This window comes from Pieris napi, chromosome 18 (assembly GCF_905475465.1).
Source record: "Pieris napi chromosome 18, ilPieNapi1.2, whole genome shotgun sequence".
Taxonomy (NCBI): domain Eukaryota; kingdom Metazoa; phylum Arthropoda; class Insecta; order Lepidoptera; family Pieridae; genus Pieris; species Pieris napi.
This window is the reverse complement of record NC_062251.1, coordinates 3039592-3157020: the sequence shown is the minus strand read 5'-3', so window position 1 is coordinate 3157020 and position 117429 is coordinate 3039592. Positions and strand designations below refer to the sequence as shown.

Here is a 117429-nt window from a genome sequence, read left to right as displayed (position 1 = left end):
TTAGACGTCATTCCGGATCCAATGAGCTATCGCACATAATTTTAAGAGCAGTATCTCTATTTTGTACCATTTTCAACTTGTCAATTAGACTATACGATTCGATTCTCCAATGACAACATCTTAAAGTGCGTCATATGTGTACAACATATGCGTCGCACTATGCAGCCTCCACACGACTGTACCGTATGCTCCGGACGAGACTATTAATAAATAATAATAATAAATAGCCTTTATTGCTGACACCCATACAATGTAATAACAATAATTATTTAAGTTATATAAAAAAAACACTTAATTCTAACACATAAATAAAACTTAGTCTAATGCATCATATGACCCGTTTTTGGTAATCAGCGTGTCCTGTGACACGTAGGCCTCTTCCAGCTGTTTCCATTCTTTTCTGTTATTAGCTCTTCTTGTCCAAGTTGTGCCTCCTATTATCTTAATATCGTCTGCCCATCTCTTGGTCGGTCTTCCTCTTTTCCTTTTTCCATCTCGTGGTTGCCATTCTGTAATTATTTTTGTCCATTTCAACCTGCTATCTCTCGTCATGTGCCCAGTCCAGCGCCATTTCAACTGCCTTATTTTCTTTATAATATCTTCTACTTTGGTCGTTGATCTGATCTCTTCTGCTCTTTTTCGATGTCTCAGTGTTACACCCACCATGCTTCTTTCCATTCCTCTTTGGCATGTTCTCAACTTTAGAAGATGTTTCTGAGATAAAGCCCAAGTCTCGCAGCCGTATGTAACACATGGTAGGATACATAGATTGAACACCTTTTTCTTAGCTACTATTGGGAAGTCTTTACTTTTAAGTACTTCCTTGAGTGACCAAAATCTCTTCCAGGCGCTAGACACTCTTCTTTCTATCTCAAGATCCATTTGGTCATGAAATGATATTATTTGCCCTAAATATACGTAGTGATCAACATATTCGATAGTATCTCCTCCTATTTGTATCATAATAGTTTCTCTATTTGTCATTATTTTCGTTTTAGATTTGTTCATAGAAAGCCCAACTATCTTGCTTGCTTCTGTCAGCTGTTGCAACATAGTTTGAAGCGTCTTTGCGTTATCTGAAATGATCACTAAATCGTCTGCGAATCTTAGGTGGTTCAGTTGTCTGCCGTTTATGTTTATGCCGACATTTTCCCATTCCAAATTTCTAAATAAACTCTCCAAAATGGCTGAGAAGAGTTTTGGGGACAAAGGATCGCCCTGTCTCACACCCCTGGCTATAGGAAATTCTTCACCCGTTGTCTCTAGTTTGATATAAGCCGTGCTACTTGTATATATATTTCTAATTATACGTATGTATTTTTTTGGTATACCTTGTTGTATTAAGGCTCTCCAGAGGGAATCGTGCTTTATAGAGTCGAATGCTTTACTGTAGTCTACAAAAGCGATGTATAGTGCTTTTCCGTATTCTTTGCACTTTTGTATTAGCTGTTTTATAACATGTATATGATCTACAGTTGAGAATCCGGATCTGAATCCAGCTTGTTCCATGGGTTGTTGTTCATCCATTGCCTTCGTTACTCTTCGCAGGATCATTTTGGAGAAAACTTTATACATGTTGGACATAAGGCTTATAGGTCTATAGTTTTCTATGATGTTCCTGTCACCCTTTTTGTGGAGCAGTGTAATTATGTTCTTCGTCCATTGGGAAGGTATGTATTCCGTTTTTAGTATGGTGTTGAATAGTTCAGTAAGTTTTCTTAGGTTCCCTGGTGCTGCTGATGATACTTTGATCATCTCATTAGTTATGTGATCCGGTCCAGGCGCTTTTCCATTTTTTAGGCTTTTGATAGCATGCTCCGTTTCTGAAAGGAGAAATTTAGGTACCTCTTCTTCGTCTTGTTCAAGATTTACTGAATTCTGTAAAGTATTATCAGTCTCTAGTGAGTAGAGGTTTCTATAGAAGTCTGTTGCAGTTTTCAATATATCTTTTCTTTTCGTCTGTTGTTTGCCTACGTAGTTCTTAATGTTCGGTATCCATTGTTTTGTTTCTACGAGTTCTTTTAGAGCTTTTTTAACTCCTCCTGTCTTGGTTATGTGGTAATTAAGTGCTTCTATTCTTCTTTTGTTCCTTTCTTTCTTAATATTGTTACTAATTTTCTTACTTACTTCTGATATCAATTTTAGATTTTGCTTGTTTTTTCCAAGTTTTAAGAGCTGTTTTCTTTCTTCCATTAGCTTTTGAGTTTCTTTTCCAATTTGTTTCTTGTTCGTTTTTTGGGGATTGCGACTTAGAGTTCCAAGTATTTCATTTACTTCATTGATATATTTTCCTTCTATCTGGTTTTTGACTTCATTGTCAGGGATTTGTTTTACTATCATTAGCTTTGTTTTTGTGTTGTATTTATTTCTACTTTTCTTTGGTTCAATACATTTTATGGTGGCTCTTACTAATCGATGATTGGTGTTGAAGTTGAGTTGATTTAATACACTAACGTCCTGGAAGGGTTTCCTATTGTTGGTTCCGATGTAGTCGATTTCATTTTTGTGGCGTCCGTCCGGTGATATCCATGTCCACTTCTTCGCCGTAGCTTTTTTGAAGAAACTGTTCATGAATGCTAAATTATTTTCGAGAGCGAGATTGAGCATTCGTTCTCCATTTTTGCTCCTTGGGCCGAAGCCGAAGTCGCCTATGATGTTCTCTTCACCAGGACGTCTGCGTCCTATTCTACCATTGAAATCGCCCATAACTATGATGTTTTTGGAAGTATTTTGTAAAACTGTAGTCAATTGGTTGTAAAACTTATCTTTGGTATGTTCTTCATGATTTTCAGTAGGTGCATAAATTTGTATAATTGACCATTTGTCCTTGAAACCTGGAAAATTTATATTAAGAATGGCTATTCTATCTGATATGCCCTTGAATTCTTCTATATTTGGCTGTAAGTATTTTTTAACCATAAAGCCTACTCCATAGGATCCTTTTGTTTCGCCTTTATAATAGAAGATATACTCTTTATGATCTTCAATGCTTTCGCCTATTCTTCTTATTTCGCTTAATCCTAATATGTCCCAGTTTATCTTTAAAAGAGCTAACTCTAGCTCGGTAAGTTTTTCGTGTGTTCTCAATGATAGACAGTTCAGAGTGGCGATATAAAGTATCTTATTTTCGATTCGGCTTGGAGTGATGGAACTTGTAATGTTTTTGTGAATCTTCTCATCTCGTTTCTGAGCTGGAAGGGAGTGGTCGACAGCCCCCACGGTGACCAGCCGGCTTGGGGTGGTTAGTGCGTTTTGTCTTTTGTTGTTGTGTTTGAAAGAATTATGTTGGTTCGAGCGGTCAGGGGCGCATGCTAGTTTTTTTGCTGTTTCGGCGTTGAATTCGAGCCATGCGCTTCGTAGTAATCAAGTAAGTTTATTTTTTTGCTTGTTGATTGGGGTTGATATTGTTTCGGCGATTCGGAGAAGTTTCTTTTTCTTTTTTCAGATTTCTCACGCGTATTCTCGTATATAACGAGCTTATCTTTTATAATGTGGCAAGTTTTCCCTTTAGCACGTTCAGCTTTTAGTTCGGTTTGTAATAGTTTTCTTTTTTCTAATACTTCTTTGGAAAAATCTTCTTTTACATACATGTTAGATGGGAGTTTGTTTCCATTTTTCAGTACCTCGTATTTTCTCCAAAGGCTAGTGAAGTTAACGAGGACTGGGCGAGGATTTTCACTCTTTTTGCCTAGTCTATAAGCTGAGCTTAGCTCTTTAGGGTCCAAGGATAAACCAGTTGAATTATTTATCAACTTCAGCATGTGTGTAAGCAGGTTAGGTTCTTCTTGTTGGTTTTCATGTATGCCAAAAAATACTAGATTATTTTTCCTTTTCCCATCTTCAAGGAATTTTACTTTGTCTTTTAGAACGACGATCTCCGATTTAAGTTTCTTGTTTTCTTCAGTTAATTCTGCTAACTTCACATTTTTTTTTTTTTTTTTTTTTTCGAGACTATTAAGAGGAGAAATAAAAAGCTATGTTGTTATAGCGTCTATAGCGTCTAGCTCGAACAGAATAGATTTTGGTACAGAATACTTTTTTTTATTGAAACTTCTTTATCGGGGTTGGAAAAAAATTTTGTGTAACATTTTTTCGTTACGCGTCACATGTTTCGTTTACGCGTCACATTTGACCGTTACGCGCGTCTTTTTCTTGTCAGGGTTGATTCAAAGAGATTCTAAACCATTAATAACAAAAACGATAACAAAAACGATAACAATGATACTAAAAATTCTATTACAATTTATGAAATTCTGTAATAATCTTAGTGGTTATAAGGTAAAATGAAGTAAATGTATTATTTGTATTCAAGTCTGTGAAATATCATAGACTATATAACTTTAATAAAAAGCCTTTTGTTAAACTTTATCTAATTTTATTTTATTTAACCAATTTCTGTAAAGTTGCATATAGATAAATTTCGAAAAATAAGGTCATAAAGAAGTTTCACTTCTAACGTGTGTATACTAGTACACGCACATTTTTTTTTTATTGAACAGGGGGCAAACGGGCTGGAGGCTTAGGAGGAAGTGATAATGCCGCCCATGGACGGCACGGACGGAGCTACTTAACAAGATCGTGCCATAAAAATTAAAAAAATATTTATACTTTGTTTATAACAATTTTTGTACTTAAACAACGTTACTTGGATTTTTTAGTTTTTGTTTAAGTACAAAAATTGTTATAATTGTTATATAATTAAATATTGGCAAAAAACGAAATGCCATTTTTTTCATCTTTAATTGTTTATAACTATTGCATTTTTTTATGTGCTAATACACGCTTTTGGCACATTTCCTAGACGTCATTCCGGATCCAATGAGCTAGCACATAATTTTAAGAGCAGTATCTCTTATTTGTACCATTTTCAACTTGTCAACTAGACTATAATAATAAATACGAATAAAAATGATGAAATCTTAAGCATGTTTACTTACTTTTTATTAGCATACAATAAGTTAATAGTTTTTCCTTCAAAAAATACAAACATCTTATCTTTACCAGTATTACTTATCATTTGGGATGTCCAAGGGTAAGAATGCTTCGTTTTCCTTAAAAATAAATTTACCACAGATAACGCCAACAATGTCACGAACCTGGGAATATATAAATAATATGACAAAGAATGTCTTTTTATTGAAATATTAAGTTATATTTATAAAAAAACTAGTAGACTCGGCCAAGCGTTACTGCGGCTAAGATTTTTGTTATATTACATAGTAGTAAACTATTCAAGAGAAAAGGCAGGAGAACACCAATCCACCATGCTTTTTAATAAAGAAAAATAATAAAAGGACGCTTATTGTGACGTAACTATAAAAGATAGAGACATGCTGTCGCGACAATTTTTATAGATAGTGATGTGTCTTAAAAATTGTAATACATCATTTTGTTCTATCATTAATGGTTTTCGCAGCGCACACGATTGAAGGAAGTTTTTTGTTTATTTTTTTACACCTTGAATTAGATTATTCAAGTTTTAGTAAGCATCCCTAATTTTGTTGAAAATGAAACATAGCCTATGTCACTCGGGAATAGTGTAGCTTGCCAACGGTGAAAGAATTTTTGAAATCGGTCTGGACCGATACTCCGAACTACTGGTAATTTCGGAGCCTATTCATTTCAAACAAATAAAAAATCAAACCTTTCCTCTTTATAATATTAGTATAGATAGACTGAGTTTGACTGGAATTACAGCTGCGTCTACGAACAAATATGAGGAATTTAACAGGCTTCAAGAAGCGAGGTGAGGTCCAAATTGTGAACCTCCTGTGAACAACAATATATGTCTGTCGCAGCCAACTAGCTTAATTAGCTTAATTTTAACTAAACGGCGCCGTTTAACTAGCGGCCTGAAAGATATTTAGCCGTAGCGTTTATTACAACATTTAATAGACTGGCTGGCTTAGGCCATTCTTACGATAGAGTCATTATTTGGCAGAAATAAAAAATATGAAACTTATGACATAAAAAATATTTCTTTTAAAATTAAATTGCTTGAGAAAAATTCACATTATTACGAATATTGTCGCTACACTCTTCCATTGTACTTGTTGTTTTTCACGAAACATTGGAAAACACCATCAAAGTTGTGGGTTGACGCCATATTGAAAGTGGAATTAAATTTAAATGAACATTCAACAGGCTAGGCAAGTAATGAAACGTCATCGATCCAAGTCATTTGCCTTGCTGCTTGATCAACTGTCTAAACATCTTTCAGGCCACTAATTAAATGGCGCCGTTTAGTTAAACGGCTAGGCTGTTAATTAAACTAGTTGGCTGCCACATATCCACCATAAGCAACTTTGCAGTTAAAGCTGATCTTGATGACTATTGACTTTGTCAACTTTTTTTGATTTGGCATTCTGATAAACAATAAACTACAAGCTCCCACCTTTTCAGAATGCCAAATCATAAAATGACTGCTTCACGACTCATTTGAGAGCGACCGCCGATGCGAAAACCGCTGTGTGAGTTCGAAAAGTGAGTTACAGAATCGCAGGGCAGGACTGGACTTTTCTATTAAGAAACTTATATATTAAGAAACTTCATCTAGAAAGAGATACAGAAATTCAACGCTGTCGACGACGAAAATTTTTTTTGGTTGCAAACATTACTTTAAAGTTATCGTAAGCAAGCAAGTGAGACCTGCATCAGTAGCTAGTTATAAATATTATCTGGGGAATAAATTTGATTAACAATATACAGTGTTCTTGTCATTTGGTTGGTCGCGTATTTGGTTTGAAGTGCCAATTATCCTCATATTAATATGAAGTAAGTTTTATTCTGGTTTAAGAGTTTCTAATTGTAACCAAACATCTTATATACAAAAAGGAATCGTAATTGCAAATGGGTTTTTAATTTGCCGTCCAGAGCTTTTTAATGGAAAAAAGTGCGTGCGTACAAAGTACACATGTCAGAAGTGAAAATTCTTTGGCAAACTAATTTTTAAGTTTTTTTAAGTTTTCTTAACTTTAGATTTCCGAGACTTAGAGGGAGGGAAAAAGGAATATATGTTAGGAATTTAATGAATTTAATTGTCATTAAAATATTAAAGTGTCGAAAATTAATACAAATAATATTTCTTTAATTCATTTCTTCGATAAAAAAAATACGTGGCATTTTAATTTACAATTCATCATTTGAGAATTCAATAAATTATTTTTCATAAAATATAAAATACTAGTATTTCATAAATTGTCTTAACGAAATTTTAATTTTAAAATAGAATTTGTTCATTGGTTTCAATCGCTCTCTCCTTTTTCTTCGACAAAAACCCAATACCTTTTTGCCCTACTCAAAAATCTAAGAAACATGTTATGCAATCCAAAAAACATGTCTTCTTACGCCCAGTTCCAAGTGGTCTTAGTTTAATCTTCAAACAGGATTTAATCTCTGATTCGTTTCAGGTTAGTCGCGTTGATCTGTTCGCTGTTGGTGGTTGCCTGTCAAGCCAACAATGGAGGTAGGTAGCTAAGTAGAACTCCTGGATGTCGAAAACGTATTTGCAATTTGAGATATATGGGTATAATAGTTGTCTAAGGGTCTGTTTCACAATGTATGGATAAAGTACCAAATAGCTATGCAACACATAAATTATTTGGGCGATAAATTGTGCTATTTGACATTCATCGGACTCATAACTTATGATGGACTTTATGTGACGAATAGCTCTATCTGACAGTCGTGAAACGCAACAATAGTGTTTATCCTACTAATAAGTATTAAATAGCTAATTTGGAACTTATGTTGAACTTATCCGTACATTGTGAAACATACCCTTAGTCTCAAATCTTACCCTAGGACATGCCAGTATCCTCGCAATATTTTCGTTCACTGTACAAACGAGTTTCTATTGCGTAAAAAGAAAATACATTGGTTTTAGGATTACAAGGAAAGTACAAGATTTGAATTATTTTTAGGGGCCTTATAGCCTTGCGGTCTTATTAAGTGGCAGCTAGGTGAGGGGTACCGGGTTCGATTCCCGGTTCGAGGGCAAGTTTTAATTAAATTTAAATTTGTTCTCGGCCTTTGGGAGGGTTGTGCGGTACCGGGCGAGTGCCTCAACCGTACATGGAGGACATGGTCGAATTTCTAAGGCAAAAAAGCAGGAATTATAAAAATCTTATACTTGACGCTGGCTAATGCACAAACCGTGCCAGAGTCATAAAAAAAAAAGATTTGAACGCACAGGGTTGAGCGTCGCACTTTATTTTACACAGTATATTCATATAATGTATTGGCAACTGTTATAACACACGTATCCCAGATTCCTGATGTAGCGACCGACTTCCCAGTTATATTATAATGGATAAAATTAAAAAAATATTTATTTTTTTAATCACGCTACTTTCATATTAAACATAATTTTTGATAATAAGTCTAGAGGCTGTGTGCCTTATTGCTTATTAAATATATATTCCAGACAACTCGTGCTAAAGGTGATCTAATATTTGGTAAATGCATAATATTTTTGAAGTGAAAACTTCTTTAGCGGCGTTGTACACTTTTTTGGAATGGATAAAAAATGTTAAACTCGCGTCAGGACAAATTCGTAAGATAGATGTTTTTTTAAAGGATTATGAACCTTCGTGCTATATAACTGTACAATGTGTTACCTACATGATTAAATGATTTTTGAATTGAATTGAATTTGAATTGAATTGAATTGATAGTTACGGTTTTAATTCATTTGTCTCTTTCCTCAGGTACATTGATGCATGTGGAATTGGATCTTAAGTCATTACATTAAGGTTTAATTTTGCTAAACGTCTAAAGCTTTATTATTAACGATTTCGTCAGACTGACGCGAATAAAACATGGCAACTTAAAAAATAGTGAATTGTCTTAATTGAATTATTTAATACTAATTTTAATTATTTTTTGTAAGTTTCGTAAGACGGATGGAGAATAGACAGCTGGCAAATTGTAAAATTTAAAATTATTCCCTCACCATTCCAATATATCAAAAATGCACAACGTTAATATTCAAGTTTTCACTTCTGCCGGCTTATTCCGTTTTACGCAAAAGTATTTTCTAAAATTTCGAGTACAATTTTACCTGAATTTAGATATTGAAGTCTAATACACTCTAATAAAGCGCCTCGTATTCTTTTGTTTCAGTGACGCCAACTACAGTAAACAATTACGTAGAAACCCGCAACAACAATTACAACATAAATAGCAACATGAACGTCCCGAATCCGTACAACATGCCACCACCATACCAAAACCCTATGATCGGTCCTTACCAACCAGTGCACAACCCGAATCTTGCTGAGGGCATACTTCATACTGTTTCTGACACTGTGTGGAACATTGGAAGCCTCATAGGACATCGACGTTACTAAAAGATATTATAGAAATAATGACAGTAGCATATCAAAGAACTTACCTTTGGACCAATGACAACACGGAATGCGACTTGCCATAGGCTTCAGTTATAACATATCTTGCGTTTAACTCATTGATATACAAAAACCCAAGATGCACAGTCTCGAATAAAAGTAACGCTCGAAAGTGTCCCGAAACACTATTTCTGTCCCTTTCTATAACAGTATGTCTATAACAGTATATGTTACAAGCATATATTATTGCAAAATAAACCTTACGCGAAATTTTACGACCGACCGTGGTCGGTAGGACAAGGTATTGAGTGGAGTCGAACATGACTTTTTTATTTACAACTATTTAACATAATTTTAAATTTATCCGACTTTTCGGGTGCTTTACAGCGTGCGTGGTCACGGTGACTGAAGACAAAAGGTGTTGGATGTTAAATAGTTGTAAATTTATAATAATATATAACTTTAATCCGGTTAAAAAGATTTTTCTTTAAATTAAAAAAAAATGTTAAATTGGCGACCTCCTGACATACACTTTATATAGCGTAAATATATTTGTCAAAAACTACACACAAAAAAGTTCAAAAGTAAATAAATTTATTTATAAAAAAAAAACACAAATAAATAACATCGACTCCACTTATTGAGACTATTTGAAATGAGCGCACAATTTAGAATGTTGCGCTCATTTTTTGAGGACGTTTTTTAGACGTTGAATGTGCGTCTTGGGTTTTTTGTATATCAATGGTTTAACTATATAAAAGTGCGTGCGTACTTTACACATGTCAATCAATTAATACAAATTATAAATTTCATTTTTGAAGTTATACTTCTTTAGGTGCGTTATGAAAAATTGATGCGAGTGAAATTTTCAAATGTAAACTGAACTTTATTGATTATAATGACTCCTTTTCCAGTCTTTGATTATTTAATTGTAATTATTTGCATGCAATCAAAAACTATTTTTAATAATGCCAAAGAAGTATAACTTCATACGCGCGTAAATAAGTACACGCACCCTTTTTTTAAATTAACTTCTTCGATAATAAAAACACGTGGCACTTTGATTTACAATTCGTCATTTGAGATTTCAATTAATTATTTTTCATTAAATATAAAATACTTATATTTCATAAATTCGAAATTTATTTTTAAATAGAATTTCTATAAGGTAATTCGCACTTCTCACTTTCTCTCAAACGGTCTCGATCGCTCTCTCCATTATCTTCGACAAAAACGCTGCACATCTTCGTGACGTTTCATCCGTAAAAATGCGACTAAAGAAGTTTCACTTCAACTAACAATCACTAAAACCACCAAATGAGTCTTACCTTATAAATTAGACTTATCACAATAATTTATTTTGTCAAACTCACGGTTCGATTCGATTTCGGGAAAAAGCTTTGCGTTGGCAGACCAATAATCATTCATTGCTTTTAAAGAAAGGATCGATAACAAAATGGATGCCTTTAGTTTATTTTAATTATGTAAAACGTCAATTTAAGTCATTGTTATTTTTGCATGTACTGTAATAAATAAAAATTTATAAGCTCTGTGTCTTTTTAAATGAATTTCGCATAAAAATAAAATAATAAATAGAATTATATGTCTATACTATAATATTATAAAGGGGAAAGGTTTGATTTTTTGTTTGTTTGAAATGAATAGGCTCCGAAACTACAGGACCGATTTCAAAAATTCTTTCACCGTTGGCAAGCTACACTATTCCCGAGTGACATAGGCTATGTTTCATTTTCAAAAAATAGGGATGCTTACTAAAACTTGAATAATCTAACCCAAGGTGTACAAAAAATTAACAAAAAACCTCCTTCAATCGTGTGCGCTGCGAAAACTATTAATGATAGCTTTACCTGTAAACTGACGGCGTGTTTGAATAGAATTTGCACATATTGTCTAAAATAAAAATGATACGCCAATATAAATTTACTAATCAAGAGAGGTTGGTATCAGCCTTCCGATTGTAATAATCACTTTTCAAACACACACAGGATGCCGCTCTCAAATCATGTCAAGAAATAAGTAATATTACGATTTGGCATTATGATAAACAAAAAAAAAAGTGTGTGTGTGTCAGCTACGACGCACGATTGGAGTTTACTCCTTACGAACGATAAAATGGCGATAGTGTTCTGTGGCTGTCGACCATATTTTCATACTAAAGGTGGTAAGAATATATGTTTTTATAATATAAATGTTTGTAGTAGAAATAAAACGTACCTACATCATCTATGCCCAAATAGGATTTTCTTTCTGTGACCAAAGTTACCTTTATAGTAAGAGAAGAATAAGAATGAACAATCTTTTTAGTTTTAATTTCACTGACCACTTACTATTGACAAAACTCTATGGCACGCTAGACAATCTACTTTTATTTTTTACACCTGTCAACACTGACAATGTCTTTCTACATAACGCCTCAACTTTTCGTGTTACACTTGATTTTACTCCTCATAAAATTTCCGTATCGGGCCTTATAACTGAAATCGTTTTTTAAGGAGTAAACTCCAAAAAATCAGTGGTGCTACAGCCTCTTTCGGATTTCTGATGACCATGATCGATTGAAAGATATTAGTGCGACTCATGGCCATGTGTAATAATACCTTTTCAGAATCCCTATTAAATGCGCCAAAACTTGTAATACAGGATCAGTTTTCGGTAGACTAATTTTTTTTCACAGTGGGTACCGAAGTAAAGAAAAAGTTATGATTTGAAAAAAATTTATATCGTAAAACTTAATATTATCTTCAATACACTCAATAATAAATAAAAATAATAAACAACTATAAATATAGTATGTCTAATATACAGTAAAACTCTTTATAACGACATTTGTAATAACGAAAATACGAGAAAAATTATTTGGTTTAACCCAATACCCATACACTAAATCTTCGCTCCCTATAACGAAATATCTCTATAACGTAAATGCTCAGTCCTTTGAAATTCGTTATAAAAATTTATACTGTATATGTTATGTTTTTTCACTTATAAATCTATTCATGTAATAGAAACAGTAGCAGATTCATATTCTTCTTTAAAACATATATATTGTCTCCTTATTATTCGTAATGAGACTCAATATAAATGGCCAAAACCTCAACCATCTACGCTTCGCAGATGATTTGATTTGATTTTGTTCTCAGAGGACGCAGGAACACTGGGACTTAGGCCTACAACGCACTAGCGGCTGGCCGCAATGCGGTGTGCCGCTGCGGCGGGCCGCGGTATATACGGTCCGCCGTAGCGGCCTGCCGTATTCCGGCTAATCGTCCCTATTGCGGTCCTATTGCGGTCTGCCGCAATCGTCACTCGTCAGTGCTTCTTGAAATATTACAAATTCAAATTTAATGACGTGGAATAAGTGATACATGTATCTTATGTTCCATAATAAACATATTTTATTTTTTTATTTTTTACTCTTTTAAAATAGGTTTACAATATTTTGTTTACATTTGTTAAATAATTATATGTGATGACGTAGGTAGGACGGCTAACCGCGCCGAGTGCGTGGAGGGGACGCGGCGCGCCGCATCATTCAACCGGTGCGGCTCGCCGGAGCTCCAGATCAACCGGAGCGGTTGACGGTTGACCGCAAGTCAGTGCGTTGTTATCGTGCGGTTTCATATAATAATCGATGTGCGGCCCGCCGCAGCGGCACACCGCATTGCGGCCAGCCGCTAGTGCGTTGTAGGTCTTATGTTGCAGCAACTATCCAATGAAAGTGCTAAGGCCGGTCTGTCAATGAACTTAACCAAAACCAAAATTATGACGAACGCCCAACTAACAGTAAACAATGAACAAATAATAGTAAATAATGAACCAATAGAATATGTAAATGGATACATATATTTGGGCCAACTTATATCTGCAGATGATTGCATGAACAGAGAAATAGAGAGAAGAATAACTAATGCTTTGAAACGGTTTTGGTCTCTTAGAGAAATAATGAAGGACACAGATATGCCAATGACAGGAAAAAAGAAAATATTAGAAACATGCATTATACCATGCCTATTATATGGGTGCCAGACATGGGCGTTAACAGAAAGGCAAGAAAATAAATTAAAAGTCTGCCAAAACGCAATGGAAAGGAGTATTTTAGGTATAAAAAGAAGAGATAGAGTAAAATTAAAGAAATTAAAAAGAAAACAAAATTCAAAAATGTACACACAATCTACAGACAGCTTAAATGGCGTTGGACCGGACATAATATGTTGAGAGAAAGTACAGAAAAATGGACAAGGATAGTAACTGAGTGGTATCCAAGAGATACCAGAAGAAAAAGAGGTAGGCAAACGAAAAGATGGGAAGACGACTTCAACAAAATAGCTGGTCCGGTATGGACTCGTTTAGCAAAAGACAGGAATACGTGGAAATCTTTAGAGGAGGCCTTTGTCGACAGACAAGCTGTTCCAGACAAACATCCAGTTGCCGAACATACAATGATTAAACCAATTTAATTTAGTAAGTACTTCGAAAGTAATTTAAATTTAATTTACTAGAAAAGTATTTAGAAAGTCATTATGTTAGGCATGTATTAATTAATGAGTATTATTGTAAGATAGTAACAGCAATAAAGGCTATTTTATTTTTTTATTTTATTTTTTATTATTATTCGAAATTATTATACAAACTATAACAATTATTTTTGTCCATCAGGTTCGGTTTCTATTACTTTTCATAAAACTTTTAACCCACCGATCTGTTTCGACATCGGAGTCTGTTTTATAATTATTAGACGAAGCAACTTCTTCAATTTCGCCGTTTTTATTTACAAGGCCTTCTTCTCCCATTTGTTCGTCACTTAGGTTCATTTGTATTTTCTTTAGTCCATTTAAAACATTTTCTAACATTTCCATGTTAGTTTTAACCAAATAGTCGACAATTTGTAACAATACAACTTCATTTTTCTTGGCATTGTCGTATTTCTTTTGTTCTTCGATGAGAGTAGACAATAACTGGGAGTTATCTTCTTCCCAAACGCGAAGTTTCATTTGATGTTCTTCAATTTTTGATAGTAATGCTTCACTAGAGTCATCGGCGTAGCAATACGCGGCAAGCAGGCAGAGTAGTAGAAATCTAGAAAAAACAATTGTGATTTACTAAAAAGACTGGTTAATGAAGATATATTTCTAACGATAAGTACAAAAAAAAGTTATCTATGATAGATATTATATAATGATAGCAAACGTCGTAAGGGCATGATTTAGATTTTAGTTAAAAGCTCGCAGTGAATTATATGTTTTACAGAATTTAATAAGATTAAAATAATGAACATAAAATAGGCAAATAGATATAACGATTTGAAACCTAATCAAGTTTATAATTGTCAAAATTGAATTGAAAGCCAATTTTGTATTTGTCTGGGGTTTTTTTTTTATTGCTCTGGCATGGTTTGTGCATTAGCCAGCGTCAAGTATAAGATTTTTATAATTCGTGCTTTTTGCCTTAGAAATTCGACCATGTCCTCCATGTACGGTTTAGGCACTCGCCCGGTACCGCACAACCCTCCCAAAGGCCGAGAACAAATGTAAATTAAATTAAAAGTTGCCCTCGAACCGGGAATCGAACCCGGTACCCCTCACCTAGCTGCCACTTAATAAGACCGCAAGACTATGAGGCCCCTTTGTTTGAGGTTTCTACTATAATATGAAACACACGACTACAACTACATTATTATTACAACGAAATACAAATAATTGGTCAATGACCTCATTGAATGAATACAGTTTGCAGAGATAATTTATCTCCATATTACATACAGCTATGACATTGCAAAAAGTCGAGCCTAAATCAATTATGACACTTCAATATTTTGCTTATAATCAAGTACGTGATCTGGAGAATGACCAACATACGTCAATTCATTGGGCTTCATGTTTTATTAACTTAGAAAAAGGCTTGACAATAAGTAACAAACATGAAGAGTTTCTAACCAACCTTAACAAATAATAACTATAATATACTAGGAGACCGGCCAAGCGTTGCTGTGGCTAGGTTTTTCTTATATTACATAGTAGTAAACTATTCAAGGGAAACGGTAGGAGAACACCAGTCATGGGGACCACCATGCTTTATTGGTGGTTATGCCATTAAATTGTAGCTTATGTGAAACGTTGGTACTTTCGACACAGTCAAATCTCTTAGAATTGTGACTATTAAATAATAAACAAATATTTTGCAATAAAATAATTTTGCGGGTATAAATTGAGATGTAAGCTATCCTATCTTTTAAGTTAGATCAAACTGCACACGGTGTGTAAATTTGATTGATATCGGTTCGGTAGTTTAGCAGTCCATAGCGGACAAACAACTAATACAAACAGACAAACAAAATATAAAGATTATTAAAAGGAGTCCCTTTAGGCAAGGTTCCGAATATACTGGCAGCGTTCCCCCTTTGAGAAACAAGAATGTAAACGTTTCTGAATATCAACCTCATCCCGAGTCGAAACCTACCGCTAAGTTTGCTACTGTTTAAAAAAAATAAACACTTACTTCATTTTTAATTAAATCACGCACAACTCCACTTCAATCGAGATACGAGCTCTAACTATTTTATATCTTAAAGTTATTACTCGTATTTAAATATATAATATACACTAGCCTCGCCTCCTTGGTTTAAATATTAATAAAAATAATATATACATGTAATTAAAACAAGCTATAATTGGGTTGTAACGTACCTGTAAGAGTGGAATGTTTTATTATTATGTTTTAGATATTTTTGAAGTTATACTTCTTTAGGCGCGTTATGAAAAATTGATGAGAGTGAAAGTTTACGATGCGCGCGCACCGTGACACAAAATTAACAGAATGAAGTTGCCCACGGAAGATGCTACGGCATAATTTTAAATTGGACATAATTTAAAAACAACATTCGAATAATAATAGAATTTATGTTACACTTAATGTAAGAGAATAATAAATATTTATTTATTTAATTTTTCAAATGTAAACTGAACTTTATTCACTATAAAGACTCCTTTTCCAGTATTTGATTATTTAATTGTAATTAATTATTTGCATGCAATCAAAAACTATTTTTAATAATGCCAAAGAAGTATAACTTCTTAAGGGCGTACATAAGTACACGCACCCTTTTTTTATCATTGGTTTTTGAAGTAATACTTCTTTTTGCGCGTTAGGGAAAAATGATGAGAGTATTTTTTTTCTATTGTTAGTGTCGTTTTTTCTACAAACGTAGAATAAGGCGAAAGATATAATTTTTGAAAATATTTTTATCTTGTTACGCCAAAGAAGTATAACTTCTAACGTCTATACATTACGCGTGTTATTTAATGAAGTTTTCCAGTTTACTAGTTACTATGGACTTCTATCGCTTCAGTCATAAATATATATATTAACGACTCATTGGTCTAGTTGTTAGTACCCCTGACTGCGAATCCATGGGTCGAGGGTTCGATCCCCGGCTGAGACGAACATCGATGTGATGAGCATTTGGTGTAGTGCTTAGGTCTTGGGTGTTTAAATATGTATTCATATGTCTATCTATCTATAATATGTATGTATATCCGTTGTACCCATAACACAAGCTTCACCAGCTTAGCATGGGACTAGGTCAATTAGTGTGAATTGTCTTTAAAAAAAATAAAAAAAAAATTAAATGCAACTCAAGGGCGTTCAACGGACAAAAAGAACTGGCTTATCATCCTAACGTCATCTAATAATTTTATTTTAAACTCAATTATAAAACAATTTATAGGCTCTATAAAAAATCTGAAATGGTTTTTAAATCTTGTCGTATAGGCTGCGCGGAATTTACGCTTACGTTTCCAATAAAACATATTAACTGACATACACTCAGTACATAACATTTTATATATATATATATGTATATATAAGATACCCAGATTCATGGGCTCTTACCAAAACGATAACGTTAATATAAACAATCATTTAAATGTCGCTTATCTCGTGTTGGAGATTCCGCAATAACAGACACTACAGAAATATAAAAACCATTCTACGATAGCCAGGTAACTAGTATATGTATCCTTTATTTCCTAAGGTAATCCTGATGAGTAGAAGTAGAATTTAATTTACAATTCGTCATTTGAGATTTCAATTAATTATTTTTCATTAAATATAAAATACTTATCTACTATATAAAAATAAGTCGGGTTTTCCTTCCTGACTACTTCCTTGTTATTGCTGCGTATCTCTATAAGAGAGAAACGCTACCCATGTACCTGCATTAGCGAGAAACTCGGATTAGTGAGAAACCTCTATAAGCGAGAATGAGATTGTGCTCCCTTGAACTCTCACTTATCCAGGTTTGACTGTACACCCTTTCTTTGTCCGTACAATAACTAGATGGCGTACCATCATTTGGTTAATATGTATTAATTTACAACAAATGTTTCTGATGGATAGAGTTTTGCTTTTTTAGAACTTTACAGCGTTTGTTAATGTATTCTGAAAAAAAAGTATCAAAATGGGTAATTTTACTTACGGTATAAATACACAACTTCGGTTTATTCATAAAAAAATAAGCTATGGCCATAACTCGATTGATAGCTTTAAACTATACAATTAAAGTTACATAAAGTTTTTGTAACGTTTGGAGAAAAACGAAGCCACGATTTTTTTTATTTTACATTTAAAATCAGTCGTTGATATAGATATGTATTACTTTTTGAGATATAATCTCAAAACCTTTAAGTGAATTGGGCAGGACCCATCATTTGAAATATTCTAAATACAGTATAAACTCTTGATACCGTCTTTCGATATAACGAAAACCTCTCTAAAACGTAAAAAATATATAATTTGGTTGGTTTGACACAGACCGCATACAATAATTCACTCTTTATAACAAAATAGCTCTATAACTAAGAAATATTTTCATATTTAGACATCAACAACATACTTAAGTGTTTTTATAATAAAACATAACTTTTGAAGCGCCGAATTTCTAAGAAAGACACCTGAGGTCATAAACAGCCGTCTCGCCTTTGTTATTGTTAATTGCATTAACACGCGTGTCATTATTCTTAGATAACATTGCCTGTAGGAAATTTTGGTCACAGTTACTAAACGCACCATTGACACCTATCCATTATATATATATTATTGTAATTGGTTAAATTTGGTGTTTTCTCTCTTCTCTCCCTATAACGATAACTCTGTAACGGAGAAAATGCTCGGTTCCTTAAAAATTCGTTTTCTTCAAATAAATTTACTCCAGATAAGTATTAAGGTTATAGGTTGGTGGAGTCAGTCGCCGCACTTAGTTGGTAGACTCTCGCTAGGTCCATTGTGCATATCCAGATGTAAATCAAACAAGGTATTTTCATTGATATATTATTTTATATTTATAAAAAAGACGCCAAATATGTGGCACCTAACATGGCGTCGACCAAATCGTGAACCTCCTGATGCTGGACGAAGAGATGGTATTTATGACAACCGTATATACAACTCTGCCGTTGAAGCTATATTTGATATGATATGTTTATTATGGAACATAAGGTACATGTAAAACTTATTCCACGTCATTAAATTTGAATTTGTGGGCTTCCCTACTCATCGGCAAAGAAGACAGAGGGTGTAGGCCGAGAGAAAAATCCGGCGTAAAAAACTCTCAGTACTCTTTTAAAATAGCAAATCATCAAACAACACTTATTATAAAACAAATATCGCAGATTAATTAGAAGTAGCCTGTCTAACACTAGCTTTTATCAACTAGATAATCGTTAACTTTATAGTAAGCCTTTTTACACGGCTTTATTAAAAGGCAGAGATAAAAGAGTATCTGGGATTTTATTAAAGAAGAGTATCCCTTTTCACAGCAAGAAAGTGCGACAACCGATGGAGCGAGAGAATGCTGCACTGGTACCCGCGCAACGCGCGCCGACCACAGGGGCGCCCGCGCCGGCGCTGGGCGGATGACATCACCGCCGTCGCCGGGGTCACCTGGCCGCGCCTGGCCCACGACAGACACGAGTGGAAACGGATGGAGGAGGCCTATGTCCAACGGTGGACAAACCAAAACCTGACAAGCAAATGATTATTCCTAAATGTTAAAGTGTATTTTACGTTATGTTAAAAGTTAATTTTTCAATTCAAAATCAATGAAAGTTCTAATCTATTATAGTTAAGTTTTGGAAATAAAGGCTATTATTATTATTATCCCTTTTCCCAAAAAAGAATTACTAACTTTAAATAGTCTAGTACGGGGAAATTGCAGCCTGCGTTTGTTCCGAGTATTAACATTGTGCGTATGTTCTATTCTAGTAAACTTATCACTATTTTTGAATACATACATAATATTTCTTAGTACCGATGGGATATGTGCGACGACGAAGGCCTAGGCTATTTGCGATACCAAGGGCAAGAACCAGTCTGTTGCACAGATCCCCATAATCAAAGACGTTGCGCCTACTGAATGCTGTCTCCGACACTATCGACATATTTATATGTTCGCAGAGTGAATTCACAGTAGCGATATTGTGTTTATTATGTGCTTAATATTATATATGTACCTACTTTATTGTATTTTATTAATTGTTTCTCGACATTATCGTATTGGCATAGTCTGTAAGGATAATGTATGTATTTCTGTTATAAATAAATAAATAAATATTTTCATAAATAATATATTGCGAGAAAAAAGGTAATAATATTGTCTAAAATAAAAATGATACGCCAATATAAATTTACTAATCAAGAGCGGTTGGTATCAGCCTTCCGATTGTGATAATCACTTTTCAAACACACAGGATGCCGCTCTCAAATCATGTGAAGTATGAGTAATATTACGATTTGGCATTCTGATAAACAATAAAAAAAATCAGTGGTGCTACAGCCTCTTTAGGTCTGGGCCTCAGATTTCTGATGACCATGACCGATTGAAAGATATTAGAGCTACTCATGGCCATGTGTAATACCTTTTCAGAATCCCTATTAAATTCCCCTAAACTTGTAGTACAGGATCACTTTTCGGTAGAATAATTTTTTTTCACAGTGGGGTCCGAAGTAAACAAAAAGTAATGATTTGAAAAAAATTTATGTCGTAAAACTTAATATTATCTTCAATAAACTCAATAAACAACTATAAATAGTATGTTTAATATACAGTTAAACTCTTTATAACGTCATTTGTAATAACGAAAATACAAGAAAAATTATTTGGTTTAACCCAATACCCATACACTAAATCTTCGCTCCCTATAACGAAATATCTCTATAACGTAAATGCTCAGTCCTTAGAAATTCGTTATAAAGAATTTATACTGTATATGTTATGTTTTTTCACTTAAAAATCTATTCATGTAATATAAACAGTAGCAGATTCATATTCTTCTTTAAAACATGTTTATTGTCTCCTAATTATTCGAAATTATTATATAAACTATAACAATTATTTTTGTCCATCAGGTTCGGTTTCTATAACTTTTCATAAGACTTTTAACATACCGATCTGTTTCGACATCGGAGTCTGTTTTATAATTATTAGACGAAGCATCTTCTTCAATTTCGCCGTTTTTATTTTCAAGGCCTTCTTCTCCCATGTGGTCGTCACTTAGGTTCATTTGTATTTTCTTTAGTCCATTTAAAACATTTTCTAACATTTCCATGTTAGTTTTAACCAAATAGTCGACAGTTTGTAACAATACAACTTCGTTTTCCTTGGCATTGTCGTATTTCTTTTGTTCTTCGATGAGAGTAGACAATAACTGGGAGTTATCTTCTTCCCAAACGCGAAGTTTCATTTGATGTTCTTCAATTTTTGATAGTAATGCTCCACTAGAGTCATCGGCGTAGCAATACGCGGCTAACAGGCAGAGTAGTAGAAATCTAGAAAAAACATTTGTGATTTACTAAAAAGACTGGTTAATGAAGATATATTTCTAACGGTAAGTACAAAAAAAGTTATCTATGATAGATATTATATAGTGATAGCAAACGTCGTGAGGGAACTGGCATGATTTAGATTTTAGACCAAAAGCTCGCAGTGAATTATATGTTTTACAGAATTTAATAAAATTAAAATAATGAACATAAAATAGGCAAAAAGATATAACGATTTGAAACCTAAAATCAAGTTTATAATTGTCAAAATTGAATTGAAAGCCAATTTTGTATTTAAATCTATATATATAAAAGAAAGTCGTGTTTGTTACAACACTTATAACTCGAGAACGGCTGGACCGATTGCCATGGTTTTTGATTTGTTGGATTTGTTTCCCTCCCGAATAGCAGAATAAGCAATAAAATATCGGATAAGTTATCGAATAACAATAAATAAATTAATTAATTTTACGAATGCAAAAACCATATGGTGCCATCTGTTGACAAAACTACGCATCATTTTACGTCGAATTCGTGTCAGTTCAAGAAATTCCGATCTTGAGGTGAATAAGGAGATGCATAACCATGCTTTGATCCTGATCAAAATATGTTGGATATCAGAAAGTGCTTAACATGCAGTATCGCCATATTGACGCTAGAGAGAAGATGCCTAATGTGTAAAACTGCCATTCTTCTTTCGCAATGGCAAGCAATAAAACATTTCTGTACTTGCAAAAAAGTTGTATTAATGTAATACTTAACATTAATGAAATCCTAAAATAAGTTAAATTAAAGTAACAACGATATTATAAGGTTGTAGGGCGGAACGAAGTTAGCCAGGTCAGCTAGTTTAAATTAAATTAAAAGTTGCCCTCGAACCGGGAATCGAACCCGGTACCCCTCACCTAGCTGCCACTTAATAAGACCGCAAGACTATGAGGACCCTTTGTCTGGGGTTTCTACTATAATATGAAACACACGACTACAACTACATTATTATTACAACGAAATACAAATAATTGGTCAATGACCTCATTGAATGAATACAGTTTGCAGAGTAAATTTATCTCCATATTTTTTGTTTTTACTCTCCTTAAACTTAAATAAACAGCTTATTATTATGACACTTTTCAAGATTTTGCTTATAATCAAGTACGTGATCTGGAGAATGACCCAACATACGTCAATTCATTGGGCTACATGTTTTATTAACTTAGAAAAAGGCTTGACAATAAGTATCAAACATGAAGAGTTTCTAACCAACCTTAACATATAATAACTATAATATACTAGGAGACCGGCCAAGCGTTGCTGTGGCTAAGGTTTTTCTTATATTACATAGTAGTAAACTATTCAAGGGAAACGGTAGGAGAACACCAGTCATGGGGACCACCATGCTTTATTGGTAGTTATGCCATTAAATTGTAGCTTATGTGAAACGTTGGTACTTTCAACACAGTCAAATCTCTTAGAATTGTGACTATTAAATAATAAACAAATATTTTGCAATAAAATAATTTTGCGGGTATAAATTGAGATGTAAGCTATCCTATCTTTTAAGTTAGATCAAACTGCACTCGGTGTTTAAATTTGATTGATATCGGTTCGGTAGTTTAGCAGTCCATAGCGGACAAACAACGTCACACGTAATTTATATATATAAAGATTATTAAAAGGAGTCCCTTTAGGCAAGGTTCCGAATATACTGGCAGCGTTCCCCCATTGAGAAACAAGAATGTAAACGTTTCTGGATATCAACCTCAGCCCGAGTCGAAACCTACCGCTAAGTTTGCTACTGTTTAAAAAAAATAAACACTTACTTCATTTTTAATTAAATCACGCACAACTCCACTTCAATCGAGATACGAGCTCTAACTATTTTATATCTTAAAGTCGTTACTCGTACTTAAATATATAATATACACTAGCCTCGCCTCCTTGGTTTAAATATTAATAAAAATAATATATACATGTAATTAAAATAAGCTATAATTGGGTTGTAACGTAGCTGAGTTCACAAGAGTGGAAGGTTTTATTATTATGTTTTAGATATTTTTGAAGTTTTACTTCTTTAGGCGCGTTATGAAAAATTGATGAGAGTGAAAGTTTACGATGCGCGCGCACCGTGACACAAAATTAACAGAATGAAGTTGCCCACGGAAGATGCTACGGCACAATTTTAAATTGGACATAATTTAAAAACAACATTCGAATAATAATAGAATTTATGTTACACTTAATGTAAGAGAATAATAATAAATATTTATTTATTTAATTTTTCAAATGTAAACTGAACTTTATTCACTATAATGACTCCTTTTCCAGTATTTGATTATTTATATATAAATAATATATTATTAACTCAAGACTAATGTAATAAAACAATAACTTTGCTTATATTTCTCATATTAGTTTTTATATTTTTATTTTACTTGAAGTACAATATTTATACGGTACAGTTACACAATTTTTATCACATATCACAGTAACATTCACATAGGAAGTAATCACAAAGATACATTTCAAACCTTATTTTAATAATACCAGTGTATTCAAAATATATTTCTATTTAATTAAATAGAAATATATTTTGAAAAAAAAAAATCACTGAGTAATCCCAGACTTATAAGAAATAAATGTGTTTTTACTGCTTGCCATTTATTTTGCTTGTATTATTTAATTTTAAATCATAATGATATTAATTATATATTTCAAAACTTACTCTTTGTAGTTTTCTTAATTTAGTATATAGTGCTCCTAATCAAGTTTAAGCCAAAACTAGACGGATTAAATGTTTAAAATTTTGGTGCTGCATTGCTTATTTATCATGAGTTAACTATAAAGTTATTTCTCCTACTTTTAAAACTTGTTATATTTTAGTACTTAATGTTATACTTATTACGTATTTTTAACTAGAACTTAAGTAATTAATTATTAAATTAAAATACACAGATTACTTATTAATTGCAATTGCAATCGCTGTAAGAGCTTCAGCCATAGCCTTCTGGCTTTCGCTTATGGCCTGCTGGCCGTGATTGACAGTTTGTATTAATAGGTTGTTATTTATTGATTGTTGATTGAGTAGATCTAAAAGTTTTTTGTCCAGGTCCAATCGCTGTTCTTCTATTCTTAATAATTTTTCAGTTATGCTATTAAGGTAGTTACGGTGTTGACTTGGCGGTGAGGGTTGTAGCCGAAAACGCCTTCTCACTCGACTAGGGACTGTAATATCACACATTATATGTTATGGAGTAATCAGTATTAAGTACAATATACTAAAAATTAAATTCTTCTTACTTGAGACATCGGAAGATGACTGGGGTTGTTCTGGATACTTAGAGGTTTCAACATCTGAGTTAATCAATGTATATATTGTGCTATCCTAAAATTTATTATTTAAAGATTTATTTATGTAATTACAATTATCTTAACATTTATATTGATGATTTCTTTCTTAATTATAAAGCATCAGCGGTAAATGATTTCTTTTTTATGTGTTACCAAGAATCTATCAATTTTTAAAAGGAATAGATAGTAACTCACATCAATATTTTCAGCAATTGTTGGGGTCTCTTGAATCTTTGGGCTAATGTTAGATATTGTATTTGGTTCCTAAAAGTTAAAATATGATAACGGTACTATTAAAATATTAATTACTAAATTCATAAACACTTTATTATTTTCTACTTGACTTACAATTAAAGAAACTGGTGCAATACTATGTGATGGTGTAAAAATTCTTATACTGCCTGAGGAACTGCTGGTAGGGTCCTGTGAGAAATATATATTAATAAGCACATTCATTAAAATATTTAAGGCATAAGGATTTTTGGATGTAGGTTTTTGACTAAACTCGAAGTTAAAAATCTCCTTCATAAAATCTGTCACCCACCGTTAAAGTAAGAATGCGCTCTTCCAATTTAGTTAATTGCATTATCTCTGATATACCACCGCCAGTTTGACCTCTAAGACCTGTCCTTATGGCTGCTTTTTTTTTAACTGCACTCTTTTTATCACTCCAATACTATAAGTAGAAAATAGGGCATTACATGCCTATATTTCATCTTAATTATAAGTACAAGACCTACAAAATTTTATGATTTTATAACATACCTTCATCCATCTTTTCGGAGATTTAACACACCCACCGCTTACACTATTTAGTTTCGAAGCTAACTTGGACCACTCGATATGAGCATGCTCTCTAGCTGCGGTATGTTTTAAAAATCCTTTCGCTAAGCTAGGTTGATGTTCTAAAAATTTCAATAATATTTCCAACTGAATTTCCGACGGATGGGCTCTTCTTTGCATTTTAAAATACTATTATATTATTAAGATGTCTGTATCCTGTGAATGCTAACAAATAAGTGGAATGATAGTAAACTAAACTTTGAGTTTGCTACGTAACATAATGTAACATGAAACTTACACTTAAATAATATCGCTTTTGCCGAACACTTAAAAACTCATTACAATTAATCTTAAGTTACCTAAAAAGTTGTCGTTGCCAAAGTAATTCTTTCTGTTTTGAAATTAAAACAATAGACTTATATTAGACTTCAACCATTACAATAATTAGAATTAAGATTTTTGCTTCACTCTCAGATCTTGCATAATTATTTTCCTTTTAGTACGTAGTAAAAAACAAATATGAAATATACGTTATTCAGGGTTGCCAACTCCTACAACATGTACCCCTACGACCAACTTCAAATACCCCTAAAATGTCGATCAAAACCCCTAAAGTTTTTGTTGTACACTTGGATTGAGACGTAATTCCAAATATGAATTAAAAATGCGTTGAAGTAGTAAAAAATAGCTGTTGTATTTACGTGAGTACATTTTACATATTTGTAATTGTTAATCAATAACCGAATAAAATTAAAACCAATGAGATGAAACGATTCTTATTTTTTTTATTATTTAACTTTACTTTCTTCTATTTCATTTTTTTCACAACGTTTCTTGGCAGACATATTTTAGCGTTTCAATTTCTTTTCATACATTATTTTTAAAGCTTTTTGTACTTTTTCTTTTTTATCTATATCTGTTATAGTTAAACGAGACAGAATTAAAATAAAAAACGAATTGCTTCAATGTGCTTTTTATAATACAATGTTATTAAATGTCATTGGAATAAGCTCCTAATATTTCGTCGAAGGCATCGGCCTGGATAACGCGCTGCGTTTTGCTGTTGCCGAAATTTTTGAAAGCGTACACATTGACGTTAAATGATTTGAATATACGGGCAGAAGGAACAAATTTGTCACATGAAATTATTGTTTTCCGATATTGAAGCTGTAGCCAGGCTTGGAGTTTATATTAGGTTTAGTTTGTTTATTGCGTTAGAAGCTTAATATAAATTGTATAGAATCGTGTTAGTAGAGAAAAAAAATCTTGAATAAATTGCCCCCCAAAAATCCCCCTAAATAAATGTACCCCTTAAAAACCCCTGGACATCGTGATTACCCCTAAAGTTGGGGAGAAAACCCCCAAGTTGGCAACACTGTCGTTATTTGTTTTACTAAATATAAACTTTGACAGTTAACAATTTTAAATTATCTCTGTCTTTTGAATGTAGACGGTTGATTGCTATGTTGATAGCATACAATATTAACAAGGTTATAGCTAATATAACAAATTCTAGGATTAGTGACGAGACTGTGTTGCCTAGTTACACTAACAACACAGTGATTGATAATATATCTTTATGTTGTACGAAGGAGGGTCCACCTATAATACCAACATACTTGGAGGCCAATACCAGTCAGATAGAGTATACTCTTCCTGCTGAAACACATACCTTAGGTTATTCTACAACTGTAGAGGTCACTCCGGATAGTACTTTAAACTAGGCTGTAAGACAACAGAAGTTAACCGTTTAAATAATCAATTATTATTTGTGGATAATAAAAAGGTATCTTCTGGCAATTTAACATGTTTTAATAAACCAAAAGGAAAGCAACATACTTTAAGATTATTTCATCAGAATATTCAAGGTTGCTCTTCCAAATTACTGGAAATAGAAATGTTTTTAGAAAAAACCAAGTTCGATATTATTTGTTTAACTGAACATTGGTTAAATGATCATCAGATAATGTCTATTAATTATGAAAATTATTGTGTAGTTAGCTATTTCAGCCGGAAGTGTATGATACATGGTGGATCATTAATATTAATCAAAAATTCTGTTAAATCTAAAGAAAGGAAAGACATTATCAGATTGTCAGTTGAACATTCTATAGAATTGTCCTGTGTCGAGCTCGATAAGCATGTTGTAGTATGTGTTTACAGACCTCCGGGCTATCAGAATCTATCTGTATTTGATTCTTGTGTTTACAGACCTCCGGGCTATCAGAATCTATCTGTATTTGATTCTGTAATGGAAGATGTGTTAAAAAAACTTAGTACTAGTAGTAAATCAATCATCATAAGTGGTGATTTTAATATTAACTTATTAGAAACAAACTCAAATAGTATCAGATTAATAAGTCTTTTTAAATCATTTAATCTGTCTAATGTTTTTATGGAACCAACTAGAGTGACAGCTTCTTCTGCCACTTGTATAGATAATATTTTTTGTAATTGTGATTACTTACATAAAGAAATTGTTAATAAATTGCCTTCTGATCACAGTGGACAAACAATAACGTTTTGTGCCTACATACCTGTACAAAAAATTCAAATAAGGTATAGGCCAATTACATGTAAAAATTTAGAGAAATTAAATAATATCTTGACCAGTAAATTGTGTGTTCAAAACTTTAATAATATTTGGGACCCTAATGAGTTCTATGCGGAGTTTTTTACCTTGTTAAAATCGCAATTTAATGACATTGTTCCACAAAAGACAAAAAGTATTTACACCAAGTTCTTATTTAGTGATTGGGCGACTCCAGGTATTCGTAAGAGCAGGGATAAACTTTTTGAACTGTATGGCCTAAGGCAACATGTAAAAAATACAAACTTTCATCAGCATGTTGCGAAATATTCAAAAACTTTTAAAAGTGTGTGCAAAATTGAATTGAAATCAGCGGATGACAAAATAAAAACTACCTGGCAAATAATAAATAATGAAACTGGTAGAAAAAAACAGCGTAATACTGAATTTAACTTAGAGACTGCACATGGCCCAATAAACTCAAATGCAGAAATAGCTCAGGAATTTGAAAACTTTTTTATCAATATTCCCTTTAAAACTACCGAAGCTTTAAGTTCATCATCCGCACTTTCTTTTGCGTTACTTACGAAGAATGTAAGGGCATGCCCTACGGAGTTTCGATTTCAATATACAAACCACCAGGCTGTTATAAAAGCTTTTAAAGATCTTAAAATTAAATCTACAGAAGATCTTTGGGGATTGTCTGTAAAAGTCTGTAGTTCTATCATCGAAACTATTGCGCCTTATTTAGCTTTCATATTTAACACCAGCATAGACCAAGGAGTCTTTCCGGATCTCATGAAACACAGTAAAGTAGTTCCGTTGTTCAAATCCGGTGATAGTAAAGAACCCAATAATTATAGACCTGTGTCAATTCTGCCAGCTCTCAGTAAGGTGTTTGAAAAGTTAATGCTCAATCAAATGTTATGTCACTTTAATAAAAACTCCATCTTTCATGAACAACAGTACGGTTTCACCAAAGGGCGTTTTACAACTGACGCCGGTGTCTCCCTAATCAAGAACATTTTTAACGCCTGGGAGGAAGCACAAGATGCCATTGGAATCTTTTGCGACCTTTCGAAGGCGTTCGATTGCGTAAACCATGAGACTCTTCTGCTGAAACTTAATCACTACGGGATTAAGAACAAAGCTCTGGACTTACTAAGATCTTACTTGAAAAACAGACAGGTTAAAGTTCAGGTTAACGGCATAAACTCGTTAGGGTCTGAAATTACAATGGGCGTTCCTCAAGGTTCAATATTGGGTCCATTCCTCTTTTTAGTATACATAAATGATTTACCCCAATTAGTTCAGAATAAACCGAAGATGGTGTTATTTGCAGATGACACATCATTGATTTTTAAAGTAGATCGACGGTCACAAAATCGTGACGACGTGAATAACTCTATTCTTCGGGTCCAAAATTGGTTTACGGTAAACAATTTGGCACTGAATGATAAAAAAACTAAATGTATTAGATTTACGTTGCCAAATGTTAAAAGTAAGGAATGTGACATAATGTTGAATGAAGGAAAACTGGAATTTATTAATCAAACGGTTTTCCTGGGCATAACGCTAGACGAGAAGTTACAATGGGGACCTCATATCACATCTCTTGCGGGGCGGCTGAGCTCAGCCGTTTATGCGGTTAGAAAGATAAGATATTTAACCAATGTAGAAACTGCGCGTTTGGTCTATTTTAGCTACTTTCACAGCATAATGTCTTACGGCATTTTACTGTGGGGTCGGGCTGCTGACATAGAATCCATTTTTATTTTGCAAAAGAGAGCGGTCAGAGCCATTTATAATCTACGTCGTTGCGAATCTCTCAGAGAACTATTTAAAAAGATTAATATTATGACAATACCTTGCCAATTCATTTATGAAAATATTATGTATGTAAGAAAGAATCTACATCTTTTTAGTAAAATAAATGAAAGACATAATTTTAGTACTAGAAATAAAGATAAAATAGCTCAACCATCTTTCAGATTAGCCAAAGTTCAAAATTCATTTATGGGGTACTGTGTGAAATGTTACAATAAAATACCTTGTGACATTTTAAAACTAAATGAACGAAAATTTAAATGTTTTATTAAAAGTACACTTTGTAAACAAGCATATTACAAATTAGATGATTATATTCAAGATAAGAATGCTTGGAAACATGCTGGTCCTGCTCCATAGGACAATCCTATGATTGGCTCTATAGCCTGGACAAAATCAAATTGGTTGCTGATTTTTTGCTTTAGCATATTTTAGTTATTATTATTATTTTTATTTTTTTTTTTAATTTATATAATGCTACAAATGTATTTTTTTTTTTGTATCTCACACACTGTTTTGTTGTGTTTTTTTTCTTCATATTTTTATTACTCTTTAATGTTAATATTCTACGGTTTCGATATTTGTAAATATGTGAGGAACATGTATACTAACTTTTTTAGTATAGTAGTTTATTCTAAGAGTACATTGTCTTCACATATAATTATTTAACAAATGTAACAAAATATTGTAAACCTATTTTAAAAGAGTAAGTGTGGAGTTTCTTGCCCATTCTTCTCCACACGAAACTACCTTTTGGAAGGGGCAACTAGAATCATCTTTATATTTTTTTTTTTCTGACGTTCAAAAGTGCCATTTTAGATGGTCTAATTGAAATAAACGATTTGACTTTGACTTTGACTTTGAATAGGCTCCGAAACTATTGGAGCGATTTCAAAAATTCTTTCACCGTTGGCAAGCTACACTATTCCCGAGTGACATAGGCTATGTTTCATTTTTTTAAAATTAGGGATGCTTACTAAAACTTGAATAATCTAACCCAAGGTGTAAAAAAATAAACAAAAAACTTCCTTCAATCGTGTGCGCTGCGAAAACTATTAATGTTAGAACATAATGATGTATTACATTTTTTCAGGACACATCACTATCTATAAAAAATGGCGCATGACAGCATGTCTCTATCTTTTCTAGTTACGTCACAATAAGCGTCCTTTTATTAATTTTGTTTTATTAAAATACCAACGTTTCACATAAGCTACAATTTAATGGCATAACCACCAAAAAAGCATGGTGGATTGATGTTCTCCTGCCTTTTCTCTTGAATAGTTTACTACTATGTAATATAACAAAAATCTTAGCCACAGCAACGCTTGGCCGAGTCTACTAGTGTGTTATATACCTATTTTATTTATCATTTGTTTTTTAAAGAAGCATTTGGATTATTATGGAGTTCTATCGCTTTCGTCATAAATGTATGTATTTTAAATGCTTTAAATGAAATTGAAGGGCGATCAACGGACTAAAAGAAACTTATCCCAACGTCATCATATAATTGTATCTTATATATAATTTTAATAAATTGTATAAGATAAATAATCTGAAGTGGATTTTTAAATCTTGTCAAATAGCCTATTAAAATGCGTAATATTTGCGCTTGAATCTATATATATAAAAATGAAACCCGTTTTCCGTTGTCACGACATAACATTTAAACGGCTTGACCGATTTGTCTGATTCTTTTTTTATAATATTCCTTGAAGTACGAGGATGGTTCTTACGGCGAGAAAAATTAAAAAAATTGAGTGAAAAAGTCTAAAAACAACACTTTTCTATATTCCCATACAAAATATTCGTAATAATATTTAATGGCAATTTGAACTTTAATATCATTTCATAAAGTTCAAGTGTGAGTGGAGGGGTTCCGGGAAGGTAAATTTTTATTTTTTGACATAATGTATTTGTTGTATTATCAACTTTCTTTTTTTATCTTACTAGCTAGACCGGTGTCCCGAATAGCACATTCAGTATTAAAAAATAAAGAATCGACTGTTAGGCGGTACGATGTTCGCCAGGCCAGCTAGTTATCAATAAAATATTTTGTAAATTCACACAGTAAATCAAATCTTATATATATAAAAAAACCGAATTCTGGGTATTTTACTAAAAAGATAACGTTAAAATAAACAATGATTTAAATGTCGCTTATCTCGTGTGGAGACTTCGCAATAGCGGACTCTCAAGACCAAGAAGAAGTGATATAAAATAGTGTTTGTTAGGTTTTATTTGATGTTGGCAGTAGTTACTCTGGGCTGACTATTGATAATTTTCGATATTCGAGGCCAACGAACAGTTTACCACACCAACAACTGCCCTGGCTATGCAAGATTGAAAACAATCTGAGATCAGACCGTTTCAGTCGATCGATCTCCTAACTGCATCCCAATAACCAAACCGTACGAAGACAATCCCTTTTTGGCGACGGATAAAATGGTCTTTGTCGAGCCATTTACAGTAAACCAAATAAAATAAATAAAACCGTACAAATAACATTAAAATATACATGTGTATGTTTAAAACATAACAAACAGCTTTTTAATTATGTAAAAAACTGGTGTAAGTTAAAATCTGTTAAAATAATTAACTGTTGAAATCGAGCTTTCACAGACACCGATACGACCTCCCATGGATATCTAGCATCGACAGATGGCTATTTTATCCGTGGATTGGTTATTGGCACACTTCTTACAACAGTTCGATGCCTCCAATTAACACTACTCTAACTCGAAATTCGTAGGTTTACAGGAGAAGCAATTGAATGAAAAAACTTGATAAAATCTTTATTATTACAGACATATTTATGATTTTTTTAATGTGACTAGCTGATTTACTCTTGCTTCAAACCCCATTTATAAAATATTGTTAATCTTTTTGGTTTTAAAGTTAGCACCAGTTAGCGGAATGTAACAGGTAAAACTCCAGTTCAAGATGAGAATACATTCCGCTAACTCACACTTGGCGGAATATATTAGGAAATGTTAGATAATACAGAAAAACAAATGAAATCCTATGAATAATAAAAAACAATATATTAGTTATGTCAAAAATCGAATTTGTAACTTGTTTACATTATTTTATCCAATATTTTCTCCTAATAACACCGATTTATATCAATTTATAGAAGTTGGAGTTTTGTAGTTTGGAATAAAAAGAAAATCTTCTGCCGTGTTACAAGCTGCTAATAAATATATAGCGTAATGTATCTCATGGTGTGTATGGACTTAGCGTTTTGTATTAGTAGATATCAAAGAAAAACAGGATTTTATCCAACTATTTTTGTTTTAAAATAGACAATTAAAACATGTACCTAATATTTATAATACTTCTGAAAAACATTGTAAAATTTTTATTCTAATTATGTAGCAGGAATGTATAAAATATGGAAACAAAGTTTACTTTAAATAGATATTTATTTATTTTGATTATAAATATTTATAAATGTCTTTTTAACACATTATGTACAGAGGTAAGAATATAATTATTAATTTAACTTAAAACTTCTAGAAATGAATATTCTTATACAATAAATCACAGTAGGAACTTAATATAAAGAGATGTTGAGGTCAAGCAAGAAGCCATTTTGTACTATTATAATTATAAAATAACAATTAAAAGTTCAGTTCAAACTTTAATTGTTTACGTAACTACAAGTATTTTTTCCGGCCCCGTCTAGGACCCAATTTTTTAAAGGATTCAATCTGCTGCCTTTCTTCATCACCTAAGCTATAAGCATGAGCATAACTCGGAACTCCTTGACTATCTGGAGAAGCTTCGATCTCTTTTATTTTATTCCAAGAAACTTTAACTTTACTAAAGTTCTTGGTAAAAATTTTTGCAACAATGCCTTTTTTAAAGCTTATAATAGTAGTTTTCGCTTATACATAATAGTAAATACTGATATGTCCATGCGGTGCGCTTAACACTTTCTGGAAATCGAAAACAGTGCATGCTTTTTTGTTGTCATTACCCGCTTTTAATTTGTTTTCCAGCTTTAGCATTCGAGCATATTCCTTCTCCTTCTGATGTTTTTCGTATATCTGGAGTTGCTCGTCAGTAACTGCAGGCGTGTTCTTAAATTGATGGCAGAGGTCACATTGATCTTTTTCGGAACATGAAAGCCAATCTTTATATTATAATTTACTATATCTTTATATTGCCTTACAGTCTGCACTTTACTATTATAACCATTTTCTGTACACCATTCTGAATACATGTTAAATATTTTTGAAAATGATAATGAGGGATCTAAATATTTGATGGTTGAATTTTTCTAACATAGTAAGATTGCATCGGTGCAAAAGAATTAACATGATCTAAAACACTTTGTTTCATTTCGTCTGTAACTACTTACGGTGATGTTTATGCCATCAAAAAAAGTATCAAAATCAGTTGATTCATGGTTTTTTTGTAGAGCAGTATAAACAAAATCGTTACTTATGGAAAAAGTATTCAGGAACATATTTTTACATACTTTTTTAATGCTACTTTGTTTGTTTGTTTTGTTTGATTTAATTGGAAGATGGTAATGCAAAGTGTGTAATCGACGAACGTACATTTTCAAGATTCGTACAAAGTTTTTTACTTTTCTTAAAATAATTTTGCGCGTATTTCTTCAGTGAAAGTCATATAACAATTCAAAGGACAACTGTTAGCACAACTTCCTTTCATCTGTCTTGCTTTTTTACAGACCCTCTCTTAGAAATATATTCCTGTCCCAAATTACATAAACGTTTTCTTTTTGTAGTTACCCAGTCTTCTACATATATGATGCGCTTACGCCCCGTGTCAGATCTTATCTTTGATTTTCTTTAACTTTTTGGGGTACTGGTCTCATTTCCTAAAGAAAAGGATTCATTGGATATCAAAGACGTAGCAACAGATAGAGGATTCACATCTAACTCTGAATTTTGTTCATTTGAAATTGTACGCAGAGGTGTGTCAGTTGTTAAATCTTCTTCGGAACCATTTCCCTGTATTAGCGTAAAGTCTTTAACAGTTGTCGACTGCTCTAAAGTGTCATCAACGTTGTCAGAACAATGACTAAAGTTACAATAAGGTGAAGGCATTGGAGTACGTTCATTATCATATTCACCATTTTCTGCGCCACATGAAATGAGGGATTTTGTTAAGTCTTCGTTGTTGTCTGGTCCATAGTTTTCTACGAACGGACTGTGTAGTCAGTATTATCGGAGATGGTTTTTGAATAACAAAAACTAAATTAGGAGAATAAGGTTTCATCGGTGAATCGTATGTTCACGTCCTTTATGATCTGGCTACGGGTCGAGTGAGCTGGAGAGATAAGTTGTCTTGAAAATAAATACTCGTTTTGGTCATTATATTTTCACTACACTATTAGCTAATTAACACATAAAAAGTGCACAAACGGGCGAAACACCGCTAACTGTCAATGTCGGCGAGAATTCCCCGCGCGTCACCCCGCCAATCTTAGTTGGCGGAATATATCTCGCGGGCTGCTGCCGTGCGTGCAGCATACACTCCGCTATATTGAGATAGTGGTTTGTCTACCACACGATTGCTGGAAGTACATATACTTAGCGTTATGTAAATCTCAAAACTTTTTTGTTTCTCATGATATTTTTACAAAATTTGGTGGACTTAATCCTTATAAAATAGTTAATCAAATTACGTGAAAAACGAAATTTTCAATTTTTTGAGTTAGAGTAGTGTAAGTTGGAGGCATCGAGTTGGAATACGTTTACTATCTCAGATGGTGGATTGTGGATTGAGATAGGTTATTGGGTTCGGGCGTAAATGGACTGTAAACTGGATTTACAAGCAGATGGCAAATTTTAGTATCCAAATTAGATGAAGAATCGACGGTACTAAAGAATCTGTCAAGAACTGAAAACAAAGTAAAGAGACCAAAATCAAAGCAAAACCGATTAAAAAAAAAGGGTGCGTGTACTTATGTACGCGCGTAAGAAGTTATACTTCTTTGGCATTATTAAAAATAGTTTTTGATTGCATGCAAATAATTAATAATTACAATTAAATAATCAAAGACTGGAAAAGGAGTCATTATAATCAATAATTAAAACTCCTTTATTTGTTTAAAAGGTAAATGACAAATGTCATTATGATCATTCAAAATTCTTGGCATACGAACTTCACGCATATTCTATTTATTTTTACTTGTAGATTGTCTTATTCCTATCTCGCTCGCGCACGCTATAATCACACTCCCAATTTTGTGTCACAGGTGCGCGCGCATCGTAAAATTTCACTCTCATAAATTTTTCATAACGCGCCTAAAGAAGTATAACTTCAAAAACTATAGAAATTGTGTGTGAACTCTGTGCTCCTAAAGTTTCAAACGTTAGTGCACAGGTAGAAGCAAGTTCTGTTGATTTACCTAACGTTGTTACTCTTTATGAGACATTGCGTGACGAAAAAGAGTTTGAATCAGGGGCAATCACGAGATGCGAAGTGATAACGCCGCCCATGGACACTCTCAATGCCAGAGGGCTCGCGAGTGCGTTGCCGGCCTTCTAAGAATTTGTACGCTCTTTTCTTGAAGGACCCTAAGTTGGGGATTTTATTCCATGCTGCTATATTTTTACTACTTAGGTTGTCTAAAGAAAAGTTATTTTAAGGAATTACATAGTTAGAATTAAACATTCTTATCCAGCTTTTTTGAGACACAAGAATGTCTCAAAAAGCTCAAAGGTGGAAAAAGAAACATATTTTTAAGATTTCATTATTTTCTCTTGTTATGTGAGTACGAAACTTACTCCAAACGCTACAAGAACAGTAAAAATTATCTAAAATTTTATTAATGATTATATACTGCCATCTAGTTATTGCACAACAAAGAAGGGTTACTTGTATTTGATAATCTTAATTGTATATATAAATCTCGTCTTAATATATATAAATTACGTGTCACGTTGTTTGTCGCGATGGACTCCTAAACTACCGAACCGATATCAATCAAATTTCCACACCGTGTGTAGTTTGATCCAACTTAAAAGGTAGGATAGCTTACATCTCAATTTATACCCGCAATACTATTCTATTGCAAAATATTTTATTTCATAGTCACAATTCTAACAGATGGCGCTGTGTTGAAAGTACCAACGTTTCACATAAGCTACAATTAAATGGCATAACCACCAAAAAAGCATGGTGGTCCCCATGGCTGGTGTTCTACTACCGTTTCCCTTGAATTGTTTGCTACTATGTAATATAACAAAAACCTTAGCCACAGCAACGCTTGGCCGGTCTGCTACTTGTATTGTAAGATAGCAAAAGCCAAAAGCCTATTTTAATAATATAAATTAATAAAATAAATAAAAAGCCTTTTTATTTCTTGCAAAAGAACAGAGTAAACTTAATACTATTTTTACAGATATATTTTTAAGTAATTTAAACAATTATTAATATTATTATTTTTTTTCCTAATTTTTGTATCTATTTCCCAATTATTATTTTGCAAGAACCCTTCCGCAGGTGTAGCCCTCCTCCAGGGATCTCCACGTATCTCGATTCTGGGTGAGCTGCATCCAGCTCAAGCCAGCCGTTTGAGCAATGTCGTCTGCCCATCTCGTGAGCGGTCTTTCTCTGTTTCGTTTCCCATTAGGGCCACCCCACCTGGTCACCCTTATGGTCCATCGATCGTCAGAGAGTCTTGCTACATGACCTGCCCATCTCCATTTAAGCTTTAGAGCATAGTTTAGGGCATCAGTAGCTTTAGTAACGCTTATTTTTGAGTGTCTTATTTTATTAATTTTTCTAATGCTAAGTATGCTCCGTTCTAGGCCCCTTTGACAAGTTTTGATTTTTCTTTTTATCTTCTCTGTATATTTACAATATGTTAGACATGGCAAGAGACAGCTTGACATGGCTTTGGTTTTATAGTCCAGTCAGTCAAGACAATTAATTCATTATGATTCCAAAAGTTTTCAAATTTTGATGTAAGGTCGGGAGTGGTAATAAAACAAACTATAAAATTTTGCAACCTGCTCTGCGGTCCGGAACATTGTTAAAAATAAGTTTTGGTCGTGAAAAAAATTCCAAAAGTTCTGCAAACTTGGGGAAGTTTTCGATATAATATTTCATATCACGTATAAAATTTGCAACCAACCTAAGTGTACGGAACATTTTTTGTTATTAACAGTTAATGTTTTTCTTTATTAAACTGAAGGAAAACGTTCCAAAAGTTCTGCAAATTTGACAGATATATCGAAAATAAAATAAATAACAAAAAATGTTCCATACACTTAGGTTGGTTGCAAATTTTATACGTGATATGAAATATTATATCGAAAACTTCCCCAAGTTTGCAGAACTTTTGGAATTTTTTTCACGACCATACAGCAAAAATTAATTTAATTGCAATTTTAACAATGTTCCGGACTGCGGACAAGGTTGCAAAATGAGATTTATTGTCGTCCCAATGTACCATTCACTTGACCGAAGTTTGAAAACTTTTGGAATTATTATCAAATTTTCGATTTCGAATGTCTATAATGACTGGTCTATTAAGTGTTACTGGCATATTGCTTTTAAAAATTTCCTTTAAAAATAAAATAAAATAAAATATGTTTATTATGGAACATAAGATACATGTATCACTTATTCCACGTCAATAAATTTGGAGGCATCCCTACTCATCGGCAAAGAAGACAGAGTGTGTAGGCCGAGAGAAAAAGCCGGCGTAAAAAACTCTCTCGGTACTCTTTTAAAACAGCAAATCATCAAACAAATATCGCAAATTAATTAGAAGTAGCCTGTCTAGCACTAGTCCCAGGCCCTTTTATCAACTAGATAATCGTTGACTTTATAGTAAGCCTTTTTACACAGCTTTTCTTTAATACATTTCTTAAATTTATTGAAAGGCAGTGATAAAAGAGCCTCTGGGATTTTATTAAAGAAGAGTATCCCTTTCCCCAAAAAAGAATAACTTTAGATAGTCTAGTACGGGGAAATTGCAGCCTGCGTTTGTTCCGTGTATTAACATTGTACGTATGTTCTATTCTAGTAAACTTATCACTATTTTTGTATACATACATAATATTTTCATAAATATATTGCGAGGGAAAGGTAAGTATATTAATTTCCTTGAATTTATCTCTAAGAGATTCCCTACATTTTAAATTATAGATTGCCGCTTTGCTTTAGACTCCAGAACTTGTTCCAAGTATGTTGAATTCGCATTTCAATTATTTATATTCTAAATAGTTGTTGTCCTTTTTAAAATAATATATACGAAAAATAAGTAGTAAAATTATTAGGAACAAGACAAGCTGACGGATTAAATAAAGAAGGCTTTACAAACTAAATGGAATTAGGCAGGTCTCTAAAAAGATTCACAAACGAGCAGTGCACGGCGCACGACAGCGTGCCAACCGTCCAATTTTATTGGAATTAAATGGCCAAGCACCTAAGATTAATTTAACTAATTAAAAACAATTATTAGTCTAATTTCAGTTAGTTTCCAATACCAGTGACTCATAATTAGTGAAATATAACAAAGGGAGCGTTCAAATATTTTAATAAGCAGATTTACTGCAATTTATCTCCCCCCCCCCCCCCCCCCCCTTCCTCTTGTCAGCAAAAGTAAGCAAAGCTCTCAAGAATAATACATAACGTATTAATTTTTTGTAAGAATCCTAGAAGATGCATTTCATAGCACACACAACGTATGTGTAAAAAAATAAATAGTTACTGTTAGTCTAGTCGACAAGTTGAAAATGGAACAAAATAGAGATACTGCTCTTAAAATTATGTGCGATAGCTCATTGGATCCGGAATGACGTCTAGAAAAATGTGCTAAAAGCGTGTATTAGCACATAAAAAATTGCAAAAGTTATAGACCATTAAAGATGAAAAAAAAATGGCATTTAGTTTTTTGCCAATATTTAATAAACTATTAATATTTAAGAAATTTCAAATAAAGATGCTGAAAGAGGAGAAAAGAAAATTTCCAATAAAAAACTCCTGACTCCCAGAACTCTATCTCCATTATTTATAATGTTAATTTAACGCTGAAAATAGGTCTGCGGGTGACATTTTTAGGATTCGCGCGTGGCGTCAAAAGCGACTACGGCACATTAATTAATTTATTTAAGGTATTGAATATTTTTTTTTAAATTTGAAAAAATTATGGTGTGTTCTGAACACTATAATTAATTTATTCCCGTTGAAAATTTTACTTAAAGTTAATTTTTCAACAAGTTAAATAATTGTTAACTAACGAAATTTTCTCGAACGACCGTCTTAATTGTAAGTGAAAAAAAAATGTTTAAATAATGGTCGTAAAAATATTTCGCTTCGTAGAGCCTTTTTTACATACATACTTAACAAGATCGTGCCATAAAAGTTAAAAAAATATTTATACTTTCTTTATAACAATTTTTTTACTTAAACAAAAACTTAAAAATCCATGTAATGATGTTAAAAAAAACTTTTTTTTTCTAAATCATCATATAATCGTTTTTTATTAATACAAGATATTTATTGATTTGCAAAAAAAAAAATTCCCGCCATTTGTTGATAAATTTTTTTTAAACAAATTGATTAAATCAATATTTAAAAAAAAAATTTTAACACAACTTTATTACATTAAAAATTTTATGATTTTTAAAAAAAAATTTTTTCCTTAATAACAATTTTTAATTGTTTATAATCGTTTTTTTTTAATTTTCTATTGTTTAAATAATTAGTTAAGAATTTTTTTTTTCTAAAAATCATAATTGACAGTCTTCTATAAAGTAACAGAAAAAAAAATTTTTTTTAATCAACAATTCTATTGTTTATTAACTTACCAATTTGTTATAAACAAATATTCAACTTTTGTTTTTTTTTTTTCTAAAACTTCTAAAATTAACAAAAACAACCATATATAACAAAGTATAGAAAAAAAATAATTTAATTTTAAATAAAAGTAATATTCATGATAATCAAAAAATTTACAAATAAATTTTTTCTATACTTTGTTATATATGGTTGTTTTTGTTAATTTTAGAAGTTTTAGAAAAAAAATAAACAAAAGTTGAATATTTGTTTATAACAAATTGGTAAGTTAATAAACAATAGAATTGTTGATTAAAAATTTTTTTTTTTTCTGTTACTTTATAGAAGACTGTCAATTATGATTTTTAGAAAAAAAAATTTCTTAACTAATTATTTAAACAATAGAAAATTAAAAAAAACGATTATAAACAATTAAAAATTGTTATTAAGGAAAAAATTTTTTTTTAAAAATCATAAAATTTTTAATGTAATAAAGTTGTGTTAAAATTTTTTTTTTAAATATTGATTTAATCAATTTGTTTAAAAAAAATTTATCAACAAATGGCGGGAATTTTTTTTTTTGCAAATCAATAAATATCTTGTATTAATAAAAAACGATTATATGATGATTTAGAAAAAAAAAGTTTTTTTTAACATCATTACATGGATTTTTAAGTTTTTGTTTAAGTAAAAAAATTGTTATAAAGAAAGTATAAATATTTTTTTAACTTTTATGGCACGATCTTGTTAAGTATGTATGTAAAAAAGGCTCTACGAAGCGAAATATTTTTACGACCATTATTTAAACATTTTTTTTTCACTTACAATTAAGACGGTCGTTCGAGAAAATTTCGTTAGTTAACAATTATTTAACTTGTTGAAAAATTAACTTTAAGTAAAATTTTCAACGGGAATAAATTAATTATAGTGTTCAGAACACACCATAATTTTTTCAAATTTAAAAAAAAATATTCAATACCTTAAATAAATTAATTAATGTGCCGTAGTCGCTTTTGACGCCACGCGCGAATCCTAAAAATGTCACCCGCAGACCTATTTTCAGCGTTAAATTAACATTATAAATAATGGAGATAGAGTTCTGGGAGTAAGGAGTTTTTTATTGGAAATTTTCTTTTCTCCTCTTTCAGCATCTTTATTTGAAATTTCTTAAATATTAATAGTTTATTAAATATTGGCAAAAAACTAAATGCCATTTTTTTTTCATCTTTAATGGTCTATAACTTTTGCAATTTTTTATGTGCTAATACACGCTTTTAGCACATTTTTCTAGACGTCATTCCGGATCCAATGAGCTATCGCACATAATTATAAGAGCAGTATCTCTAATTTGTTCCATTTTCAACTTGTCGACTAGACTATGTTCTTACTGTCACCAAATAAGAAATAGCCCCCCCCCCCCCCTTAGCCCCCCCCCCCCCTGCTTACGTAATACTTGAACGGTCCCTAAACTATTTTAAATTTTAGGATAAATAAAAAGCTTATTAATCACTTAAGTATAATTCTTATTATTATTATAAAGACAAAATGTGGCGGAAAGTTTCTTGCCAGTTCTTCTTGCTCGCTCTACGCCCTTGACTTGCGAACTGGTAGTAAATGTAAATTTACAATTATTGTAACGTTTTTGACGTTCATAAATGTACTTGTTTACCTATATGAATAAATATATTTTGAGTTTATATTTTATACAAAATTAAATTTTACAAGATACATAATTTATTAATTTTTATTTATTACAGTATGCAAAAGAAAAGTTACTTCTATTAACATTGTACATAATTAAATTAACAAAAGGCTCTTTTTTTTTTAATGGCTCTGGCATGGTTTGTGCATTAGCCAGCCATGTCCTCCATGTACGGTTTATGTACCGCACAATCCTCCCAAAGGCCGAGAACAAATTTAAATTAAATTAAAACTTAAAGCCCTCGAACCGGGAATCGAACCCGGTAACCCTCACCTAGCTGCCACTTAATAAAAGCGCTAGGAGCTCATTTATTTAAAATCGAATCACTCTGTCGCATCCAACTAGCTTAATTAGCCGTTCAATTAACAGCCTAGCCTTTTAACTAAATGACGCCGTTTAACTAGTGGCCTGAAATATGTTCAACCAGCTGATCAAACAGCTATGACTGGAATCGATGACGTTAATTACTTCCTATTGACTGTTAACTGAATCTCTTCGAACTGTCAAAATGCCATCGGAAAACAACAACTTTGATGGTGTGTTCCAAAGTTTCATGAAAAACAACAAGTACAATGAAAGAGTGTAGTGACAATAATAACGTGAATTTGAGTCAAGCAATTTAATTTTAATACAAATATTTTTATGTCATATGTCTTTATTATTAACTCTATCGTACGAATGGCCTAAGCATTAGCCAGCTAGTTTACTAAATTTTGTAACAAATGCTACGGCTGAATATATTTCAGGCAGCTAGTTAAATAGCTCCATTTAGTTAAGAGGCTAGGCTGTTAATTGAACGGCTGAATAAGCAAATTGGCTGCGACAACTCTACAGTGAGTTTGTTAAATATTAAATTGATATAATAAGTCTAATGTACATATTAATGAAAGCATCAATTAAAAGAAGGTAAGACTCATTTGGTGGTTTTAGTGATTTTTATCATATTTTCCATTCATTGGTGATGTTAATTATTTCGACTATGTGTTTTCGTCTTGTTCCCACGAGAATGTAAGTGCGTGCTCCTATTTCACCATGCCTCCTGCTGATAGAGGACAAATCTTTGCTTCTAATTCTATTATTATTCATTACTTGAGATGTCATGTGGAACATGGTTTAATGGTTACAGCTCCTTACAAACGTTGTGTAAAAAAAAACATGGCGATTAAAAAGAGTGGCGGAGAGTTTATTGCCAGTTCTTCTCTTCCGTTCTACGCACTTGATTTGAGAACTGGCACTAAATGTAAAATTAGAAGCATTAATATGTATTTCTTTGCTGGCAAGTCATAAGTGTACAATGTGTTGCCCATATGATCAAATGATTTTTGATTGTTTTTTAGTTAATCACTATTTAATTTAGATATGTTTATGTCACCGTAAAATTGTAAACACCGTTAGATTGTAATATATCTCGCGAGATTGTAAACTGTCGAAAGATTGTGAACCTCACCGAACTGCTTACAATTTAAGGTATTATTATTCGGTAGTTATATGAAATTGTTGGGAAGAAAAATTAATCTGTAATTGACCAAAGAAGTTTGAATGATAACTAAGTTAGTATAGTACAATCTACCGAATAATAATACGTTAAATTGTAAGCAGTACGCTGAGGTTCACAATCTTTCGACAGTTTATAATCTCGCGAGATAGATTACAATCTAACGGTGTTTACAATTTTTCGTTAACATTTATAACTAAAGCCAATGGCAAGTCCCATATAATGTTGTCATTAGTACGAAGGTAGGTAATTCTTTGATATACTACTGTCATTATTTCTATAATATCTTTTAGTAATGCCGATGTCCTAAGAGGCTTCCAATATTCCACACAGTGTCAGAAACAGTATGAAGTATGCCCTCAACAAGATTTGGTCTGTATGCTCTATAATAAGGACCAAACATAGCGTTTTGGTATTGTTGTTGCATGTTGTTGTAAAACGCGTTCGGATTGTACATGTTGTTATTTAAGTTGTAATTGTTGTAATTAATATTGTAATTGTTGTTGTTTGTTTCTACGTAATTGTTTACTGTAGTTGGTGTCGCTGAAACAAAAGAGTATGAGGCGTTTTACTAGATTTAAGACTTCAATATATGTTCAATATATTTAGTAAAAAAAATCCGCGAAGACAGGACTTCATCGTTGACGAAGTTGAAAATCTTTTGCGTTCAATCGTTTTATCGTGCGATAAACTGTGAAGTCAGTCACTACATTAGGAATCTGGGATACACGTATCATAACAGTTGCCAATAAAATATATAATTATACTATGTGCAACCTGATAAAAATATATAGAGTAAGATTCGTGACTTAGCGCTGACTATTACACCCGTATCTCAAATTCCAAATACGTTTTTGACAATCAGGAGTTTTACTTAACCTACCACCATTGTTAGCTTGACAGGCCACCACCAACAGCGAACAGATGCACGCGCCCAACCTGGAAAAAAGGATCCTATTTGTAGATTAAAAGAAGACCTGTGGAGCTACACGAAGTCTAGTGGCTTCAGATTGCATGCGTTGATCTTACTGTGCCTTACAATTTTCCGATGTTTGAGTCAAAGTTTGAGTAGGATTAAAACGTGATGGATTTTGACAGTGGACAGATGATTTTTTCCCGGAAAAGAAAGTTTAAAGCCATTTTACAAATAGTTATTTGCAAGTCTCATTAACCCGAAAAGAAAAGTTACTCTTTCACATAAAAACTACTGACTGGATGTTAATGAAACTTTACAATAATATAAAACATACATCAGATAGGCTACAATTTATAAAGATTTTGTGAATTGTCTGAAATATCAAGTAAGTAGGAAAAATTCTACTATCTGCGAGCTATTCTGGCGTGCGCTGCCAAAACCGCTAGAATTACACATATGTAATGTATAATGAAAATGTTTATCTTAAATAGTCCTAAAAAAAGTCAGCCACAGTATATCTCTATGTCTTATGTGTAAGCCATTATAGCCAAAATAGTAAACCATAACTGCCATAAAAATTATATAAGTCTATCTATTTATCTCGAGATAAACTCAAAAACTTCCGCACGGAATTTATTGCGGCTTTCGCCAAAAGAATGATACATGAGGAAGGATCATATATATTTCATACTTCTAATAACAACCAATAATTAATTATTACGCTTGATTTCAATATTTTAACCACTCAAGTTGTAGTTTTTTCTATTTAAAATCAATGGATGGCAAACGTTTGTGGATATAAGATATCTTGGTTCATCTGGAAAATGTTAAAACCAGAATAAAACTTACTTCATATTAATATGAGGATAATTGACACTAAACAAAACACGAGACCAATCAAATGACAAGAACACTGTATAATGTTTATCAAAGCATTTATTCCTGAGATATATGTAACTAGCTATTGATAACAGACCTTACTTGATGGCTTTATATGAAAGTAATGATTTCAGTATCTCTTTCTAGATGTTTCTTAATAGTCGAGTAGGTAATCACCTGACACGCTGTAAAGTATTGGTGGGTTCCATCACGATATCTTTTTTTCACAGTACGAGCTATGCGCACTTGAAAAAGAGAAATCCACTCCAGACCAAATAGAATATTCTTGTTCCCCCACATTGATCACTGGGTATTGTTTGCTTGTTTTGTGGTGGTTTTAACATTTATCATCATGAGACCGTTACCATGAGTTGGGATGGCCTTTAAAGAAAGCCATCCCATATCTCAGTACCATCTTTTTGGACAAGTCCAAATCTGTTGACAAAGTCAATAGTCATCAAGATCAGTTTTAACTGCAAAGTTGCTGATGGTGGATATACGATTGTCGTCATCATGTCCTTGTTCACAGGAGGTTCACAACTTGGACCTCGCCTCGCTCCTTCACGCTTGTTAGTTGCCTCATATTTGTTAGAGACGAAGCTGTAGCTCCAGCTGCTATACCTTCATAAGCATTCTTCTGAGCCAGATGGATGTGAATTACTACGTTCCTTGACCAGAACTTGAAATTACGATGACGAGGACGACGGGCATCTTCTTCTCTCTTTACTCAGTCCATTTTTTATAAATATGACTTAATATTTCAATAAAAAGACATACTTTGTCATATTGTTTATATATCTCGGGGTTCATGACGTTGTTCTGGGGTTATCTGCGGTAAATTTATTTTTAAGGAAAACGTAGCTTACGCTTTTACATTCAAAATGATAAGTTCAATTATTGTTAATGTTTCTTTTTTCTTTATCATAATTGTTCATTTTTTAGGGAATGACTGGGCCGGTAAATGAAACTCTTTAGACTTCTTGTACAAACTTGTTTAATTTCTTTAAATGACCTTTCGCTAGTCAAGAAAACGGCTTGACCGATTTGTCTGATTTTTTTTATAATATTCCTTGAAGTACGAGGATGGTTCTTACGGAGAGAAAAATTAAAAAAATTCAGTGAAAAAGTCTAAAAACAACACTTTTCTATATTCCCATACAAAATATTCGTAATAATACTTAAAAGTCAATTTGAACTTTAATATCATATCATAAACTTCAAATGTTAGTGGAGGGGTTCCGGGAAGGTAAATTTTTATTTTTTGACATAATGTATTTGTTGTCTTATCAACATTCTTTTTTTTATCTTACAAGCTAGACCGGCTAGTCCCGAATAGCAGAATAAGTATTTAAAAAAAATAAAGAATCGACTGTTAGGCGGTACGATGTTCGCCAGGCCAGCTAGTATATTATATTAATATATAAATCCTATTGTGGATTAAACTATATCGAAGCATAAAAGTTATAATGTAAAAAACAATTCTTCCCGGGTGATGTTTGCAAATATATAAAGTGAAATGGGTTCTGAGATGTCTAATTAAAAAAAATTACCGCCATTGTCAGCGTAACAGGTCCCAATCAGGAGAGCCAGTAAAAAATATACTCTGAAACGAAAAACATTATAAATTTATTAAACTGCTAAATCCAAGCGCCTACGACATCACCCGTCTACCATATGCCGAGCGCGAAATGTTTCCTATTTCCAATGCGCAGAGGCGATAAAAACTTGGAGAAACTGAACGTGGTTGGTAACACAGAGGACGAAAGATCACGCGGCCGTTCAGATGGGTCCTCGAAATTATACACTGTCATAAGAGAGGTGCCGGACAGAAACCGGTGGAAACAGATAGTTCCTTGCGGATTGGAGGATCAGAGATGAGCTGCCGATTAAAGAGAGACTACTAAGTAATACTTGTAATACAGGGTCACTTTTCGGTAGAGTATTTTTTTTTACATTTAAATTTACATTATTAATTATATCGTATAACTTAATATTATCTCCAATACACTCAATAAACAACTATAAATAGCATGTCTAACGCAAGAACTCACCAGTACCAAACTAGTGGATATTATGAAAAAGATAGAGGATGCAGATTTTTTCGAATTTTAATAAGAATTAGTAAAAAATTCAATTTTCTTATAAAACGCAAAATAAAATATAACTATGCAGGGGTTGAGCTTAGAGACCTCCCGTAGAACAATTTTTTGCAGCTGATGACCTCAACTATCCCCTATTTGCGTTTGATCCACGACTTTTTGGCCACCCTCTATATATCTTTATATTATATCTAAATACTATTGTTTAAAAAACTCATAAATATAACTTAACTATTCAAAATTTAAGGGTAAATAAAAAGCTGATTAATTACTTAAGTATAATTCTTAATATTATTAGATATATTTTATACAAACTTAAATTTTACTAGATACAGAATATACATAATCTTATTTATTACAGTATATGTAAAAGAAAAGTTACTTGAATTGACGTTATAATTTATTAAATTATCAAAAGGCTCTTTTTTTAAAAGCAACAGTTTTGGTTTGCCAATGTGAAGGTATTTCCACGAATCCAATCACTCTATATTGTGTTTGTCAAATACATATTATTTAATTAACTTGCAGACCCGGCTAACTTCGTTCCGCCTAACAGTTTAATAATATCGTGTTAACTTTAGTAAAACTTAATTTAGGATTTCATAAAGGTAATTAATACAACTTTTTAGCAAATACAGAAATGTTTTATTGCTTGCCATTGCGAAAGAAGAATGGCAGTTTTACACATTAGGCTTCTTCTGTCTAATGCCAATATTGTGATACTGCATGTTAAAGCACTTGCTGATATACAACTTTTTCTGATGAGGTAACACATGTCTTCAAGATCAAAGCCTGGTTATGCATCTGCTCATACACTTCAAGATCGGAATTTCTTGAACTGACACGAATTCGATGTAAAATGATGCGTAATTATGTCAACAGATGGCACCACATGGTGTTTGCATTCGTAAAATTAATTAATTTATTGTTATTCGATAACTGATCCAATATTTTATTACTTCTGCCATTCGGCATGGTAGATTCTTCTACCAAAAAGAGATAACTAACATCGGTCCAGCCGATTAGTAGTAGTACTTTCCATTCATTGTTTTTTTGTAGCTAAGCGATTAAGTGATTTAACTGACGCCAATTAATGACGAAGGAATTAATACACGGAACAAACGCAGGCTGCAATTTCCCCGTACTAGAGTATCTAAAGTTAGTAATTCTTTTTTGGGAAAAGGGATACTCTTCTTTAATAAAATCCCAGAGGCTCTTTTATCTCTGCCTTCCAATAAATTTAAGAAATGTATTAATAAAAAGCTGTGTAAAAAGGCTTACTATAAAGTCAACGATTATCTAGTTGATAAAAGGGCCTGGGACTAGTGCTAGACAGGCTACTTCTAATTAATTTGCGATATATGTTTTAAAATAAGTGTTGTTTGATGATTTGCTTTTTTAAAAGAGTACCGAGAGTTTTTTACGCCGGATTTTTCTCTCGGCCTACACCCTCTGTCTTCTTTGCCGATGAGTAGGGATGCCTACAAATTGAAATTTAATGACGTGGAATAAGTGATACATGTATCTTATGTTCCTTAATAAACATATTGTTTTTAGAAGGTAGGTAATTCTTTAATATGCTACTGTAATTATTTCTATTATATCTTTTAGAAATTTCGATGTCCTATGGGGCTTCGAATGTTCCACACAGTGTCAGACTCAGAAGCAGCATTAAGTATGCCCTCAACAAGATTTGGTCTGTATCTATAATAAGGACCAAACATGTTGTTGTTGAATGTTGTTGTTATACGCGCTCCGGTTTTTTTTTGTTAGGAATCTCGCTGTTGGCCTCAAGCTTTAGCCAGCGTAGCTCGGCCTGAATTTGCGAGCGTAGCACGGCTTGAATTGGCGAGCATAGCTCGGCCTGAATTGGCGGCTCGGCTTGAATGGGCGGCTCGGCCTGAATGGGTGTCTCGGCCTATATGGGCGGCTCTGTCTGAATGGGCGCGCGTTGTGGTTGTACATGTTGTTATTTAAGTTGTAATTGTTGTAAGTTATATTGTAATTGTTGTTGTGGTTTACTATGTAATTGTTTACTGTAGTTGGCGTCGCTGAAACAAAAGAGTATGAGGCGTTTTACTAGAGTATTAAAGACTTCTATTTAATTTCAATATCTTCAGTAAAAATTTTACTCGAAGACTGGACTTCATCATTGACAAAGTTGAAAATCTTTTCGTTCAATCGTTTTATCGTGTATCGTGCGATAAACTGGGAAGTCACTACATTAGGAATCTGGGATACTTGTATTAGAACAGTTGCCATTAAAATTTATAATTATACTGTATACTGCGTGCAACCAGGCAAAAATAAAAATATCGGTTGTCTGTAAAGTCGGTTTACTGACGATAGTTGAACGTGACAACGTCATAAGAAAATACTGATGGAGTGGTTGCATTCTTCAAAAGAAAATTTTAATTTTATTTGTTAGATAGATATTTTGTATGGATATAGAGAAGGAAGTAAATGGAAATCACAATTGAATTGATCAAGTTACATTTATTTGTACGCATAAATACAATTATGTCAATTTTTGTGTGCAAGCGAGAGCGCGGAACGAGTGCTCTCGCTTGCACTTCAAGCCTTAAATGGAACGCCTCAGAGGTAACGCCGCATGAGTCATGTTTTTTCGTGCGTGCAGCCGGCTCCATCGAATTATAAGACGTTGTCACGTCAAAAAAAAATATATAGGGTAAGATTCGTGACTTAACGCCGACTTATTCCCCGTATCTCAAATTCCAAATAAGTTTTTGACATTCAGGAGTTTTACTTAACATACCTCCATTGTTAGCTTGACAGGCTACCACCACCAACAGCGAACAGATGCACGCGACCAACCTGGAAAAAAATCAAAGATCCTATCTGTAGATTAAAAGAAGCTGTGGAGCTACACGAAGTCTAGTGGCTTCAGGTTGTATGCTTTGATCTTAATGTGCCTTACAATTTTCCGATGTTTGAGTCAAACTAGTCTGACTCCAGTAGGGTTAAAACGTTATGGATTTTGACAATGTGACAGATGAATTTTTCCCAGAAAGTAAAGTTCAAAGCCATTTTACCAATAGTTATTTGCAAGTCTTATTAACCCAAACAGAAAAGACTTTTTCGTGGTAGACGGATATGATTCTAGAGAAAAGTCTAACTCTAGAGGTTGATAATGCCTATAAAAATCTGCGACAGCATAGTATCTGACTTTTATCCTACTAATATTATAGCGAAAGTTCATAAGTATGGATGGATGAATGTTTGTTACTCTTTCACGTAAAAACTACTGATTGGATTTTAATAATACAATAATATAGCATATCTTTCAGAATAACACATAGGCTACAATTTATAAAGATATTGTGTGAATTGTCCAAAATATCAAGTAAGTAGGAAAAAATCTACCATCTGCGAGCTATTCTGGCGTGCGCTGCCAAAACCGCTAGAGTTACACACATGTAATGTATGATGGAAATGTTTATCTTAAATAGTCCTACAAAAAAGTATGCCACAGTATATATCTATGTCTTATGTGTAGTTATAGCCAAAATAGTAAACCATAATTGTAATAAAAATTGATAATTTATTTCAAATTTTCATTTTAAAAAATTGATAATTTATTTTAAATTGTAATTTTTTTCGCATTTGGTAGTAATAAATTGATTCCTACATGAAAATAGATACTTATATAACTTCTGGTATTTAAAGTAGATAAAATATCTTTCACGCTACAGCATTTGGACAAATATTATTTTAAACCTGCACAGACGAAGTCGCTGGCAGCATCTAGTATTATATTAAAACAAGTCGTCCGTCGCGACTATGCTATTTGTATTTGTGCACGAAATTTATTGCGGTTTTCGCCAATATCTAGAATGATACATGAGGAAAGATCAGGTATTTATTTCATAGTTCTAATAACAACTAATAATTAATTATTACGCTTGATTTCAATATTTTAACCACTCAAGTTGTAGATTTTTCTATTTAAAATCAATCGATGGAAAATGTTTGTGGATATAAGATGTCTTATTACATCTGGAAGATGTTAAAACTAGAATAAAACTTACTTCATATTATTATGAGGATAATTGACACTTAAAACAAAACACGAGACCAAACAAATGACAAGAGCACTGTATAATGTTTATCAAAGCAAATTTATTCCCGAGATATATGTAACTAGCTATTGATTACAGACCTTACGTGCTGGCTTTATATGAAAGTAATGATTTCTGTATCTCTAGAAGTTTCTTAATAGTCGAGTAGGTAATCACCTGACATACGCTGTAAAGTATTGGTCGGTTTCATCACGATGTTTTTTTTTCACAGTACGAGCTAGGGGAGCGTTCAAGTATTACGTAACGTATTTTGGGGGGGGGGTCCTTTTGTAAAACGTTACGATGCGGGGCGGGGATTAAATTACGCGTTATTGTGAATATTTTTTTCGACTTACACCACATAATAGTAACTAAAGAGTCACTAGGTGGTCACGAAACATTTTACTATACTTGGGTACAGTACTGTGCCTGGGTACTGAATAACGTTACGGCGAGTTACATGGGGGGGGGGTCGATAATCTCCAAAAATTGCGTAATACTTGAACGCTCCCTAGAGCACTAGAAAGAGAAGTCCACTCCAGACCAAATAGACTATTTTTGTCCCCCCAGATTGTTCACTGGGCATTGTTTGCTTGTTTTTGGTGGTTTTAACATTTATCATCATGAGACCATTACCAGGAGTTGGGATGGCCTTTAAAGAAAGCCATCCCATATCTCAGTACCATCTTTATGGATAAGTCCAAATCTGTTGACAAAGTCTATAGTCATCAAAATCAGTTTTAACTGCAAAGTTGCTGATGGTGGATATACGATTGTCGTCATCATGTCCATGTTTACAGGAGGTTCACAACTTGGTCCTGGCCTCGCTCTTTCACGCTAGTTAGAAGCCTCATATTTGTTCATCGACGCAGCTGTAGCTTCAGCTGCTATGGTTTCATAAACTCTCTTCTGAGCCAGATGGATGTACCTACGTTCCTAGAAGAGAACTTGAAAACGACAATGATTGTGGGCAACTTCTTCTCTCTTTACTCAGTAATTTTTTTAATATATTCATATTTCAATAAATACCCATTCTTTGTCATATTATTTATATATCTCGGGGTTCATGACGTTGTTCTGGGGTTATCTGCGGTAAATTTGTTTTTAAGAAAAACGTAGCAAACTTATGTTTGGACATTCCATTATAAGGTGTCTATATTTATGAAGCAAAATCTATTGACTTATGTCTATGCGAATGAAACATATGTAATGTAGATAAAATTGTTATATTGTTTGGGTTGATCCCTCCTGCCTCTTTTCAACACCGTACGAGCCGAACGACCTCTAAATTTCACCAGCATCATCTTGATGGTTGGAGGTCTTCCACAGTCCGTTTCACAAGGCATTTTCTTTTGCGAACTAGCGAACTGTGGAATCGGCTCCCAGGGGGGGTCTTCCCTCAGAGATACGACCTCCAAATGTTCAAAAAGCGAGTCTCCTCCCTCAAAGGCCGGCAACGCACCCACTAAAAATGGGTGTCTATGGGCTGCGTAGACTGCCCTTTTTGGTCGTCCCGCAAGCTCGTTTGCCCCCCTATTATATTTAAAAAAAAAATTTCTTTAGATTTCATCAGTTTTATTCGTATTTATTATAACACTTAATAAAGGGCGTGTTCATCATACGAGATCATGTTGGAAGCCGTTTCCTTCTTCTTAATAAGCTTTCATACCAGGGATCCAGTATTCATGACAGTTTAATTAATAATAAAAACCGTATCCAGTGACTTGACTTAATGTTCAACCCCTAGATGGAACTGAGGGCATCCACTGTGGCTCTTCTTCTTGATCCTCATATTTCACCTCTCGCCAAGTCTTTTCGGCGACCTGTACGAAGCCAGGTTTGGTTGGAATGGCCACGCCTCCGCTTTGCCTATTCACTATTTACTGTCTATAGTTTATTAGTAAAATTACCGATTTGGATTGTTGTTATGAATCTATTGGTAAATATCCTGCACCATAAGTTATTCTGTGGTATGCGCAAGACCTTTTGACCTTGATAAATTCCGTTATCAGTACAAAAATACATTTTTGTTTTATTTCTAATTATAAAACAATTTAATAAAATGGGCAGATATCTAATGTAGGTTGATTAGGCTACTTTTAACCGACTTAAGAATCGGAACTAGTTTATCAATTTGACATCCGGCATAACCGGCACAGCCGTCCGGGGAACGATGTGTCAAATGAATCGAATTTTCGGTTCGGTTTTGTGTCAGAGAAGTTTTCAGGATTATTCATATTATCTCCCCAGTATCAGCTCCTTCCACTTGACCGTATTCAACTTCGGGTCTCTCTGCATCTTCTACCGCACTTACCGAGAGAGTAAGAGGAATGAATTCAGAGGAGTTGTTGGGTTAACCTGCAGTTAAGTTACATGAAAGGACGTCGACCCAGAATTCGAATTTCCACCTGCATCACCTCGACGTCGTTTCACTGCTGAGCGAGATTTAAGGCAGTTTTTGGGGCGCACTACCACTTTGTGGAACCAGCTACCCACTGAAGTATTTTTGAGCCCATTCGACTTAGGGTCCTTCAGGAAATGAGCGTACTAACGCAACGCACTCGAGCTTTGGCATTGGATTGGGATGGTATCACTACCATCAGATGAGCCTTGTGCCCTTTTTTCCCCCTGTTCTGAAGAATTACTGATTGAAATGTCATGAAAAATAGTGAATTTTGCTTATATGTTATTGTTTCTTTTTTCTTGATCATAATAATTGGATCATAATTGATCTGATTTCCAAAAAATAGCCAAACAAATCTTCAAAACCCAATAAAGAAATTAAATAATCGTTGAATAAATTTAATTCTCTCATACAATATCACTGTTTTGTATTTTGATATTTGAGGAATAAATAAAATAACAGCATTTTGATAACTTTATTTTACAAAATTTGAACACATAATAAGCTCATTAGCAAATTTCTTAAACTACATATTTGAAAACAATTAGAAAATTTAACTTAAAATATTTTGCTATGAAAAGTGACAAATGACTGAAGAAGCTAAACAGCTTTTTAAATAAGGATAATGTGGAGGTAAGGCGGTGCTTTTCCAGTCCTATAAGGTGAATGGAAGGATCCTCGGCCAGTCTTGACTCGAAAGCATAAGTGGCTATATATTCTATCAAGTTGTGTATATCTTTAATCGGAATAACATTACAGCCGCAGGTTTTAGGTATACCAGGGAGGTAGAAAATTGTTAATATTATAATTATTAAAAGTCATATTCACATTAGTATTTGATGTTCTTACATAGTTATTAATGGTAATGGGTGAATTAGAAGATTGGATTACATCTGTAAAATCACAGCATTCTTCCCCCGTTGGGCACACCATTTGTATTGTCCTGAAAGTCGAAATGAAACGTTAAAAACAGATTATATGCGTCACTATCAGACACTGACAATTTACAAAAGGTCCTAATAATTTACCATAAACAAATATTGTTTTAACCGAACTGAATTAAGCGTTGAGAGGAATTAAAAACCATCATTAAAGTTAATTTTGTATTTTGACAATTATAGTGTTCACTATTGATTTCATCATAAGAGTCGCCATTTTGAATAAAGACAGCCATCTTGAGTGTTAGTACACGTATAGTATTCAAGATGGCGGTTTATGATCAGCCGTGTAAAATTTTTTGTATAATAAGTTTAAATTTACGTGTAACGTGATTTAAAATATAGTTGGTATATGAGAAGATTTCAAAATATTGTGATGTTTGCGAGCGGTTTAGTTGACAGCCGTTTCAACTATTAAGGAATATTTTATTGGCAATAGGGGTGTTTTTGGTAGCTTTGTTGTACATAATGTTTCAAAAATTGTTGCATATCTATATAATTTTTAAAACGGGTCCAAGAGACTTAGAGACGGACTGATGGATATACATCATAACACGGCATGGAAGGGTAAAAGAAAATTCTTAGACGATAATAAATCAATAGAAGGAATTGATACGTTGAAAAAAGCGGAAAATAGATAGGAATGGAAACGCTTGGAGGACTCTACCATCGGCGGTTCATGCGAGAAAAGAATAGTAATTAGACTTAAACTGACATGAAATTGATAATCTCAATTAAAAAAAAACTTAAAATTATTGACTCTTATTGTTTAATGTTTACATTAATTTTTATCGTGATACATAACAACATAATGCTTGAAATAAAAGGCTGTTTTTTTATTAATTTATCTTAAACATTGTTTTTTTGGGAAATCTCGGACATCATGCGATGCATGATTGTACCTAAGTCTCGACTCGAGTCTTTCCCTAAGTAGGCTTTTTAATTACAGTGAAAACTGATCTTAGTATAATAAATTAAATATACGTACCTGTAAACATACAAGTTACCAAGGTCCGGTGTCTTACATTGTCCTGGTTTTACACATTTCCCTATTGAACCGTTTGACGTGTCGCACACTGGAAAAAAAAATGTGTGCGTGTACTAGGTGTACAGACGTAAGAAGTGAAACTTCTTTATGACCTTATTTTTGCGAAATTGATCTACTATATGCAACTTTACAGAAATTGGTTAGATAAAGTTAAATTAGATATAGTTTAACAAAAGGCTTTTAGTATCATACATATGAATACAAATGCAATTGTGTATTTCATTTTACCTTATTACTACTAAGATTATTACAGAATTTCATTAATTGTAATAGAATTATTACTATCATTGCTATCGTTATTATATATTTTTGTTATTAATGGCTTCGAATCTCTTCGGATCAACCGTGGTACGGACAAGAAAAAGATGGCGCGTAACCGAAAAACGTGACGATTTGCTACAAAATGTCTCCCATACGTCGATAAAAAATTCATTCCAACGCCGATAAAGAAGTTTGACTTCAAAAAGCAACATGGCGCGTAACCGAAAAATGTGACGCGTAACGAAAAAATGTTACACTAAATTTTTTTCCAACCCCGATAAAGAAGTTTCACTTCAAAAATATCTATAGATATTTTTATTTATATATATTTTTGCTAATATAAATGTTGCAGCCAACTAGCTTATTAAGCTGTTTAATTAACAGCCTAGCCTTTTAACTAGCAGTCTGAAAGATATTCAGTAATAATATGTATCCAATAGGATATTTATTTTATTTACTATAAGTCCAGCAGAAAAACTGTGATATACGAATGTTCCTATAAAAACGTTTCGGATCCATTCTAAAATATATTCTTTTAATATATAAATCGAAGCATAAAATAAATAATAAGTCATAATGTAAAAAATAATTCTTCCCGGGTGATGGTTGCAAATATATAAATTTTGAGATGCCTAGTAAAAAAAATTACCGCCATTGTCAGCATAACAGGTCCCAATCAGGAGAGCCAGTAACAGATGTACTCTGAAACGAAAAACATATATAAATTTATTAAGTATATATACACTATTTTGTAAGGTGAAAAGGTGCGGTCATGTCAGACTTGACGCGATGGGCCAACTCAAAGTCCTCTGGTAGTCCTCACACATATTTAAAATTACCGATGTTATAGACTCGCCAAGAGATCTGGGGCTCAAAAGGGTTCGCGTTTTTTGTAGTAAGTCAAAAACATAGTCCAACAAGGTGAAGATAAATATGATGGGGATATCAGCTAGTCACAGGCGAACATACTTGTACATCTATATATAAAATTCACGTTGTAACTCCCCGGAAACTGCTTGGTCGATTTTTATGTACGTTCGGTAGGGCTCAATTTCAATGTAATTTTTCTCCCTAAGTTATAAATACCCCATTTTTTGAGATTTTTTTAACACAAAATTATTCACTATTGTATAAGGTTACTTAATTTAAAGAAAAAACTTTTTAACCGGATTAAAGTTATGTATTATTATAACCTCCGATACCAACTCCGGGGAAATAAGTACAGATAATGGAACTATCTCTACAGCTGTGATACTTTTTGACATCCAACACCTTTTGTCTTCAGTCACCGTGACCACGCACGCTGTAAAGCACGCGAAACGTCGGAAAAATTTAAAATTATGTTAAATAGTTGTAAATTTATAATAATACATAACTTCAATCCGGTTAAAAAGTTTTTTCTTTAAATGTGTAAAGGTTATGTCAATCAAAGACAATACTAAGGTTACTTAATGCTTAGTATTGACACGTAATTCAAAAATTTATTTTAACCCTAGACATGTTTCACGACGATTTCCTTCACATTACGAGAACATAGACAAATCTATTGCACAGGGATTCGAACCCTCAGTAAAATGTTCCCAAATCACTTTAGTAAAGACTAAAACTGATAATCTACTGTTAATAAAAATACTCACGGGGGGCCTCATAGCCTAGCGGTCTTATTAAGTGGCAGCTAGGTGAGGGGTACCGGGTTCGATTCCCGGTTCGAAGGCAAGTTTTAATTTAATTTAAATTTGTTCTCGGCCTTTGGAAGGGTTGTGCGGTACCGGGCGAGTGCCTAAACCGTACATGGAGGATATGATCGAATTTCTAAGGCAAAAAGCACGAATGATAAAAATCCTATACTTGACGCTGGCTAATGCACAAGCCGTGCCAGAGCCATAAAAAAAAAAAAAATACTCACATCATTTTAATTAAATCACGCACAGGTCCACTTCAATCAAGATACAAACGCAAACTATTTAATATCTAAATGTTGTCATATATCAATATATACTAGCTTCGGCTCCTTGGTTTAAATATTAATAACAATAATACCTCGATATACGAGTGTTTTGAGATATTTTGCTTTGAGAGCATGATTTGTGATACGAGGAATCGCACACTACACACTACACTAACAGTATCTCCCACCTCAGACTGGACATCAATCTGTTTGCTTGTTTCGCTTCGAAGCATTTTTGATAAGTTGGGTTTGCATATTTTGCTTTTTGTACATTTACAAAACATTATCACATTTATTTTATAGCCATTGGTCCGCAGCCTTGCGATTCTGTAACTCACTTTTCAAACTCTCACAGCGGTTTTCACAGCGGAGGTCACTTATCTGCCCTGCGATTCTGTAACTCACTTTTCGAACTCACGCAGCGGTTTTTGCATCGGCGGTCGCTCTCAAATCAGTCGTGAAGCAGTCATTTTATGATTTGGCATTCTGATAAACAATAAACTACAAGCTCCCACCTTTTCAGAATGCCAAATCATAAAATGACTGCTTCACGACTGATTTCAGAGCGACCGCCGATGCGAAAGCCGCTGTGTGAGTTCGAAAAGTGAGTTACAGAATCGCAGGGCAGAACGCCAAATCATAAAGTGACTGCTTCACGACTGATTTTAGCGCGACCGCCATCGCAAAACCGCTGTGAGAGTTCGAAAAGTGAGTTACTAAAATCAGTCGTGAACCAGTCATTTTATGATTTGGCATTCTGATAAGCGACCTCCACTGTGAAAACAGATGTCTATTGAATTAAAGCGTGAAATCATTTTGTTATTCAAAAACAATTGAGGGGGTGAATTAATGGCATTTCAATTGATTTCAATGGGGATAAATTCTATTAGCAAAGTTTAAAGGAATTAAACTCGTACGTCGAGGTACCACTGTATATCATACATGCAATTATAGCTAGCTTGTATTTTTCTTAGTAGAGAAATTGCAGCATATTTGGGATAATTCGATATCTTAATGAATATAAACGGTATCTGTGGTTAAAAATGTGACATGAAATTTTAGGTTAGGACGGTATGTTATTTATTTGGAATACCGAATTTGGAAAAATTACAAATTGTACAAAAAACTACTGATTATCTAGATAACACTAGTTATCCATATAGTTTAAAAATTAAAAAGTTATCTACTGTCAAAGAAAAATGTGAATATAATTTGGAATGCTATATTCCAAATTATCTGCACTCCATGTCAAATGACGTTTTTGGAGTTTTTTTTTGTTTGATAGGCATTTTGATTACGTTTTTGGTATTTGTTACATTTGATTATTCTCATTATTACAAGTTTAATAATTTGTCAATAATTTTATGTAGTTTTTATTATCTATCTAATGTAAAGGAAATCGTCGTGAAACCTGTCTAGAGTAAAATCTAATAAGTTTTCGAATTACGTGTCAATTTTTAAGGTTACGCATTAAGTAACCTTATGCAATAGTGAATAATTTTGTGTTAAACAATTCTCATAAAATGGGGTATATATAGGGAAAAAACAATATTTTGAAATTGAGCCCTACCGAACGTACATAAAAATCGACCAAGCAGTTTCCGGGGAGTTACAACGAGAAGTTATCTATAGTCGTATTTTTAATTAGACGAAGCCAACTGACAGTAGCTAATGTCACTTTGTAAAATAATGTTGCCATATTTAAAGTAATAGTGATGCGTTCAGTTCTTGTTCAATCAGATGAATGAACAATGAGTGTGAATAGTCAATCATTTCAAACAATAAAAGAATATTATTTCTATTTCAAAAATTGTATAAAAGTGCTCTGATATAAGTTAGGTACTAGTACTATGTAACTACAATCAATTTTTTGACGTCTTATTACAAAGCGCGGCGCGGCGACTATTGCCATCACCGATCATTAATTCACGGGTTTTTACTTTGTCACAACACTATTTTTATTTCATTAAAAACTGACAACACCGTAAACGTCAGTTGACTTCGTCTAATTAAAAATTCGACTATAGCTATCCCGTTTCTCCTTTAATTTATCCTCCAAAAACAAACGACTATTCCAAATATGCTGCAGTGCCCTTATATGTTAATAGATAAAGGCCGATTCAGGGGGACCAAGGGGGTCATTACTCTAGGGTGTGCTATCAAATTCTTAATTGACCTTACAAAATAGCTTTTAAATTTACAGATTCTGTTTAAAATCCAGACCAATATCACTAGTACATTTTACAGACATACTAAACTTTGACTCTTTAACCCCTCCCCCACCGTCCCCCGAGGCACAATTTCTACATCCGTCCTTCTATTTTGTACATAATGTGACGATACAAGAGAATAATTGATGCCATTTTAATATATCAATCATACATAAACGAAAAAAAATAACATACGAACAGAATATGAAAATATGTATATTAGATATCAGAATTTCTGGGGTATTGCAAAAGATAAGGTTTTAATAAACAATTAAAAAAACCAAGACACTTATCTCGTATTTAGAATCCCGCTGTCAATTAACCGTGTCATCATACAGTGCTGATATCATATCTATGGTTATAGTTCTAGTAATCACGGCCGGATTTAGGCGGAGGGCGGAAGGCAACCACAAAAGAGGTGCCTCCACAATAGAAACTTAAATGAATAGGTTTCAACGTTTTTAATAAGAGACTTTTGGACAGTGAGATCTGCTATATTTAAATTTTTATTTTATTTTTGATCTCAAACATGTTAAAATAAGAACAATCAGATACTTATGTAAATATGATAAAGGATATACACGTGACTACGTATGTACGAAATAACATGACTTTTCTGATAAGGAGGGAGCTTGTAGTTTATTGTTTATCAGAATGCCAAATCGTAAAATGACTGCTTCGCGACTGATTTGAGCGCGACCGCCGCTGCGAAAACCGCTGTGCGAGTTCGAAAAGTGAGTTACAGAATCGCAAGGCTGACCATGTCCTCTAAAACAGACCATAATTTGAAGTCTAAAGGGTTGAGGTCTGGGCTAGATGAGGGCCAGTCTTCAGCTGTTATACAGTCCGGAACGTTGGTTTCAAGCCAGGCTTAGGTAGTTCTTGGACCTAGGATTGTCATGATTGGTAGCCTTACTGCCCGGCAATGGTTCATCTATGATGCCGTTAAGGTAATTCTGGTTGTGACTAAAGTCACTTGTCTTATTACAGCAAGCAGTGGCAAAAATTCCCTTGGAAACAGTGATTAAATCCATAGATTCGTGGCCAAACATTTGTTTGGCCTGTTTAAAAGCCAAAGGTGGCCATTTCGAATATAATATTTTGTATTTTTTGATAAGACATTAATAAATGTGTAGGTATAAATTTGAATAATATTACATTACTTCATTTGTAACAGAACTTAATTGCTGAACAAGGTATATCTTTAATCGGAATAACACGGTTGGTATTTATTATATTATAGTAATTGCTGAACAAAAATAAATTGTAAAACTATCTATTATATTGTTGAAAATTGTTATAATAATTGAAATAATTATAATTTACATTCATATTAGTATTTGATGTTATTATATAATTATTAATGGTAATGGGTGAATTAGGACACTGAATTATATCTGTAAAATCACAGCATTCTTCTCCAGTTGGGCACACCATTTGTATTGTCCTGAAAGTCGAAATGAAACGTTTAAAACAGATTATTATGCGTCATTATCAGACAGTGACAATTTACAAAAATCATTGACGATAAACAAATATTGTTTTCAACGAAAACCGAATAAAGCGTTGAGAGGAATTTAAAGCATTAATAAAGTCAATATTGTATTTTGACAATTACAGTGTTTACCATTGATTTCATCATAAGAGTCGCTATTTTGAGTATAGACCGCCATCTTGTGTGTCAGTAGACAAGATGGCGGTTTATGATCAGCTGTGTAAAATTATTTTTTACAATAATTTTATATTAACGTGATTTATAATGTAATAGTTATATGTAATGATATTTAAAATATACTGATGTTTGCAAGCGGTTTAGTTGAGAGCTGTTTTAACTAGTAAGGAATATTTTATTGGCAAAAGGAGTGTTGTTGGTAGCTTTGGTGTCCATAAACAAAGGTTTTTGAAACATTTTTGAGTATCTGTTTAATTTTTAAAACAGATTCAAGAGACTTAGAGAGGGACTGATGGATATACCGCATCATCATGGCATGGAATGAAAATTGGTAGACGATATTAAATCAATAGAAGGTTACGGTGAAAAACGCGGAAAATAGATAGGAATGGAAACGCCTGGAGGCCTCTCTCCAATGGCGGTTCATGCGAGAAAAGCATAGTAATTAGACTTAAACTGACATGAAATTGATAATCTCAATTAAAAAAATTAATACTTACTTAAAATTACTGACACTTATTGTTTGGAAATTATTTAAAATAATTTTTATCGTGACAACGAATCACTGTACCTAACTAATGCTTGAAATAAAAAACTGATTTTTTTATTAATTTATATTAAATATTGTTTTTCCGGGAATTCCGGGACAAAATTGCCTTAACCAACGTGATATATTTCTTGAAAGAAATATCTATGCTATGCATTTTTGTAAGTCTCGCATGGGAAGATTAGAGTCAAAACTAATCTTAGTATAATAAATTAAATAAACGTACCCGTAAACATTCAAGTTACCAAGGTCCGGTGCCTTACATTGTCCTGGTTTTACACATGTCCCTATTGAACCGTTTGACATGTTGCACACTGGAAAAAAAGTAATTTAAGAGATTTATAGGTGAGGAATCTTTTTGTTTGATAGATTTTTTGCAACATATCGCAGCCAACTAGCTTAATAAACCGTTTAATTAACAGCCTAGCCTTTTAACTAAACAGCACCGTTTAACTAGCGGCCTGAAAGATATTCAGTTAAAATATCCAAGTATCAAAATATCTAAGTATCCAAGTATCCAAATATCCAAGTATCCAAATATCCAAGTATCCAAGTATCCAAATATCCAAATATCCAAATATCCAAATATCCAATAGTAAGTGTCCTATTGGATATTTATTTTATTTAGTATAAGTCTAGCAGAAAAACTGTGATATAACGAATGTTCCTATAAATACGTTTCAGATCCATTCTAAAATATATTCTATTGAGGATTCAACTATTTCGAAGCATAAAAGTAATAATAAGTTATAATGTAAAAATAATTCTGCCCGTGTGATGTTTGCAAATATATAAAGTGAAATGGGTTCTGAGATGTCTAATTAAAAAAAAATTACCGCCATTGTCAGCGTAACAGGCCCCAATCAGGAGAGCCAGTAACAGATGTACTCTGAAACGAAAAACATATATAAATTTAAGTATATTTCACTATTTTGTAAGGTGAAAAAGTGCGGCCATGTCAGTCTTGACGCAATGGGCCAACTCAAAGTATTCTGGTAGTACTCACACATATTTAAAATTGCCCATTTTATAGTCTCGGGGTTCGCCAAAAGATACAGGGCTCAATAGGATTCGCGGGGTAGGTAAAAATGGTGGGGAAATCAGCTCGTCACATACAAACATACTTGTATATCTATATATAAAATTCACGTTGTAACTCCCCGGAAACTGCTTGGTCGATTTTTATGTACGTTCGGTAGGGCTCAATTCCAAATTATTTTTTTCCCCCTATAAATACCCCTGTTTTTGAGATTTTTTTAAACACTAACCGCCATGTTTAACGCGAAAATGTTCAACGTAATAGTTTCTTGGTTAATATAGGATCGGAGCAGTGTTGGCCTAGTGGCTTCAGCGGGTGACTCTCATCCCTGAGGTCGTAGGTTCGATCCCCGGCTGTGCACCAACGGACTTTCTTTCTATGTGTGCATTTAACATTAGCTCGAACGGTGAAGGAAAAACATCATGAGGAAACCGACATGTGTTAGACCCAAAAAGTCGACGGCGTCAGGCACTGAAGGTTGATCACCTACTTGCCTATTATATTGAAAAGTGATCATGAAACAGATTCAGAAATCTGAGGCCTAGACCTAAAGAGGTTGTAGCGCCATTGATTTATTTATTTATTTAATATAGGATCGATGATAGGATAATTATTATTATAAATTTAGATAATTGGCAATCAAGGCATAATGAAAACACAGTTTGCAGAAAAAAAATCACATATATTTCATAAACCTCGCTTTAATCATATGTAAAGTTGCTTTATGGCGCCTCCTCTTACTATTATGGTGCTGGAGGCGAATATTAGGAACACCGTGGACTGCGAAGCGCACCAATGCATCAATCAGTGTCGTCAATCACTTTTAGGATTTTATAAAAAAAAATCCACCAACTTAATATTTATGAAAAAAAAATTTTTTTTATATCGTTTAATTTTCTTTTACAATATATCAAAAACTTTAGCCAAGCTTTGCTGTAGCTAAAGTTTTTGTTATATTACATAGAAGTAAACTATTCAAGGGAAACGGTAGGAGAACACCAGTCATGGGGACCCATGAGGACGATGCTTTTTTGGTGGTTATGCCATTAAATTGTAGATTATGTGAAACGTTGGTACTTTCAACACAGCGCCATCTGTTAGAATTGTGACTGTCAAATAATAAATAAACAAATATTTTTCAATAAAATAATATTACGGGTATAAATGAAGATGTAAGCTATCCCATCTTTTAAGTTAGTTCAAATTCAAAAAAATAATTCAAATCGGTTAAGTAGTTTAGGAGTCCATAGCGGACAAACAACGTGACACGTAATTTATATATATTAAGATATACCATCAAATATACAGTATTTACAAGTTTCTTAATCTACATAGTAATATTAAAAATCAAAACAAATTTAAAAAAGTTTGGTCCCTATGGTAGTATACCTTTAAAGCTGGCCACATTTTCTCGCTGTATTGCGATACTTATCTTACTTTTATTTTCCTGTAGTTTTTATAATTTTTTATCTCTTTGTATATGTTATGTTTGCCTTCTTCCTGTCACATTTAATCTTGTATTTTATTTTTATTAAATACCAATGTATCAGTGTGCCGATCGTTGGCAAGCTTTGGTAAATAAAGTCAATAAAAAACCGGCCAACACTGCTTTTTAAATCTAATACCTAGGCAAGTAGGTGATCAGCCTCCAGTGCCTGACACACGTCATCGACTTTTTGGGTCTAAGACATGTCGGTTCCCTCACGATGTTTTCCTTCACCGTTCGAGCTAATGTTAAATGCGCACATAGAAAGAAAGTCCTTTGGTGCACAGCCGGGGATCGAACCTACGACCTCAGGGATGAGAGTCGTACGCTGAACTAGGACAACACTGCTCTAATAGAATTATACCACTTAAATAATTTTGGTTATAATCAAGTACGTAACTTAATGCTTAGTAACTACCCGTATGTCAAAAATTTATTAGATTTCACCCAATACAGGTTTCCTCACGACGATTTCCTTTACATTACGAGAACATAGACAAATCTATTTCACAGGGATTCGAACCCTCAGTAAACTGTTCCCAAGTCACTTTAGTAAAGACTAAAACTGATAATCTACTGTTAAAAAAATACTCACTTCATTTTAATTAAATCACGCACAGGTCCACTTCAATCAAAATACAAACGCAAACTATTTAATATCTAAATGTTGTCATATATCGATATATACTAGCTTCGGCTCCTTGGTTTAAATATTAATTACAATATTACCTCGAATTATCGTCCATGCGTCGGGTTGTCTCTCTCCCTAAAATATGGCGAGGGGGCCGATGGCTGGCCATGCGTCTTACCCGTGAACGGGTGCTACTTGTGGTGACTGGTCGGACTTGAATTCCTGTATACGGTGATGTTAGTTATTTTGACTATGTATTTGCTCTCACGAGAATGTAAGGGCGTGCTCCTATTTCACCATGCCTCCTGCTGATAGAGGACAAATCTTTGTTTTCAATTTATTTTATTATCATTAATTTACTTTTAATAACTCAAGATGTCATGTGGAACATGGGGTAATGGTTGCAGCTCCTTACAACCTTAAAAACAAAAAAACTAGGCGTAAGTTTATTGCCAGTTCTTCTCTTCCGTTCTACGCCCTTGATTTGAGAACTGGCAGTTAATATTTAAATTTCTAAGTGAAGTGCCTGGTTTCAAGCAATAAATTGACCTAATAACACGTTTTTACAAGATAAAAATAGATTGTATACCTGCTGCTTTGCCCCATAAAAGAATTCCATACGACATAACGCTGTGAAAGTAACTAAAATATACTATTCTGGCAGTTTCCTCGTCTGTGAGTTGCCTAATTTTTCTAATAGCGTACAACGCAGAACGAAGCTTGTCAGAAAGTTTAGTGACTCAATTATCTCGTCATTCAAATCCCGCAATGGATGTCAATGGAGGTGGAAACTGCCAAACTTTGCCACTAGTAGCGCTGGTATCGCTTGACCCATAACAAATGCAAACAAACGTCAAATCCCCTACTTTATTATTATAACACTAGTAGACTCGGCCAGGCGTTGCTGTGGCTAAGATTTTTGTTATATATTACATCGTAGTAAACTATTCAAGAGAAACGGCAGGAGAACACCAATCCACCATGCTTTTTTGGTTGTTATGCCATTAAATTGTAGCTTATGTGAAACGTTGGTATTTTAATAAAAAAAAAGTTAATAAAAGGACGCTTATTGTGATGTAACTATAAAAGATAGAGACATGCTGTCTGGATATTTTTTATAGATAGTGATGTGTCCTGAAAAATTTTAATACATCATTTTGTTCTATCATTAACAGTTTTCGCAGCGCACGCAAGTGAAGGAAGTTTTTTGTTTATTTTTTTACACCTTGGGTTAGATTATTCAAGTTTAAGTTAGCATCCGTTATTTTTTTGAAAATAAAACATAGCCTATGTCACTCGGGAATAGTGTAGCTTGCCAACGGTGAAAGAATTTTTGAAATCGGTCCAGTAGTTTCGGAGCCTATTCATTTCAAACAAACAAAAAATCAAACCTTTCCTCTTTATAATATTAGTATAGACAAGACAAAAAAAATAATTCTCCAAAAATACCTCGCTGCGCAGCAATCAGCTGTAATAATAATGGCAATCACAGTTTATCTATGTATTTACGCATAAGATGACTCTGGGAATAAGCTCTGAGGCTATGTTCGGAAGCGGAACATTTTATTGAATCCGATTGTAAAGATGAAAGCTTCTCTACAGGTTTGCATAAACTACTTTTAAATTATGATGTATATGGTATACCGTATAGGTACTAAGGTATGTAATAAGTACTAATTATTATGCATTCATTTTAGCACCGAATAATAATACGTTAAATTGTAAGCAGTAAGCTGAGGTTCACAATCTTTCGACAGTTTATAATCTCGCGAGATAGATTACAATCTAACGGTGTTTACAATTTTACGTTAACATGTAGAATGCATAGAACATATAATAACACAATAATATCTATGGAAGACGATTTTTATTTAATAGATGGCTTACGTAACCGTTAGTTTTTAAATAATGACTCTAAGTTCGGTGTATACTCATGTCAAAAGATTCAGCTGTCATCAATGACAAAACTTAACTAACAGTTAATAGTGGAATTAATTTAAACAAAACACGCGTCGTCAGATTGATAACATTTAATTTTTCATGCATAATGGAAATCCGATATAAAATCAATCATATCTTTTATCTATGGTTTTTGCGTACCATTGAAATATTTTAACGAGCATTTTATTATACTTTATTACCTTATTAAATATAGTAATAAATTCCCATTATTTTATTTAGATAAAATCCACATTTACATTCATAGTTATTTTAATGTACAATATCATAAATGCGAATACATATCAATTACTTTCTTTGTAAGTTCTAAGTGTTACCTGTAGTATTTAATAAAAACTTACGATATTAATTACATCATAATTTTAATGATTTTTTCGTCTATAAAACAGTTCCTCCCCCTTAAATATAATGTATCATGCTTATTATTATTATATTAGGTATATAGAGGACAAATCTTTGTTTTTAATTTATGTTATTATTAATAAGTAATTAAACTTAAAATGACTTATTACTTATTACTTACTTATGACGACTCATTGGTCTAGTGGTTAGTACACCTGACTGCGAATCCATGGGTCCCGGGTTCGATCCCCGGCTGAGACGAACATCGATGTGATGAGCATTTGGTGTTGTGCTTAGGTCTTGGGTGTTTAAATATGTATTTATATGTCTATCTATCTGTAATATGTATGTATATCCGTTGCCTAGTATCCATAACACAAGCTTCACCAGCTTAGCATGGGACTAGGTCAATTGGTGTGAATTGTCTTTAAAAAAAAAAAAAAAAAAAACTTAAAATTACTTATTACTTACTTATAACGACTCATTGGTCTAGTGGTTAGTACCCCTGACTGCGAATCCATGGGTCCCGGGTTCGATCCCCTGCTGAGACGAACATCGATGTGGTGAGCATTTGGTGTTGTGCTTAGGTCTTGGGTGTTTAAATATGTATTTATATGTCTATCTATCTGTAATATGTATGTATATCCGTTGCCTAGTACCCATAACACAAGCTTCACCAGCTTAGCATGGGAATCGGTCAATTGGTGTGAATTGTCTTAAAAAAAAAATGTCACATGAGACATGGTGTAATGGTTGCAGCTCCTTACAAACATTTTGTAAAACAAAAAAATGGCGATTAAAAAGAGTGGCGGAGAGTTTATTGCCAGTTCTTCTCTTCCGTTCTACGCCCTTGATTTGAGAACTGGCAGTAAATGTAAAATTAGAAGCATTATTATGTGTTTCTTTACTGACAAGTCATAAGTGTACATTATGTTACCTATGTGATTAATTGTTTTTTTTTTATATTTTCATTTCGTCTTTTTAGGTTCGTATAGTTATTATAATTCTACTAAACCAACTTTATTAAGTTATACTTTAATTTTATTATGTTTAACTTTGTTTCAGAAATATTTTTTAGTTAATTATACCAATTCGAAATCAATATTCATAGTTAAGACAGGACGTCTTTCGGGCCCCCTAGTCCATAATATTGTTGAAAATTGTTTTTATAAATGAAATGATTATCATTTATATTTATATTAGTATTTGATGTTATTATATTATTATTAAAGGTAATGGGTGAATCAGATTGGATTACATCTTTAAAATCACAGCATTCTTCTCCCGTTGGGCACTCCATTTGTATTGTCCTGAAAGTCAAAATGAAACGTTAAAAACAGATTATTACGCGTCATTATAAGATACTGATAATTTTTTTTTTATTGCTTGCCAACGCTCGGCACACTGGCACATTGGTAAAAACAAACACAAAATACAATTTTTAGTGTGACAAGCACTTAAAGGCAAACATGACATACTATATATATAGATTATAACTTATTACAACACAAACATTACAAAAAAAACAATTACTAATCAAAGAAAAAATTCAACTAAACAAAAATCCATTTTATAGCGTGAGGGGAGCAATTATGTATATCCAGACCTATAGTCGTATTTTTAATTAGACGAAGTCAACTGACGTTTACGGTGTTGTCAGTTTTTAAGGAAATAAAAATAGTGTTGTGACAAAGTAAAAACCCCTGAATTAATGATCGGTGATGGCACTAGTCGCCGCGCCGCGCTTTGCAATAAGACGTCAAAAAACTGATTGTAGTCACATAGTACTAGTACCTAACTTATATCAGAGCACTTTTATACAATTTTGAAATAGAAATAATATTCTTTTATTGTTTGAAATGATTGACTATTCACACTCATTGTTCATTCATCTGATTGAACAAGAACTGAACGCATCACTATTACTTTAAATGTGGCAACATTATTTTACACAGTGACTTTAGCTACTGTCAGTTGGCTTCGTCTAATTAAAAATAAGACTATAGCTCGTTTATAAGAATGCTTAATCTGGACATCCGTGAGCTTTGACCAAAACGCGTTCTACGGAAAGGAGGAACAAATGGAATAATGGAATGCCTGGGGTATCGAGAGGGTACACGGAACTTAAATTTAGATAGGAGGTTCGGGCAATCAATCAGATTATTGAATATCTTAACTGCAAACGATATATTAATTGATTTTCTGCGATTCTCCAATGATAACATGTTAAAGTGCGCTTTAACATGTTGTTGACAATTTACAAAAATCATTTACGATAAACAAATATTGTTTTTAACCAAAACTCAAATAAAGCGTTGAGAGGAATTATAACCATTAATAAAGTTAATATTGTATTTTGACAATTATAGTGTTCACTATTGGTTTCATATAAAACGTCATTACTCATTACAAATACTGACAGCCATCTTGTGTCATCAGACGTAGCGTATTCACAGACAAGATGGCGGTTTATGATCAGCTGTGTATTTTTTACAATAAGTTTAATTTAACGTGATTTAAAATATTATTTATTATTAAATTAGATTTAAGAATGTTATTGTTTTATAAGAATAGCATGTAAGTTAAAAAGCTCAGCGAATAAAGGGCTTTTATTATTATTATAAATTAAATATACGTACCTGTAAACATTCAAGTTACCAAGATCCGGTACCTTACATTGTCCTGGTTTTACACATTTACCTATTGAACCGTTTGACATGTTGCACACTGGAAAAAAAGTAATCTAAAGATATTTATATTCATAGATTTTTGCTATCATACATGTCGCAGCCAACTAGCTAAATAAACTGTTTAATTAACAGCCTAGCCTTTTAACAAAACAGCGCCGTTTAACTAGCGGCCTGAAAGATGTTCAGTTACAAAGCCGTAACGTTTGTTACAGCATTTAATAAATTGACTGGCTAATGCTTAGGCAAATCGTACGAGAGAGACAGAAATAAAAGATATGAAACATCAGACATAAAAAAATATTTCTTTAAAAATTAAATTGCTGAGTCACTCACAGCTAAATTCACATTATTATTGTCACTACACTCTTCCATTTTTTAAATTTATGATATTATTATTAATTACTTGATATGTCAAGTGAAACATGGTGTAATGGTTGCAGCTCCTTACAAACGTTGTGTAAAAAAAATGGCGATTAAAAAGAGTGGCGAAGAGTTTATTGCCAGTTGTTCTCTTCCGTTCTACGCCCTTGATTTGAGAACTGGCAGTAAATATAAAATTAGAAGCATTAATATGTATTTCTTTACTGACAAGTCATAAGTCTACAGTATGTTACCTACATGATTAAATGATTTTTTTTACTTTACTTTTTTATATTGTAATTGTTGTTTTTATGGTATGGAAAACACCATCAAAGATGTGGTTTGCCGACACCATATCGACAGTTTCAACAATTTCGTTTCGAGTTTGAGAGTGGCAGAAAGTGGAACTAAATTTAAATTAACAGTCAACAGGCTAAGCAAGTAATGAAACGTCATCGATCCAAGTAATTTGCCTAGCTGTTTGATCAACTAGCTGAATATAATTCAGGCCGCTAGTTAAACAGCGCTGTTTGGTTAAGAGGCCAGGCTGTTGATTGAACGGCTAATTAAGCTAGTTAGCTGCGACATACATGCTAGCTGAGATCAATGTGTGTTATATGTAAAGCGGACCCCATGTTGCAGTCGGTCTTGACTGCAACATGCGGTCCGTCTATGGCCCGCTTAAGGGGTGGGGTATCTCTTGGTTGGTTGAAAGATATATTTCGGTACTCGTTTTGTATTGTCAACTAATTTTTAGTTTGTTTTCTATTAAATTAATATCCACTAGGGAGCGTTCAAGTATTACGTAACGTATTTTGGTAGGGGGGGGGTTTATAAAACGTTACGATGCGGGGCGGGGATTAAATTACGCGTTATTGTTAATACACCACTCGACTTACACTACATAATAGTAACTAAAGAGTCACTAGGTGGTCACGAAACATTTTACTATACTTGGGTACAGTACTGTACTTGGGTACTGAAATACGTTACGGCGAGTTACATGGGGGGGGGGGTCAATAATCTCCAAAAATTGCGTTACGTAATACTTGAACGCTCCCCTACACAACTTATAAATACTACTTATATATATACTACAAGTCCAGCAGAACAACTGTGATTCATTCTAAAATATATTCTATAAATACATATACCATATATAAGTCCTAAAAAATAATTCTGCCCGGATGATGTTTGCAAATATATAAAGTGAAATGGGTTTTGAGATGTCTAGTTAAAAAAATGATTACCGCCATTGTGAGCGTAACAGGCCCCAATCAGAAGAGCCAGTATCAGATGTACTCTGAAACGAATAAATAATAGTTTAAAAAAACTCAAAAACACGCTTTTAAAGCACATCAAACTAAAAAGTGAAAAATAATTCCTAATTTAGGCTGAAAATGGTAATGAACAAAAAATACTGGTTTTATTGTGAAAAAGCGTGGGGCGCTCTATAGACGAAAAATATGGCACAGACATTTTTTTAAACTTTTTTTTATTTTTTAGTTAATTTTTTTTTTTTCGGATTATTGCATTGTCATCGATCTTTGACAGGTGCGCGAATAAAATCTGTCCGTTTAAAGTGCGTCAAAATCGAGTCCGAAGGAGTCGGTTACATACATACATACATACAGGTGAAGCTAATATAAAGCGTGTAAAAACATAAATAAATTTCTTGAGTATCATATGTATATATTTCACCATTTTGTAAAGTGAAAAATTTCACCCAATACACGTTTTCTCGCGACGATTTCCTTCACATTACGAGAACATAGACAATCACAGGGATTCGATTCCCAAATCACTTTAGTAAAGACTAAAACTGATAATCTACTGTTAAAACAAAAAAAACACTCACTTCATTTTAATTAAATCACGCGCAGGTCCACTTCAATCAAGATACAAACGCAAACTATTTCATATATACCGAGTTACCATTTAAATCTCTCGCTTTTAAGATCACATATTTATTATTAAGTCTTTATTGCTGACACCCAGTATTATATATTAACACTTATTTAAGTTACATAATAAAACTTAATCTAATACATCATATGACCCGTTTTTGGTAATCAGCGTGTCCTGTGACACATAGGCCTCTTCCAGCTGCTTCCATTCTTTTCTGATGTTAGCTCTTCTTGTTCAAATCGTGCCTCCTATTATCTTTATATCATCTGCCCATCTCTTGATCTGTCTTCCACTTTTCCTTTATCCGCGTGGTTGACATTCTGTAATTATATTTGTCCATTTCAACCTGCTATCTCTCGTCATGTGCCCGGTCTAGCGCCATTTCAATTGCCTTATTTTCTTTATAATTCCCTCTACTTTGGTCGTTGATCTTATCTCTGCTGCTCTTTTTCGATGTCTCGGGGTTACGCCCACCATACTTCTTTCCATTCCTCTATGGCTCATATAGTTTGTAAGAATTCTGTTAGTAATAGGGTGCGCACTAGTTTGGTTCTATTAATTGGAAAGCCGGGGAAGTCGTGCTTACTCAAAAGTGATTGGGGCGTTGTGAGACGGGTCGTTTAATTCCCTCAAATATGGTTGAGTAAAACGATAGCTGGTTCACACGTCATACCTGTGAACAGGTCTTCCTCCTTCTGGCTTCGATGATTTGAAATTTAAAAGAGTTTTTTACGCCGGATTTTTCTCTCGGCCTACACCCTCTGTCTAGTTTGCCGATGAGTCGGGATGTCTACCGATACAAATTTATGATGTGGAATAAGTGACCCGGTATCTTACATAAACATATTTTACAATTTTATTATTTTTGTTTGTAAGAAGTTTACTGTAAAGCCTGTTGGCCAGATTTTGTTTTGTGTTGTGATGTCGTTGTTGCTATTCCCACAAACGCTCAAGTACGAACGACTTCGGGCCTGTTAGTGGTAAACTGTCCGATGATCCTCCCTTTATGTCGGAAATCGGGATAATAAAGTTATTTTGCCATTGGCTATCTTTGCGAGAGGTTGGGTCGTAATAGGACAATAGAAGTTATGTAGGAACATGTCACCGACCTTCTATCGTGGAATGAATTTCAGCGTTATAGAGACTATAACTACAAAAAATGTGTGCGAAGAAGAAATGAAACTTCTTTATGACCTTATTTTTCGAAAAATGATCTACTATATGCAACTTTACAGAAATTGGTTAAATAAAGTTCATATTTATAAAATAATTATTATTAAATAATTGTATTTGTATCATAGACATGAATACAAATACAATTATTTCATTTTACCTTATTACTACTAAGATTATTACAGAATTTCATTAATTGTAACAGAATTATTAGTATTACTATCATTGTTATCGTTATAATATATTTTTGTTACTAATGGCTTCGAATCTCTTCGGATCAACCATGGTAGGGACAAGAAAAAGATGGCGCGTAACCGAAAAATCTGACGGTAATTTTTTTCCAACGCCGATAAAGAAGTTTGACTTCAAAAAGCAATATGGCGCGTTACCGAAAAACGTGACGATTTCCTACAAAATTTCTCCCATACGTTGATAAAGAAGTTTCACTTCAATAACTAAAAAAATAAAAGCATATCTTTCCTTCAGTAAACAAAAATTATCTGTGTCTACTACTGTCGTCTATAATTGTCTATTATTTGAATGTTTATCTATTTTATAAGATTTATTTATTTACAAATAAATTCATTCATTATTTTAGCTTATTAATGGCAAACTTTCAACTAAAATATTGTAAAACCATTGCTGCCTGAAGATTATTTCAATTAACACGTAAGTACATAGAGGCGCAGAACCAGAATGCATAGAACAGCTTACAACAATATCTATGGTGGACCATTTTGATTTAATAGTTGGCCTAAGTAACCGTTAGTCCTTAAATAACGACTCTAAGTACGGTGTATACTCATGTCAAAAGATTCAGCTGTCATCAATGACAAAACTTAACTAACAGTAAATAGTGGAATTAATTTAAACAACACGCGTCGTCAGATTGATAACATTTAAGTTTTCATGCATAATGGAAATCCGATATAAAATCAATCATATCTTTTATCTATGGTTTTTGCGTACCATTGAAATATTTTAACGAGCATGTTATTATATTTTACTTTATTAGGTTATTATATATTGTAATACGGAATGTATTATTATTTTATTTAGATAAAATCTATATTTTCATTCATAGTTAGTTTAATTTACAAAATCATAAATGCGAATACATATCAATTACTTTCTTCGTATTAAGGCTGATTCACGCTACACCGTGTCTCGACCGGGCCGTGACACGGCCGGGGCACGGTCTAACATTAATGATATACTTTTGTATGAAGTAATTCATGCCTGACCGTGGCTCGGCTGGAGCACGGCCGGGGCACGGCGTTGTAATGTCGGTGGGTATTGTTTCCCGGCTCCGGCACGGTCCGGCCCCGGCACGTCGTAACATGAACGTAGGCGCCCGGGCACCCAACGTCAAATCTTAGTGAGGTTGAATTTTTTCTATGTACGATAAATATGGCTTTTGAAATCTTGTAATTTTTTTGGTTAGATCTGGTTTTAATTTTTCAAGTAAATGAGTAAAGCATTCTTTAGATATTCTAAAATAACCATAAAACTTGCTCTCGTCGTATATTAATACTTTGTAAAGTAAAGAAAATTCCCCTTCTGCTTCTCGCTTTCTCCACACCCCATCTTCTTTTAGTATTTTCGCTTCGTTTTTCTAATACTTCGTCATTGATGGCAATTGCAATAGCTGCCAATTCAAATTGTGAAAATTGCATAATTACTTAAGCGTCAACTCTATCGACAGATGAAATCACTAGCTGACAAAAACAGATATAGTGGTGCAAGCACGTACGTGCGTACACCCAAACAGCCCGGTGTAACATGAATCAATGTCCAGGACGGCGCACGGTGGCCGTGTCCCGGCCGAGGCCCGGCCCGGTCGCGACACGGTGTACCGTGAATCATCCTTTAGTGTAATGAGTAAATATAATGTATTATGCTTATTTATTTATTTCCACATCATTATTCTATCTTTACATTTAACCCACTCCGATAAACCTACATAAAGAAACATTAAAAAAATATATTTAAACACCTAAATCTTATAAATAAAAAAAAACTTTAGAGGTGTCAAGGCCCAAGGGACACCCGGATGGAACGAAATTCCTTTCGATTAATTTATATGTTAATTGGTATCATAACAGTATGATAGATTTCCTCGACACCAATCTTACGACGAAAAAAAAAAGACAACATCACAAGGTGTTCCCAGGCGGTCACCCATCCAAGTACTGACCTCGCCCGACGTTGCTTAATTTCGGTGATCGGACGAGAACCGGTGTATTCAACGTGGTATGGACGTTGGCAATGCTAAATCGAAAATGTAAAATATAGCAACTATAGCAAAAAGTGTCGGTACAACTTTTGGTCTTAATTTATTCCGTCTAGCCCCCTTTCGCAACGCTCGATAACTTCGTTCCAACAAGACTAATTTAGTTAAGTGATTCCAAAAATAATTTTCATTTCTTATCCCTACAAAAAAAAGCCAACATCACGAGGTGTTCTCAGGCGGTCTCACCCATCCAAGTACTGACCTCGCCCGACGTTGCTTAACTTCGGTGATCGGACGAGAACCGGTGTATTACAATAGCAAATAGCAAAAAAGTGTCGTGACAACTTTTCGTAAGAATTTTTTCCGTCTTGCCCCCTTTCACAACGCGCGATAAGGAACTTCGTTCCAATAATATATGTAGGAAGCAACTCTTGTGAACTCGGCCAGTGTACAAACAAATAGGTCTACCTCAACAGAAATTCTATCTTAATACATATAAATTGTGTGTGTTGTTTGTCCGCTATGGACTCCTAAACTACCGAACCGATATCAATCAAATTTGCACACCGTGTGTAGTTTGATCTAACTTAAAAGATAGGATTTCTTGGATCATCTCAATTTATACCCGCAATATTATTTTATTTCAAAATATTTGTTTATTATTTAATAGTCACAGCTAACAGATGGCGCTGTGTTGAAAGTACCGTTTCACATAAGCTACAATTTATTGGCATAACATAATTCTATTAAACCAACTTTATTAAGTTATTCTTTAATTTTATTAATTAAGTTATATAACTATATATTGTACATATATTTTTATAATTATCTACTCATACATATAGCTATAGGAACGAACACACGTTAACACCTACACAACAACACAAGTTCACGGGGGTTTATTACAAAATAAATTATAACATTGCACCGTTTTTACCAAAGTATTTCGATAAAAAAGGAGGTAATTTGATACTTTGTGTCTTTCAAGCACTTGTCCCCAATATATTAGGTATATTTCACAAAGTTCGGAAACAACGTATCGAGGTGATCCATTAGATTTAAACCAGGTATCAACTATATCAACAACAAAACTTAGATATACACAAGTTTTATTAACCGATTTGGTTTATTTTCCTTAATTGCTTTAAGTCCATTATTAAAAATAAGTTTAGTAGTTTTTCCGTGAAAATATCAGCTTTTTTCAAAAAGTTGGTGTGCTTTCTATTCTTTGAAATCTCTACTTTCCGATGGTAAAAAACAAAATATATTACTATAGTTAATCTCAGAACATGAATGAAAGTGAATTTTCGATTGAAAATTAGGGTGCTTTTTCGATATTAATTCAAAATGAGGTAAAAAAATAAATATTTCAAACCAAATAAATTACATTATTCAGGACCTGAAAAAATAAGATTTCACCAAATTTCGTGCAAATTTTTTTTTAAAGATAAAAATAAAAAACAAAGAATTTGTTTTTTTGAATTTTCACATAAATTTTGAGGTTATGTGTAAAACGTGTAAATACAAAAGTTTTAGATCTTTTTATTATCTACAACTTAGCCATTTAACTTCATAGGACTTTTAGTTTTGCCGGAAATCGAGATAAACTGTTCTTTATCCTTAAAAACTCCCCCTCGTACCCTTCCCTTAGTTCGCCCGTAAATTATTTTTCCTTTAATTTTATAATATTCCTCCTACTTTAATTTTTATTCACTTTTTATTATTTTAAAAGACTTCTACCCAGGTCTACTTTAGAATAAAACACATCAATAAATTCTATAATTTATTATGTCAACTTTGGTTACACGGTAAACAATCAAAAAAATGAAAGAAAATAAATAAAAATAATATTTATTAACTGAAAAATAAATTAACACGATTTATACTTATGGATCACAATAATACAATAAATGGCGGAACATGGAACAATTTTATGCCAAAAGGCGTGAATTTTTCTAACCTTACTACAAGTTTGATTAATCTGTGGCGTATTCAGACTACATGCCTGTGACGTTTGACAGTCCGCCACAGACTATAGAACCAAACGAATATGACAATTGACGCCTATTTACTTTGATTTCGCGGCTTCTTCGGCTTCGAGCCTTTTGCGCATAGATTCTGGCATCTCAGCTGGTGGTGGTCGGGGCATTCTCAGCCAAACCTACAAAATAAATATATTTAATACAAACTATTAAAAAATATATAATTATAAGTTACATTATAATGCTGCATAGTCAGAAAAACAGTTTAAATTGGTTCTAGTGACCAATATAGTGTCAGTCGCCTTGGTTGATACCGCACCAAGTCCAGAGTTTGATTCCCAAAACAATATTTCTACTTGCTAAGCACAGGTCTATCACCTATAAAAATATAAATGAAACATTCATACACACACAACAAACATTTCCCAAACGTCTCCTAAACAATTATTGAGTAATTTCTTGCTAGTGATTTATATTTTTTATAATAATAAATACAGGTGATAGAAATTTGCTATATTAGAAAAAAAAGGGTGCGTGTACGTATGTACGCGCGTAAGTTATACTTCTTTGGCATTATTAAAAATAGTTTTTGATTGAATGCAAATAAATAACAATTAAATAATCAAAGACTGCAAAAGGAGTCATTATAGTCAATAAAGTTCAGTTTACATTTGAAAAATTAAATAAATATTTATTATTATTCTCTTACATTAAGTGTAACATAAATTCTATTATTATTCGAATGTTGTTTTTAAATTATGTCCAATGCCGTAGCATCTTCCGTGGGCAACTTCATTCTGTTAATTTTGTGTCACGGCGCGCGCGCATCGTAAAATTTCACTTTCATCAATTTTTCATATCGCGCCTAAAGAAGTATAACTTCAAATTAGTGGGCAACTTCATTCTGTTAATTTTGTGTCACGGTGCGCGCGCATCGTAAAATTTCACTTTCATCAATTTTTCATATCGCGCCTAAAGAAGTACAGTAGAACCTCGATAACGTAAACCTCGGTAACATAAAAACCTCTGTTACTTCAAAAAATACTATGTTCCCTTCCCATCAGAGCCCAAAACCTCTATAACTTAAAATACGCAACCTCTATAACTTAAATAAATAATCTCTGTATAGGCCCTCAGTAACTAAAAGAAATGTTTCCACAACCTCTATAACATAAAATTGTTTGTGAATGAGTCATTTTGAAAGAGTGTCAAAACAAATGGTTTCGGTATTTATTGCTTGCACGTGTTTACTAATGTATTGTTAACGTAAACAATACATTACCTATTGTTTGCTTTATCTAAATTCTTCAAAGCTTTGCGGCGGTTAGCTTTGTGACAACGACTTACTTGCATCATAAGTTAATGTGTTAATGTATTCTCCTCTCTATTTGTCATTGAAAATCAAATCGATTTAGAAACAGTGAATTTTTTAAAACAAACGAAAATCACAGATTTTTTTAAGTAGACTAAACCTTTAGTTGTTGTTTTATTTTTATGTAATGTAAGTAATGTGAATAAATATGATTACATATTTAATTTTCCATCCTTCTGATGCATTCAAGTAAAAATGGGAGCAAGGGTACATAGAAACATGTACATACCTCTATATTAACCTTTACCTAACATAGAACCTTAATAACTTAAAACCTCTATAACATAAAATATTTTGTGTTTCCCTTGGACTTTATCTTATCGAGGTTCTACTGTATAACTTCAAATTAGTGGGCAACTTCATTCTGTTAATTTTGTGTCACGGTGCGCGCGCATCGTAAAATTTCACTCTCATCAATTTTTCATAACGCGCCTAAAGAAGTATAACTTCAAAAATATGGCTTTATTTATTTACCGTACCTTCAGACAATATACTGTTATAAGACAATTGACTATAGTTAGAATCAGAATTACCTTAACAGCATCATAGATGAACCATTGCAGGGCAGTGAGGGTACCAATCATGACAATCCTAGGTCCAAGACCCTTCCATACTCCGGCCCAGCCGAGTTTGCTAATGATAGAACCAGCTGTGGCTGTCTTGTCCTGAAAGGATAAACATCAAAATTACCACTGAACTTAAAAAGAACAGCCGTTATACCAGTAACTGTAAATCTAGAGTCCTGGTTCGATTTCCAGTATATTAATTATGTAGGGACAGAAAATATACACTGCACATGTCCTTTAGTCAAGTAAATAAAAAAAGTCAGTGTGATTTGTAAGTATTTTCTTAAGGAGCGTTCAAGTATTACGTAACGAATTTTAGGGTCTTTTTGTAAAACGTTACGTTGCGGGGCGGGGAAATTTGAAATACGCTTTATTGTTAATATTATTTTAATTTTTAGGTATAAAGAGTCACTAGGTGGTCACGAAACGTTTTACTATACTTTGGTACAGAAAAACGTTACGGCGCGTTACATTGGGGGCTGGGGGAGGGGTTGTGTGTGTGAGAGAGAGAGAGTGTGTGTGTGAGAGAGAGTGGGTGTGTGAGAGTATGTGTGAATGTGAGTGAGTATGTATGTGTGAGTGTGTGTGAGTGTGTGTGAGTGTGTGTGTGAGTATGTGTGTGAGTGTGTGTGTGTGAGTATGTGTGTGAGTGTGTGTGTGCGTGAGTGTGTGCGTGAGTGTGTGCGTGAGAGAGAGTGTGTGTGTTTGTGTATGTGTGTGTCAATAATCTCCAAAAACTACGCGACGTAATACTTGAACGCTCCCTTATTTGGTACACAGTAATTATTTAGTTATTACACATATTACCCACACATTGTCTATGTTTGAAAACTAAATACATCTTTTCAAGGATTCATACAAAAAATTAATATGTTCATATATTATTATTTATGAGAGCTTTGCTTACTTTTGCTGACAGACTTGAACAGCCCCTATCAGCAAACTATTACATATGCCTTTGGAATTTATGCTTTTTACTATTCTTAATTCTAGCGGCCATTACCTGGTTCAGCTTGGATACAACGGTATCAGCAGGGTGGGAAACAATAGCACAGAAGACACCAGCAATGTAACCAGCAGCAAAGGTGACCACCAACTGCTCGCCCTTGGAGCATTGATCACGGGGTTTGGGCACTACATACTGGAAAAAAGGGAATAAACATGTTTATAGGTTGATAGTATAATATTATGACACAATGTAAAAACGTGTGGCACTTTTTTTTTAATATATATAATAGGGGGGCAAACGAGCTTGCGGGACGACCAAAAAGGGCAGTCTTCGCAGCCCATAGACACCCATTTCTAGAAGGTACGTTGCCGGCCTTTTTAAAAATAAAATTTCAACTTATGCAATATAATTATTTATTTATTTTTTGCAGTATTTTTTTCTTTGATATTAATTCAATCTACCACTCTGCCAGACTCAGACTAACACGCCTATCCGATCATGCTAAACCGATGTGAGACGCACTATGCGTTCTGTCCCGCTCTAACGCGTATTGACCGCACCTATATTACGTCATCGTGATAAGTTTTATTCGTTACGGAATTTCTTGATTCGGTCGCCGCACTCAAAGCTATGCAATAGCTTAATAATACAGTACCAGCTTAAATACTAAAATGCAATAAATTATTATTTAATATGCCTTCAGTGTGGTTTTTTTAATAGTCAAAAAGTATAAAAAATCTTATAATTCGACTGTTGAAATCTTAGGTAAATTGCATTTAAAAATATCACTAGTTTTTTTTTTTTTATTTACACATACATATACAGGTATTTCAATCAACATACCTTGTACAACAGTTCCAAGGTCTTCTCAAAGCAAGCAAACTTCATCATGGTGTAAGGAATCTGTCTGCCCCAGAGTGGGACCAATCCCTTGTAGAAGGTACCGTAACCCTCATTTTGGACCATCTTGGGCCATGCTTCACGCAGGGTCGAGGCAAATCCAGGCATAGTTTGGATTCTGACCTGGAATACAAATTAAAAATTCATCTATCAAAATATATGTTTTGCTAAAAAAGTTATGTATTCACAATACAGTGTAAAATCTATATAACGTAAAAATTTGTAACATTTGTTTGATTTAACACAAAACCCATACACTTTTCACATCACTCTTTATAACACAACAGCCATTCTCTATAAGAAATATTTTCACTTATAATACCACAAGAGCTTAAAAATTATCGGGTATTTCCCGATAGGTTCGTTGCAAACAATTAATATAGTCGCATATTGTTTGCAGGGAACCTTGAGGGAAATGCCCGATAATTATGAAGCTCGTGTGGTATTCGGGGGATTATTTTTCCGACCCAAATGTCGGCCAATAGAATTGCACCATGAGACGAAATGTACAGTTAACAAAAAAGAATTTCATAATGAATAAAACAACTACTTAATACTTTTCTTGAAGCAACGACCAGAGAAAATTTTCACAAAAAATTATCAGTATAATACCATGTAGGTTGTACCACGTGACGTCGAATGGTGCAATTCTATTGGCCGATATTTGGGTCGGAAAAATAATCATATTTAGACATCAATAACATACTTAAGTGTAATTGTTTTTTTAATCAGCTTACAAAACTAAACTTTTGAGGTGCCGAAATTTCTAAGACACCTTTGTTATTGTTAATTGCATTAACATGTGTGCCATTATTCTTAGATTACATTGCAAGTAGGAAATTTTGGTGTCAGTTACTAAACGCACCACCTTTAAGATTTACATTATCTTAGTGTTTAGGAGAGTGCTTTAGCATAGTATTTTAGTTGAAACATGTACTTGCTTTAGTAAACGCTACGCTAAAGAACTTGCCTTTCAAGTTGTACTAAAGCACTCTCCTAAACACTAAAGGCCGATTTACATTATCTTAGTGTTTAGGAGAGTGCTTTAGCATAGTATTTTAGTTGAAACATGTACTTGCTTTAGTAAACGCTACGCTAAAGAACTTGCCTTTCAAGTTGTACTAAAGCACTCTCCTAAACACTAAAGGCCGATTTACATTATCTTAGTGTTTAGGAGAGTGCTTTAGCATAGTATTTTAGTTGAAACATGTACTTGCTTTAGTAAACGCTACGCTAAAGAACTTGCCTTTCAAGTTGTACTAAAGCACTCTCCTAAACACTAAAGGCCGATTTACATTATCTTAGTGTTTAGGAGAGTGCTGTAGGATAGTACTTTAGTTGAAACATGTAAACGCTACTTGCTTTAGTAAACGCTACGCTAAAGAACTTGCCTTTCAAGTTGTACTAAAGCACTCTCCTAAACACTAAGATAATGTAAATCGGCCCTTACCTATCGTGTATTATCAGTCGTAAATGAACTTTGAAAATGTCAAGATGGCCAGTAAAAGAAAAGCATTATATTTTATATGTGTTTAGAATAATTGACCTATATATTGATACATAGTAATAAAATTTGAAATTATTGTATGTAATTGGTTAAATTTGATTTTTTGTATCTCCCCTCCCTATAACGAAAACACGTCCCTTGTAAATCGTTATAAAGAGTTTAACACTGTATTAGAAAAGTAGAAATCTCTACCTTAGCAGCCTCCAATGGTGACAGTGCAATATCAGCAATGAACTCAGCAGATGCTGATGCTGCTAAATATACTCCAGTTCTGTATGAGTACGCAGCTTCTTCATCCAACATACCAGAGTATAATACTTTGAAAACTTCATAGAAACCGAACTTGCATAGACCCTGAAAAAATATGTGTGTGAGTAAAGGATAAAAATGGCATCGGTAGTGATAACAGAATATATTTTCTCATACAAATGTCGTCCTCAAAGCGATCAGTAGGAACAATTGGATATTTGATATAATCATTGAATACCCTATAAAAAATGTGTTCATGTACTAGGTGTACACACGTAAGAAGTGAAACTTCTTTATGACCTTATTTTTCGAAAAATGATCTACTATATGCAACTAGAGAAATTGGTTAAATAAAGTTAAATTAGATAAAGTTTAACAAAAAGCTTTTATTATCATAGACATGAATACAAATACAATTATTTCATTTTAACTTATTACTGTACTACTATGTAGTACTAAGATTATTACAGAATTTCATTAATTGTAATAGAATTATTAGTATTACTATCATTGTTATCGTTAATATATATTTTTGTTACTAATGGCTTCGAATCTCTTCGGATCAACCGTGGTAGGGACAAGAAAAAGATGGCGCGTAACCGAAAAATGTGACAAATGTGTGTAAATTTTTTTCCAACGCCGATAAAGAAGTTTGACTTCAAATAGCAACATGGCGCGTAACCTGCTACAAAATTTCTCCCATACGTCGATAAAGAAGTTTCACTTCAAAAGATGGCGCGTAACGGAAAAATGTGACGCGTAACGGAAAAATGTGACGCGTAACGCAAAAATGTTACACTAAATTTTTTTTCAACCCCGATAAAGAAGTTTCACTTCAAAAATTCAAGATTTCTAAACTTTCCTCCGTGCTTGCTTACCTGCATAGAGTATCCGATGAACGTGGGCGCCCATCCCTTGGCGAGACCACGCATGCCCTCCTCGCGCACAGACACCTTGAACCCATTGACCACATTCTTGTATTTCTCTGGGTCGACTTGTAAACGACACTTGACCAGGTCGAGTGGAACCACCGCCGTGTGTGTGATACCTGATGGTAAAATAAAATTAATTACAGAACAAGTATTACGTAAGAAGATTTACTGCCATTTATCCCCCTCCCCCGTTCCTCTTGTCAGCAAAAGTAAGCAAAGCTCTCAAAAATAATACATAAAGGTATTCGTTACCTTACGTTTTCAAGAAATGTGTGGGGGTGGGTAATATGTGTAAAAAACTAAATAATTCCTGTCGACGTAACGGAGCATTCAGTCACGCAAATTTTGGAGATTATTGGGACCCCCCCCCCCATGTAACGCGCCGTAACGTTTTTCTGTACCCAAGTATAGTAACACGTTTCGTGAACACCTACTGGCTCTTTATACCTTAAAGTTACCATTATCTGGTGTAAAGTACTGGAAAGTCGAAAATAATATTAATAACGCGTAATTCAGTCCCCGCATCGTAACGTTCACAATAGGACCCCCCCCCCCCCCAAATTCCTAACGCAATACTTGAACGCTCCCTAATCACCAAATAAGGGAGGAGGGAGGAGGCTCCCTGTGAGTATTTCACAGCCATCTAGAGTCTCAGTGGTACATGGCGCTGGATCGATTTGGTACGAGGTATCGTAGCAAGGATTAGACCAAGTCACGAGACAATTTAAATTCGAATTACTTGCAATATTATCAAGCGTAAATAATAGTTAATTATATTATAAGCCAAACATCAATCAACATGGATTACGTCAAAATTGCAGCAAATTTTGTATCTTCAATCACGGACAAGGTCAGATAAAGATATCTTATCGTTTCGTAACACTAATACAATTTAAAATTTTGTTTTCGAAACATTTTTTAAATAAATTCTTTTTTTTTTTAAATGTCTTTTTAAAAAACAAAATTTTTAGTCGTGTTGTTTTACTAAGATACGTATGTTTTAATAGCTTGGTAAGGTATGGTTGCTTCTCTTATAATATATTTAAAAAAAAACAGTGGTGCTACACAACAACTATACAACACACTATCATTATTATTATTAATAACCTTGTTAGGTCTGGGCCACATATTTCTATCATCATTTCTAAAAGCCAAGCAGGTGATCAGCTTCCTGTGCCTGACACTCGACTTTTTTTTGGTAAATCGATTTCCTCACGATTTTCCTTCACCATTCGAGCGAATGTTAAATGCGCAGATAGACAAAGTCCATTGGCACAGTCGGGGATGGAACCTACGACCTCAGGGTGGAGTCCAGCACCCTTAAGCCACTAGGCCAACACTGGGTCACACATGATAATATCTTAATATATATAAATTGTGTCACGTTGTTTGTCCGCTATGGACTCCTAAACTACCGAACCGATATCAATCAAATTTGCACACCGTGTGTAGTTTGATCCAGCCTAAAAGATAAGATAGCTTTCATCTCAAGTTATACCCGCAATATTATTTTATTGCTAAATATTTGTTTATTATTTGATAGTCACAATTCTAACAGATGGCGCTGTGTTGAAAGTACCAACGTTTCACATAAGCTACAATTTAATGGCATAACCACCAAAAAAGCATGGTAGTCCCCATGACTGGTGTTCTCCTACCGTTTCCCTTGAATAGTTTACTACTTAACCTTAGAAAAACCTTAGCCACTGCAACGCTTGGCCGAGTCTACTAGTATAGTATAAAAATTAACCAAAACTTTACAGAGATAATATCAGAGTTGTTTGTTGTGGCAATTCTTAATTCGCGGGCTTCCCTTGTCACCATTCTGTTACTAAGTCTTGGCCCGAAGCCATTTCACCTCAACATAGTTGTATGTAACCTTCACAATCATTATGTAAAAGTAATGCACGGCCATACAGAAATAGCTACTGGTAGGTTTCATTAATGGAGATAATCTAACGACTGTATTTATAGTCCGGTCAATCTATACATTGCCAGCTACCAGAATTACCATCAAGCTGAAACTGAGTAAACTTGTTCAAAACACAATTAAAACAACTTTTCGAAATTGGCCATTAACTGAAAAATGGGTTTTTCGCGATTTTCTTCAAAACGGAAAGTTTTATCGTAAAATTATATCAGGCAAAAATCATAAAATTATTTATAAAAAGGTATCAATATATTTTTACGAAAAGCGGTAGCTTTTAGGGGAAAAATAATATATAAAACGATTCAAAAAGTAGAACAAGTTTAGTCAGTTTCAGCTTGATGGTAATTCTGGTAGCTTCGCTCTTGTTTTTTGACCTAATTTGACCGGACTATTATTTTATGATAAATTTTGTGACGATATAAATCTCTGGATTTTGAAAAGATAATTACTCAGAAGAATAAGATGGTAGATTTTTTTCTACTTACTTGATATTTTAAACAATTCACGCAATATCTTTACAAATTATATATGCTTTATTCTGAGCTACATTGTCAAGTTTCATTAAAATCCATGCAATAGTTTTTACATAAAAGAGTAATCCATTCTTGAGAATTTTTTAATAGCCAACAAGGCCACACAAAAGGAAAGAAACATGTTATAAAAATTATAATCAATGTGTGGTCTCGATAATATAATTCACACACAAAACATCTACAATATAATTACGCTTACAAATCAATCGAGTTAATTAGCACTGTAATATCGTACCGACAGATATAATTTTTCATGATTTACGTGTCACGGTTGACCGTACGAAGTAGCCAGTTTTTAAAGGTCTGGTGTAGTAGCTTGGGGAGCGTTCAAGTATTACGTAACGCGATTTTTGGAGATTATTGACCCCCCCCCCCCCCCATGTAACTCGCCGTAACGTTATTCAGTACCCAAGTACAGTAAAACGTTTCGTGACCACCTAGTGACTCTTTAGTTACTTTTATGTGGTGTAATTCAATCCCCGCCCCGCATTGTAACGTTTTACAAAAGGACCCCCCCTCCCAAAATACGTTACGTAATACTTGAACGCTCCCTTGTTTACGAAAGGATTGATTATGTTTTTATGTAACGTGATCGAGATAGTACTTGTGGATGTATAAGGACCTGTTCAGGTTGTTTGGAACGAAGCTACTTCAAAGATTGTCGAGGGTTGGTTAAATTAAAACCTAGACCACACGTGTTTGTGGTGCCTATTCATTGATATAAAACCTCTTCAACTATAAAAAAGATTTAGAAGCCCTATTGAATATTAGACATAGACAACATTTATCACTAATGAAACACACAAAATAATAATGTGTGTGTGTTGTGGTTGTTACTGGTCATGGCTCAGCATTATGCTGTGGAGAGATGGGAGAGAGCTATAGTGAGAAAGATTGAGAGAGAGAGTAAGGGAGATCGAGAAAAAATACACGCTATTGGTTGATGAATATGTTTAGTAGTTATTAGAACTATAGATGTCAATTCTGTCGCATAACGTCTTGTGCAGTAAACGCAGATTTTTTATTTATTTATATTATCATTAGCACGTATACAGTGTGTATAGTGTGAATATAGATATACAAATACATGCAGTGATCATATACTGGTACATGATCATCTATTGGGGCTTTTACCTTAGTAATAATTTACAAAGAAGTTTCACTTCTGTACTTTTTCTTTCTTTTCTTCTTTTAAATATGAACAAAACTTACCGCAAGATAGGATACCGCCGAGTCCGCAGAGTGCGAAGTATTTGGTTGATCCAAACTCGCACGAGTCCTCTTGGGCTACAGCTGTCGCAGCCGCCATTGCTCCCTTCGAAGCATTACAAAACATAAATTCATTTCATCTCAATACTAAGGGGGCGTTACGTAACGAATGGGGGGGGGGTTTACTTAATTTAATTACGCGTTATTGTTAACTTCGACTTTCCAGTACTTTACAACACATAATTGTAACTTTTAGGTATAAAGAGTCACTAGGTGGTCATGAAACGTTTTACTATACTTGGTACAGAAAAACGTTACGGCACGTTACATGGGGGGGGGTGTCAATGAACTCTATGTGTTACAAGATAACTATGTAGTTGTCTCTACCTACCCAACGCAAAGCCAAACCCCACTTGGATTTTACTTAGGTATAAAATAATATTTAAAAATCTTGACTCAAGCTAATTTAATAGTCATATCTACATTACTTTAATTTGTGTTATTGTCCCATGCTAAGCTGGTGAAGCTTGTGTTATGGGTACTAGGCAACGGATATACATACATATTATAGATAGATAGATAGATAGACATATAAATACATATTTAAACACCCAAGACCTAAGCACAACACCAAATGCTCATCACCTCGATGTTTGTCTCAGCCGGGGATCGAACCCGGTACCCATGGATTCGCAGTCAGGGGTACTAACCACTAGACCAATGAGCCGTCGAACATTGAAACAAATATAAATAGAATATTATTCAGTAGGCATAACTATGGCACAGTTTTATAGCTCAGTTCGGGTGTAAAACCAGAAACTAATTTATACATATTGTGACTTTATACCTAAATTATTTAAGACATTACATCTGCCCTCAGCTCTCATAATCTATTAATCATTGAGGAACAACACCTGCTGATGGTACGCTACCGTTTCCAGTAGTGGTGGCTTAAATGCTACCAACCATCAGCCGATAACCCTCTCCAGCTTTTTTTCACATCATCGGGCAATGTAACAAGTATTGTTTATATTATTAAAAGGTAATGTAATGGCCATACCCAACCCTTAAGAACTTATGAAAATACATACCTGTTCTGAAGCAATAGCTGGCTCGCAGCTGACTTGTGACAGTGGGCCACGGAATGGCGAGTTCCGCGCCGTCTCCAATAGGGATGAGAACATTTTACTGAAAGCCAGAATATATTTTACACAATTTAAATTTAACGGCCAGAATTGCTGCAAATTGTCTAATAATGTATGACAATATACAGTTTTGTAGAAATGTAGTTATCTATTTGATTCCTCATCTATCAAGACTTACTTGAATTAATGGTGACTTCAATATTATATCTAAAGGCTATGTGTAATTATTTCTATATTTATATGTGTACACATATAGCTATAGCATAACATAAATGGTTGAATGCCCTCAGCTCTCATAATCTATAGATCATTGGGCAACCACACCAACTAATGGTACGCTACTGTCTCCAGCAGTGGTGATAAATACCACCAACCATCAGCTGATAACACCCTCCAGCTTTATTTCACATCATTGGGCAGTTATAATTCAAAATGTATATGTATAGTGATAGCATACAATATTAAATCATATGTTTTTACAATAATAGACAAAATCGATAAATATCTGCTAACCTAGTAAAATATATTAATAAAGTACATTCGGTGTTATAATTATCTAAGTTGTTGAAGTATTTGGCAGCAATTTTTTAATGTTCTACTAGTACAGTTAACTTCTAAACTTCATTCTGTCAAGCATGAACAGTGAAAAAACAGATGACGTGCGTGGCTGTGGCATTGAAATATACTTTGCAAAAATTAGGTAACTATAAAACCTAAATATATAGCATATTTTATGCCGGTATAACCTTTCTAATAGGCGTTGGATACGGTGAGATGTAACTGGCTTTAACTGATCGATACCGAACGGAACAGGGTGGTACACTACTTCAATGCGTCAAATCAAGTTATTAAGCAATTTCTAATTTTCGTATATTATATAATAACTTAGATATTAAAATTAATGTAATAATTATCTAGACTTAGGACAAGGTCACGTGTTATAATTCCATTGTGTTACGTAAGGTAAATTTTGGCAATTCTATGGAAATAAGCAGGTAGTATAAATTACAGGCTTAATTATTATATCTAATGTAGTGGATAAATGTCTCAAAAATTATAAAATAAACTTACATGTCTATAATCCGATGTAAAACTTTTTAACACACACCTCACCGCGCTTGTGGCACAGTGACAAAAGGAAACGGGATCGGCGATGTCAGCGCCTCATCGGAAGTTACATAATCACGTGGAAACTCTTGACAAGCCGCAATTCCCAAGCGGCATCGCATTCCATAGATTAACAACTATGAACAGGTATAGATTACAAATATATTAGAATGTATGAAATAATATTTATGTAAAACAAAATTAAATTGAAGCATTTCTATAGATAATAAATTACCTTGAAGTATTGTTGTATGTATTGTAAATTTTACTATTACTGTCGGTTTACTTATTATGTAACGACATTAGAAATGTAAACTAGCGCTTAAAATAAAAAGTAATCTTAGGTCTCAACAAACCCGCGAAAATTGAAGTAGTAGTAAATATCCACAGAGTGGGTTTATTTAAAATAATATGCGACATCGTTTCACCATATGATCATGGCACATTTAAGTGATAATTTGGTAAATTTGTCGAAACACGGCTCCATCTTAAAACAGCTCCAAATTTTTTTCTATCGTTCTTTTCGACTTGTACCTCAAGTAGTATTAAGGAGGCGCATGGCTTTGAACCCCTTAAAAAATTAAAAAACTGATAATATTACATACATGATGTAAATGATATGGTCAGTTCCCAGTGGGTCCCCGTGAATTACTTTATGGTCTAAGATCCCGCTATACAACGACCTTCACCGAGATGCTTATTTAATGAAACTTATTTTATATATAATTTAATATGTCAATAAATATAATCCATATGGGTTGCCTAGCAAATTTCAGTCCAGAGTATTTTTAATTAATTTAAAAAAAAAATATTTTTTTAAACATTTCACCGGCATGATTATTAGATAAATTCTATACCAATCGAAAGTATGAAGCCCTTAGAATATGCAAAAGTTAGGTTGTTTTTAATCAATTAATTATTTATGTGTATATTTTTTATGTGACACTAAAGTATATATACATCTTTAGTATAAAAGAAGTTTTTAGTGATACATATATAATACTACCCTGATTAAAAATATTGATTGAAAAAAGTTCAAAAAATTTACTACATGCAAATTATAAAAAAAAATTTTTTTTTAAATATTAATTAAACATACTCTGGACTGAAATTTGCTAGGCAACCCATATGGATTATATTTATTGACATATTAAATTAAATATAAAATAAGTTTCATTAAATAAGCATCTCGGTGAAGGTCGTTGTATAGCGGGATCTTATACTATTAGGTTATGTAACGGACGTGACGTCGCCAGTCACATCCTGCCAAGCCAAGCCAAAGCCAAGCTAAAGCCAAGCTAAAGCCGAGCTAAAGCCAAGCTAAAGCCAAGCTAAAGCCAAGCTAAAGCCAAGCCAAAGCCAAGCCAAAGCCAAGCCAAAGCCAAGCCAAAGCCAAGCTAAAGCCAAGCCAAAGCCAAGCCAAAGCCAAGCTAAAGCCAAGCTAAAGCCAAGCCAAAGCCAAGCTAAAGCCAAGCTAAAGCCAAGCCAAAGCCAAGCCAAAGCCAAGCTAAAGCCAAGCTAAAGCCAAGCTAAAGCCAAGCCAAAGCCAAGCTAAAGCCAAGCTAAAGCCAAGCCAAAGCCAAGCTAAAGCCAAGCCAAAGCCAAGCCAAAGCCAAGCCAAAGCCAAGCTAAAGCCAAGCCAAAGCCAAGCCAAAGCCAAGCTAAAGCCAAGACAAAGCCAAGCCAAAGCCAAGCTAAAGCCAAGCTAAAGCCAAGCTAAAGCCAAGCCAAAGCCAAGCTAAAGCCAAGCTAAAGCCAAGCCAAAGCCAAGCTTAAGCCAAGCCAAAGCCAAGCCAAAGCCAAAGCCATAGCCAAAGCCATAGCCAATGCCATAGCCAATGCCATAGCCAATGCCAAAGTCAAAGCCAAGCCATGCCATGTTGACCAACCCTCCAGCCAACCGCCATGCCTGCCAACCGCAAATGCCAGCCACTTGGAGGGGATGAGTCTATATAAGCCAAAGTCAGCCAGGTAACAGTTTTGAATACCATCGCACTTTTTTGACGATACTAATTATTTAGGAGTCTCGGAGGACCTTCATTGGAACACCTCCAAGTGAGTTTTGCTCCGGAAACGCGTCAAAAATTTTATAAAGTAAACTTTGCACTGTAAAACTAATTACCGCTAGTCTAGCATAAACCACATTCAAAATGGCCGATTAAGTTTATAAAATTAATAGGGATGTGAAAAATAATCGATTTTTTTTAAAGTGAAAATCGATTTTTGTATTCGATTTTAATATTAAAAATAATTGAAAATTCGGCGACCAAATATTCATATACTAACTCTAACCTAACCAATCTAAATAATATTTGTTTTTGTGGACAGCTCCGATCTAAATAGTAATTGTTTATTCAAGCCTCGGCTTCTCGGCGTCCTGGTCGCCTTCGGCGACCAAATATTCATATACTAACTCTAACCTAACCAATCTAAATAATATTTGTTTTTGTGGAAAGCTCCGATCTAAATAGTAATTGTTTATTCAAGCCTCGGTTTCTCGGCGTCCTGGTCGCCTTCGGCGACCAAATATTCATATACTAACTCTAACCTAACCAATCTAAATAATATTTGTTTTTGTGGAAAGCTCCGATCTAAATAGTAATTGTTTATTCAAGCCTCGGCGACCAAATATTCATATACTAACTCTAACCTAACCAATCTAAATAATATTTGTTTTTGTGGACAGCTCCGGCGCTACGGGAAATGCAGCCCCTCCACCCTTGCGTACCAAAGCACAGGCATTTTACAGCGGGTGGGGGCTGCTCTTCCTCCGCGCCTCCGATTATTTATATACACTCTAGGGGTAAGACAGACAAGACCACGTGGATAGTGGGGTGCTCTGATTCGGTTTTGGGTACTTTTTGGATATTAAAGTAAACACTTTATTCTAGTAAAAATTAAATAATATAGAAAGTTGCAAGCAATGAAATACAAGTACTAATTAGAAAATACAGACGAGTAAGTATCGATAATTTCAAAAAATTTCGGAACCCTATAATCTATCAACACGAAATTAGGTTAATTTCAATGTTGATTATTCTATAACTTTAAATTTCAAAAATGAGGAAATAATCGATAAATAAATAAAACGATTATTAACAATCGATAAATTAAAAACACGATTTTTTTAAGTGAACGTCACATCACTTATAACCAATAGAAAAGTAGAAAATGGCGGATTGTTTACAAATTTTAATACATTACACAAAACTTAATTTTTTTTATAGAAATATTTAGACGCGTTTCCGGAGCAAAACTCACTTGGAAGTGTTCCAATGAAGGTCCCCCGGACACTCCTAGATAATTAGTATCGTCAAAAAAGTGCGGTGGTATTTAACACCCAACCCTTAAAGAGCATGCACCACCACACTAATGCATTAGAAAATATGTAGAAAAAATTTGGAGCTGTTTTAAGGTGTAGCCGTGATTCGACAAATTTATCGATAATTTCTCTTAGCAGGCCAGACCTTGCACCTAGGTTAAAACACCTAAAATTATATATTCTCTTAATTTTTGGTTTTACCGAAGAGAATTTACGCAATAAATGAAATCGAGTATGGAAAAGTATGTTTTGTTTAAAATTAAAAGAAAAGTAGAGATACGTATACCTGGATGGTTCTCCATGATATCTCTTTTTTCCACAAATTAGACTTCTTAAGTTTTACGAGTATTTGTGAATTAAGACTCATTCTAGTTTTATAAGTACTGAAAAACATTGCTTTTATTGATTTTTAAATTATATTTAGTGTATATAAAAAGGAACAAGAACAATTATTGTTTGAGATAGTACGAAAATTCAAAAAAGCATCTCAATGACAGATGAAGTTCTTTTTTTTAATTCTATGAAACAGAAAGAAGTATTTATATCAGAATATTTAAAATAGATACGATTTTGTCACATAAAACGTGCCTGTACTTTTGAAAAACAAATTTCAAAATGATCACTAACGACTGAAAATAAAGATAATGTATTTAATTTTTGGAACGAAGTTCCTTATCGCGCGTTGTGAAAGGGGGCTAGACGGAAAAAATTCTTACGACGTCGAAGTTGTCACGACACTTATTTGCTATTTGCTATTGTAATACACCGGTTCTCGTCCGATCACCGAAGTTAAGCAACGTCGGGCGAGGTCAGTACTTGGATGGGTGACCGCCTGAGAACACCTCGTGATGTTGGCTTTTTTTTGTAGGGATAAGAAATGAAAATTATTTTTGGAATCACTTAACTAAATTAGTCTTGTTGGAACGAAGTTATCGAGCGTTGCGAAAGGGGGCTAGACGGAATAAGTTAAGACCAAAAGTTGTAACGACACTTTTTGCTATAGTTGTTATATTTTACATTTTCGATTTAGCTATCGCCACCGTCCATACCACGTTGAATACATCGGTTCTCGTCCCATCACCGAAGTTAAGCAACGTCGGGCGAGGTCAGTACTTGGTTGGATGACCGCCTGGGAACAGCTCGAGATGTTGGCTTTTTTTTTCGTCGTAAGATTGGTGTCGAGAAAATCTATCATACTGTTATGATACCAATTAACATATAAATTAATCGAAAGGAATTTCGTTCCATCCGGGTGTCCCTGACACCTATAAAGTTTTTATTTGTCTGCATTGGCCATTGACACACAAAGCATAAACTTCACGGTCTTCACACATTAAAGAAAGATTTCAGTTTATTGACGTCTGAGATTAGAAAAAAGAAGAAAAAAACATGTGGGCAATTCACACGTGGTAAAAGTGAAAATTTGGTTTCGAGATAACGAGACAAATTTTAATTGCTAAGTTTAATATTAATTATTAATTTTGATAAAAACAACAATGACAAAAAAAAGGGTGCGTGTACTTATGTACGCGCGTAAGAAGTTATACTTCTTTGGCATTATTAAAAATAGTTTTTGATTGCATGCAAATAATTAATTACAATTAAATAATCAAAGACTGGAAAAGGAGTCATTATAGTCAAAGTAAGTTCAGTTTACATTTGAAAAATTAAATAAATAAATATTTATTATTATTCTCTTACATTAAGTGTAACATAAATGCTATTATTATTCGAATGTTGTTTTTAAATTATGTCCAATGCCGTAGCATCTTCCGTGGGCAACTTCATTCTGTTAATTTTGTGTCACGATGCGCGCCGTAAAATTTCAATCAATTTTTCATAACGCGCCTAAAGAAGTATAACTTCAAAAAGTTTTTATAAGTATATGTCAATTAGACTTTTCTTTTTATTTTAATTTTTAATTTTAATTTCACAACAACACGCACAACGCACTTGAGTGCCTTCTGGCAATGTAAGTGTGCATGGGCGGCGATATCACTTAATATCAGGAGCCTCCTGCCCGTTTGCCTCCTATTACAAAAAAAATAAGAATGAAAAAACTATTGAAGGTGATTCTAGATAGTGTGCTATAATTTTGATGCAAGTTTCCGCTAGATATTTTTTGTAAAGTCTACCTTCTTAAAATACAAAAAACAAACAAAAAAACACATTCTATAAATAATAGAACATAGTTACAAGCAACATAACTTATTTGTATTAATAAATTAAATAAGTAATTAATAAAATAAAACATCATTCACCGACGAGCCAAATCGCTAAATATTTTCCAACAGTTTCCGACATATTGACTATCTATTATCTAACCTTTGAAATTTAAATCTAACATTGCATATTACCTATGTTTTTTTATAAATCCATAGATATCACTCTAAAAATACTTCTTTCACTTTTCTGCTTGTAAATTATACGTCACACGTAAACAAACTGTCAAAACATGCAAAATGTTATAAAAATCAACAGAAAATTTCAAACTTAAAAGGTATGATTATTTTTATTTTATTGTCCGAATCTTACGCATGACATGACAATGTAATTAATTCCCATAATTAAGAAGTCTAAGTTAACTTTTGTTACAGTTTCACAAATGGATTAAAACATTAAATGCCAACTTGCAGTCAAAACAAGAAATGCACACAAAATAGAATAAAATGTCACCGAGTTCCGATCTCACCACGCACCTGTATTGACAGCCATAGAATACCACATTTTAACCCACAGTTTTGCTCTCCAAGATGCCATAATCCCTTCATACATTCCCTTTATCCAAACGCCGCTCGTTGTATGGCATCAGTCAGAAAGTGTCACGACTGTTCAGACGAATCAGAGGATGAAGAAACAAATGAAAACGTTAAGATAATCCAATGCCCTTATACCCCTTCCACGCAGGACGTGGAATGTCAAGACGAAAATACTAATGTTAAAACCTGCTGTGTTCCTAACGTCGATTCAAAAGGGTCCTCACAAATATTGCCTCCAGGATTTAAAGCGCATACATCCGTTGATAAAGCTAGTGACCCTCAATCTTCAGTAGCACAGAGGTCGGAAGTGTGCTGCCGCGCTAAAAAGAGCTTGGAAAACGTGTCCAACCAGAAGCAATCGCCTAAAGAGACTTCAACGCCCAAATCAAACCAACAGGATCCGAAAAATCCTGAACCATGTTGCACAAAATCTAAGAAACTTTTCCAAACAAATGAAGCACAATCTAAAATATCAGCTCAAGGTATTAAACACGAAACTGATTCAACTCTAATCAAGCATATTGACAGTAAAGCTCTATCACTTCAAAGCGTAGAATCAGACGGTAATGTATCTGAAAAGCCATGCTGTGCTAGTGCCTATCCTAGAATCAAAACAGAACCAATTTTGCCACCAAAAGGTATCAGTAGCACCGCTAGACCGGGATATGTTGTGAATAAAGAGAGCGCGGATCCGATACCAGATGAAATACCATCAGAATGTATGACTAACGGTAGATGCATTCATGGCATTTCGAGCATAATGCCCAGCATAAATGCAGCAAAACAAAAGAAGGAAAGAACTTGTTTTTGTGGTGCGAAAGGTAAAAAGGAATCTCATGTGTGTAATGGAAGCAAATGTTTGCTTGGTCAGAAGAGTTGCCCGTGTAGATATCCGCCAGGTTTCAGCCAATTCAGCTGTGCTGGCAACATTACCGGGGTATGCAAGTGTAATGGGGAATTTAAATAAATAAACACATAAACGTCATTATTTTTATTTTTGTGTTGACACATGCCATGTGCCAGTTACTTGTCATTATCTCAAACTATTAGATTACGTGGATTCGATTGTTCTAAAGTTAATTACATACATTAAGTTAATTTACTACAATATTTGGACGATGTGTGTTCGTCCTTTGGTTTACTTTCAGATAAAGTTAAGATATTATTAGAAACACACAAAAAAATTGCGTTCTACATATTTTTTGTTTTATATTAATTAATAATATCTTTCTTCTTAGAAGTTATATAGAAAATTTCAGTTTACGTTTTTTCTTTTTTTCCACTAATTTTTTCTCCTCAATGAATTTACAAATAATCGGCGTAGTCTTATCGGCGGTTGAAGTATCTGCAAATAAATATTATTTCAATGGGTAATTTGTAGATTAATTTAGCATGAAATTATACGTAATTTTTTTTTAAATCTGTTAACAATTTTTTGAGATAATCATTGATTCAAACACTTTATAAAATCGGGAATTGAACCCGAGACCTACAGGTGTCAAACATATGATAAATAAGACAGTTAATAATAAAACAAGATATACCGGCATTAGTTTTGTCCCTTGTGAATTTATTTCGTTCAACGGTTTCAGCCTTGCCTGTAAAAATACTACGAAAATAATAAAAAAATACGAAAAATACTACCATAGATAACGAACCTTAACGCAAACCATGACTCCCGTATGTCAAAATTCAATATATTTTTGACGCTACTAATGGTGCGTTCCACTAAGCGTTCACAACGCTCACGCTTACGACCGCTGATTTCCCCATTCCACTTGATTGTGAATGTTAATGTCGTAAACTCAAGTGGAATGGATTATGGAGCGTTTCGGGCGTTCATGTAAATATTACAAATGTCAAGTTTGAAAATAGTAGAATTTTAAGGAGGTTAGGTAATCATAAACAATAAGTTTTGATATTTGTGACTTAAATTTATGTTAAAAGTGAAGAATAATTGAATATTTTATAAATAATTTTGGTGAAGTTATCAAACAACTTAAGTTTAAATATAATCGAAATGGCTTTGACGGCAGTTGGATATTTTTCTTGTCGCCATCTTTAAGCTTTGAATATAATATTATTATTATTTGTCATATTTCAAAAAAAAAATCAAAAATTGCGCCAAATTATTCTCAACGTTCACAACGACCCACTTCTTTAGATGGGTCGTTGTGAGCGTTGCGTGAGCATGAGTCATGACGTCATGAGTGACGTTTTCGCCGTGACCACAACGACCGCGGTCGGTATGTGGAATGGCTAAAGGAGCATTTTGATCGTCGTGAGCGCTTAGTGGAACGCACCATAAGTCGCTAAGTCTTGGTCAGGCCATATTATTTATTTTTCGTAAAGGGGGAAAAATTTCCACATTTAGAAACCCCCCGTAACGCGCTGTAACGTTTTTTGTACCCAAGTATATGAAAACCTTTCCTGACCTAGTGACTCTTTATACCTAAAAGTTACGTTTTACAGGGAATTTTTGTGACTTATGCACTTTATATAGAATGTATAGCGACGCTCATAAACTAATTCAATTCAAAAAAGAGCTAGCGACGCACTCGCCAAGGCACGGTAATTGTCTAGTGGCAACGGTAACACTAGCTAACCTGGCAATCATTCTGTCCGTTTTGTAAAATATTAAAAATAGACGCCGAAATCCGAACTAACCCTTTCAATAATTTTTAATTTGTCAGCGCTTAAAAACAAAGTTCCCTACATCTAGCAGTTTCAGCGGGCACTTCGTTTGTCATATTTAACGCCATGTTAAAAAATATACGCAATGCTTACTCTTTTAGATCCTATAACGCACTTTCGGATGTTGGCAACATTGCTAATAAACTAACCGTGTATTTTCTGGATCTGTGTTCTCAATGGCTTTAGGAACAATCGCATTGGATGACTTTCATGAACAAATCCATGCCTTGTCATATCAACTGATGCTGTCTCCTTCTGTATTAGCTTTTGTAAGAAATTTCTTGTCCCTATCGGCATTTGGGGTGTTGAATTTTGTGGTTTTGGGTTCACACTCATATTGTATGATTTTTACAAAAAATTTTTGTTCACAAATTCAAATGCTCGTCATTTTGACGTTTTATAAAATATCGTAAATTACCCAATCTATGATACCCATAGATAGTATGAAGTCTCGTATTCCCGTAGTGTGGGGCATAGAGCAGACACCTCTGTTTTAGTCATAGACTTAGTATTTACTGGCGTATATACTAAGTCTATGGTTTTACTAGTAATTTTTCTCTATAGTAAAAGTTCTTCAATGAGGTTTACATTGTACTTTGGCCTAAAGGTCTAGATACCAGGCCATAAACTCAAAAAAAAAAAGAGGTTTACATGACTTATACCATAACTACTCAAATAGAAAATACACCTAATTTTTAATTTTCTTAACAATCAAAGAATAGTTTAATATAGCCAACATGAATTTTAATATCGAATAACTTTTGTTAGTGATAGTAAAAAAATACAAATTTATAAATCAATTCTTTTATTTAATTACCTTAAATCTCTAATAACATAATTTATCAATTAAAATACAAAATCTGTAGGGCAATCATTTTAATTCCCCCATTGTATCCAGTCTTAAATACATTTGAATATCACACCTTGATAGCTCATTCCTTTGTTGTCCTGGGTTCGAATCTGAGACTAGAAAAAGGGAAGAGCTAATTAATTTAAAACTAAAAAATTCACCTATATTTAATGATATATTTTTCTAGTCTACAGATGTGTACATGTATTAAGTTTATATATAAGCAAACTAGCACTAAATCAGATGAACAACTGGGGTCCTAGTCTCAGAGTAAGATTCAGAGTCTAGATTTAGCACCAAGTCTTAAACGATTTTGATTTATAGGAGTGATAATTCGCACGACTCAGTCCTGTATCTTACTTTTTGAACTAGTCAATACCAACTTGATAAACTATTTGCTATTTATTACCAAAACAGGCCAATTATATGACAAGGTGGTCAGTGATAACCATATTAATTTTTGTATTCAAATAACCTGTAGATAGAATCGTAATATGTTAATATATAAGCTAGCTTCCAACTTGGTATAACTGGAGAAATTTAAGTTGTATATTATACTAGTGATAGTTGTACACCAGATTTAGCAGCAAAACCTTTACTCAACAGTTTTATAAATATTAAATTTATAATTTTTCACTTACAAAAAATACACAATTTGAGATCAAAGTTCGTCCCACATAAAAATCACACAAAATAGTGTGGTTTCTTTGCAATGATTCCATATTCTTGTAATGCTGGCACTAAGTCTTCCATTGTCATTACATATTTCTTTTCTTTTGGTCCTTTTTGATTTTTGCTCATTGACATTTGGCTTGAGGTCCTCATTTTGCAGTGCTGAAGAGCATCATTTGCAATATCGGAGAGAAATTTCTGTGCCGCTAACGCTATGAGGCGGATAAGCCTGAAAACATAGATAAAGATTTATCTTACCTTATTTAGTTCACATCATCCTCTATAATGCAATGCAGTTAAAAAGATCCTACCAAGCGCAAATTGTCTATAATCAACAGATTGAAAATCATTTCCACTTTTAGTCAGACTCTATTAATGACTATTAACTACACATGATAAGTGACTACAAAGCTCCTTGAAAAAATAATTTTAGTTAATCTACAGAATAAATAACTTCTAATTGTAAGTTTTAAATATTTATATATCTATACATAAATATTAAACATTTATAAAATAAAACTAGATAAATATTTATGGTAGTATTTTTATGATCTTGATTATTGAACAATGTAAGCGAAGTTAGGTTTTATTCAATACTTTTATTAAAAGTTGTTCCTTAAATTAGGCATTCCTTTTGACTTTGGTTTACTGTTATGCTATGGTATAATATAATCAATACTTATTTATTAATAAAATAATTGACAATAATTTATGTAAAACTTACCTTGGATCTTGCGATTCGAAGCCAGACATATTCAAGTAATAAGCAACAACAGAGTCGGGAACTGAAGGTGTGTAGTTTTCAAGTTGCAGGAGAAAGTCACTCAACGCGTGACCGACGCCCCCATCGTCGTCACCAACAGATGGAGAGTTCATACGACTCATTTGCATGCTGTGGATATTAGTTAATAGACTTTATCACGTTTATAACGTAATAAATACAAAATTTCAGTAAATAGCTAACACTCACCCTTTCTTCGTACAAAGAATAAAAAATTGACAATAGATATAGAATATATAATGCTTTACAGATGAAACTGTAAACAAACCCACAGATATTTTTTTAGAGTGTTACGAATATGCATTACAGAACACATCACCGTGAATTTTCGGTTCGTTAAGACAATAGAACGATGCACTATTAAATTAAAAGAGTTTATTTACCCATCAGTTCAATTAAATCTTAAAATCAAATAACAGTCCAGTGATTAGTAATCCCAGGAGGATTTTTATATGCTAACGTTGTCGATTTTCTGTTTCCGTTGCTTTTATTTGGACATGGAATTGATAATATATTATTAAACATTACATATTTATTTTTAAATGTGTTTTCTTATAAAGCTAAATATAAATTTCAATGTACAGGCAGGGGATCATTTTAGATTCGTGTAGTTTTTTCTGTGTGGTAACGAAACGCAGTGTAAGTTTAAGCTTTTGATGTTACAATACCGAAAATTATATTTTACGGATCGGGTACTTCATCTTTAAGTGGATCATCAATTGTACAACACTTTTTGTATTAAATCATATATTATTCTTAATATATTGAAAAAAATTAATATGGATTGTTTAATAAATTTCGTTCAATTTGTTTATCATGAAATATACGTAAATATATTTAATTAAAACTTTTGAAATATTTTAAGATTAAATATAATGGTTTATTAAGTTATATTAGACTGTAAGTAATTTATCTTTCGTTACATTAAAGGTCTTATTAATTTGACCCATAATTATTAATTGTTGGTAAATTAAAATATAGTTTGGCAACATTGACCTCGTGTTAGTTTGCCGTTAGGTTGGCAACTCTACCCCTTCCTTCCTTCTTTTGCGCCGATCCACAAGGCAGAACAGCGAGTGAACGTGATCGATCGAATTTCAAAAAAGGCACACACCTACCCCTGTGCTTCCCGTGATCACGAAATAACTCTATATCTCCTGACTTAAAACATCGGGAGTTAGTGTTTCGTGATTTCAGTCCAAACAGTGAGTTCAAGACTCGACGCCTTCAAGGCCTATTACCTAACGAAGTCGAACCACATTGAAGAAAAATGTCAGGCGGATTAGGCGATCCTGTCGCTTTCGCGAAGGACTTCATTGCCGGTGGCGTGTCCGCTGCTGTCTCCAAGACAGCAGTAGCTCCGATCGAGCGTGTAAAGCTGCTTCTGCAAGTCCAGCATGTCTCCAAGCAAATCGCCGAAGACCAGCGCTACAAAGGTATCATTGACGCTTTCGTCCGCATCCCCAAAGAGCAAGGTCTGCTCTCATTCTGGCGTGGTAACCTTGCCAACGTCATCAGGTACTTCCCAACACAAGCTCTCAACTTCGCCTTCAAGGACAAGTACAAGCAGGTGTTCCTTGGTGGTGTCGACAAGCACACCCAATTCTGGCGCTACTTCGCCGGTAACTTGGCCTCCGGTGGTGCTGCCGGTGCCACATCTCTTTGCTTTGTATACCCACTCGACTTCGCCCGTACCCGTTTAGCCGCTGATGTCGGTAAGGGTGATGGCCAACGTGAATTCAGCGGTCTTGGAAACTGTCTGTCTAAGATCTTCAAATCTGATGGACTCGTCGGTCTCTACAGAGGATTTGGTGTATCGGTACAGGGTATCATTATCTACCGTGCCTCATACTTCGGTTTCTACGACACAGCCCGTGGTATGTTGCCTGACGCCAAGAACACACCAATTGTAATCAGCTGGGCCATCGCTCAAACTGTCACAACTGTTGCTGGTATCATGTCATATCCATTCGATACCGTACGTAGGCGTATGATGATGCAGTCTGGACGTGCCAAGGCTGACATCCTATACAAGAACACCATTCACTGCTGGTCAACTATCGCTAAGACAGAGGGCGCCGGTGCCTTCTTCAAGGGAGCCTTCTCAAACGTACTAAGAGGCACAGGAGGTGCTTTTGTGCTTGTCTTATATGATGAGATCAAGAAAGTTCTCTAAATAATGTAAGAAATGTTACCATTGTGAATTAAAATCAGCCACTCCTTCAAATCATGTATTATTAGATCAAAAATGCATCCTAGTAACTTATTTTTAGTTAAATAAAGTGTTATACAATGATTCCAGTTTGTAATTGTTTCATTGAAAAATTTAATGTCACATAACCTCTGTCAGCCATTTAACAATAGCATTATTCTAAATTCAAATTAAGAATTTTTAATTCATCTGCCAGTTGTTATGTAACCTCATTCCATTCTGACAAATGGCTGTCAGGCCAAGGTTTCAAAGATTAGTTGGCTAACATTGTTCAGTGATCTAGTTATATAACGCACCATAACCTAAATGTGTGTAGTGAAAAAGCATTATTTAAAGTGTATATCTTGCGATAAGCTGTTATGTAACAAGCTATGTATGGTTCTGTGCGAGTAGTCCACACTTGTTAAATTATTAACATCAGTAGGTAACAGTTATGTATGTTGGGTAGGGGCGGACTTTAAATATCTTGTCCTCGGGTATGAGTTTTTTTAATGAAAAATTCATGCATTGAGTGAATAAATTTGAAAAATTAATAATTTTCTTTTATTACAACCTCCCTCTACCATAGTGCAATTTCCATGATTATTTCTATAAAGACAACATAAAAGAAAACATTAAATCTTAGTTAAATGGTTTAATTAAAAATTTATTTTATCAATAGACACTATTAATGTGTCATAATTAACCTGATAAGTCATGTACTTAATTCTACACTTTGAAACTCATGAATTGTTCGGATTGAATGAACTTATGCTATAGTATGTAGGAAGAATAGGAATGAGACCATTAAAATATTCTAGTAGCTTACATGAATAATTAAGAGCCATGCTTTATATGTTACATTAAACTAACATACAGTATTGATTTTAAAAGGTAACAAGAACATTATAAAGATCCAGCATATACCAATGAAAGGGGATCAGGAGTAATGATGTTAATTGTTAATGAAGATTACATTCATTAAAAAGGGGCTTTTCATTGCTCTGTCATTGAACTTTTACACAAGATGGCGGATCCGTCAAAATTTATTGACCCTTGTACGTGACGTCACAAGATGACGTAATCGACGCAGCGTAGTCTGCAGTAATGACATAACACAATGCTTTTTGCATGGGAAATAAAGAGTTCATATCCATATGGAGTCATCATAGTCTACTATGTTTTGTAACCAAGGTGACAATTCTTGCGATAGTATAAACAATTTCGAAAATTGGAAAATTCATTGGGGTTCTCTAATATAATGAAATCGCAAGAGAAAACATCTATATAATATAGTGATCTGCTTAGCAACGAAATATGTTGCCTTTTGAATTATATTTCACCTTGTATCGTGTCGTTACCGCTTAGGAGTTAGGATTACACTTCTACGAACCGGTGAAAACTGATACTAAACACTTTCAAGTGATTGAATTAGGTTATTTAACGCCGGGAACGGTATGCTATTGCAAAAATGATAGGTATTTAAAATATGTATGACTCTACATGTTTCTTATATAAATGTTAATTAGTAGTCTGATTGAATTAATTTGGCCACTATACATGTTAGGCGTAACCACAATCCTTAAATAATGACATTCAATGTGAGTGGTTAAGCATTAAATTGACATCTTTAATTCCTATATTTATTATTATTACTGTAGTATTTTATAGGCTCTCTGTAGTATTTTATAGACTCTTGCTCGTAATGAAAATAAAACCAGTAGCGATGCAAAGTTTTAGACAATAATGTGATGGATTTTGGACAACAGGAGTCATAGTTTGTTCGTGATATTCTTCTTGTCTATTAATTATTTAAGCAAAGTCCATAGATGCCTTAATGCAAATTGTTATGATACTAAAATTGTAACTTAAAACATGCTGAAAATAATATGTAATAGTGAATGAATAGTGTAATATTGAATAATAAGATAATATTGTACTATGGGTCATGACCTACGTGTCCGCATCGATTTATCAGTCCTGCCAACCGTTTGCCGCATGCTTATGTAAGAACTAAGAAGCAAAGAGATTTCGAGCAAGGAGGTTGAACATAGACAATTATTTCCATTCTTGGCTCGCGATTCAATAAAGTTATAGATTTCAAGCCAAGAATGGATTTTGAGTGTAGCTACTCATCTTGTTGGCCTTTTTGCTTACATTTTAATAAAATATTGATTTAATGGCATAACTTGGTTAACAATGTACAATTTGATTATTCAACAGTTGAAACGAAAAAAATATTAAAATTGCTTTGGTCACACTTTATAATCTTATAAATAATTAAATGCATTTTTGATTGCCGTTAAAAAACAACGTATTTTTGTTATGGAACAGGAGGAAACATAGCAGGCATCTAAAGAAAGTGTTTTCAGTCGCCCATGGTCACCCGCAACACCAAGACGTATGCAAGAGCGTTGCCGTCCTTTAAGGTCCTTTTGCCTGCTTTTTTCTCTTGGAGTCCCCTCGTCGTAATGGTTTGGAGATACCTGGAATAAGAGTTCGTTCCATGCGCTGCAGATTTTTTCATACCTAATATTTTTCAGGATACCAAAAGACGTCATATGAGATCATATGTATATATTTATATGTAATAAACATTAACATATAAATATATATCTATCTTGAAGGTTATAAAAATACATTTTTGTTTATTAAGGAGATTATCTCAATGTCCGTATGGTGAAGGTGTATCAGGTATAAGAAGCAGCTAGCATATAAAAAAAAAATGTGTGCATATACTAGTGTACACACGTAAGAAGTGAAACCTCTTTATGATCTTATTTTTCGAAAAATGATCTACTATATGCAACTTTACAGAAATTCGTAAAATAAAGTTAAATTAGATAAAGTTTAAAAAATGCTTGGCTTTATTTATTATAGACATGAAAACAAATAATACAATTATTTAATTTTACCTTATTACTAAGATTATTACAGAAATTCATTAATTGTTATAGAATTATTACTATCATTGTTATCGTTATTATATATTTTTGTTATTAATACAAATTGTATATATTTTATGAACGCACTACACGGTTTTTGACATAAATAATAATGATTAAAAAAGCATAATTTCTATTTAAATACTGCAATATTTATTAAATATAACAACAAAAATTATACAATATAAATAACAGTACGTTGCGGTAAGCCTGAAGTTAGTTTTCAGAGGTAGGCAACTTATCAATAAATTGGTTTCGAAATCGCCGGACAAGAAAAAGATGGCGCGTAACGGGAAAATGCGACGCATACGCGTACGTAAATTTCTTTCCAACGTCGATAAAGAAGTTTTACTTCAAAAATCAAAGAAACAGATGCGATCTATGGGCAAGATCCAAAAATAGTTGACGCGCCCGTGATGATATTTTCTTTAGAGACCTTCTGGCCCTGGAGGCCCTTTAAATCAATACTTTTTAAAGTTAAAGCAGAGAATTAAGTTCGGGGCGGTTGTTGTATGTTCAAATGTTTGTTAAATAAAACACTTTGTTTGACAGTTGGGTTTGGGTGTCTGGCGATAATGATTTAATACATGAGCTTATAACTAACATAAAATTAGGGGTTGTGGTGTTGCGACGCTAACAAAAACTAGCTTAGCTTACCTTATCATATTATATCTATTAAAAAAATTAATAAAAGTGCAGTCTACCGGGACATTATTGGAAACAAGAATTGTTGTATTACAATTTATGAGTGTGGAAAAACTATAAGGCTCATTTTGGCTTCAAGTGTGCGACGATTGCTAACATTTGTTTGACGCTTCTAATTTTTTTTTTTTATTAAAGACAATTCACACCAATTGACCTAGTCCCATGCCAAGCTGGTGAAGCTTGTGTTATGGGTACTACAACGGATATACATACATATTATAGATAGATATACATATAAATACATATTTAAACACCCAAGACCTAAGAACAACACCAAATGCTCATCACATCGATGTTCGCCTCAGCCGGGGATCGAACCCGGGACCCATGGATTCGCAATCAGGGGTACTAACCACTAGACCAATGAGTCGTCAATTATTAAAATTATTAACAAATATCTAATATATAAAATTCTCGTGTCACATTGTTCGTTCCCATACATATTTTTATGCATATTAAGTAAGTCTGAGGATCGGCTAATATCTGTCTTTCAATCCCCTAAGGGCCAGTTTTTTGATCCGTAGTAAAAAATGGTTTTACCATTTGTTACATTAACTATAGTCAAATGAATAACCATTGGTAAAATCGTAAATGCGTTTTTCAATGCCTTTTTTAACTATAGTTAAAATTAACAATTTGTCAATTTGTTGCCAGTGCAATGAGCAATGACATCCCAAAAAATGTGGTTCTTTTTTGTGGGGAACATTTATTTTGTATGACAACACTAGACATATTGAGTGAATGAAATCCATTTTTGCCATCTTCATTCGTTATTTGCGCTTTGAAAGTGTCAACTGTCAAATTAATCTAAATAACACGATATAAATAAAGTTGTTTTTCTGTTTTTTAATACGGTTTACACCTTTTACGATACTTAAATATATAAATAACGATGTCCGCCAACAGCCAACGGTCAAATAAGTAAGTAAAAACATATTTTCGTGTTATTTATTCCGGTTTATCTTGTGTTTCGTAATAGAAAGTAATACATTTATGTTTTGTTAAAGGGACCATACTGCTAACTTCGCCAAAAAAGAAACTGCCAAACTGGTGATGCTTCTCAAGGATTACACAGTCGTAACCTGCAAACAACTGATCACTGCAGCAATCTACAAAAAGATGCAGCTTGGAAATCTCTGTGACGTTTTCAACTCAGATGGGTCTAGACACCGAAGTGTTAAATTTAATATACATTTAATGAAGGTGTAGGCACATTTTTATATTTATTCTTGTATAGCTGTGTCCTACAACAAAAGGAAATTTTTTTTTAACCCTTTGAAAACAAGGAAGCGGATTATGATCCACACGGATAAAAAAAATTGAGTTTTTGAAACAAAGACAAATAAGAGAGGATGATTTGTTCAATTATGCTAAGGAAGAGCATCAAAAACATTTGCTGCACCAATGAGAGGCCCACCAAAATGCATACTGCATAAAGAGGAGGTGCACCAAAAAGTGATGCAGCAGATGGAAGAAAGGCACAATAAGTATATGTAGCAGCAAAAAGAGTTGCATCAAATTGAGGTGAAATGCAAGAAGGAACAATTAGAAAATATTTAATTGCTACTTTAGGGTTTCATGTAAATTTTGTAATGTTTTTTTAATAAAAATGGTTTGTATTTAAGTTATAATTAAACAGTTTATTAATCAAGTCACATGTTTTATTTATAAATTCTTGTAATAAAGTAGGTAGATGCTAACTCACAAATGTAATAAAAGCCCTAAAGAATATCATAGGTCCCTAACTAATGTGTAGCTGTAGTTTTTAGTATAAGTACATACTTGTATATACTTATAATAATTATAAGTTAATATTATTAGTAATATATAAATAATATTAACTCTAATTCATTATGTATTTTATTGCCTATAATATTAACTTATAATAATTATAAGTTAATATTATAGGCAATAAAACACATAATGAATTAGTAATATACTTAATTGTATACTGCTGCGGTTCTGTAGCTAGTAATGAAGCAAAATAGGTTTGTATGAGCTGCTGTCTATATATACTCTTGTTCTTGTATTTTATTTAATTATAATAATTAAAAGTTAATATTATAGGCAATAAAACACATAATGAATTAGTAATATACTTAATTGTATACTGCTGCGGTTCTGTAGCTAGTAATGAAGCAAAATAGGTTTGTATGAGCTGCTGTCTATATATACTCTTGTTCTTGTATTTTATTTAATTATAATAATTATAAGTTAATATTATAGGCAATAAAACACATAATGAATTAGTAATATACTTAATTGTATACTGCTGCGGTTCTGTAGCTAGTAATGAAGCAAAATAGGTTTGTATGAGCTGCTGTCTATATATACTCTTGTTCTTGTATTTTATTTAATTATAATAATTATAAGTTAATATTATAGGCAATAAAACACATAATGAATTAGTAATATACTTAATTGTATACTGCTGCGGTTCTGTAGCTAGTAATGAAGCAAAATAGGTTTGTATGAGCTGCTGTCTATATATACTCTTGTTCATTGGCAGTTTAAGATCATTCCCAATTTCAGTAACAATCCAGAGCACTGTTCCCTTCGATAGGGGGTAACAGTGACAAAAATCTACATCATCCCAGGTTTCTAATGGCGGATGACATTGCCTAAATATTTTTGGTCACTCATTAACACATTCTCATATAATATTATCGTCTTCTTCATCGTCTCATTAATTAAAGTATCTCAATATGTCATAATTCATCATTAGATAGTAATAAACGTATTTATCATAGTTTGATTTCTGTGACAAACAGCTGTTACTATATAAATTACCAGCGGCCATCTTTTTAACCCTCCGATACTGAGTAGTTAACTTTTTTGACAAATGGTTAGATATTTTACCATTGGATGCTGTTACCACGGATCAAAAAACGCATTTTGCTGATATTTAACTATTAGTAAGGATTTTTAACCAATAGTTGAGTTAACTACGGATCAAAAAACCGACCCTAAGTGATAGTGATAGACCAAATTTTCTTTTTGGATAAATTTTATTTTTTATTATGTGGCATTAAAAATACATACAACCCTTAATTATTTATTATTATAGTTATTTTTATTGTACTAAAAAATGTTTCCTAGAAATAATATACATGGCAAAACAACGTTTGACGGGTCAGCTAGTATATCTTAATATATATAAATTACGTGTCCTGTTGTTTGTCCGCTATGGACTCCTAAGCTACTGAACCGATTTCAATCAAATTTGAACACCGTGTGTAGTTAAATCTTACTAAAAAGATAGGATAGCTTACATCTCAATTTATACCCGCAATATTATTTTATTGCAAAATATTTGTTTATTATTTGATAGTCACAATTCTAACAGATGGCGCTGTGAAAGTACCAACGTTTCACATAAGCCACAATTTAATACCACCAAAAAAGCATGGTGGTCCCCATGATTGGTGTTCTCCTACCGTTTCCCTTGAATAGGTTACTACTATGTAATATAACGAAAACCTTAGCCACAGCAACGCTTGGCCGGTCTGCTAGTATATTATATAACTTAACTAATGTTAGGTTAAAGATTGTGTCTTAGGGCCGGTTTTTTGATCCGTAGTTAACTCAACTATTGGTAAAAAATCCTTACTATTAGTTAAATATCAGCAAAATGCGTTTTTTGATCCGTGGTAAGAGCATCCAATGGTAAAATATCTAACCATTAGGCAAAAAAGTTAACTACTCAGTATCGGAGGGTTAAAAAGATGGCCGCTGGTAATTTATATAGTAACAGCTGTTTGTCACAGAAATCAAACTATGATAAATACGTTTATTACTATCTAATGATGAATTTAAACATATTGAGATACTTTAATTAATGAGACGATGAAGAAGACGATAATATTATATGAGAATGTGTTAATGAGTGACCAAAAATATTTAGGCAATGTCTTCCGCCATTAGAAACCTGGGATGATGTAGATTTTTGTCACTGTTACCCCCTATCGAAGGGAACAGTGCTCTGGATTGTTACTGAAATTGGGAATGATCTTAAACTGCCAATGAACAAGAGTATATATAGACAGCAGCTCATACCAACCTATTAGAGACAATCTTAACCTAAAAAGGCTAATACAGAAATCTGAGGGCCAGACATAAAAAATCGCAAAATGGCATTCAAATTTCATTTCGAGAGTTCGAAGTTTTCTAAATGTACTTAATAAAATGACACAGCAAGTTTTCCTGTTATAATATTTTCGTTCAACGATTTTAAAACTCGTTCAATAAAAATGATCACGCGGGACTGACATGCGCACACCACATGCTTTTATCACACGTAAGTTGATAATGACATTCTAAATCTGATTTATACCGTAGATTATATCTAATTAGATTAAGTTCACACCTTAAAAAATTAGACAAGAATCAAATTGACGACTCATTGGTCTAGTGGTTAGTACCCCTGCGAATCCATGGGTCCCGGGTTCGATCCCCGGCTGAGACGAACATCGATGTGATGAGCATTTGGTGTTGTGCATATTTTTTTTTTTTTTTATAGAATAGGGGTGCAAACGAGCTTGCGGGACAACCAAAAAGGGCAGTCCACGCAGCCCATAGACACCCATTATTAGTGGGTGCGTTGCCGGCCTTTGAGGGAGGAGTAGGCTCGTTTTTTTAAAATTTGGAGGTCGAATCTCTGAGGGAAGACCCCTCCCGGGAGCCGATTCCACAGTTCGCTAGTTCGCAAAAGAAAAACGACGCTTAGGTCTTGGGTGTTTAAATATGTATTTATATGTATATCTATCTATAATATGTATGTATATCCGTTGCCTAGTATCCATAACACAAGCTTCACCAGCTTAGCATGGGACTAGGTCAATTGGTGTGAAAAGTCTTTCTAAAAAAAGAATTTCTAAATCTAAATATTAAGGATTTCTTTACTCTTCTAACTCTCTCTCAATCGGTCTCAATAGCTCTCTCCCTTTTCTTCGACAAAAACGCTGCACATCTTCCAGACGTTCCGTAAAAATTTTACCCTCATGCGCCTAAAAACGTTTCACTTCAAAAAGATGTACGGCTCCAAGTACAGACTGCCAACAGTAATTTTAATACAGTTGTAGGCTGCTCTTCTAGCATAAGATTGACATAGAGTGACTGTATTTTAAAACTTATAGGATTCGACATACAGGATATACTTACTTACTTACAGGATATACTAAGATTAGTCTTGACACCGCATCTTACATAATACGGAAATCCGTTCCATCGAAGTATGCCAGTTATGGAAGAGTGTGACCTTGTAATAGAGATTAGTTGACATGGCGCCGTGTAACTGGTAACAAGGTTATACTAAATTTTTTTTGATAAGATAACATTTACGTAAAGAATTTGTCAATCTGGTTAAGAATGTTATCTTGTACTGGTTTGAATTTTGACGATCACAAAATTTTATTTGAAACCATCTAAAGAAAGTTGATTAATTTGAACCTGTATAAATGTAATTTTTTTTTATGGCTCTGGCACGATTTGTGCATTAGCCAGCGTCAAGTATAGGATTTTTTATAATTCGTGCTTGTCTTTAGAAATTCGACCGTGTCCTCCATGTACGGTTTAAGCACTCGCCCGGTACCTCACAACCCTTCCAAAGGCCGAGAACAAATTTAAATTAAATTAAAACTTGCCCTCGAACCGGGAATCGAACCCGGTACCCCTCACCTAGCTGCCACTTAATAAGACCGCTAGGCTATGAGGCCCCTGTATAAATGTAATGTTAATAATTTTTAATGGCGCCAAATTTGGTGTGGCCACAGATTATTAAAAATCGGATATGTCATTGATTTGCGCGTATCGGAACAAAATTTACAATGGAATCTCCTTGGTGATTCAAACTTTATAGAATTTTTATTTGGATATGTGTAAGAATAAATAAAATTTTTCGTTTCCACGATATTCTAATGTTACGATAAGGGATTACAATTTGATTTGTAATGTAGGCAACGTAGCAACAATGTAACCTTGTAAAAAACTGGTTGATACTCGTCTTGTCCCTTATACTCGTATAATTAAGTTCAAAATTTGTTATATAATTTAAGAACAAATATTAACGGTACTTTTTTATTCCTTATAATAGTTGATTCTGGAATTTATATTTAACTTCAAATGATATAAAAACATTAAATTAATTTTAGTAGGTTCTACTATAATATGGAAATTTAGTATTGATTTGACGGCTCATTGGTCTAGTGGTTAGTACCCCTGACTGCGGATCCATGGGTCCCGGGTTCGATCCCCGGCTGAGACAAACATCGATGTGATAAGCATTTAGTGTTGTGCTTAGGTTTAAATATGTATTTATTTGTCTATCTATCTATAATATGTATGTATATCCGTTGCCTATTTCCCATAACACAAGCTTCATCAGCTTAGCATGGGACTAGGTCAATTGGTGAATTGTCCAATCTAAAAAAAAAATAAAAACTAGCTAAAAATTTCTTATGTAAGTGAAGCTTTGACGATCTTGGTTAAGTCCAGAGTCCCACTATATATAAATGTCACAGCTAACTAGCTTAATTAGCCGTTCAATTAACAGCCTAGCCTTTTAACTAAACAGCCGCTAGTTAAACGGCGCTCTTTCGTTAAAAGGTTACTAAGCTAGTATGAGATAAGGAGACTTATTTAAAAATGTCGAGTTGTTTTTTTCGATATATTCAACTCCCGATGCATAAATATTACGTCCATACCGCGGTGTCTTATATATTATCTAATATATAATTAATATAAAGCCTAAAATCATACAATTCTCTGGTCCGTAGCATTTTGGAATATGGTAGTGTTGTTTGGAACCCTCAATATTCTGTCCATGTTGACAGAATCGCCATTTCTCCAAACATCTATGCCGATTAAATAATAACATTAGCTATAAATGCGAGTATGAAAAAAGAATAGCTACGACTAGCGTAAGATGCTGCAACCACTGTTGATTCGTGACCAATAGTGATATTACAAAGTAGAAATGTATTAATTATTTTTGTTTTATAATTTTAAATTGCACATTTGTATTTGTGTTTTTTAATTTAGTTTGTTTTAATTGTTTTCTCTTTATCATTGTAATGTTTCCCTCTAAATGTTGTGCACACTTGTTATTGATGCACATGCATGTATCTTGTTTTTCTATGTCATGTGTTCTCTGTAAGTATGTGATTCGTTAGTGTGAGTTTTATAATAAAATAAAAAAATATACTGAAAACAAACATTAAATAATAATCTATTCCAAATGACACTGTCCGCCATTTGTTTAACCTTTTGATTCATCATTGAATGGACAATCTTTTTTCGTTGCTTTTTGGCGCTTAAATAGTTGTCACGTGAATGACAGATGACTGGGCACGTGAAGTCTATGAATAACACCAAGGAAAAAGTATTTAATTAGATAATGAATGATAAAAAATACTATATCCGTTTAAATCAATCAGCCTATATATATTATAAGTAAAATATACATATTTTATTGTAACAACACCGCCATTATTGTCAATAATATTTCCAGTGTGATGTACCTAACAAAATATAGGAAATAATTATACATAAAACTAATAATAAAATAAACTAAAATATATCATTAAAAGGAGTCCCTTTAGGCAAGGTTCCGAAGATACTGGCAAATTTAAATTCTTATAAGTAGTATAAGAATATAAAGTATTTGTGAAGAAATTTAAGATATTAATAATTTACCCAAAAATTACGTATTGATGTGCCTCCGGAAAACATACAGCATTGTATAATGAAGAAGCAATGTATACTTAGCCATGAAGTGCGATACATACCGAGTGAAATAGTTCCGCTTGGATAGAATAGATGGCGCTGTAATCGCCTCAACTTCATACTTATCTTAACCAGCTAGGACGTTGTCATTTCCACAGACATAGCGTTGTGTACTTTCGCCGCGTGCGGTCGAAACCGAAACGACTCAATAACGACTTAAAACCTTATAGTCTTTCTTAGTGTTAATTATTAGCAAAACGTATTATTTATACATTACAAGTGCGTAATAGACTCACGATGCCGATAAGGCCGGCGCCGGGGCCGATCAGGCAGGTAGTCTAAAAAAGTGTCGAGCAAGGTCACAAACAAGACAAAGAGGACTCCACGTGCACCAGCAGCGCGTCTGATAGCGACTCGGAGCGCGAGGGACCGCCACAAAAGAAAAGGAAACGAGTAGCACAGGTAACGGTCGATCCCACGATCGACGCGTTATATAATCAGGTGAGTTTCCTCACAAATTTTATAATGCATCAACAATATGTACCAAATGTCAACGCCAGTGCGTCCAATGACGAGGGTACCCACCGCCCGACCTAGTTGGTCGGTCTATAGCGATTTTTTTATTAATCCGTCGACCGGGAAAAACATTACAAAATAAATATATAAAAATTATAAAAATATAATAATATATTGAGCTTATAAAACTCCAACATTTTAATACTCCCACGTGGTAACACATTAGATCCAAAAAAGCCCTGATAGACATAATGACGTCTCCAGGCTTTTGTAACCTTAAAATTAAAGACGAAATACGTTCGTCTTATGTCAAAGGGAATTACTACAATCTGGGTTACAAAAAATCATAAACTGGACTCGTAATAACCCAACGGAATTAAAACCCGCAAATCTTTTCACAAAAATATCCAATATTTTTGGTAATGAATCACCTTCTCACAAATTGCATGAACAAACCCTGCAAATTGTATGCGGAAAACGAGCGGAATGTATAGAAACTACGCGTAAAAAATTAATAAGTGAGATTTCGGACAAAAGTATTCAAACTGCGCTTAGTAATATACCTCCTATAGCGAGGAATTTTTATTTGACAAAAATAAGCTCGCGTCCCTCATACAATCCCTTGGTGGGCCGCAATTCTGGTTATCAAATCAATTCAAGAGTAAGAGAGCTTTTTAAACCTAGATACAAAGAATCGTCAGCCAGTCCAGGCACAAAATGGAAAAAAATATTTTTGTAATACCTACATAAAACAAGAAACGATGCGAACGTTTAACACGAAAATCAAACTACCCGTTGTCTAACAATGACGGAAAAAAATTACTATCCAACACAATTCAAGGATTCCGCATACCTCTGTACAAGAAACCGCTTTTGTTAATGCCAACAAATCGAATAGTAAGTGAATACGCAACCGAACCGTCACCTGCGATATCGCAGATAATCAAAGAACTCCTGAATCAGGCAAGGTATCCTACAAACAGTTCTCAACAAAACCCTCAGTTTTATATCCATAATGGTTCTTCGCAGGAAAAGCGACGGCACGATGCGTCCTATTGTAGATTTGCGAGAACTAAACCGATTCTTGAAGACAAAACATTTTCGGTTGATCTCCCACGGCTTAGTCCCAGACTTTCTTCAACCAGGGGACTGGATGATAAATAGATTTATCACAAGCCTATTTTCATGTACCGGCAGCGAGATTACACCGACCTTTCTTAAGGCTCAGCTAAAAAGGGCAGTTATACGAAAATATGACTTGCCTTCCTTTTGGGCTAGCGTCAGTACCACACCTTTTCTCTGCAGTATCATGTTGGGTCGCGGAGACCTTACGTGCGAAGGGATGTCGAGTGCTAGTCTTCCTAGACGACTACCTTCTGGTCAACCAAGACCACTCCAAGTTAAATCTCAGGCCGCGGAGGCCGTGAGACAC

The 117429-nt window shown here is 33.6% G+C and overlaps 5 protein-coding genes, 9 long non-coding RNA genes, 1 other non-coding gene and 1 pseudogene across 22 annotated transcripts; 5 read left to right on the top strand and 11 right to left on the bottom strand.

Annotated features, from left to right (window-relative positions):
* The first annotated feature begins 6649 nt into the window (after positions 1-6649).
* Positions 6650-9464, top strand: LOC125058483. The gene is made up of 3 exons (XR_007118411.1): positions 6650-6774; positions 7410-7465; positions 9124-9464. It is a non-coding gene; the product is annotated as an uncharacterized LOC125058483 (long non-coding RNA).
* A 4531-nt stretch (positions 9465-13995) lies between these two features.
* Positions 13996-16062, bottom strand: LOC125058489. The gene is made up of 2 exons (XR_007118418.1): positions 15864-16062; positions 13996-14444 (listed from the first exon to the last, which is right to left on the bottom strand). It is a non-coding gene; the product is annotated as an uncharacterized LOC125058489 (long non-coding RNA).
* Positions 16063-21020: 4958 nt separating this feature from the next.
* Positions 21021-23285, bottom strand: LOC125058487. Its single transcript, XR_007118416.1, has 2 exons — positions 23003-23285; positions 21021-21188 (listed from the first exon to the last, which is right to left on the bottom strand). It is a non-coding gene; the product is annotated as an uncharacterized LOC125058487 (long non-coding RNA).
* Positions 23286-23769: 484 nt separating this feature from the next.
* Positions 23770-25808, bottom strand: LOC125058473. 5 transcript variants are annotated; one of them, XM_047662563.1, is made up of 7 exons: positions 25612-25808; positions 25296-25538; positions 25075-25206; positions 24879-24953; positions 24726-24794; positions 24480-24564; positions 23770-24404 (listed from the first exon to the last, which is right to left on the bottom strand). In XM_047662563.1, the coding sequence occupies exons 2-7, from the start codon at positions 25491-25493 to the stop codon at positions 24136-24138; spliced, it is 828 nt and encodes a 275-aa protein (XP_047518519.1). In that variant the 5' UTR covers positions 25494-25538; positions 25612-25808; the 3' UTR covers positions 23770-24135. The 5 variants fall into 5 exon arrangements, with proteins under 5 accessions (XP_047518519.1, XP_047518520.1, XP_047518522.1 ...); XM_047662564.1 differs by having other exon boundaries at positions 25296-25529; XM_047662566.1 differs by having other exon boundaries at positions 25296-25435.
* Positions 25809-27109: 1301 nt separating this feature from the next.
* LOC125058491 lies at positions 27110-28825 on the bottom strand. The gene is made up of 2 exons (XR_007118420.1): positions 27527-28825; positions 27110-27478 (listed from the first exon to the last, which is right to left on the bottom strand). It is a non-coding gene; the product is annotated as an uncharacterized LOC125058491 (long non-coding RNA).
* A 14901-nt stretch (positions 28826-43726) lies between these two features.
* LOC125058490 lies at positions 43727-45549 on the bottom strand. The gene is made up of 3 exons (XR_007118419.1): positions 45403-45549; positions 44521-44576; positions 43727-44180 (listed from the first exon to the last, which is right to left on the bottom strand). It is a non-coding gene; the product is annotated as an uncharacterized LOC125058490 (long non-coding RNA).
* Positions 45550-49057: 3508 nt separating this feature from the next.
* On the bottom strand, positions 49058-51712 carry LOC125058488. Its single transcript, XR_007118417.1, has 3 exons — positions 51581-51712; positions 50308-50366; positions 49058-49582 (listed from the first exon to the last, which is right to left on the bottom strand). It is a non-coding gene; the product is annotated as an uncharacterized LOC125058488 (long non-coding RNA).
* Positions 51713-54475: 2763 nt separating this feature from the next.
* LOC125058486 lies at positions 54476-65887 on the bottom strand. Of its 2 annotated transcripts, none has more exons than XR_007118414.1 (4): positions 65759-65886; positions 63475-63527; positions 62865-62952; positions 54476-54957 (listed from the first exon to the last, which is right to left on the bottom strand). It is a non-coding gene; the product is annotated as an uncharacterized LOC125058486 (long non-coding RNA). The 2 variants fall into 2 exon arrangements; XR_007118415.1 differs by lacking the exon at positions 54476-54957 and adding an exon at positions 61747-61866 and having other exon boundaries at positions 65759-65887.
* Positions 65888-69233: 3346 nt separating this feature from the next.
* LOC125058493 lies at positions 69234-73074 on the bottom strand. The gene is made up of 4 exons (XR_007118422.1): positions 73004-73074; positions 72396-72448; positions 70735-70822; positions 69234-69405 (listed from the first exon to the last, which is right to left on the bottom strand). It is a non-coding gene; the product is annotated as an uncharacterized LOC125058493 (long non-coding RNA).
* A 3300-nt stretch (positions 73075-76374) lies between these two features.
* On the bottom strand, positions 76375-76493 carry LOC125058981. Its single transcript, XR_007118588.1, has one exon. It is a non-coding gene; the product is annotated as a 5S ribosomal RNA (ribosomal RNA).
* A 1736-nt stretch (positions 76494-78229) lies between these two features.
* Positions 78230-90949, bottom strand: LOC125058470 (phosphate carrier protein, mitochondrial-like). Its single transcript, XM_047662560.1, has 9 exons — positions 90805-90949; positions 89680-89776; positions 88592-88694; positions 84863-85032; positions 83928-84089; positions 82172-82351; positions 81383-81520; positions 80347-80478; positions 78230-78620 (listed from the first exon to the last, which is right to left on the bottom strand). Exons 2-9 carry the CDS (start codon positions 89770-89772, stop codon positions 78528-78530), a joined length of 1071 nt encoding a protein of 356 aa, XP_047518516.1. The 5' UTR covers positions 89773-89776; positions 90805-90949; the 3' UTR covers positions 78230-78527.
* A 4248-nt stretch (positions 90950-95197) lies between these two features.
* Positions 95198-95316, top strand: LOC125058988 (annotated as a pseudogene).
* A 1268-nt stretch (positions 95317-96584) lies between these two features.
* Positions 96585-97906, top strand: LOC125058469. Its single transcript, XM_047662559.1, has 2 exons — positions 96585-96662; positions 96760-97906. The coding sequence occupies exon 2, from the start codon at positions 96785-96787 to the stop codon at positions 97886-97888; it is 1104 nt and encodes a 367-aa protein (XP_047518515.1). The 5' UTR covers positions 96585-96662; positions 96760-96784; the 3' UTR covers positions 97889-97906.
* A 235-nt stretch (positions 97907-98141) lies between these two features.
* LOC125058477 (transcription initiation factor TFIID subunit 10-like) lies at positions 98142-102243 on the bottom strand. 3 transcript variants are annotated; one of them, XM_047662573.1, is made up of 4 exons: positions 102108-102243; positions 101862-102029; positions 101107-101366; positions 98142-98266 (listed from the first exon to the last, which is right to left on the bottom strand). In XM_047662573.1, the coding sequence occupies exons 2-3, from the start codon at positions 102026-102028 to the stop codon at positions 101150-101152; spliced, it is 384 nt and encodes a 127-aa protein (XP_047518529.1). In that variant the 5' UTR covers position 102029; positions 102108-102243; the 3' UTR covers positions 98142-98266; positions 101107-101149. The 3 variants fall into 3 exon arrangements, with proteins under 3 accessions (XP_047518529.1, XP_047518528.1, XP_047518527.1); XM_047662572.1 differs by lacking the exon at positions 98142-98266 and adding an exon at positions 100338-100581; XM_047662571.1 differs by lacking the exon at positions 98142-98266 and having other exon boundaries at positions 100338-101366.
* Positions 102244-102950: 707 nt separating this feature from the next.
* On the top strand, positions 102951-104222 carry LOC125058471 (ADP,ATP carrier protein). The gene has a single exon (XM_047662561.1). It carries the CDS (start codon positions 103189-103191, stop codon positions 104092-104094), a length of 906 nt encoding a protein of 301 aa, XP_047518517.1. The 5' UTR covers positions 102951-103188; the 3' UTR covers positions 104095-104222.
* Positions 104223-108258: 4036 nt separating this feature from the next.
* Positions 108259-109294, top strand: LOC125058492. Its single transcript, XR_007118421.1, has 2 exons — positions 108259-108680; positions 108767-109294. It is a non-coding gene; the product is annotated as an uncharacterized LOC125058492 (long non-coding RNA).
* Positions 109295-117429: the final 8135 nt, after the last annotated feature.

Coding starts and splice junctions, on each gene's coding strand:
- LOC125058473 (XM_047662563.1), bottom strand. CDS start 25,493: ATGCAAAGAAGAGCCCATCCGTCGGAAATTCAGTTGGAAATATTATTG. Junction 24,565..24,725: donor CAATTGCTGAAAATATTGAT/GTGAGTTACTAT, acceptor AATAAATTTTAG/GATAGCACAATATATACATT. Junction 24,405..24,479: donor GTCATCTTCCGATGTCTCAA/GTAAGAAGAATT, acceptor GTGATATTACAG/TCCCTAGTCGAGTGAGAAGG.
- LOC125058470 (XM_047662560.1), bottom strand. CDS start 89,772: ATGTTCTCATCCCTATTGGAGACGGCGCGGAACTCGCCATTCCGTGGC. Junction 84,090..84,862: donor TCATCGGATACTCTATGCAG/GTAAGCAAGCAC, acceptor ATATTTTTTCAG/GGTCTATGCAAGTTCGGTTT. Junction 80,479..81,382: donor TTGTATCCAAGCTGAACCAG/GTAATGGCCGCT, acceptor TTATCCTTTCAG/GACAAGACAGCCACAGCTGG.
- LOC125058469 (XM_047662559.1), top strand. CDS start 96,785: ATGCCAACTTGCAGTCAAAACAAGAAATGCACACAAAATAGAATAAAA.
- LOC125058477 (XM_047662573.1), bottom strand. CDS start 102,028: ATGCAAATGAGTCGTATGAACTCTCCATCTGTTGGTGACGACGATGGG. Junction 101,367..101,861: donor TTCGAATCGCAAGATCCAAG/GTAAGTTTTACA, acceptor CTATGTTTTCAG/GCTTATCCGCCTCATAGCGT.
- LOC125058471 (XM_047662561.1), top strand. CDS start 103,189: ATGTCAGGCGGATTAGGCGATCCTGTCGCTTTCGCGAAGGACTTCATT.